General features: G+C 38.3%; 16 protein-coding genes, 1 long non-coding RNA gene and 1 pseudogene across 33 annotated transcripts; 10 read left to right on the top strand and 8 right to left on the bottom strand.

Moving 5' to 3' along the window:
• Positions 1 to 9,069: 9,069 nt before the first annotated feature.
• LOC127810667 (uncharacterized) lies at positions 9,070 to 16,052 on the top strand. Of its 5 annotated transcripts, XR_008025514.1 has the most exons (4): positions 9,070 to 9,209; positions 13,938 to 14,042; positions 14,244 to 14,349; positions 15,607 to 16,052. XR_008025514.1 is itself a non-coding variant. In XM_052350250.1 (2 exons), exon 2 carries the CDS (start codon positions 9,966 to 9,968, stop codon positions 10,950 to 10,952), a length of 987 nt encoding a protein of 328 aa, XP_052206210.1. In that variant the 5' UTR covers positions 9,070 to 9,209; positions 9,603 to 9,965; the 3' UTR covers positions 10,953 to 12,269. The 5 variants fall into 5 exon arrangements, 2 of the variants coding, with proteins under 2 accessions (XP_052206210.1, XP_052206211.1); XR_008025513.1 differs by lacking the exon at positions 13,938 to 14,042; XR_008025515.1 differs by lacking the exons at positions 13,938 to 14,042; positions 15,607 to 16,052 and adding an exon at positions 14,478 to 15,600.
• Positions 16,053 to 17,193: 1,141 nt separating this feature from the next.
• On the top strand, positions 17,194 to 21,680 carry LOC127810350 (FACT complex subunit SPT16-like). The gene is made up of 2 exons (XM_052349781.1): positions 17,194 to 17,544; positions 18,172 to 21,680. Exon 2 carries the CDS (start codon positions 18,199 to 18,201, stop codon positions 21,397 to 21,399), a length of 3,201 nt encoding a protein of 1,066 aa, XP_052205741.1. The 5' UTR covers positions 17,194 to 17,544; positions 18,172 to 18,198; the 3' UTR covers positions 21,400 to 21,680.
• A 1,437-nt stretch (positions 21,681 to 23,117) lies between these two features.
• Positions 23,118 to 32,264, top strand: LOC127809755 (shaggy-related protein kinase alpha). Of its 6 annotated transcripts, none has more exons than XM_052348791.1 (13): positions 23,131 to 23,279; positions 25,770 to 25,925; positions 25,989 to 26,081; positions 26,459 to 26,518; positions 26,602 to 26,874; positions 28,445 to 28,519; positions 28,837 to 28,893; positions 28,991 to 29,131; positions 29,281 to 29,331; positions 29,814 to 29,909; positions 29,993 to 30,076; positions 31,617 to 31,719; positions 31,823 to 32,264. In XM_052348791.1, the coding sequence occupies exons 2-13, from the start codon at positions 25,803 to 25,805 to the stop codon at positions 31,903 to 31,905; spliced, it is 1,239 nt and encodes a 412-aa protein (XP_052204751.1). In that variant the 5' UTR covers positions 23,131 to 23,279; positions 25,770 to 25,802; the 3' UTR covers positions 31,906 to 32,264. The 6 variants fall into 6 exon arrangements, with proteins under 6 accessions (XP_052204747.1, XP_052204751.1, XP_052204753.1 ...); XM_052348793.1 differs by having other exon boundaries at positions 23,134 to 23,279; positions 25,777 to 25,925; XM_052348790.1 differs by having other exon boundaries at positions 23,134 to 23,279; positions 25,749 to 25,925.
• A 376-nt stretch (positions 32,265 to 32,640) lies between these two features.
• On the top strand, positions 32,641 to 37,942 carry LOC127809756 (zinc finger CCCH domain-containing protein 3). Of its 2 annotated transcripts, none has more exons than XM_052348796.1 (6): positions 32,641 to 33,100; positions 33,193 to 33,257; positions 35,390 to 35,462; positions 35,782 to 35,814; positions 36,394 to 36,503; positions 37,400 to 37,942. In XM_052348796.1, the coding sequence occupies exons 1-5, from the start codon at positions 32,971 to 32,973 to the stop codon at positions 36,501 to 36,503; spliced, it is 411 nt and encodes a 136-aa protein (XP_052204756.1). In that variant the 5' UTR covers positions 32,641 to 32,970; the 3' UTR covers positions 37,400 to 37,942. The 2 variants fall into 2 exon arrangements, with proteins under 2 accessions (XP_052204756.1, XP_052204754.1); XM_052348794.1 differs by having other exon boundaries at positions 32,648 to 33,100; positions 35,390 to 35,471.
• A 2,487-nt stretch (positions 37,943 to 40,429) lies between these two features.
• LOC127809972 (polygalacturonase At1g48100-like) lies at positions 40,430 to 42,962 on the top strand. The gene is made up of 6 exons (XM_052349181.1): positions 40,430 to 41,145; positions 41,253 to 41,420; positions 41,498 to 41,542; positions 41,625 to 41,832; positions 41,927 to 42,008; positions 42,245 to 42,962. Exons 1-6 carry the CDS (start codon positions 40,750 to 40,752, stop codon positions 42,747 to 42,749), a joined length of 1,404 nt encoding a protein of 467 aa, XP_052205141.1. The 5' UTR covers positions 40,430 to 40,749; the 3' UTR covers positions 42,750 to 42,962.
• A 1,442-nt stretch (positions 42,963 to 44,404) lies between these two features.
• Positions 44,405 to 48,967, bottom strand: LOC127809973 (uncharacterized). 3 transcript variants are annotated; one of them, XM_052349183.1, is made up of 5 exons: positions 48,820 to 48,967; positions 47,717 to 48,050; positions 46,899 to 47,003; positions 46,761 to 46,808; positions 44,405 to 44,898 (listed from the first exon to the last, which is right to left on the bottom strand). In XM_052349183.1, exons 2-5 carry the CDS (start codon positions 47,981 to 47,983, stop codon positions 44,659 to 44,661), a joined length of 660 nt encoding a protein of 219 aa, XP_052205143.1. In that variant the 5' UTR covers positions 47,984 to 48,050; positions 48,820 to 48,967; the 3' UTR covers positions 44,405 to 44,658. The 3 variants fall into 3 exon arrangements, with proteins under 3 accessions (XP_052205143.1, XP_052205142.1, XP_052205144.1); XM_052349182.1 differs by having other exon boundaries at positions 48,735 to 48,882; XM_052349184.1 differs by lacking the exon at positions 48,820 to 48,967 and adding an exon at positions 48,139 to 48,728.
• Positions 48,968 to 59,591: 10,624 nt separating this feature from the next.
• On the top strand, positions 59,592 to 73,873 carry LOC127810204 (WAT1-related protein At1g09380). 3 transcript variants are annotated; one of them, XM_052349543.1, is made up of 8 exons: positions 59,601 to 59,736; positions 70,824 to 71,018; positions 71,690 to 71,752; positions 71,873 to 71,989; positions 72,118 to 72,370; positions 72,462 to 72,626; positions 72,756 to 72,907; positions 72,996 to 73,873. In XM_052349543.1, exons 2-8 carry the CDS (start codon positions 70,834 to 70,836, stop codon positions 73,249 to 73,251), a joined length of 1,191 nt encoding a protein of 396 aa, XP_052205503.1. In that variant the 5' UTR covers positions 59,601 to 59,736; positions 70,824 to 70,833; the 3' UTR covers positions 73,252 to 73,873. The 3 variants fall into 3 exon arrangements, with proteins under 3 accessions (XP_052205504.1, XP_052205503.1, XP_052205502.1); XM_052349542.1 differs by having other exon boundaries at positions 59,620 to 59,736; positions 70,829 to 71,018; XM_052349544.1 differs by lacking the exon at positions 70,824 to 71,018 and having other exon boundaries at positions 59,592 to 59,736.
• LOC127810202 (pentatricopeptide repeat-containing protein At1g56690, mitochondrial) lies at positions 61,079 to 65,728 on the bottom strand. Of its 2 annotated transcripts, XR_008025383.1 has the most exons (2): positions 62,126 to 65,728; positions 61,079 to 61,789 (listed from the first exon to the last, which is right to left on the bottom strand). XR_008025383.1 is itself a non-coding variant. In XM_052349538.1 (1 exon), the coding sequence occupies exon 1, from the start codon at positions 65,477 to 65,479 to the stop codon at positions 63,368 to 63,370; it is 2,112 nt and encodes a 703-aa protein (XP_052205498.1). In that variant the 5' UTR covers positions 65,480 to 65,728; the 3' UTR covers positions 61,891 to 63,367. The 2 variants fall into 2 exon arrangements, 1 of the variants encoding a protein (XP_052205498.1); XM_052349538.1 differs by lacking the exon at positions 61,079 to 61,789 and having other exon boundaries at positions 61,891 to 65,728.
• Positions 73,874 to 73,973: 100 nt separating the features above from the next.
• On the bottom strand, positions 73,974 to 77,092 carry LOC127810205 (ABC transporter I family member 20). Its single transcript, XM_052349545.1, has 7 exons — positions 76,843 to 77,092; positions 76,624 to 76,757; positions 75,520 to 75,639; positions 75,240 to 75,335; positions 74,983 to 75,135; positions 74,802 to 74,879; positions 73,974 to 74,526 (listed from the first exon to the last, which is right to left on the bottom strand). Exons 1-7 carry the CDS (start codon positions 77,012 to 77,014, stop codon positions 74,287 to 74,289), a joined length of 993 nt encoding a protein of 330 aa, XP_052205505.1. The 5' UTR covers positions 77,015 to 77,092; the 3' UTR covers positions 73,974 to 74,286.
• A 16,562-nt stretch (positions 77,093 to 93,654) lies between these two features.
• Positions 93,655 to 94,116, bottom strand: LOC127809388 (mitogen-activated protein kinase kinase kinase 20-like). Its single transcript, XM_052348147.1, has one exon. The coding sequence runs from the start codon at positions 94,114 to 94,116 to the stop codon at positions 93,655 to 93,657; it is 462 nt and encodes a 153-aa protein (XP_052204107.1).
• Positions 94,117 to 97,564: 3,448 nt separating this feature from the next.
• LOC127809387 (mitogen-activated protein kinase kinase kinase 20-like) lies at positions 97,565 to 98,620 on the top strand. Its single transcript, XM_052348146.1, has one exon. The coding sequence runs from the start codon at positions 97,565 to 97,567 to the stop codon at positions 98,597 to 98,599; it is 1,035 nt and encodes a 344-aa protein (XP_052204106.1). The 3' UTR covers positions 98,600 to 98,620.
• Positions 98,621 to 101,127: 2,507 nt separating this feature from the next.
• Positions 101,128 to 103,040, top strand: LOC127809386 (mitogen-activated protein kinase kinase kinase 20-like; annotated as a pseudogene).
• A 3,241-nt stretch (positions 103,041 to 106,281) lies between these two features.
• Positions 106,282 to 106,821, top strand: LOC127809385 (mitogen-activated protein kinase kinase kinase 20-like). The gene has a single exon (XM_052348145.1). The coding sequence runs from the start codon at positions 106,282 to 106,284 to the stop codon at positions 106,819 to 106,821; it is 540 nt and encodes a 179-aa protein (XP_052204105.1).
• Positions 106,822 to 107,291: 470 nt separating this feature from the next.
• On the bottom strand, positions 107,292 to 109,985 carry LOC127810206 (uncharacterized). The gene is made up of 2 exons (XR_008025384.1): positions 109,561 to 109,985; positions 107,292 to 107,346 (listed from the first exon to the last, which is right to left on the bottom strand). It is a non-coding gene; the product is annotated as an uncharacterized LOC127810206 (long non-coding RNA).
• An 8,561-nt stretch (positions 109,986 to 118,546) lies between these two features.
• LOC127809384 (uncharacterized) lies at positions 118,547 to 119,619 on the bottom strand. Its single transcript, XM_052348144.1, has 2 exons — positions 119,580 to 119,619; positions 118,547 to 119,130 (listed from the first exon to the last, which is right to left on the bottom strand). The coding sequence occupies exon 2, from the start codon at positions 119,123 to 119,125 to the stop codon at positions 118,547 to 118,549; it is 579 nt and encodes a 192-aa protein (XP_052204104.1). The 5' UTR covers positions 119,126 to 119,130; positions 119,580 to 119,619.
• A 6,045-nt stretch (positions 119,620 to 125,664) lies between these two features.
• LOC127809383 (uncharacterized) lies at positions 125,665 to 126,737 on the bottom strand. Its single transcript, XM_052348142.1, has 2 exons — positions 126,698 to 126,737; positions 125,665 to 126,248 (listed from the first exon to the last, which is right to left on the bottom strand). Exon 2 carries the CDS (start codon positions 126,241 to 126,243, stop codon positions 125,665 to 125,667), a length of 579 nt encoding a protein of 192 aa, XP_052204102.1. The 5' UTR covers positions 126,244 to 126,248; positions 126,698 to 126,737.
• A 3,693-nt stretch (positions 126,738 to 130,430) lies between these two features.
• On the bottom strand, positions 130,431 to 134,320 carry LOC127810203 (uncharacterized). Of its 2 annotated transcripts, none has more exons than XM_052349539.1 (7): positions 134,093 to 134,320; positions 132,667 to 132,867; positions 132,325 to 132,588; positions 132,113 to 132,198; positions 131,916 to 132,011; positions 131,319 to 131,457; positions 130,431 to 131,223 (listed from the first exon to the last, which is right to left on the bottom strand). In XM_052349539.1, the coding sequence occupies exons 1-7, from the start codon at positions 134,205 to 134,207 to the stop codon at positions 130,628 to 130,630; spliced, it is 1,497 nt and encodes a 498-aa protein (XP_052205499.1). In that variant the 5' UTR covers positions 134,208 to 134,320; the 3' UTR covers positions 130,431 to 130,627. The 2 variants fall into 2 exon arrangements, with proteins under 2 accessions (XP_052205499.1, XP_052205500.1); XM_052349540.1 differs by having other exon boundaries at positions 132,113 to 132,240; positions 132,367 to 132,588.
• A 2,037-nt stretch (positions 134,321 to 136,357) lies between these two features.
• LOC127809382 (mitogen-activated protein kinase kinase kinase 20-like) lies at positions 136,358 to 138,562 on the top strand. Its single transcript, XM_052348141.1, has 2 exons — positions 136,358 to 136,504; positions 137,984 to 138,562. The coding sequence occupies exons 1-2, from the start codon at positions 136,358 to 136,360 to the stop codon at positions 138,560 to 138,562; spliced, it is 726 nt and encodes a 241-aa protein (XP_052204101.1).
• Positions 138,563 to 140,287: the final 1,725 nt, after the last annotated feature.

Raw genomic sequence — 140,287 nt, 5'->3', positions numbered from 1 at the left:
TTAGGCCTTATTGTTGCCGCCGACCACCTAGCCAGCCGGTAATTTCAATGATCGAAATTGATTATCGAATTCTTTCAACTGCGGTAGTTTATATATTCAAAATTGAGTTTTATCCAACAGTTGATTTTTTGTAAATTTAAAAATTAATTTTATTATTAGAAAACTCAAAACTTGTTTCTGGAAAAACGTCGCCGACCACTGTAACATCTCGCATTGAGTGATAGGAAGGTCCGGGACAACTTATTCTGATGGGTCTACGTGAACTTTCTGGGGGGTCACCCATCATTAGATTACCCCAGGTCAAACACGCTTAACTTGGGAGTTTTTTGCCAACATTCAGCCTAAAGGTATCAAGCTGGTATTGTTTCCTTTCTTACCTATCCTCGATATATACTATTCTTCTTTGGGCTCCCGGGGTATTACATTCTTCCCTCCTTGAGCACATGATGTCCTCGTCATGCGACCTTACAACTGGTCCTAGATCTTCTCCCTTTAGGGGTTGCCATCCTAGAAACCTGCCAGAAGTCACTCCTTGTATAGGCCCTCGAGCCCCGACACCACTCTCCACCCTCATCGAACCGCATTCACCAAGGGTCGGCTCTGATACCACCTGTAACATCCCGTATCGAGTGATATGAAAGTCTGGGACAACTTTCCCTAATGGGCCTACATAAACTTCCCAAGAGGGTCACCCATCCTTGGATTATCCCAGGTCAAGCATGCTTAATTTGGGAGTTCTTTGACAACATTCAGTCTAAAAGGTATCCAACTGGTGTTGTTTCCTTCCTTACCTATCCTCAATATATACTATTTTCCTCTGGACTCTCGAGGTATTACAACCACCATCCACAACGGATTTCAACAATTGAAATTGATCATCAAATTCACCTTGACTCAATGAACCATATATCCAAAGCTCAAAAGGATCTAATGGTTGGATTTTAATAAATCTAAATTTTAATGTAGAATACCCACCCACAAGAAGGTTACTAGAAAACTTACTGAAAGGACCTTAGCCCATATGTTGTGAATATCCGAAGGAAACAGAGACAGTTTGAGGCAATGGTGGCTGTCAATGTGGCGCCAACAAACGAGCATGGTGGTGCAAATCAAAAAGAGAGATAGATATTGGTAGTGAGGCTGATGGTCAATGGGAATAAAGTTGGTTGTCATTGGCATCAGAGGTAAAGGATAAAGGTTAGCATTGTCATCGGAAAAAGCAACAGAATCGTTGGAGAATCGGAGATGAAAGGGAAGGAAAAGGGAAAGGTCAAAAACTAAAGCAAAAGGATTGAACAAACGAACATCAGTTGGTCCTTCCACCAATGACTGTGATTGTCTATTGTTTTTCTTTTACACTGCACTCAAAACAATGTTGTTTTGTAATTTCAGTCGATTTGTTTAGTTTAGTTATTTTGAATAAAAAATCAAATTGAAAATCAAAAGCCAAACTTCCTATAAAAGATAATCGAACTAAATCATTGCAATAAAATAAATGAACCAAACTAACAAGTTCGATCAGTTGTGTTTAGTTAATTCGATTTAACAGAATTTATGCTTTCTTCTAAATATTGCAATGAGATTCTACTCTTTCAATACTAATAGCACTACAAAAAAATTGATTTTTAGCGGCGATTTTTTTGCAGCGGTTATGAAATTTTGCAGCGGTTTGTAAACTGCCGCAAAATACTATTTTAGGGGCATTTTTTAAAAATCGTCGCAAAATTCATTAAAATATTCAATTTTGCGGTGGTTTTCAAAAAATCATCGCTAATTTTAGAAAATAATTAAATAATGAAAAAATAAAATTGAATTTAACAACGATTTTTGAGAAACCGTCGCTAAATTAAAAAATAATTAAATAAATCAAAATTCAAATTAAAATATATTTGCGGTGATTTTGAAAAATCATCGCAAAATTCATGAAAAATTTAATTTAGCGGCGATTTTCAAAAATCGCAGCTAAATTAAAAAAAATAAATAATTTATAATTAAAATTAAATTAACATTTGCAGCGATTTTTAGAAATCGCCGCAAAATTCATTAAAAATTTTAATTTAGCGACAGCTTTGAAAAATCACCGCTAAATTAAAAAAAATAATTAAATAATTTATAATTAAAATTAAATTAACATTTGCGGCGATTTTCAAAAACCACCACAAAATTCATTAAAAATTTTAATTTAGCGACGGTTTTTAACCGCAGCTAAATTTAAAAATAATTAAATAATTCAAAATTAAAATTAAATTGAATTAAATTAATAAAAAAAATATAAAATCTTAAAAAGAAATTAAAATTTTAATTTAAATTAATTACAAAATCTTTATATATATAAAAGTATGATAGTCTTGAAAAAAGAAATTTCCGGCCAAATTAACACTTATTAAATTAATTAATTATTTGCAATTAACACTTATTGTATTAATAATTTACATTTTTTAATTTGTATTAATAATTTAAAATTTTCAATTGCTTTGAAATAATAAGTAGTAATAAAATTTTTCCCCAAAACTTGCATTAATGATTTGCATTTAGTACTTATTGCATTAATAATTTATATTTTGTAATTTGCATATTTATATATATAAAAGTATAATAGTCTTGAAAAAAGAAATTTCCCCCCAAAACTTGCATTATTGATTTGTAATTAATACTTATTGTATTAATAATTTACATTTTGTAATTCGTATTAATAATTTAAAATTTTCAATTGCTTTGAAATAATAAGTAGTAATAAAATTTTCCCCCAAAACTTGCATTAATGATTTGCATTTAGTACTTATTGCATTAATAATTTACATTTTGTAATTTGTATCTTTATATATATAAAAGTATGATAGTCTTGAAAAAATAAATTTTCCCCTAAAACTTGCATTAATGATTTACAATTAATACTTATTGCATTAATAATTTGCATTTTATAATTTGCATTAATAATTTAAAATTTTCAATTGCTTTGAAATAATAAGTAGTAATAAAATTTCCCCCCAAAACTTGCATTAATGATTTGTATTTAGTACTTATTGCATTAATAATTTATATTTTGTAATTTGCATCTTTATATATATATAAGTAGGATAGTCTTGAAAAAAGAAATTTTCCTCCAAAACTTGCATTAGTGATTTACAATTAATACTTATTGCATTAATAATTTAAATCATTCAATTGCTTTGAAATAATTAGTAATAAAATTTTCCCCCAAAACTTGTATTAATGATTTATGTTTAATACTTATTGCATTAATAATTTATATTTTATAATTTGCATTAATAATTTAAATCTTTCAATTATTTTGAAATAATATGTACTAATTATTGTAAAATTAATAATAAATTTTAAATATACGAGTTTTTCAATGCTAATTGTTTTGTATTAAATTTGCATGAGTTTTATGAGAAATATTAATAGACAACTTAAACTATTAATTAAGTCATAGAAAATTATCTATTTATTTAAAATATTATTTTTATATCTTTATTCTATGTATATTTATATAATATTAAAATATGATAGTCAAATAAAGTATTTTGCCAAGTGTCAATCAATGGTGAATTTTTTCCCTCAAAAACTTGCATTAAATCAAAGGTAGTGATTAATTAATTATTAATTACTTTAATAATTATATTATAGTCTTGAAAATGTGATGTCTTAACAAATTCATAAAAAAATATTTAAGGTTGTCAAATGCTAGGGTTTTTCAATACTAATTAATATTTAAGGTATCACATTTTTAAGACTATGGAAGAAATCAAAATTATTTTTTTAAAAATTTTGTTATTATTGAAAAAACTTATTCTTACTCATATTTAAGAGTTTTAATTTATATTTATAACTATAATATAATAAATAGAAAATAACGAACGTTTTTAAGTGGAAATATTTATTTATAAATAAATATAATATAATAAAAAAATTATAAGTATTTTCTCAAATGACCTATTTAATGTGTTAATTATTCTTTAATACATTGAATGACAATATATTGAATTAAAAGTGTTCTCCATTAATATATTGAATAGTGAATAATTAAGTAAACTTAAATTTTTTCAACATGATTAAAGATTAAAAAAAAATTATAATTATCAATTCTGTTAAAATTATTTAAAATAATAATTTTATTTTTTATTTTTAAATTAAACTCTCCCATATATCACATGGGTTCACCACTAGTTAATTAATATATAATTTTTTATTTTTAATCAATTAATTTAGTTAATTTAATTCATTTAATTTATTCCTCTACTCTTTTAAAAAATAATAAATTAATTAATATTTTTTTAATTTATATTAAAAAATATAAAATATAATTCTGGAAAGTAGTGGTTGTTTTGGTATATAATTTATATATGCGGTTATATAACAAGAGGGCTTGCCAGATCAGATGGTCGCGCGCATGCACATGTACAGTGGAGGTTGCGGGTTTGAAACTGGGGAAGGGGAGGCTCGAAATTTAGCCTCGCCACGTGGCACGCGGACATGCGACCACGTGGCTGCGCGGGCGCGGGCGGGTGTGAGAAATTAAAATTTTTAATTTTGTTTTAATTTTTTTTATTTTTGCGGCGGTTGAAAAATCGCAGCTAAAATTAAAAATTTTAATTTTTTTATAATTTTCACGGCGGTTGAAAAATCGCCGCTATCTATTTTATAAACCACCACTAAATTACTAATTTTGCGACGGTTTTAAAACCGCCGCAAAAAATATGATTAACGGCGGTTATTCCAACAGTTGGTCAAAATCACAGCTAAATGTTCCGCGACGGCTAATTTAGCGGCGGTTTTCTAAATCACTTAGCGGCTGTTAAAAATCGCCGATAAATGCAAAAACAATTGCCGCTAAATGCCAATTTTTTTATAGTGTATTCTTTTTTATTATAGTACTTGAGATACTAAAAAGAACCCCCAATCACCTTGCTCTCAAAATTAGTGAATAAGAAAAATTGTCTTGGGGTCTAGTCGAGGAAACGCCATTTTGATGCTTAAGCCAACAAAGAGTTTTGGAGATAGCTTATGGGTTTGTAAGAATAGTATCGAATGTAATAACTTTAGCTCTTCATTAAAGATATTTTTATACATTTTGGGTTGAATTTCATGACAAGGATCAATAAGAATTAGTCAACGTTATCCATATTATGGAGAATTAGTTGATTTCTCTTAATTTCGTGAGTCCAAAAGTGATTTGGATTGGCATTAATAGATAAGTATGAAAAATTTTGTTTTGAGCTTATGAAGATTAGGACATGTAACAATAAAAAGACGCGAGATGCTTATCTTGTATTTCTCCATACTAGACTTAGATTTATCTACTCCTTAGATTGTCGGGATTGCATTTGTAATATCTCAAAATTTTGGAGACGATAATTATTAAATTCCGGTATTTGAGGTCCGTATTGAGCATTTGAGAAATTAAGAGAAAATAATAATTTAAGTTGTTTGAGAAAATAGGAAAATTAAGGGAAATTAATTAAATTAATTGGGGATATTTATGAAATTAATGAAAGAATAAAATAAATTATTTTAGTAAATTTCTGGAAGTTTTAGGGTGTAAGTGAAATAAGAAGGAAATAGAAGTTTGGGCGTATGTGTAATTAAAGGGAATTAGGGGGCTGAAGTGTGAATAATGGAGGTGGCCGCAAATCACCTTAAATTTAATATAAGGTGTTTATAGGTTGAAGGCAGTGAGTGGCACGGGCGGTCCCGTGCACGAGGGTGTGCGCGCGCAAGAGGAAAAATGGCTAGATTTTTGCCAGCCTATGGACGCCCCAAACGGCGTCGTTTCGGCAAGACGGTGGGCAGCCAATTGCGCGGCCACGTGGCACGCGCTGGTGCGCCCCCACTCCAGCTTCCATGTGTCTCTGATTTTGCCAATTTTAAGGCCAAATTGGCCATGCATTTTTAGCCAATTTTCCCTTATGTATTTAATGGTGTAATTAGCTGCTAATTATGCTTCAAATTGAAGCTAAATTGGAGTAGAACAGAGAGCAATTGAGGGAAGAAATAAGTGTGAAAGTAGCGGTGAAGAGGGGAGAAATAGAAGGGAAATTCAGATAAAATAATTTTTCTCCGTGTTATTGAAGATCCGAAGGGCAAGGTAAGTTAGTTAGCGTGTATTAAACATTCTCTACGGATTAAATCGTATTTTTAGGCTGTATTTTGGTTTATTTTAATATTAATATTATTTTGCAATGTGCGGGTATTTAAGGCCAAAACTCTGTGAAATAAGGCAAGCTCTTTTCATTTTCTAATTTTTAGTGATCTTGTATACTCGTAATAGCTTCGATTTTATACCGATTTAGTTAGATTATTGGCGATACACGTATGAGTTTTATATTGAAGCTTAGATTCATTAGTACAATTTATTAATTTGTGCAACGGCTGAGCAAGGAGGTGAGAACCTTCTATTAAAAGGTAAGCTCATAACCCTCTCCTCGCGTTAGTTATTTCCTGTGAAAGTTTTTGAGATTTCTTGTATTTTAAACTCTCCCTCACCGTGACTCGGTTCCACGCATTAATAATGATAATCCACGTGACAGCCATCCTACGACTTTTATTTATTTAATAAGGTTATTGTTAATGGAAAGAGTTAAATAGTGATATTTTGGTGTCTTTTATTACGTCCGTCACAGGAGCCTTGTATCGCTCCGCTTTCCTTAGGAATGATGCCGAACCCACTGGGGCTAGGTTCTTAGAAGAGTTGATTATGGTTTAATGGGGTTATGTTAATAAATTATTATGAATGTGGAGATGGTTTTCTGTGTATGAGAAGAGACGAGAACATGAATGACATAATGGTGTCTATATTGTTACGGATAAAGTGAGCGAAATGATGAGTTTAAGTGACTAAGTTTAATGTTATCTATGTGTGTCTTAAGGGTATGGGGTACAAAGCCACTGACTGCCGATCGTTGGTCGTGGCAGTGGATAGCTGGATGTATGGGCGCCAATCATTGACTGTTACGATAAGCACTAGATGGGTCAGAAGAGCTGGTACTACCAGATTCTCGCCTTAGATTGTGCATATCATGATGTGTGTGCTGCATAGGGATTGAGTTGCATTCATTTGGGAACATGCTTTGTGTGTGATGGGATGTGTGAGCATCTGCATGACCCGGTTGGTCTACGAGCCAACTTGGGTTCTTTAGGTGAGCTGGTGCATTTAGAAACATATTGCATGTGTGAATTCTTATGTGTGGGCGTAGCGTGGCCTGATGCTTGGTTTATGAGGGCCTTGTCATCACGTTTATGCTACAAAAGCCATTGCATTTCTTATTTGTTACATTGCATGGTGAGAATGTGCGATTTTAAATGTTGAGTATGGGTGGTGGATATGGCCACGGTAAAATCGGGGGTTAGAGTCCCACGGTAATAACAAGACCGGGGGTTAGAGTCCCACAGCAACGAAAGGATAAGACGATAGTGACAGGAAAATGGGTGTGAAAGGGAAATGGAATGGTAGCCTATGGGAGGCTACCAACAAGTATGTATGTGTGTTTAATGTGGGCCCCAATGACCGTTTATGTGAAGTTTATTATATGTTTATGCATCTGAAAAGAAGGCAGATATTGGGCATAGCATGAAGTGACGTTGCATTGGCATGAATTGCATGGGGTGTCATGGGAAGAGTCCAATCCTAAACCTATAGCATTTCTTTCATGAGCTTGTTAAGTCTCGCGACTCATGTTTATTTTTCATCATTCCAGGTCAGCATATCCTGAGATTGCAAGTACGCTTGACAAAGTTGAGTCATGATAGTAAGTGCAGAGCTCTCCTGAAACTAGATCCTGGGTGTCGTGTGTCTTGATTAGAGTAATGTTTTACGTTTGTGAGATGGAGATATGTTATGAAGGCCCAGGTGGGCCCAAGTGGCGAATGATTATGTAAAAACGATTATGAGATGTTATATAAAAAAAAGATTACGATTTTAATAAGGGTTGTATATGAATTGTAGTTGTGATATTGTTCGATATCATTTTAGTAATAACTCTCTTACGGATCCTCTTAGTACATGGGGGCTCCAGGAGATAGGCCGATACAGCATTAATATTGAGGGTTTATCATATGAAAATTGTTTCTAGATTAAAACTTACTAGATAAGTCCTTTGATACCTTTATATACATGAATTATATTTTGTGAAGATCATCCATACCCTGACCTAGAAGATACTTTCAATATACACATTTTCTACTTAGATTAGTCCTTTTTTTTTATTTGCTTATGTTTGGGCAATTATTGAGTATTTTGTTCGTCTAGAATTTGAATTTTGAACATTTAGGGTCAACTTTTGAGTTGATTAGGTGTTTTAACCTTTAACATAACATTAGTGACCTGACACTTTAACATATGTGAATTTTTTTATTTTCCTAAACATCATCAAATGAGTTCTACATACATATTATTATTTTTTATTTATAGTTTTTTTAATTTCTTTTATCAATTTATCATAACTCAATATGATTGAAATTCAAAATATCCAACTCCTAACAACATATATTTAGGAAAGAGCAAAATGTTAGTTTATTTGAATTAACCGAATCAATTGAAAAGTTTGATTAACTTTTTTTCTTGTATCAGTTCAATTTGATTAATTTTTTTTTAAAAAATTAATTTTTAATTTTTAGTTTGATTTTTTTGTTGAAATAACCAAAATAATCGAATCGAGCAAACTTTAAAATGAAATTATTTTGATATTTATAAAATGACGTTATTTTTTTTAGTTTTATATGTTTTCTTTTGGCTACTTCAATTTTTTTTTTAATTTTTTTTATGTTTCTTCTATTTAATCGATTCAATTCAATCTATATGGTTTGAATTCGATTTTTTCGATTATTGGTTAGTTTAATTTTTTGGGTTAATTGGTTGATTCGATTTAATTTTATTTTATTATTCCATTTATTCAGTTAGTAAATTTTAATTAGTTCAATAACAAAATATTTGAGCAAAAAAATATCTTTAGATGATATATTTGAGAAAAAAATCAAAATTCTAAACTATAAAGGTCTCGTTACGAATAATTCAAACAATAAAGGGTTTATGTGCAATTTACCAAAAAATCCTTTTTTTTTCCAGAAACCAACGCCCATTGACGAGCGAAGCAGTACTGCTCGAAACCCGAAAGGAAAGTGGTTTCGCAAGCCGCAAGCGTTCATCGAGCGCTGATTGATCACAGTATGATCTGCTACAATCGCCGATTTCTAACCAAATGAGCATATGGGTAAGGTCTATTTGCTCACGATTTATAGTTATTTACGCGTTTTCATTTGTATGATTCAACTGCGGATTGTTTGATCGATGAACTGCGGGTACATTGCCCCGGTTCTGCTGGATTTGAAACTTTGAACTCTTTCTTCAGTATTACATATCGCCTATCGTGTTTGCTCTTATTCTTAGCAAGATCACGTTGGGCTGACTTCTGTTGCATGAAGGATGGGTTTGGGTTGAGTTCCAGAGAATAGGTTTAACGAAATCAGCAAATACAACAATGAAACTTTGGATAAATCAAATATGTCGACATAACCCAATACTGTTTTTGCTCTGCTCTTTAGCACTAGGATGCCTTAATGTCATAAATATGATTTTTGTAAGTTTAATTTCAAAAATTTTCCAGTGAAACAGTGATGCCAAAGTAGCAGAGTTGCAACATCTGCTTTACTTCATTTAAACACAACTAGAAAATTGTTTGGGATCTGATCCGATGAGATCTCGGCCGGCATCGCCGGCGAGATCTGCATCTAGGGGTGTTGCTTTGGGAGTGGAGGGTGGTTTGAAGGCCCGGTCGAGGTCTGGATGGAGGGTGGCTGGGGCTGGTTGTGGCCGTGGTGATCGGGGTGACGGAGTCCTGCGGTATTCGGGCAAAGAAGATGGTTCTGGTTCATCGGATCGTGCGAAAGCGGGTTGAGTGCAACCGGATTCCAGCTTGGTGCAAGAAGTGGATTCACAGGTGGGGGTGCGTGATACAGGAAGAGGTCCAATGGAGGAAGAGGCGAATGAATCTCACCGTTTAAACTTACCCAACCGTGGGGAGCGTTTAGATGAAGGTATCGGGCTGGGTGTTGGATATGGGCCTTTGGATCCTGTGGCGGGGTCTTCGTCGGAGAGGGATGTGGTTGGATCGCCGGGAGCGCCCGAACCGGTTGGGACTGTGGCCGGCGGGTTAATGGATTCTCGTGATTTGCGTGATCTGGTGAGGGGTGGTACGAGTTTTTCGGCGGCAATCCCGACGTCTTTTCCAGCGGGGTTCCCTCCCCCTTCAGTGGATGCGATTGATGCTATCACATCAAATTTCCCTAATGATAGCAAGATTTCAGTGAGTGGACAGATTGCTCAATCTTCTCCAGTTCATTATGGGGAGGCTGGGCCGAATGGGTCTGTGGAGCCCATGCATGGAAGGGCAAGCCGTGATGGGCTGGGGGGTGAACTCGGGGTGGGCCCCAAGAGTGATCGGCCTATAGGCCTGAGTGTAGAGGTTCGCTTGATTCTTGTTCGGGGCCCAATGGGTCAGGTCTCTATACCCATGGCTTGGCTGGAAGATTGGATGGCAGCCCACGTTTTCGTGGCCCAGGTGTGCAGCCATATTGTGCTTCTTTGGGTCCTACAGAGGGTGGGCCTAACGCTGGGGGTTTGGGCAGTTCTGAAGCTGGGCTTTGTGAGTGTAGGAAGCAGGCTGTGCATGATGGATCCTTTCCTGCGCATGGTATTCCCATTGGAGGAAGTAAATCTTCTTGGGCTGGATTGGTTGAACCTTGCAACCATCATATGCCCAAAAAATTGGCAAATTCACCAATTAATTTTCCAGCAGATGGCCCCACGGTGCGTTTTTCGGATGATGTTATCGATAAAGGCATGCAGTATTGGTGTAATACTTTGGTGGGTTACTTCATTGATGGACTGCTCTCTTTCCAAGTGGTGCAAGCGATTGCTCGGCGATTCTGGCAACCCTTTGGTCTCATTGAGGTAATTTCGAATAACTCAGGTTATTTCTGATTTCGTTTTGATGGTGAGGACAATATGATGAAAGTGTTTGATGGGGGACCCTGGTATTTTGCTCGGCGGCCGTTAATTTTGAGAATTTGGGAAGTGGGCATGGATCTTTCCCAGACTACCCATACGTCTTTGCCCTTATGGGTCAAAATTTTTAACATTCCTTTGGAAGGATGGAACGAGAAGGGTATTGCTATGGTTGCTAGTGCTCTTGGAAGACCAATTCATGTGGATTCTATGTCACAGGATTGGTCTCAGATCGGTTTTGCTCAGGTGTGTGTAGAGATGGATGTATCCTCAGAGTTTCCTAGGCATATCAATTTGTATCGAGGCATTGATGATAGCACGGGGGAGCCCAAGCTGTTGCGAATGCCTGTGGAATACCACTGGATGCCGTCTGTTTGTTCCCACTGTCGGGTTTTCGGCCATGCTTTAGCCCGTTGCCCAAACGGGCCTACTCAGCCTACCCAGATGGTTCAGAGAACGACCGTTTCGGCCCAGAAGCCATCTCATGGTAAGGGGCAACACGAGAGCACTCTGCAGGAAGTGTCATATTCGTCATTGAATAGGATTGCAGAGCATGCATCTACGTCTTCCCCTGTTCCGACGAGAGAGGCGGGAGTGTTGATGGCGAATCGGTTCTGTACCGTATTAGAGGCTGATATGGATATTCCCTCTTCTGAAGATGTGGTTTGTTCAGAGGAGATGGGGGGTGTGGCTGTGACAGATATGGTGCTTGAAGAGAAGGGAAAGCGAGATCGAGCTGTGGAGGAAGATAGTTCATGTTCGGGATCTGAGTACTTTCCACCCAAATCCAAGAAACAGCGAAAGAGAGAGCGGAAGAAAAAATATGCCCTGGCTATGCGGGCTCTCTATGGCCGGAAGAAAAAATATATGTAGTTTTTGTTTTGGGTGTGTTTTGTCTTGTGTCCTCGTTGTTTGAGGCTGCTTGTTTCTTTTTGTTGCGGAGGATGCCCCTGCTTGGTTTGTAGTCAGTTTCTCGTTTTTCCGGTAATATATTTTACTTACTGAAGAAAAAATATGATTTTTGTAAGTTTAATTTAAAATTTTTCCTGCCAAACAGGGATTCCAAAGTAGCAGAGTTGCAACATCTGCTTTACTTCCTTTATACACAACTAGAAAATTGTTTGGGTAGTACGTACAGAGGATTCTATAGCATGGACTACTAGATTTAGGGGAATGAGAATTGTTGAACCTTTTGCTCCATTTGACATCATTGCTATGGTTGTGATCATTTAGCAGCAAAGTTATGTCCTGCTTTTTCATTTTATTTGTTTTCCCATAAGTTTTTGTTATAAATGGTTTCAGTTGAAAAGGCAAACATGTTCCAATCAGAGAATAAATTCAAGCATGTGCTCTCATCCAAGCTGGAGTCAAATAACTTTAATCTGCTTTCTTGGGATTGTCTGCGTTAAGAGGTTGTGGGTAAGTCTTTCACATGTAAATGAAAGAGGAGTTTTAGTACAAAAATATGCAAATCAAACAAGCAGAATAATAATGTCAGTCTATGCTCCAGTGATTCCAATGAATAGTATGAACCATGAAGTAACTGGGTACTAGTTTGGGCAGTAGGTGAGCAAAACAAGAGTACAGCATGAAGATGCAGTTCTTGCATAAATAGGATTAATTAACTGAGCATTTTAATCTCCATTAACACTAAAGGCAAAATCATGACTCATAATCAAATTGAGCGAGTTTTCAAGTCCAGTAACTTACAAGAGGATGCTCTTTAATTTTCTGTCTCCACATATTACCTAATCTGCAGTTTAAACCATCTTCCTTTGTGCCTCCAAAAGATCTAAGCCAATACATAGTAAGGCTAGAAACATTCATGTTGACAAAGCAAAATTCTCTGGAAAAGTAAATTCTTTATTGAAAGATCATAAAACACCTCTGCTCTCAGTCCCTATCCTAGTTAAACAGAAACCCTAAACAGTAAAACCATTAGATCATCTTTATACCCTATTTATTTGCTACTTTGTAAGCAATTACCAGAAATTGTCAAGATCAAGTACCTCCTGTCCTTGCTAAGCAAACCGTTTATATGGCTCAAAGTATGGAACAAGAATATTCCATATATAGACAAAATTATTTCTTCGTTAAAAAATAATAAGTTTATTTACTTGGATAAGAGCAAATGACTTGTATTTGTTCTCTATTTGGAGCAAAATGGTAACAACCTGAGCAATGATGTCAAATGGAGCTAAAGGGTTAAAGATTCACATTCCTCTAAATCTAGTAGTCCATGTTATAGAATTGTCTGTGCAGTGGAAACAATTCTCTACTCATGCTTGTTTAAATGAAGTAAAGCAGGAGTTTTGCTATTTAGTCATCACTGCTTCACAGGAAAACATTAGAACTAAGATTACAAAGTCTTATTTATGACACTAAGGTATGCTATAGCAAATAGAGCATAAGAAAAATACTATTAATCTATGTCAGCATACTTGACTTGTCCAATGTTTCATTGTTGTATTTGCTTATACTGATTCTATTCTAGGGCATTAGAACTTGAAGCGGAACCTCTTCTGAAATAACTGCTCATTTCCTTAAAACCTATTCTCTCGAGTCTGGAACACAATGAAAATTCAACCCTCATTCAACACAAATCAGCTCATCTTGTTTAGAATAGTAGACTAACCAATTGGTAAGAGCAAATAAAAAAGACAATAGGTAGTTCTCAAGAAAAACTACATATTGTGAGCAAATGAACCTTACCCATGTGTTAACTTGGTTAGAGAAGTTGATGATGTACAGATCATATGAAGAAGCCAAGAAAGTTTGTAAGAACCACTTTCCATTTAGGTTTTGAGCAATTCTGTTTTCCATTTAGGAGCAACTCCTCCTAATTTACAAGTGAATATTCAATGTCTAAGTTGATCTTTGTCAGCCTGTAGAAGCTAAGAGATCCTTTTTTCTTTTCTTTTTCTGGTAAGATCAGTATTGGGCATGTTAGCTGCTTGCAACAGCTTTTTGAATAAAAATCTTAAGCAGCCAGTGGTCCAGTTTTAGTTACGGTGCTGCCACATTGACTGATGCAGCCTAGGTAAGTGTGAAGTTTGTAAGCTACAAATTCTTGTAGAAGGACTCATATGCACCTACCAACATTTATTTGCTACTCAGTTTTTTTTTTCTAATTCCTGCTTGTTCTTGGGATTTTTCTCTTTATAGAATTAAAATACAGTTGGATGTATCTGATAACATCTTCTTTCTGTACTCAAACTGAAAGGTCTCTTTTTTTTAACAGCTGAAGTGCCCAATATAATAGCGTTTATGAGAAGTCAAACTGAAAAGAGGCAAAATCAGTTGCTGTGGCTCACCAGAACAAAGATGTGTCATTATATTTATCATCTGTAAGTTCATTCCTATTGGGTCAATAACCTGATGCTTTCTTAGTGCTCAAATTCTTGTTGATCGCTTTAAGTTGAACATTTTTAATGAACTGTATATGATTGTGTTTTACCTTCTTTCTACTTGCAAGAAAGATTGGACTAAAAAGGGTGTTCACAAGGCTCTCCACTTTGTGAGGGCCCAGGGAGAGTCGTTTTTATACATAGGGTTTACCCTTCTTTGCAACGAGACTGTTTATACAAACTCAAATTCATGACCTACCTGTCACAGGAGCAGCAAGAAAGGTGAAATTGATATTAGAATATCTCATTCCAGTTTCTGTCATCACTCCAGCCTTTTATCTTGATCTTCTTCTTACAGCAGGCTCAAAGAAAGAATTTTCATTTCAATTCCATTTGCCTAAACATTTCTTTTTCCTGAGAAAGTGATCGTACTCACAGAAAGTGATCAACAATTTCATTACTGCATTTATTTGAACATTTATATAGACTTGATTTCTATTTCAAAAATACTCACACTTTTTGTAGTTCTTTTGCTGTTCCATTGTGTTCCCCAAATATTTGCATCCCTAAGCTAATCGAAGGGGTAGGGTTGCTCCTTTGTGATAGTAAGGTCATGGACTTGAGCTGCGGAAATAACTTTTTTGCAAAACAAGGATAAGACCTCCTATAAAAACAAACCTCCCTCATGGAAAGCAAGATGCCTTGTACAAGAGAGACACCCTTTTAAGCTAATGGAAACAACACATTCTACCATTAAGGATAGGGGCACATGGTTAAAGTCGCCTTTAGTTCCTTGAGAAAGTGATCGTACTCACAGATATATATATACATATACCATCCGGACAATGCTATTTAGTCCTACTTCTTAGTCCAAAATGATAGTCCTCCTGCATGGAAAGTCTAAAACGTCCTTGCATCGGTTTTAATAATTACAATGATTTGTTCAAACCAATGCAAGGGCACTTAAGAAATTTCATGCAGACTACCATTTCGAACTAAGAAGTAGGACCAAATATCATTATTCATAACCTTAATGTTGAGAAAGAGTTTTCATGCTGCTACTGCTAGTTGATCGACAAACACAAACACATCAGCTACCATTTCTTCGAATTCTTGCTTACTTTTATCATTGTAAGGATTTAGTTTTTACCTGTTGTTGGTTTCCATTTTCGAGCTCGGAACTTCTTGACATTACCATTTTCAGCTGGCTTCTTTCTCTGTGATGAATTTTGTTAATACTTTTTGCATCTTATTCAGTTTCAGGTATGATCTAAAAGGAGAAGTTTTGCAGCTTTGCAAGTTCAGAAGCAGAGGAAGCTTCTAACTATTGTATTAGATTCCAACTTCTGTACCTTTTGATCTCTGTGAAGGTTCCCAGTTGAAAGATGAAGAGAAGAAGAAACAGGACGGTTGAAACAGTTCTTGAATGAATGGCAGTTTTGGATTTGATCCATCTTGGTTAGGTAAACATTTTGATTGTATTAATATTATTTTGGCGTCGCGACCCTTAATCACTCTAGTTAAGGTCAACTAAATGAATTCTACCTCTAGCTTCCATGCAGAAGTCATGTTGAAAGATACGGTACATTTTACCATAGTCGTCAATTATTTGACATAGTAGCTCTCTTCCTTCATCTAGACTTGAGAATGATTAATGACAAGAAGAAACATTCTCAGCAGTAGAACATTGTTTCTTTTGACTACATGAATTTTATATCTTCGTTTATTTTTGTTTATAATCATATCTTTTATAAAGTTATTATATCGCATGTCTTATCAAAGAGTTGTTGGTCAATTTTTCTTCGATTTTCTTCTCTTTAGCTACAAAATTCCTCTCTTACAATAACTCACCTCATTGATGTTTTCGTCCATCTAATTCTTGCATGCACAATTTATCTTAAGCTCCAAAAAAAAAAAAAAAATCAAAAGATTATATATATGTATTTGATGACTTAATTACGATTAGGATCAATTAATATTATGTGGAGATATTAGCTTAATGACAATATATTTTTGTTCTAAAATAAGTCTTCGAATTGCAATGAATTTTAATTATTCATAATAAGTTTTTATGAAATATATTTTAAAATATTTACGTAAAATTAATAAATTAATAACACTTAATATAATTAAATTTGACAAACCTCAAATTTATAAGATAGTAAATCGAACTTGTAGCAATGTAATTCAAGTGCATAAGTAAAATTTTATCGTATATTATTAATATTATTAATAATTTATTTTAAAATTATGTCTTTCGACAATTTTGTATTTTAGATTTCGATAGAAAAAATAAATTGTATTATGTAGAGCAAGTAATCAAACTCATGATTTATTAGTATAAATTCTAACTTATCATGACTCAATCACGTAAGCTGGATGTGTCTCGGGAATAATAATAATTTATTTTGAAACATATAAGAATTAATTATAGATAAAATCTGTGAGGTATGTGGTTTCCCGCCATTGTTAAGCAAGCCGTTAAATTAACCTTCCATTTCAAACGGGAAAGGCTAAAAACGTAAAATCCCATGACAATGCTGCGCCACCAACCCGACCGAGCTGGCAGTCTCAAATGACGGAACCGCAAGTCATCGAACTCAAATTACCAAAATAGCTCTCTGACAAGCCCCCTACTTCCCACGTGGGACACAAAGGCGGCGTAATCGCAGGGGCATTTCAGTCCATGCAAATAACTCTTACGTCATCCAGCAACTTTTTGGAAATTCTAGGCGGGCGTGGTGGCATTCCTGTAATTTGGATTAGTTTTAGGTCTTGATATGTAACTGCCCACCCCTATAAAAGCTCGTGCCGGGCGCCCTCGAGCTCCAATTGCACATTTGCTTCTCTTGGAGCTCTCTCTCTCTCTCTCGTTCTCTTGACGTCCCTCGCTGGCTCTCTACCGTTCCCTCTTCGTATTGGCTTCGATTCATCTCTTCTTTCTAGAATTTCTTTGATTCTTCGAGTGTAATCACATGTTCATGCCAAACTTGGAAGCTTATTTATCTGTGAGAGCTTGATTTGCCGTCGTATTTTCACTTCAATCTCCCTCTATTCTACGAAGCTTTCAAAACCCTAACCCTAGCCCTCTCCCTTGGAAGAAGTCTTCATTAGCATCCGTATCGAAGCCAAACCCTAATTGGCTTCGGAAAGTTTATTTTCTCGACTCGAATATCACTCGCCGCTTGGAGGAATGTAAGTTCAGCCCCTGATTTTCCTTTGGTTTGTGCGGTTTTCAGAGTTTCCCCAACTTCCTGAAACCTTGGTTTTTCTTGAGTTTGGAAATATGCGTGAACGTGCGAAAGTGTGAACCGATTGGGACTGTGTATGGGCAAGAATTGATTGGTTGATTTTGAGTACCTAGGTTTTCTGTTTATTTTGTTTTATTTTGATATCCCAGGACTCAAAGTGGAACCCTAGTTTTGTAAGAAGGCCCTTGATTTGAGGATTTTCCATAGCATCATAAGGATATGAGCTTCCTGCTTTTGTTGATTTTAGTTTCTTTGTTTGGCTTTGGTTTTTCGGATCTCGCTCTTGCTGCAGAATTGAAGACTTGAATATAAATAAATAAATAGGCATAATGTTCAAAAATCAATTTTAATTATTTTATGAAAAAATAGAGATAGGGTTATAGTTTGTTTCTTCTTCTTCTCATATTATAAATGCATTTATAGATAGCCTTCTGGGAGCTGTGTGAGATACACTGTCTTTTAAGAATGAGATTGATATTTTACTGGCAAAAAAAAAAAACGGAGGGAGGGAGGTTCATAAAGCTTTCTTAGTGGCTCACTGATGGGTAAATTAATTGCTGTGTATTTGCAGAGTAACTCTGGATTCAGCAAACCTGCCATGGCAGAAAACAGAAAAAGGAGCGGCCCACCTGGAAATGGGAGGGTTTCTGTGGCAGGGAGTCCTTACGCTATTGATTTACAGGTCTTCAACAGAAGGTTGCAGGCCCTTTATTCCCACTGGAGGGAGCACAAAACTGAGCTCTGGGGCTCTTCTGATGTCCTTGCAGTTGCTACACCTCCTGCTTCAGATGATCTAAGATACCTGAAATCTTCCGCTCTAAACGTTTGGTTATTTGGTTATGAATTCCCTGATACCATAATGGTTTTCCAGGACAAGCAGATTCATTTCTTGTGTAGCCAGAAGAAGGCCTCTTTACTTGATTCTGTGAAAAAGTCTGCTAAGGAGCCTGTTGGCCTGGAAGTTGTCATGCATGTAAAGGCAAAAAGTGATGATGGGACTGCACAAATGGATGCTATGCTTCAGGCTATTCGCGCACAGTTGAAGTCTGATGGTCCTGTGGTTGGTTATATAAAAAGAGAAGTTCCAGAGGGGAATTTGTTGGAGAAATGGGATGAAAAGCTGAAGAACTCTAATCTTCAGCTGAGTGACATAACCAATGGGTTGTCTGACCTTTTTGCATTTAAGGACAGTGAAGAGATCATAAATGTGAAGAAGGCTGCGTATTTGACGGCTAGCGTGATGAAGAATTTTGTGGTTCCAAAACTTGAGAAGGCTATTGATGAGGAGAAAAAAATCACACATTCTTCACTGATGAATGAGACTGAGAAGGCCATAATGGAGCCTTACAAAGTTAAGGTGAAGTTGAAGGCTGAAAATGTAGATATCTGTTACCCTCCAATCATTCAGAGTGGTGGCAAGTTTGATCTGAGACCTAATGCTACAAGTGATGACGAGTATCTGTATTATGATTCTCCCAGTGTGATCATATGTGCTATTGGTTCTCGGTACAATAGTTACTGCTCCAATGTTGCTAGGACTTTCCTAATTGATTCGACTCCAAAACAAAGCAAGGCTTATGAGGTTCTACTGAGAGCTCATGAAGCTGCAATTGGTGCATTAAAGCCTGGGAACAAGGTTGGTGCTGTGCATCTGGCAGCCCTCTCTGTGGTTGAGAGGGATGCTCCTGATTTAGTAGGTAACCTGACAAAATCTGCAGGTACAGGGATTGGTCTAGAGTTTCGTGAATCGGGCTTAAGTCTTAATGCCAAGAATGACCGGGTGTTGAAACCAGGCATGGTTTTCAATGTGGCACTTGGTTTCCAGAACTTGCAGACACAGAATAAGAACCCTAAGAGTCAGAATTTTTCTCTGATGCTTGCAGACACTGTTATTGTTACTGAGAAGGGCCATGATGTGGCGACTATACTAAGCTCTAAGGCTGTTAAGGATGTGGCTTATTCCTTTAATGAAGTTGAAGTTGAAGAAGAAGAGCAACAGCCTAAAGTGAAAGCTGACTCCAATGTTGCTACAACTCTATATTCCAAGGCGACTCTAAGATCAGGCAGTCAAGAGTTAACAAAGGAAGAGCAGAGAAGGCGACACCAGGCTGAACTTGCTCGTCAGAAGAATGAAGAAACTGCCAGACGTCTTGCTGGTGGAGATCCTGCAACTGGAGATAACCGTGCTTCTGCAAAGACTTCAAACGAGTTAATTGCATACAGGAATGTTGATGATGTGCCCCCTCCTAGAGAAATGAAGATTCAGGTTGACCAGAAGAATGAGGTCATCCTCTTACCTATATATGGAAGCATGATCCCTTTCCATGTTTCCACTGTTAAGACGGTCTCTAGCCAGCAGGACACGAATAGAACTTGCTATATCCGCATAATGTTTAATGTTCCTGGGACCCCTTTCAATCCTCACGATGCAAACTCTTTGAAGCATCAGGGGTCTATATATCTGAAGGAGGTCTCCTTTCGGTCCAAGGATCCAAGGCATTCTAGTGAAATAGTACAGTTGATTAAGACACTTAGGCGGAATGTTGTGGCGAGGGAGTCGGAGAGAGCTGAGCGCGCAACTTTGGTTACTCAAGAGAAGTTGGTATTAGCAGGGAATAAATTTAGACCAATAAGATTGCTTGACCTATGGATCCGTCCTCCATTTGGTGGCCGTGGAAGAAAGCTGTCTGGTGCACTAGAAGCTCACACAAACGGGTTTCGGTATTCAACCTCGCGGCAAGATCAGCGTGTGGATATTATGTATGGAAATATCAAGCATGCTTTCTTTCAACCTGCAGAGAATGAAATGATCACTCTTGTTCACTTCCATTTGCACAACCACATAATGGTTGGAAACAAGAAAACCAAGGATGTCCAATTCTATGTTGAAGTGATGGATGTGGTCCAGACCCTTGGAGGGGGGAAGAGATCTGCTTATGACCCTGATGAGATTGAGGAAGAACAACGAGAGAGGCAACGGAAGAATAAAATCAACATGGATTTCCAGACTTTCGTGAACCGTGTGAATGATCTCTGGGCTCAGCCTCAATTCAAAGAGCTTGACCTCGAGTTTGATCAGCCTCTGAGGGAACTAGGCTTCCATGGAGTTCCGCATAAGGCCTCAGTATTCATTGTCCCAACTTCGAGCTGCTTGGTTGAGCTGATAGAGAGTCCTTTCCTTGTGGTCACATTGAGTGAGATTGAGATTGTAAACCTCGAGAGAGTGGGTCTTGGGCAGAAGAACTTTGACATGGCTGTCGTATTCAAGGACTTCAAACGCAATGTGCTGCGAATTGATTCTATTCCTTCTACAGCACTTGATGGCATCAAAGAGTGGCTTGATGCAACCGACCTCAAATATTACGAAAGCAGACTGAATATGAACTGGAACTCCATACTGAAAACAATCACTGAAGATCCACAGGGGTTCATCGAGGAGGGGGGATGGGAGTTCTTGAACTTAGAAGCTAGTGACTCAGAGGAGTCCGAGAACACAGAGGAGTCCGACCGAGGTTACGAGCCATCAGATGTGGAGCCTGAGTCAGAGTCGGAGGATGATGATTCTGACAGTGCATCGCTAGTGGAGTCCGAGGATGAGGAAGAGGAATCAGATGAAGATTCAGAGGAAGAGAAGGGCAAGACATGGGAAGAGTTGGAGAGGGAAGCCAGTAATGCCGACAGGGAGAAAGCGAATGAATTGGAGAGCGACGATGAAAGGAGGCGAAGGAAAGCCAAGGCTTTTGGGAAGTCTCGAGCTGGTCCCAGTAGGGCTGCCCCCAAGAGGCCAAAGCTTAGATAGAAGATGGGAGAGGAGAGGAGGGGAGGGTCTCACTCTCATCATCATCGTGGTTCTCTTTTGTAGCATAGAAGAACAGTGGTTACAGTAGTAGTAGTGGTAGTGGTTGCTTTATTGTGGTTTAGTGAACCACCTTAGAAGTAAACACCCAGGGCTTTTTTGTTCTCTTATGGCCATGTCATGTCTTGGGTGCTCAACAGGATGCGTAGACCATATAGATATAGAACCTGCAGGTTGTAAATTGGTGGCATTACTTCATATTAAAAGGACCATCTCTTTATATATGTGGTCAGGTAGACATCCAACTAGTGATTGAAAGTGTCCTCTAGATTGCCGTTTGATTATTTGATAATTTAAATGGTTCATAGAAGGCCCGACACTGACCCTCAAATGGCTCAAAATTATTTCAAATGTGACAAGCCAAGTGGGACACCAAATGTCATTGCCTTTTTATCCCCTTGGACCCATTTATCATTGACGAGCTTGCTGACAGATGATAAGATGGGTGGTTCAACTCTCATGACTGACTCAATCAAATACTCTAGTGGGCTTTCATTCTCTCTCTCTTCTTTTCTGTTATTTTGTTTATCCTTAGTTACATCTGGCAATGGAGAGAATGAAATGGATCCATGAAAGATGTTTCATAACTTAGTCATTTATGTTATGGGTTTACATTATTTGACCATTAATAACTTTTTGTGTCCTTAAAAACACAGACCAGACAGCAAAGCACTGCCATGTTCATCACTCCTATTCTAATAATAATAACACTGAATACAAATCTTTGTTTAGTTGCAGCTTCTTGACAGGTGGGTTTCATTGTGGATTTCTTTCCCTTTATTATTATTATTATTATTTATTCAGAGATAAATATGAAATCGAATTAAGATCGGATCAGACTAGACTGATTTAGTATTAGAATCGAAAGATCTAATTAAAATTTGATCACCCCAATAATAAAAGCCTCTCTCTACATCCAATGTTTTTGGGTTTTCATTTTCACTTTTGGTTGTTTGTTTCTTTTCCTTAGCTTCTAATTATTTTCATCAACTTTTAATGAAAAAATGTAACAATTAAATTTGCAAATCATCTGAAGTTCATTCTAAAACCTTTTAAAATATTTTAATCATATTATCATTATACTGATGTATGAATTATTATCATATCAACTATTTTCATTCACTATAATCTCATAAAACTTTTTTATATGAAAATTGTATTAGAATTATGTACTAAAATATTATCATATCCAACTTCAAATTTAAAACTAAAGACATGACCCAAATATCACCAAAAAAAAAAAAAATTGAATCAAAACTAAAACAAGATTCAAACTACCAATCACAATAAGATCTTCTCAAAACATATATAATAAATATAACACATTGGAAGAAGTCACAAATACATCTGCACTTGCATATATTGAATTTAATAGGCACACTTTTACTCATCTGGCTTAGCATTAATATTGTATCATATAACAAGAAAGATGTGTCGTAAAAGACAAATATAATAGTTATAAGATATATTATACATTATATTTTTATATTATACATAATATCAATAAAAATAATAAGGTAAAATTTCCCTATCTCTTGCAGATATTTGTCTTTCTACAAACAGAAACATATTTTCATGGTAATGTTGACTTGGGAGTGTCACCAGCCACAAACAGAGACACAAAATAAACTAAAATAGAAAAAATAGTAAAAGTACCACAAAAAACACGAAATTATATGCAAATCTCTTTCTGTGTCTGTCTATTTGCCCCTCCTTCTCACTACCATTTTTCTCCCTCAAATGCCCGTGGTTTCATCTCCGCCGCTGATTCTTACAGCCGCAGATCGGTGACCCTCTGGTGCTGCTTGCGTTTGATTCCACCGGTATGCCACTCTTCTCTTCTCCGTGGTTCTCTTTCGTGATGGCTTCTTTCTGGATCAGATCCTGGTGTTCGTAAGTCCAAAAAAAGGAAAAAAAAAAAAGTCCAATCTTTTTGGTGGTTTTGCTGATTTGGGTCTGTAGATCGGGTTTTTGATGCTTTCCTGGTGAGTTGATGTTGTTTCCTGTTCTGGGTTTCGCAAGATAGAGAAGATCTTGCTTTGTGTTCTTAGATTCGCACTGTTTCTGTTTCTTTCATTTCTTTTTATATATTCATATACCATATTATACTTCTACTGAAGTCTTCACTTTCTATTTCTTTCTGTATGTTTTTGGGTCTTTCTTCACACTCTCAGAAGCAGACACTTGGGGAAGTTTTAAATTTTCATTAATTTTTTTTCTAAGCAAACTCTGAGTTGCTTAGTTTTTCTCTGATCACTTGTTGTATGGTGTTCTCTGTGGTACGGTTGAGGCAAATTGGACCCTCCTTTGGAAATTTTTTACTGGAAAGCCTCGCTTAGAGACCTTTTAACAACTGATAAGTGGGGCAAAATTGTAAATGGTTGGTGCTTGGAAGGAGGATGGGGAGTCTGTAGATCACTTACTTCTTTCCCTGTATTGTCATTCATGATGTTTGGAGTTTGTTCTTTTCCTTTCTGGTATACATTGGATAGTGAGAGCTTCTGTGATGAAATTTTATACTCACGGGGTTGGGCCTGCCCAATTAGGAGGTATAGAGAGTTTAGGAACTGATTGTCTTTTGTGTGTGGTGAACATTGGGCGAGAGAGAAATAGAACTTTTGAGAGTGCTGAGAAAGATATATATATATATATATATATTTGCTTAAGGGAACCATTCTTCTTGCTTTCCTGTTTTTGTAGGTTATGGGTTTACCTTTCTCTTTTGAGTCCAGTGTACAATTTATTGATGAGCTCTCTTTGGAAATTTTCTTTATTAATAAAAAAGTTGGCAATGGATGTTTAGTGATATAGAAGGTATAGTGAAGTCTGAAACATGAGGTAGTTAAAGTGATAGAAATGCTTATAACTTTATTTGGAAAATGTTGAGGGGATTGCAATTTGGCATTGTTCTGGAGAGAATGTTTGTTGTGGAACTTGAAGTTGTAGAAAAGTCATGGTGCATGATCAATTTCAAAGTTAATAGACGGTTATGCTTGACTTTAGCAGTAGATTGGAAGTTTTATTGGTTGAGATGATAAGTTCAACCATTGTGGGACTCTGTTGTGAATTTCCTATTGTTGCAGTTGAACTTATCAGAAAGAAAACAGAAATATTGATTTTCCCTTATATTCTGATAGCATTTCTTAAAAACAGTATACCTAGATCTGAGTTGAGTTACAGTTTTTGTCCTTGCTGAATCTGCTATTGTCTGCTATATCTGTCGTAATTAAAATGAAGTTATAATGGCGTTGGTGTTATGGGCTATCAAAGTCATTTGGGAAGAATAGGGACAGTTTTCTCTGTAGCAATATCCAGCATCTTGTACTAGGCATGTTTTAATGATTTTCCCTTTCTTTCAACAAACCAAATCGTTTGAGTTGAGCTACATATCTATGACTTTCAAATACAAATCTACAGTACCTTTAGTCTTGTGTTCTTCAACCTAACTCTCAAGAACAAAGTTTATACATTTTTTTCTTTTTGAAAGTTCCATTTTTTCCCCTAATAAGTAACAAAACCTCCTTAAGGGGCCAAACTCTATACAAATCTAGTTTTCAGTTGAAGGAAGGTTGATAAATGAAAAATAATCTAGATCAATTCAATCTAATGCTAAATATTTTGACGAGAGGATGAAAGTTACTCATCTATATTCTTCATGAGCCACATTTTTCTATTCAACTGAACAGGTCAACATTAAGGTAATTTGTTTCTTCTTTTTTATTTTTAAAACTATATTAACATATAACAATTATGGGCTAAACTACATATTTCTGTTCACAGTATTTATTCTATTGATCAGTATATTCTGGGTCGGGCATTATATGGTTGTAAAGAATGACAAATTAACTGGTCACAGAAATCACATAAAAATTATTGACGTCAGCTTAAAGTTAGTGCATAGCGCATTGACTAAAACATACCAGAACTTTTGACTAATGACGTAGACGTACCAAAACTATTTCCAAATCTGATGTATGTGATTTTGGGAGAAAGAGAATATGCATTTGGTAAGATGTTTTGGGCACAAAAATTTACTAATTTAGTTTTCACTATTATTATGGTGCATGCCTAAAAATGTGTGGTGCCACTGCTTCCCTTGTGGCAGTCACTACCCTGAAAAAGTTTATATGCAGTTCATTTCAAAATTCATATTTGGTACATTTATGTGATTTACGTCATTTAATACGCAATTCAAATTTGGCTCTTTTCTATTGTCGGGTACAAAGAATTTTTGAGCTGCTATGCAAAGTTTAATTTTTACCTATGCTTAACTTTATCTCGTTGATTCATAGGTTAATGAGTTGTTTTTTAAGGTGAAAGAGAGAGTGGAAGGTTTTATTTAGCTCATGGCTTCGGTAGGTGTTGCACCTACTTCTGGTTTAAGAGAATCCACTAGCCATAATGTTGATGTTGACAAGTTGGATAAGTTGCCTGAGGAGATGAGTGAAATGAAAATTAGGGATGATAAGGTACGACTTTACTGTTTTCTTGATTATCTGGGACAATTTTTAACTTGTGCTTTTATTTTCTAGGAAGTTGAGGCCACAGTTGTTGATGGAAATGGGACAGAGACTGGTCATATAATAGTGACAACTATTGGTGGTCGAAATGGCCAGGCAAAGCAGGTAATCTCCAGTAGCTGATCATATTATTTTTCTTACCACTCAGAAGATAAAATAGAATGTTCATGTGTGAACTCTATTTTTGTTTCTACCTTCAGTTCAAGGTCTTGGCACCTGTTTGGACACCAAGTTGATAAGCCACTGGTCAGAATTTGTTTTTCTATTTTTCCATTTTCTAGGGAGCAGATGGAGTCTCTTTCACTCTGCTGATCTATCAATTACTTAAATCAAGTTTTCTGTGGGGCTGTGAAAATTTGGATTGATTTGGAAACTAATAGTTTATCTATGTGACACTCTAATTGAAATTACTGTTCTATTCCTTAATTTCATTATTTCAACTTGGTTTAGTCTGACGTCAATCCGTTGTTGATAATCTGTAGACAATTAGCTACATGGCTGAGCGCGTAGTTGGACATGGGTCATTTGGAGTTGTGTTCCAGGTGAGGAGCATTCTGTTCAACTTGGAAATAGTTATTATAATCTTTTAATGCCTTCAATTAATGCTGATTATATTTGTTTACAGGCAAAGTGCTTAGAGACTGGTGAAACTGTGGCTATTAAAAAGGTTCTTCAAGACAAGAGATATAAGAACAGAGAGTTGCAAACCATGCGGCTTCTTGACCACCCAAATGTTGTGTCTTTGAAGCATTGTTTCTTTTCTACAACCGAGAAGGATGAACTTTACCTCAATCTAGTACTTGAGTATGTTCCTGAAACTGTTCATCGTGTTATCAAGCATTACAATAAGTTGAACCAGCGGATGCCACTGATAAATGTGAAGCTGTATACATATCAGGTGCGGTGTTAGCCTCCCTTTTTCTAATTATGTGGCTCTATGGTGTTTGTTTCAATGTTTACTTGGGCAGCAGTTTGTTGTGGTATGCAATATGTAATACTATGTTTTTATCAATACATCAAATGATGAGATATTTACATGATATCTTTTGTAGGTTGTCTTGATTATTTATTTGTCTATTACTTTTTGGAAGATAAGCTTTGCATGGACTTTTTACTCTTTTTTTTTTTTTTTGTTTCTAGAAAAAATTAGCAAAGTCCATGCAACATTTAATTTGATGAACTTTTTTTAATGTATGATTATTAATTGATCATGTCATTCTGTATATATAAAGCTTTAGTTCAATCTGTCAGAAAGGTTGGAATCCATAATTAAGGGTGAGTTTGGACCGGTGTAGTTAAAATTGAGCGCCTGGGTCGCCTAGGCACTTTGGCGACGCAAGGCACTGGGGAAGCACCTTGCGTACTGCTAGGCGAGGCTCCCTCACTCAGGTGCCGCCCAGGCGAGTGACTCTTCTGAGGCCTCAAGCCCTGCAAGTGCTTGCCTAAGCTGTAGTGGATCAAAATCAAAAGAAAAATTGAAGGAAAGTGAAGGGTAGTCTGCAGAAGGAATGTGAAAGGTCTCTCGGTGTATTAGGAGTAGTAAAATGAAGAGGAAAATGCAAAAACAAAGAAGAAAAGCAGATGCACCTGACTAGTGGCTCCTCCTTGTGTTGTATGCTGTTGATGTTGATTTTTGGTCACTGTTGCAGTTTTTCAGTTAGTGTTTTAACTTTTTAGAGTCTGTTAATTGTTGCTCAACAGTCACTGTTTTATTCTATGATATATATATTTTATTCTGGACTTTTAGTCAATACTTGGTTAATATTTGCAACAAAAGAATTGTATATATTTGTTACAACATTAAGCCTGTAACAGTGTAACTTATAACTTCATATATAATATTGTTTGTATGTTAATATTATATATTATATAACTTTATATACATTATGTAACTTATATCTTTTGTGTGAATATTTATATTATATTGTATGTTTTTTTGCTTTCCTATAAGTATTTAACATTATTTTTTTTATATAAATATTGAACATGTGTTACATAACTTATATTTTGTGTGTTAATGTAATATATTATAGTCTGATTATCTTTTTCATATTAAATATATTTTTAATTCATTTTCTTAAATTTAGCACCTTGCTTTGGTTAGGCGAGCGCTTTTTTGGCACCTAGCATTATAGGCGATATAAGGTTCATAGTGCCATAAGGGCGTCTTTCTCCCCTGACTACCTAGGTTTGGACTTTTCACATATTTTGGTCTTAATTTTGGTTAAATTTCTTTTCTTTTTAACTGAGGGGAGGTAAAGGTGAGTGCTCATGTTATCATCTCTCTTCCCAGAATAACTTCTGCTTCTATCTTCTCCATTTCTTTTGCTTGTTTTCTGTTTTGTTGACTGATAAATATTGCCATTTTAATGCTTTTAAAATAATATCATTATGATGTTTTCCTTGGAAGAGAGTAGCAGTTGCTGTTTATTTTCTCGAGGCTATAATATGTTGCTGATATTTGGCAGATCTTCAGGGCCTTGTCTTACATTCATCGTTGTATTGGAGTTTGTCACCGGGACATCAAGCCTCAAAATCTTTTGGTATGTAAACATCTGTTTTCTGTACTTTCAACTGATTTGGTCAATTACCATAGTGTAATTCTCAGGCTACTGTTACCATAATGTAAATCTAGTGAAGTTCTAGTGTTGTTCAACTCCCTTCAGCAAGCCCCTTGCTGTGCAGGAGTTCTTTGGAATAAATTTTGCTAAGCATTTCTTGAAATATCTTTGTAGGTTCTACCCCTCGTGTTTTGAAAGATAACTATCATTTTCTATATGCATTATTGTAATTCTAGATAAAGCTCCATGCCCCTTGGTTAACATTTTACACCTAAGAACTTGTTTTTCTTTCTGGCCAGGTGAATCCTCATTCCCACCAACTTAAACTATGTGATTTTGGAAGTGCTAAAGTGTTGGTATGTTATTATTTATGTTTCCATTTTTCTTTTCCTTTTACTGAGAGTGTTGTTACTTGGTTTGTTCATTGGAATGCTTGAATCTCATTTTTGGCAGGTAAAAGGAGAGCCCAATATTTCTTACATCTGCTCGAGGTATTATAGAGCACCTGAGCTTATATTTGGAGCTACAGAGTATTCTACAGCTATTGATATTTGGTCTGTTGGTTGTGTTCTTGGGGAGCTTCTTCTTGGACAGGTGCATAGTTTCTGCTAACTAGGTTCTTTTAACTTCAGAATACCTATAATGTGGAATCCTATATGGGGTAATGAGGAAACTGAAAACTATTGTTATATGGTTCAGTAACATTTCGTTTAATTTTTTTTCCCCTTTTGTTGGTTAATCAGCCTTTGTTTCCTGGGGAGAGTGGGGTCGACCAGCTTGTGGAGATTATCAAGGTAATCATTGTTCGTGCATTCATTTGTATGTGCCACCCATAGTGCATTTATATTTCTTATATTTACCTTTTGGGAAGAACTTTTTTTTTTGTTTTTGTTTTTATGGAGGGTGAGCCTGGTAGCAATTATAAACAACCTCTTTGCCTTTATGCTGCTAGGTGTTTCCATCTATCAACAGAGTATATATTTCTAAATATAAGTATGAATTAACAAGTGAAGGAATCCATGTGATGCCATTTGTTGGTATTGAAAGAAGAAACTAAAACAAGCTTGTGAATGCTGTAATTACATGTTCATGTTGATCTTGACCTATATTCTACTCTTTCCCCTTTTTTTTTCTTTTTTTGGTAGGTTGACGTGATGGGTTTTAACAATTTCTCACCATTTATGGTTTAGACATGCTTGCCATTTTAGTTTGTTCTGTCTGGTGAGTTTAACCCTTTTTGTTATTCACAAACAATTCGTGCATTTTTTCTTTTCAGGTTTTGGGCACTCCAACAAGGGAAGAAATTAAATGCATGAATCCTAAATATACAGAATTTAAGTTCCCACAAATAAAGGCTCACCCGTGGCACAAGGTCCAAGGAGCTATATATATTTTTTTTAGCATTGTCTATTGTCACTTCAAATACACTAATGCCCATTTCCTTCTCTTCATCAGATATTCCATAAACGCATGCCTCCAGAAGCTGTTGATCTTGTATCAAGACTGCTGCAATACTCTCCTAACTTGCGCTGCACCGCTGTGAGTGAATAATGTCTTTAATTCCCCGATTATTCTTACCCCTTGATAATCTATCCTATCAAGAGATTTTCTTTCCTTTTCCTACTTTTGTCTTTATTTAGACCTATAGATACACTTTCAAGGCCAGTGGATGAACTTGATGAAGTTTGTGGAAAAAAAGGGAGAGGAAGACAAAGAAAACTTTGAGCAAAACCCTTAAATGTAATGTAAGATATAATAACCTTAGAAGAGATTTGGCCATGGATAGAGATGGTTGGAGGTATAGAAATTCATGTAGCTGACCCATCTAGTGAAATTAAGGCTTGTGATTGTTGTTTTTGTTTACTGTTGTCTTTATTTGATGAGGAACAGTTTCTAGTGTTGTTAAGTAAAACATTGATTACTTTCTGGAGTATTATACAACAAACAGAATACATTGTTATTTTGTTTGTTGTAGCATAACTGCTGGCTAAGGGCTCGTTTGACTACGATTTCGTTTTTAGTTTTCTGTTTTCATTTTCAAAATTTTGTAAACAAAATTTTCTCTTTTATTTACAAAATTTTAAAAACAAAAACAAGAAACTGAAAACAAAATTAGTCTAACAAGCCCTAAGTAATTAATGACCTGAAAGATACTGCATGAGGTTTATTGTGGTTTCCCCATACTTCCTTTTTGGTGTTTCCAGAAAGCATAAATAATGAGGATGAAATCAGTGGTAACCCCACTTATGAATTGAAGAGTTATATGTTTGGTGGTCTCTCACATGGTTTGTCTCTTTAACTGCTTAGAATGCACCTACCTATTTGTTTGGGGCTTTTACACTTCAATATGTAGTTATTTTCACCCCACCTGCCCACATGGAATGACATGAACTAAAGATATCCCAGAGGGATTCAATGGACGTTGAGGATGATAGCCCTTACATCAGAAATAATGATGGTTGATATTCTTTTCTATGAAAATGATTTAGATTGGGGGTGGACTTAGGAGAGATATGGACAATTTTACCCATCTAACCTGCAAGTTTTCCTGAAACCAGGTCTGCTGCCTGTAGTCAATGCAGTTAAGACATGAGGACTGCAGAGGTGTAGTAGTGTATGCTGATGATTGACCAAACTGATAGCCACCTTTCCATTACAGCTTGTTTGATTGGTTGTCTGTTCAATTTAAAGCAACCCAAGTACGTAGCTGAGGGTGATGGATCATGCATCACCATTATATATATTGACAAATGATGACAATCCACAGAGATAAGATAATCACATTGCCTCTTGGAGTGATTCAAGAGTGTATACGGTAAATATGTACTTAGGAAAAGAAAGGGTAAATGCTCCTAGTCTATGTGGTACTTTAGGTTAGTCCACTTCATGGAGTTGACTGGTGCGCCCTTACTGCAGATCAGTTAATTTCAATTGTGATTTGTGCCTAATATATGCAAACTTAATGGTACAGTTTTAAACTTTATATGTGCTATATTAGTTACCATTCTCTTTCTTTGAATGCAATGCTTCTCTTTTGGAGTTCAACTAGTAACAATATAATTTGTTCACTCTAATGCAGTTGGATGCCTTAATCCACCCCTTCTTTGACGAACTACGTGATCCAAACACTCGACTACCTAATGGGCGTATTCTTCCCCCACTATTTAACTTCAAGCCTCATGGTAAGACAACCATTTTAAGCAAATTTTTCATCGCATTATCATTCGCTCTTTCGTACCACAAATTTCTGATCTCTACTCTTGCTGCCATCTGGCTATGATCCAGAGTTGAAGGGGGTGCCGGTGGAGATTTTGGTCAGGCTGATACCGGAGCACACACGAAAGCAGTGCCCCTTCCTTGGCTTGTAAAACAACGAAGAATGTGACAAAACAAGTGGTTCCATTGTGGAAGCTCTGTTTCTTTGCGCGCGCCCCCCCCCCCCCCCCCCCCAAAAAATCTGTATCTGTTCATGACATGTCTTCTTGTTACAGAGTGCCTTTGTTTCTGATGTATTTGCCTTCGATTGTAAAAGTGAGATTAGGAAATGACACTCAATGGGTATCCTGTGTTATTCCTGACTACCAGAACACTGCTCACTGCTGGTAAGCTTCCATGGACAGTGAGTGATGACCATGAACATGAACATGAACGTCTATCCCATCCATCCTAATACTGTCTTGCTGTTGTGTGTGTTTGTCTTCTGCTGCAGATTCTTCTTCTTTTCTCATTCCTATTTGTATTTGGAACTTATTACTTAAGCAGCAGCAGCAGCCAGGCCTTCTTTTCTTCTGCTGTTTTTTCATGCTTGTTAAGTCTTCTTCCCCATTGTAGACCAGTAACTACAAATTTAGTAGAGGTGTCACATGGGTTAAGCCAGACTTGCGCATTTAGCAGCCCAACTCGGCGCAATGCCTTGCCCTAATGCAAAAGTAGGGTACTTGTGACATGACATGCCCACCCAGGCTTGCGCATCTAGTAGCCCAACTCGGCACAATGCCTTACTCTAATGTGAAATTAGGGTACTTTTGACGTGACATGCCCGTGGGCTAGTCTAGCACAACCCCTTTGGGCTATTTGGTTCTTGTTGAAGAATTTTTTTTTTTTTTAAATTATAAAAATAAAAAATAATAATAAATCAAGTATTCTTTACAATAATTTAAAATTTGAACTTAATATTATATTTAATATTTTTTATTTACTAATTATAATTGATTTTAATTATAACATTTGGGGAAAAGGCCAAACTTAGTCCGACCCGAATAAAAATCCAATAGGGGCGGGTAGACCCGCATGTCTGACGCAGCTTGCGGAATCGAGATCTATCTCCCGTTTGGCCCGAGTCGACGAACCCGAGTCAACCCAATCAATATCTCGCTCGGCTCAACTATAAACGCCCGATTTGCTGCGACTCCTTGGAGAGGGAGAGGGAGAGGATGCCGTTGCAGAAATATTACTGCGACTACTGCGACAAGCAATTCCAGGACACGCCGGCGGCCAGGAAGCGCCACCTCCAGGGCATCCAGCACCAGAGAGCCAAAGCTCTCTGGTTCACTTCCTTTCCAGGTTCGAATTCTCTCCTATTTCTCTCTGAATACAATATGTGTGAATTTTAGAACTAGTTCGTGTAATTTTGTCTTCGAATTTTGATGAAGCAGATGCGAGTAATCAGATACATCCAGATTCCTTCGGAAAAGGCATCTGCAATCGCTTCGTCAGAACGGTACCGCCCTCTCTAATCTCTGTTTCAATTGGTTTCGACGAGTTTCCAGTAGGTTTCTTCCTTTTTCGTCAGTTGTCCGTCTCGTGCTAATTCTTTGTTTCTGACAATCAACTTATTTTCTTTTCAATTATATGACCTGCCTGTTTGTTACATCCGTTTTGTTATTGTTAATGGTTTGGCGGCATTTGATGTGCAGCAATCAGGGGAGGATGCATGCGTCAGCTCACAATTAAAAAAATATTTTTTATATTAAAAATATTTTTTAATATTAAAAATATTTTTTAATATTAAAAAAATATTTTTTAATATAAAAATTAATTTTTTAATGTAAAAAATAATAAATTTTACTAATAATTCAGTCAAAAAAAATTCCAGCCCACCCTAAAATTTGTGATGTCTAATTTTATATCTCAAAAAAAAATTTTAGCCTCCCCTACATAAATTTCTGGATCCGTCCCTAGATGTGCTTGAATAATATTCTGATCAGTTGTTTGAGAATTATTAGTTAAATTGTTCAAAACAACATAGTCAGTGATTTTCTTTGTTAACAGGATAAGTAATACCAAAAAAGTAGCACAAAAGGACTCGAAAGGAAGCCCAGGGAGAAAACAGTTAAGAATTTGGTTAACTTTGTAGCCTTCCTGGATAGTCATGAAAAAAGAATCTTAAATTACATTTACTTCAGAGCTAGAATAATGATGTGCAATCTATGCATTATTCTTATCAACCATAAGATTGTATCATGGTGTTCTTTCTGCTATTGACCAATTTTTTATTTCTTCCTTTCCATAGTAATTTCCTTTATCTGGAAAGTCTACCAGCTTCCCAGATGGTTGCATTCAATCCAATTTGTTATTGTACTTTTGGAGCAGGGCTAGAATGACCTACCGTAGCATGAGAAACATCAGGATTTACAGTTGTTTTCATGTGTATTTGCGAAGTCTGCACAGTTTCAATTGCGGAAGTGACATAAAACTTGTTTCATAAGCTATTATTCCTTTGCCATTTGTGGCACCTATTCAAAATAAGATCCGTGAGACTTGATTAAAATGGTGTGGACGTGTCATAAGAAAACCAATAGATGCTTCTGTTAGAGAGCAGATGGAATGCAAGGAGTTTTTGCAAAAGAGAGAAGAAAAAAAAAATGGTGGAAAATTTGTAGGCACATTATGTGAAATAATGCCCTTACAGCATGATAAAGACAATTGGTAAGCTAGAATTCATGTAGTTATCCTTACCTATTAGGACTAAATCTTGGTGTGTTATTTTGGAAAATTTTAAGTAATATTGGAAGAGGCCATGGATGATTGTATCCGTATGTACAATTATATGGCCATGAGGATTGCACTAGGACTAAGAACATGAAAATAGGGATATCCATGGCCAGGTCCTTCTCGTTTAAATTATTATCAAATTCAAAGTGGTACCCAAATCATGGAAAAGGACCAACCAACTGAGCAAAAGATGGGTGGCTTTTGGTTTTCCCTGCCAGCATTATTGTTCTATACAAAACTTGACATTTTCATTAAAAACTTCATAATATAAAATTGTAAAGTGTGGTTATGTTTGATGGTTATAAGTAAAAAGTGTTGGAAAAGAAATATTTATCGCCAATGAATTTTGAAGTTGTTAATTTAATTTCACAGCATATAAGATTATGTAAAAAATATTTCTAGGGGATCAATTATTGAGTCTGTGTTTGGGTTACCCTTGTCTGCAAACTTGTTTGCCTTGCTTGGTAATTTTTTAAGGATTTGCATTTTTACCATTAGAATAAAAATATTACTAGGGAATATGATACCCAGTTTTGAATTAACTTTTCATGGTTGTTGAATGTTTTGTAGTTCATGTATTCATAAATTCGAATGATATATGTATGCACATGCGTGCATATTTATACATGAGCTCTCAAACTTTATTTTACCTAGACTTTGTAAAAGAGGCGGCCATTGATTGTGCGTGCAGTCTATGTTATTCGTGGGCTAGTCAAATTATGCGTGTGTTGAACTGTTAACTGTTTCTCACCAGCTAACTAATTTTATCAAATGAATGTTTTCTTTGACTTTTGATACAATCCTTGCAATTACTTATCATGTTACTTATTAGAGTTGTTTTCTTCATATATTTGAAAGGGATCATGCCAGTTTGGGGATTCTTGTAAATATTTTCATCCGAAGCAAAACTTGCAAAGCATAAATCCTCAAGGTGTGCCTGGTAATTATTTTTTGATTTATCTTTCTAATCCTCTTTCTGTCAAGAGGTCCCATTCTAGCATATTTATTCTCCTAAGATTGTCTCCAATGCATCTGGGAATTTGTTAGATACGTGTTTGAGATATCTCTAGCAAAAGCATTTGAAAATAATTTAGTTTTCAATTGCATTCAAATAAAGAGATATATTAGTTTTAACATATACATATAGCAAGTAGACATATATTTGTTTGTGGAGAGAAATATTTTTACATGGAAATTTTCTGACATCCTGTAAAAGACTAACTGCTAACTTTCTTCATGAAATGTACCAGAGAATCAACTAGCTGGAGGAGGACCTTTACAAGGCAAGTACCTGTACTTTTTTTGGTGTAAATTATGCAGGGTGTAAAAGTGTATTTTCCATACTTGGGTAATTTATAATCCCTTGAATGTCCTAAATTGGCAAATGTCATGCGTGCTAATACATTTGTATCTGTTATTATACGACGGTGGCAGTACATGAACAGATTAACATTCAAGGGAATTAGCTGGGGCTTATAAGGGCTCATGTTATAAAAAAGTGCACATGTTCAACATGTTAAGTAGCTCAGCCTAGGCGTTGTGTCTGAACTAGTGAAAATGATTGGACTCTCTATTTTTTTTGCTTGATAAAAGAGCAAGGTTATGACTGAAAGGTCACTGCTTTACGGAAAGCAATGGGCTAGCTACATACCAATATAGCCCTCCCTTGATTGCTGCAAAGCATGTAGCCTTTTACATTGGGGACACCCTTAGTTGCCAATGAGATTTGCCACCTAGTGGGATTAAGCCTTGACATGTTATTGTTGTTGTTTGACTTGATAGCTTCAATTATTTCATTATTATTACTTTTTTGTTGTGTCATATTTTGCCTCCATTGCTTATCCTTTTCATTGTGACAGCAGGTGGTACAGTTGGAGATAGCATGGGAATTTCACTGGGTAATCTCCCTCCCTCGCTAAAGCCACCTCCAGAGGGTGGATATCCACCTCTTCCATTTATTGATTGGGGATAGGTCTGTTATTTTTTCTTAATTACCTGCATTTTCTTAGTCACTTGTGCAAACCTGTGTTTCTAAGCCCATTTCCATTTCATTATGGTTGGCATACTTTATTGCAGGATAAGGTGTGGGTAGTTATAGACAAGCGTATGTATGTAAAAATTAGCTTGCCATTCTTATGTATTTACCTAAAATGTTTTCCACTTGTGAGTTGGGTCTAGCATTCAGATAGCAAATTTTGTTTTGCTGGTCCCTCTTACAGTATTAGCCAACACTATCCTTGTATTATTGAGGGGAAAAAACAGAAGGCCATGAAAGAAACTTAAAAGCAACAAGGGAATTGGAACAGTAGCTTTTCTATTTCACTGCTTTTTTTGGGAAACACGAGAGTGAAGGCGTTTCATGGTGCATTCTCTCGATGTTTTGAGTAGGTCTGACCTCTGATGGTGTGCAGTTTTATATTTTTTGCATGTGGTTTATTCAGCATGATATGTCTTACTGGAGTCGATACCAGTTTCACAATTTGAAGAAGAGTTCGATGTTGGCCAGAAAATGTGGTTTTCATGTTTATGATATGGATTACTAGAGCTAATACTAGCAATACTAGGTTAACAATTTTGAGTAGCGATTTATATATGTTGGGTAGATGCTATAGTTCGGATATGAACCATGAGTGAGCCATGCTGTTGTACGGTATCATAGAATGATGTCATCCCAATAGTTCTTAATCTTTTATAATTACGAATTTCATAGAAGACAGTCACGTGTGCAATGCAATTATATGGCTAAAGTCCCTGTGAGTGAAAATTGAAGCATTTTCCTTTTATACTTGGACTATCTATAATTATGATTTAACCTAATATTAGGATAATGGCTGAGCAAAAAGCTAACAGAAAGTGCTTGTGTCTCAGGAGCTTTGCTAGATCGTTGAAGTTTATTTCTGCGGAAAAAACCGTGATAGCGCCTGAAGATTGCAGCTTCAAGGCTACAAATATAACTACTTGGAGAGAATTTCTCAAGCAATAGGTGCTTCTGTTCGTCGAAGGTCTACAGTACCTTTTATCATCTTTGGCAATCTAGAATTCATATAACCAACCCCGTATTGTGGGGGGCTAAGGCTTGATAAATTGCTGTTGCCTTCTCATTATGCTTTTGATGTTTCTCTGGAAGCCAGGTCTCAAGACTGGTAGAAATGAAAAATTTAGGACAGAAGTTGATCTAGGTTTGATATTTTATTTTCTTGATGAGTCTTTAGGTTTACTGAATGCTTAAACAAGCCCTCCGTTTAACACTCTTGCCAGTTTCTACCGCTTCACCATATCCAAGTTATTGTTTGCTTCCTTCACTTGACCAACCATGTGCTCTTAAGTTCCCAGAAATAGAATTTGAACCGTAATGTTATTTAAGCACTTAAATTTGACATTTATATTAACACTCTGTATTGATATTTTATATATCTGTATTGATATGACATAGAACATAAGATAATAATATAAATTGTAATTACAAATGTCAAATTTAAGTGTTGAAATAATATTTTCGAATTTCAAAAACAATACAAAACTTGGAGATGCAGAAGGCTGAAAGTTGGTGCCACACTGCCACTTACAGCCAAGAGGGGGCTTGCTGAATTTGAGGGATGTTTATTGTCCATCGGTGGGGTGAGCATCTGGTTTTTTTATTTTTTTAATAATGTGAAAAACTCTGAGAGTTCCTCAAATATAATCAATTTTCAGTCTCGACCTGTTTTACTCTCTTTAAAACTCAAAATTTATTTGTTCCATGATCTTAGATGAATGGATAGATTCATCACAAGGCAAATTCTAAGGGTTTAACCTTTTGAATAGATACAATTAATTACGTATTCTGATACGGAGACAGAATTAAATTCACAATCTTGTGTTATCTCAAGTTCTCAAACACGTAAAATAGATTGTCTATATTACTTGAGATGAATCGAATTCATAGTTTTCTAATTATTTATAGTGTCTTTTGTCAATAGAACCGAATTTATGTATGATAAAATTGAAATTAATAAATTTTTAATTAAAATAACCAATATTAAGAAAGTTCAACAGAATTGAAGACATATTAAGTGTGCTTATTAAACTGGTTTAAAGGTAGTGGTACTTTTGTACAGTAACTATATGTTCCTGTCAGTTTGGTTTATTCAGTTAAAAACTAATATATTACTGTCAAAATCGAATAACTGTTGTTTTATCAAAATTTAATTTAATTAATTGATTCGATTCAAAAACTTATTTTAACCAAATAATACAATTCAGAGCTCATGTATTGGTCCACTGGGAGGGAAGGTTCTAGACTTTAAGGAGAGTGCTATTCCACATGGGAAGTTGAGAAAAAAATTTAAATTTCTTGCCACCCCCACTTTGAACACTACTAGAGTTTGCGTTGATGTCATGTCATCCAAAACATTATCCACATTTTATTGAATGCAATGCTTTTAACATTATCCTCAATCATAATTTTAAACTCTCTTTTAAATTTATGAGCGATAATATTAGAGATTTGCAAGAGTCTATTGAATAATAATGGTCAAGTAATATATGAATTTTAGATAAAATCTTTCGAAAACTTTAAAAAAGACTCTTGGGTGAAGTCACTTAATCTCTTGGTCTCAATCGTTCAATTTTGATCACTCAGTTAATTCGTCTCGAGTCTCTCGGTCATTCGATAACTTCATACATCTATAACTTATTTTTTATGAATTTTTTCTTTCTTTGGGATTTGACCCATTTTCTTAGACACAATATATACTATATATAATATAAAATATAATGATATTATAAAAATATCAACAGTGAATATGTAAATAGCATTTTGATTAATTTTCAAGGGACAGTATAATTTAAGCATGCCATCCCAGTTTCAGTGCCAGAAAGTGAACCAAAGTGGGCATCTATAGGAGTGGCAAAAGAAACAATGTCATTGCCTCAAAACTGTTCATAATTGGCTCTCTCATCTCTCTGCTTATAGCTCACAAAACCAAGAGCTTTAGGGAATAAGAAGACAAAGATATGACACAACCAAAGAGGGTTCAAAGTGGGGTTCTTCATGATTGCTTGCTAAGCCATTAGAAAGGTGGAAGAATCATGGGGGTAGGTCAATCGCTGCTTGTGGGTTCTTAATTAGTGGCCTACTTCTACTTGGCCAGGTTGGTAGAAAAGGGTTTTTCATTAGATTATAGTATTTCCTCATTTTTATGTTATTGGTTAGTGGTAAAAAAAAGTGTTTTTGGAGCCTCAAAAGTATATTATGTTTAAATTAATTAAAGTTATTTTATCAAAAAATGCTTTTTGCCAGAGTGATTATTGCGATAATAGAAATTTGGTAGTAGAATTAGACAAGTACTAAATGCTAATTACTGAGATTAGGAAAAACATTAATGAAAGTGGGCTGAAAATTTGATGAGCATGGTGGTTTAAAGCATGACCACCCTTCAACTAGTGCCTGAGATTGAGAGGAATAGAATTGTATAATCTTATGCTTGAACACATTGCAAGCCCCCCCAGTGCGCATGATGTCTTGTTTGGCTCCTCAGAAACTGAGAAGAAACCATTTTGAAACTCGAAATGGGATCTCCATCTTCAGAAACATTATCTCCTCCTCCTCCTCCTCCCCCTCCCAAGTCAAACTACTCATTTTGGGACCAAATGGGAAGTTAATGGATCGAAAAGCTCTTCTTTGTGATGCCTTCCCACTCCCCTACGCCTCTCTCTCTCTCTCTCTCTTTTGTCTTCACTGCTCACTTGCAGCCTCCCCACAACTTCACTCAAGAAAAGCCAATTTCTCTGAATGGAAATGGTCGGTTTTGCCATGATTAAAATAAGTCGTTGGTGCATTCCGGCCAGGCCCAAAAAGGGGCTTCCACTAACAAGATTAAGAATTCCCAGTAGTATAAAAACTGGTTTCATTCTACTGATTCAGCAGCAGCAGCAGCAGCAGTAGTAGTACCATCCTCAGCTTTAGCTATTTTAGGCACCTTTTCTAGTCAGTTTCTGTGCTTCTCTAGGCCTTCCCAAAACGCAGGCACCTTCATCCTACAAGTCTACACAATCCCTAGCTGATGATAATGACAAAACCTATGAGGTCTTTAGTGGAGCTCTGCCAATTCTAAGACCATGATCTTCACATCCTAGCCAGTGAGAAAGACATTCTCTCTAGGGGTATTGGGATTAATTTTATCAAGTGTATATATATATATGGGGAAGTTTCTTTCCCTTCCATAGCCAAACTAACAATGGAATTCTTCTCTGTTTTTCCCTTGTTTCTCTGCATTTCATTGTGCTTGCTCTTGCTCCCTATTCAGGGAAGGCAGCACTATCGATCGTTGTCTCAAATTTCAGTCCCTCCTTCTTCAGCACCCAAGCCTATTGGACTGTCTCAAAATCCAATCCCTCCATCTCCAGCGCCGCAGCCAGCTGCTGGCCTAAGTTCTGATTCCACTCCAGTGTTCAACGTACTGTCTTTTGGTGCTGCTGGTGATGGTGTCGCAGACGATACACAGGCATTCAAGCTGGCTTGGGACACTGCTTGCCAAGCCGAATCAGCAACACTTCTTGTTCCAAGAAGCTACTCCTTCATGATACAATCTTCCATATTCACTGGGCCTTGTAAATCTGGCCTGCTGTTTCAGGTAGTGTGCATATTCTGCTGCAAACTTAGAACCACCACCTTCTGTTTTGTCTTCAGAATATTGAATTCAGTAGATTCTCACGGTGTTTGTTTTGTTTATGGGAAAAGATTGAGGGAACTGTGATGCCACCGGATGGACCTGAATCGTGGCCTAAGAATGGCAGCAGGAGACAGTGGCTGGTGTTCTATCGAGTCAATGGAATGTCCATGCAAGGAGGTGGGCTCATTGATGGGAGAGGAGAGAAATGGTGGGATCTTCCTTGTAAGCCTCACAAAGTAAGCATTCTTTTCACTCGAACCAAAACCCCTACTGATTCCATTTTTGCAAGTTTACTGAGATGGAAATGGAACAGGGAATCAATGGGAAAACTCTGCCTGGCCCTTGTGACAGCCCAGTGGTAAGTACCAAAACCATTCATAGCTCTTCCCAAATTCATATTCTAGTGGAATAATGAAGAGTGTGTATTAACATCTGAACAGGCTATAAGGTTCTTCATGAGCTCCAACCTGACAGTGCAAAGACTCAATATCAAGAACAGTCCACAGTTCCATTTCCGGTTTGATGCTTGCAGGGATGTCCACATAGACTCGCTTTACATAAAGTCGCCTTCTCAAAGCCCCAACACCGATGGAATTCACATCGAAAACACAAGCAATGTGAAGATATACAACTCACTTATCTCTAATGGTAACTACTACTGCAAAGGCCCTGAAAAACTTCCTTGCTTCTCTCTCCAAAAGAAGCTATTTCAGCTCAGCATGCCAGCTCTTTCTTTATGCAGGCGATGACTGTGTATCTATTGGATCTGGAACTTTCAATGTCGACATAAGGAATATAACATGTGGCCCCAGCCATGGAATAAGGTATCTTCATTGCCAGTCTCATAGTTTTTCTGGAAGAGGACAAACTTACTTTTCAGCAACCATAGACTATAGTTTTAAGCTTAAGAAAGCTGCAAACAGCTGAGGACTTCCCCTTTTTACAAATTTCCAAAGCGTTTTAGCCCATACCCTAATCTTTCTTTACCCACAAGCTTGCCTCAGAATGCTAAGAAACAGCACATGCTTCTTCTTGGTTGTCTGGTTGTTGGTTGTCGCAGCATTGGCAGCCTGGGCATTCGAAACTCCAGAGCCTGTGTCTCAAACATCACGGTGAGGGACTCAGTGATCAAGCGCTCTGACAATGGCGTCCGGATCAAAACCTGGCAAGGAGGGTCGGGATCGGTATCTAAGGTGACCTTCAGCAACATCCACGTGGAGGCGGTTAGAAATCCAATCATCATCGACCAATACTACTGCTCCAGCAAGGCCTGCTCCAACCAGACTTCTGCAGTCCATATCACTGACATCTTGTATTCCAACATCAAGGGAAGCTACGACATCAGGAGCCCACCTCTGCGTCTGGCCTGCAGCGATACAGTTCCTTGTACAAACCTCACGTTTTCGGATTTGGAGCTTCTTCCAGCTCAAGGCCAGATCTTGGAGGATCCATTCTGCTGGAATGCCTTTGGAGTTCTTTCAACACTTACCATTCCTCCAGTTTATTGCTTGTTAGAGGGCGTTCCTCCTTCAACGCTGCAATATGATGCTGCTCAATGCCTTTGAGTTCATCAATTTCCATCAGTTTAGCTTTACCATATATATGCAGATGAGAGGAAAGGACAGAAGCAGAACTAAACTTTCATTTTATCAAACCATTGGATTACAAATTAATAAGAATATACATATAAACTTGTATTGTTTTTCCTGCCATCATCTTCATTTTGTCTGGCTCATTCAAATGAAATTTTCTATCGCGGTGGCTTACAGTTTGAAGAAGAGTCGTACTGTTACATTAAAAAAGATCTTTTCAGGATCAAACTTCTATAGGAATTTTACTTTTTCTTCAAAGAAAATGTTTCAAGTGCACGTGTAGAAAATAACCAGTCCCAATCCAACTTGTATACATCAAGTTGGACTTTCAGCCCCCAACAAGCATGGGCTCCCCCTAGGTGGGGAAGAGACTACAAGTTAGACCTAAAACTAGAGGGCCAACAGTTTCTTGTTTTTGTTTTTTTTTTAACAGAATTTGAAACTTTTGATTATGATTGGAGTAATTGCCATAAGTTTAAGAGTGAGAGAGCCAAAGATATTATTTGAGTAAATCTTACTAAGTGATGTTTTAGGTATTCGAAATGGCGTGTGTCAACTCTCATCAAATTAAAATCACTTGGGTTTTCTTTTACTAAGATTAAAAAATTACTAACATTTTCATCACTAAAAGTGTTATTTTTTATCACGATGAATCTCAAAGTCTCAAGTCTATATGAAAGAGATGGAGAGTTAACTAAGTAGTTGAAAACCAGCAAAAAAAAAAACCATTTTATGTCCACAACATAATTCTTTACAAGATTTATTGACAGATGTAATGAAAAATAATGATCTCACAAAAGGATATGCTTGTAAATAAAAGATTAATGAATAATTTGAATTCAAGATTCAACTTTAGCTAGTGATATTACAGCTTGGTGTTATATATAGATCTTTTTTTTATATATAATAAGTCAATTAAACATCTGTATATCAAAAAGAAAACTCATTGAAGTGAATAATTATGTGTTAAAATTTCATACAAAAACATTTTTAAAATGAATGTTTACTACTGATAGATTATCAAATCAGTGCAGACAAAAGGACACAAACATTAGACGGTAATAGAGGCAAAGTGGCTGCAGTAGGGAGGAACCCTAAGTGGATAAGGAGGCATCATGCCACTCTCACTCTGAATCTGGTTGGTTGTGGTCCAAGCTGAGCCCATTTAAGAGCTATGAAGCCCGGGGCTAGTGACCTATACATAGGGCATATAATGATCACTTTTTGAGTAACAGAACCTTCAAATTTCTCAGTTTCCACAGCTGTGTCAATACTTAAAAAATTCAAGCCTGCAAGAACAAGAAGATATGTGTATCCTCACCCCACCTTGTAAAGGAATCTGGCTTTAGATAACAAAATGGGAACTCGGGTTGGGCACAGGAGAACAGAAAATGGGATTCAATTTCTTTTGAAATCCCATTTTCAGAACTTACAAAACATCAATTCTAAAGAGCAAAAATTGGGCTTGTGGGCTATGTGACCGACCATTCAGCCATACAAAAGGGCAGCCTTACAGCAACTAACATCTCATAACAGAAATCTAAAACTCCAAGAATCATATTCTACAACATGGAGGTGATTAAGGGGCACAATATCAATATCTTCTACCCATAAATGAGTACACGATGTTGCCGATGGAGGAAGGATTTCATTCACAGGTAGCATGAAAGATGCTTGAAATTTCAGTACGGTGCTTTCAGACGTTAAGAAGAATACCAGAGAGTACATGAGATGCATGTGCCAAAATGCATTTCCCCTTCACATGCTTATTATATAAAGCATTAAAACAAACACAAACCATCCCCTTCCACATACATGGCCAATAACAATACAGGCAAATATGCCTCCAGACATGAAGACAGACCAGGGAGATGGTGAAATACTAGCTTAGTGATGCAAGTACATCCAACAGGGAAGCAGCAAATTGCATTTGGGTCTCCTCGTCTATTGTTAAGAAGAGTGGCACATGTACAAAGAGAGATTTTGTCCCGTTTTGCTCTGCAAAGCGGAGTGAATGATAGTACACATAGTTGCAAACAAAACGACCAGCATCATCGGAGGTCACCACCTCAAAACCCCTCTTGGCCAAGGCCTTTGTTATCTCTTCAACAGGAAGGGTAGTCTGCATACAGAACCAAGGGCATGCCATCAAAAACTAACATTACAGTTTTACTTGTTTCGCTCTTACAGTTACTATTCTTTTCAGTTACATGGATAATATTATCCATACTCCAGGAGGCGCAATCACTACAGAAGCATCAAGCTTAACATGAAAGATAGCATTGGTCCTCAATATATATTATTATAAGTTGATTTAGTTCTTACACTATCTTGAACTTCCAGCACTTGTTCAAGTTTGTAAGATAACTAGTGCAAATTTCATTATTCAGTGATAAAATTTCACTATACCAAGGAACTATTCACATTTTTTCCAAATCAACTGGAACAATGATTTCAGTGAATAAAACATCATATAAACGCATCATAGAGCATAAACATTACCTTCTAACTTCTAGATATTCATTTATTTCTTCCATCTCAAAGTATAATTAAGCACGCAGGAAAAGACCACTGACAATATATGCAGCGGAAACAGAAAGCACGTATGCTTTATGTATACAGTTATTGCAAAACAATCTAATCAACAACTATCAGGTGGCACCTTCCCACAGGTTTAGATCAACAAAGCATTACCAAACAATATGTATATATATATATATATACAGAGAGAGAGAGAGAGAGAGAGAGAGAGGATAGGAAAAGGCAGTTTCTGGAAGACATTAGAAGTCTATCCAGGTTACTGATATATAGTTCACTGCTGATTTGTTTTGCCACAAGGGAAGGTCAACAAAAATCTAAATGGGATAGAAAATGGACAGATTCCCATAACAAACACATGCGATTTCTCAAATACAATAAAATAATTTTGGAACGGTCAAGGCATAGCCCCTTGCAGATGGTAGTAGAGGAGAACTCTTCATTGTTCATCGTCACCATCTCGATTAATTAATGCAAAGAAACTCTTCGTGCAGTTGACATAATTTATTACAAAGATGCAACAAGGGGAAGCTATATGGTATATAAGGCTTTAGATAACAAGTTAATGCCTTAGTAGTCAGCAAGTTGAGTACTGTTGACACATTAGCAGTCAGAATCGTCCAGATACTGTTTAGAAAACACAATTAGCTTTCATGGCTGCTGGGTTGGGAGAAAACCTGAGAACAGTGGGGAGCAAGAAATCTGAATCATTTCTTTGTACAAAGTACTATTTCAGGCTAAAGTTTACAATTAAAAGGCTGGCCTACTATCAGCTTCTTGATGCAGAAGCTTGCTGTAGACTAGTGAGAACTTAAAACACAGATTACAAACAGAGAAGAATCTATAAGAATATAGAATCTATAAGGTTTTCTAGGATTCTCACCTGGAAGGTCCAAAAGAATCCCAAAATTAAAATTACAAGGAATATTTCTGAAACCAATTAAGGCTCAACCTATATTAAGTAAGATAAGGACTTAAACCAAAATTTTCTAGGAATCTCTGCTGGACAGCTTAACATATCTCATGGGTAAAGTTAATGATAAATGCATTCCAAAAGTAACTAGGCTTAACATTCTAACTTAACACTTACATCGGTCATATAATTAAACAGTAATATAAAAACTCTAAAATGTAAAACTAACAAATAAATCAGAAAATCTACAGGGGTACAAAATTAACTTTCCCAAATAACTTCTTCATCTTCTAGGATATAATTTTTCGGCCTGCGTGCGTGTGTGGATGAGGGTGTGGGTGGAATTAGAAAGCCAGATGCAATATGCATCAACTGAAAATGAGCATTCCAGGGCTGAATTTCACAACTGCACATTATAAAGCTAGTTAATAATAATAGCTAATGCATATTTACTGCAGCAATGGAAATCTGAAAGAAATTTATGAAAAGTGCAGGAGAATTACAAATGAGAAAGATTGATGAGTTTACCCTACCTCTCGTCTTCGTGAAATTCCTCCATCTGCAGGAATAATGGGAACTTTCTGCAATAACAAGATCAGGTATCCAATCAAAATCAAAAGCCACAGAACTTAAAGATGGAGTGAAGAATATCCTAGGGCATTCTATCAGACCTGAGGCTTCCAACCCATTTCATCAGGACACCGAAAAGTAGCCTCATTGAAAGCTTGATGCTCAACAGCAAACCTTGTTGCACCGCTGTTAACTCCAAAGTGTAGCTGAAGAAATGTTGGGAAAAAGAAAGGCAAAGTTTGGTACATGAAACATGGGAAGACAATTGGTGTGATAGCACCTTAAATAGATAGTGGAATTTCTTGGGTGCATAGATGTTATCATGCTTGTCTCAATGGAAATAACAGCCAAAAAGGTTCTGATAATTTAATTTTAGTTCATGTTCCACTAGGCTCAGGGAAAATAATCCAAAGAATAAAAGTTGTCATACATAAGCAGCAACCTAAGACTAACTCACAAATCTTCAAATATGAAGATTCTTGAATAAAATCACACATCAATACCACTGCCATTGGAACTCCAAAAGTTCAATCTTCTTTGCAATGTAGTTGAGAGATATTTTTTGCAGTCTATTTATAATATCAAGGAGCCAGAAATAATAAGATCAACTGTTCCTTCAAATCTCACAAACTATCCTGATACATCATTTTATTAAAGATATAAATGATACCATAGGGTGATAAGTTTCCACATCTACAATGCATGCTAAAAGGAGGCTTCCATAAATTAAGAGCCTCATCTCATTCTGGAAGATGTTAAGACTTGTCCACGATTGCAAGAATTTCCACGTGCAACAGGAATGTGCATTTACCAACACCAAATCTTGAGCATTCTCCCACAGTCCACGAAGTTAGTACCATCACCGTACATGTAAAAAGTAATTACAGAAAGTGGATCCGATAACAACTGAAACACTTACCCAAATGATTGTTCCTGGATTGGATGACTCAGTTTCTCTTGTGCTCACAGCAGATTGCAGTGTCTGATACAAGGGAACGAGTGCTCCTTGTCCGGCAGTTTCAAGAATGTTGCAACTTCCCAGGATCAGCCCTTTGGGAAGACCCTTTTTCTTCATATACTCCTTTAGATTACTAACAATCGTTTCAGTAGGATTCTCTGCAACTCCATGAAATTTCTTAAAACCTGTTATGTGGACTGTTACTGCAGGAGGGCCCTCAGATCCCATTTACCAACAACTCTGATGAACTCGACAATGCAGAAAGCATAAAATTTAAGAACTAATATCCTATTACCTGCAACAAGCAACGCCAGAGGGTAATTAACTAGGACCACATACATCTCCAATCATTGAACTCCGAAGAATCAAATATTGACATTTACCATATCGTTTGGTAATTATAACATCTATTCCAAGAAGACCATCAATCATGAATCCACTATCCTACCAGTACATGCTATTAGAGGTGTAGAATAACATTTATGTTAGAATACTTGAAAGAACTTCTGATATCTGTGACGGAATCATTCTAAACGTTCGTGGGAAAGAACACAATCTATGTACAAGAAAAACAAAAAGAGTCCAAAAAGAAAAGAAGAGAAATTAAAGAACCTCACAGTTGAGCTGCATAAACAGCAATAACACAGAAAAGAGACATCTTTAGACAGAGAAAAAGAACGAACAATATAAGCCTAAACCACCCAATTCCACAAACCAGGTTAAGGTAAAGTCAGCTCCGAGAATCTAATCCAATCCCAAATCAAGGAAAACCCATATCACAGCAGATTAAAACCCTTAAAAAACCATAGATGATTTCAAGAGCCAAGAGCCCCGAATCCAGATTAAGAGCCAAACACATCGAATTCCGCGATTACAACTACACCCCACATCAAATTACACACACAGATTTCCCATAATTAAGAACAACTGATCAGAGACCCAACAAGCCAAACGGATCAAAAACCCAGAAATAATCCACCTCAAAAAGGACTAACTGGTAGTCTGAAGCCGGAGAGGCAAGGGGACAATTGTATAGAGGGAGAGAAAGGAGTGGTTTTTCTCACCTAAATTCTCCGAGAAAGCCAAAAGGCAATATCAGCAATGACTCAACACCCAGTCTTATCTTCACAAAGTCGATCTAATATTGCAGATTAAACCAATTGGGATTCCAGGCAATCATATAATGAGAGAAAAGAATAAAGCAAATGTACAGTGAATAGTCGCCAGTGAGCCGTCCCATTCACACTAATTTCACATTAATTAATTAATTAATTTAATTTTATGATATGATCAGTCGTGTACATTATATTATGTATATGTATATACATATATATATTATATGATTGATTATTAAAGAATTATAAACATACGGTATGGATGGATTCCAGTTCCTTATCAGCACCTGTTTTTTATTCAATTTTCTAATCATTCCCAAATAGATGAATAAAGATTATTGCTTTTAGTTTGTTTGTATCAGGAGAAAGTGATACGAGGTGACGTTAACTATTACTTTAACTAATGCCACATTTGGTAAAAGCAAAATTGAAAGTATAGTATAAAATTATAAATTCGTAGAAAAAATTAAACTATTTTTATTGAGTGCAAATTTATTTAATATATGAAATCAATTTAAAAGAGTATATTCATGTTAAGTGTCATATAATAATAATATTTGTGGGATTCACATATACAGGTAAACAAAAAAAATGTAACTTGTAAAATGAAAAAAAAAAAATAAACCTATATTATGTGCAATAAGTTATTTTTTGTTTACTTATGTATACGTGTAAATCTCACAAATATTATTATTATATGATATATAGTATATTAAATCAGCATTAATACATTCCCTTTAAATTAAGTGATAAAATTGCATCTAATTAAGTCGATTTAGACCTACTTACCAAAATTGAAAGAATTAGACAAAATTGTAAATTTATGAAAATGATTGAATTATTTTTATGATTAGTCTTAATAAAGAGGTTATAAAAGTGGTATTTCTAGACTTAATCTCTATCTTATTTGCACAAAATAATCGAGGTTTGGGTTTTGTAGTAATGAGCTAGAAAATAACAATGTTGTTGTAATATTTAATTTTTTTTAAAAATTAAATATAAATTTTAAATTAATTTAAAATCAAGAAAATATGTAACAATAGCAGAACAAATTATCGAATCTCTAGAAAAATTTATGAAAACTAAAGGTAATTTTATAAAGAAGTAGGATCTAAGAGTCATTTTTTAAAATTACAAAAACAAGATATTTTTTTACTAATTTCACATACACCCTTATATTTTTTAGAATTACAGTTTACCCTGCATTTCTATTTCCTAACTTTTTTGAAAAATACCGTTTCCACATTTTCGTTTTCGCGTTTCCCGTTTCCGTTTCCATGCAACATACTAAGATATATAAAGAATATTTTTAAAAATATTTTATTAATAAGACTTTTTTTTTCTAGTAATGTGAGAACTTGAGAGATCTCTGATCATAAACAATCTTTTGCTCGGACCACCACACCTTCTTTAAAACTCACGGTTGATCTTGACTTGATCTAAGGTACATATGAACAAATTCGCCATAAACCAAAATTTAGGAATTAAGTTAAGATAAACACAAACGATTGTATAGTTTTACGTGAAGGTAAAATTGAATCCATGAATTCATAGTATACCAAACTCTTATACTTTGACAATAACACTTTAATAAAGGAATTTGTAAAATTTTCAAATTAATAATGCATGTCTTCAATGTGATGTGATATGGGCTTAAGCATGTAGCCATTTGGTTGGGGATAAATCATATATATTAGGTTAATTAAAAGCAAGAGAAATGGCTTTGCCTTTTACCATTACCATGGCCTCCCCATCCCCCAGTTTAGCTATTTCAGGGGATGGGCTTTCTAGCTTTTGGACTTGGAGGCCCATTAATTGGACATTCTTTTGCATCTTTCTCTTTGCCCAAGCAAAAATTCATTGTAAAAAAATAAAGTGCCTACAGCTTTTATTAAGGTATACCTTGAGCATCATAAAAAATAACTAAATAAAAGATAAAAAATTAATATTTAAAACTACCAATTTTGATGATATAATAATAGCGTTTGTTAAAATGAGTAACACAAGATTATAATATTTTTTGGATCAAAATATAAAATGCTCAAAATAAGTTTGGGAACAAAGGCGGAGTCATGTGAGGTCTAGTGGGCTAGATTTTTTTTTAATTTTTATTTTTTACAATAATATATTATTAGAAATAAAAATATTATATTATATTTTACTAATAAAAATAAAGAAAAGTAAGTATTGAAGAAAACAATTATATAATGGCATAGTAGTAACCATTACATCATTTTTTTATAATTTGCTTGTAATTTTATTTTTTTACAATGATGATGCAAATGAAGCTAAGAATTGAAAAAAATTGTGAAGTAAAGAAAGTAAGTATGGAGGAAATTTATATTGAAAAAAATTAACAAATTAACAAAACAAGTATTGAACAAATTGATGTTGCACAATTTCTTATGGATCCCAAACTAAGAACTACAATAATGAATTACAATATTAATTTTTGAGATTAAATTAAAAAAGTCTACTTGCAAAAAGATCTGTGTCAGTATCGAAATCAAGACGATTCATTCTATCTTGATTCAATGAATTTGGTAATTGGTAAGAATATAGTATAAGCAAAGATGTCGTATTTTACTTATATTGTTATCTTTTTAAAATAAATAATGGGGAATAAGAAAATGGTGATTCTTTTCTGAAAAAAAGGTTCAATAATTTTCTTTTTTTAAAAAAAGATAGACTTTAATTTCATATTAGAGATGTTAATAGTGTACATAATTAAACTTGAAACAACTGTAAAAGCTTAATGAATCAAGAGCAAAATATTATGATAGTTTTCTTCAGACAATTAGAACAAATACAGTGTGATTATTGAATTCTTCTGAATGCATCAATTGATTGTGTTCGACTTCTTTTATGGCAGGAACTAACCTTTCGTGGTCATGATGAATCTAGAGATTCAAATAATCAAAGTAACTTTTTTGAATAATTGCAATTTCTAATATGAAAAGTCATAAGGAACAATTGTAATTTTTTTTAATTTAATATCATTATTATTATTATCTTTTTTTTTAAATCATATTTTTATATTTAAGTTTGTCCCCATTGAATCAAAATCTTGGCTTCGCGCTTGATTGAGAAGTATTCTAAAATTTTTATTAAATTTTTTAGAATATACTGAAAGACATATGCGTCATTTTTTCTTATTTGTAAAGTTGAAGATATCCTTATCTTGAAAGGGAAAGAGATAAACATATCTGAAAAATGTCATATAAAAAGTCATGTAACTTCTTTTTAAAAAATCGTCAGATAAGTTTAATAAATATATTAAAAATAATAAAAATATGAAATGCTTTCTATATCTTATTATTATTTTTTTATCTACATCTAGGGATGGCAATTGCAATCGAAATCGTGAAGAACCGAACCAAAATCGAACCGATCAATGCGATTAAAAATCGTTTGACTGGATAATAGTTTGATTTAAGAAAAAACTAAACACTATTTCAATGAGTATGGTTATAGTTTTCACTAAATCTAAACCAAAATCTGAATCGAAACCAACTGAATATACATATATAATATATATATTTAATATATTATATATATACATAATATATATATTGACTAATGCATTTTTTTACAAGTATTTTAATTAATGCATTACAAATATATAAAATATTTAATATTTATAAAGTAATTAAAAAATAAAAATAAAAACTAATCTTAAATTATTTATTTTTATCAATCAAATAATTATTAATAAAAATAATTAATTAAATATTTAAAAAAATAAAACCTAGCGGAAGATTATGGATCAAACTAAAAAGACTATGGTGTAAACCGAAACCGAATGGTTTGGTTATAGTTTTTAATTTTTAAAATCAATGGGTAATAGTTTGGTTTTGGTTTTAATAATTTAAATTTAATTTAATTATGATTTTAACAAAAATTAAAATCAAACCAAACTATTACCAACCCTATCTATATCTTAGTTAACAAACTACCATAACATAAGTAATAACATACCAAAAAAAATTAAGATTTTTAAAAATTTGACACAAATATTAATATTTTATGATAAAAATATTTAATTATTCATCTAAACTACTTAGAAACACACTTATTAAAGTGCATTAAAAAGCATCCCAACAATGAAGCATGGCCACGCGTTACATTAGACGTAGGTTATAGACACAAGATGTCTCAACGGGCGTAGCACAGTTAGTTCTCAAGTAATAAATTGCATCCAAAGATGCAGATTCGAGTCATGACAATCGCAGTGTGAGAATTTCACCCTTCTATGGGAGTGGCTCCTTGTGGGCATCATGCACTGTGCCTCATGTCTGGTGCGCTGCTGTATATCGTGATTAACCCCTCTCACGTATATGGAGCAGTGTTTAGAGATGTCAAAAGGGCCGGCTCGACTTGGCCCACTGGCTTTTTAAAAGGGTTCGGCCAGCCCTTTTATTAAAAAGGCTGGGCAGGGCCCTTTTGCCATGGATAGGGCCCGACCCACGGCCCCCCTACAAGGGGGCCGGGCCAGCCCGTGGGCTAGAGGGCCGGGCCGGGCTCCACAAGGCCTAGCGGGCCGAGCCCGGTGGGCCCGACCCTTTTTTTCTTTTTTTTTAAATATTTTTTTAAAAATAATATATATAATATATACATATATAAATATCAAAATAATACAAATATAAAAATCAATTTTCTTCTTTTTAAAATATTTTTCATCTTAATTCTTAAGTTTTAAATATTATTTCATCATTTTATATTTCAAAATTCTATATGCCTTATAAATTTTCTTGTAAATTGATATGAAAAATAATGTACATATAAAAAGGAGAATGTTTATTTATAATTTAAATATATAAAAAATTTAACTTAAAAATTTTAAATAAATTGATGGTTATTATTTATATATATTACGAAATTAAAATTTTTAGTATCCAATATCAATAATTATTAAAGAATAACAAAATTAAAAAAAAAATAAGTAAGAGCCTAACTGACTGGCCCATAAGGGCCTCATGGGCCCGGCCCAAAAGGGCCCAACGGGCCACGGTCCAGGCCTTTAGACGGGCCGGGCTGGGCCGTGGGCCCAATTTCTTTGGCTTGGCCTAGCCCCCGTATAGGGCCGGGCTCGGCCCGGCCCCTTTTGAACAGCAACGGGCCAGGCCAAAGCCCGACCCGTCCCAGGCTGGGCCTGGCAGCCCGCAGGTGATTAGTGATTAATTTTATAAAAATTTTATTATAATTATACCCTTCTTTTGATCTTAAAAATAGTTTAAATTAGATATTAATATATATTTTATGGTTATATGCAAGTTTAAATTGAAAAATGAATGAAATGAAATTTTAAAGTAAAATTTAATAATAATAATAATAATATATAAAATTATATATAATACATATACATCATTATATGCATGCATGTAATATATATATATATATAATATAATTTATTAATAACATTAAATTATTTTTATTTTTTTAGGCATGAAGAATTCAAGCCCATGAAGACTTAAAGTCCATGAAGAATTCAAGTCTATGAAGAAATCAAACCCATGGAGAAATCAAGCCCATGAAAAATTAAAGTCCATGAAGAATTCAAGCCCATGAAGAATTAAGGCCCAATTTGAGCAACCAATGGAAGATATTATTTGGAGAAGGCCCAAGGATTATTTTTAATCCTAATGAAGATTAAAAACCAATTTATAGAAATCTATTTTTATTTTTTATGTGAGAGCTTTATTAGGTGTGTTTTTTAGCTAAAATCCATTTAACTATTAGGTGGATATTATAGCTAAAATCCATTTAACTTTATGAATCCTTTATTAGGTATGTATTTTAGCTAAAATCCATTTAATATTAAGTGTGTATTATAGTTAAAATCCATTTAACTTTAAGTGTGTGAGTGCCCATTAGATATAATTATGTCTAGTTGAATAATTGAAATTGTGTGGTTTGTATTGCATCTTGTGGCCTATAAATAGATCACTTGATTGCATTTGTAAGTGTGATTATTATTCTTGAATCAAAGTTTAGTTGTTTCCTTATAATTCTCTCTTTGAGAATTGTTCTTGTTCTTTCCCCTTTTCTTTAGTATTCTCTCTTGTGATCTTACTTCCCTCCTTTCTTCTTTTAAATTCTTATGTCATTTATTATTACTTTATTATTCACCCCCTAAATGGCCGGTTAATTTGTGCCTTTAAATTTCTGCAATTTTAATTCTTGTCATTTAATTATTCATCGCCTAAATGGACGGTTAGTTTATGCCTTTAAATTTCTGCAATTTTAATTCTTGTTATTTAATTATCCACCGCCTAAATGGCCAGTTAGTTTATGCCTTTAAAATTTCTTGTCATTTAAATTCTGTTATTTAAATTACGTCGTTTAAATTCATGTCAATTAACTTTTAAATGGAAATGAGTAGCTAAATCTAATCTTGGGTTAAGGTAAGGACAGTGTCCAACGCCAATGATTCCCAAAGAAAGCTGCGCTTTAAATAAGTAACATTAATTTAAATTTCAGTATGAGTGTATCTTAATTATTGAGAAATCACTAGGTTTGGATTGGAGCGTAAGCCTAACTTAGAGCTTTCATGCCATGTATGAGAGTTACTAGAACTGGAAACGCTATCATACCCAAACCCGGATGATTAATTTAGTTGTTTTGTGTATTAATTGCAATTAGATTTATGGTAGTTGCTTAAATTAGAATCCCGCATATCATGTATGGGGATTGCTTAACCTAGAACTATCATCATCTCTAATTGCATTTAATAACAAACCCTCATATCTGAAATTAAATTAATGTTGCTAATCTTTTATGCTAAAATTTGGGAATCAACGGGTTGGCACTGAAATTGTCTTAACTCAAGTACTATCCAATTTTATATTCTCACTTAAAGTATTTATTTCAATTACTACCTTAATTTATTTCCTAGTATCTGTTGTTTAAAAAATCATAAAAAATCTTATTGCCAATTTGTCCAAATGCGTGTGTGCTTGTGTGACATTCTTTTTATTTTGCCATAAATAAATCTCTCAGTGGACGACCTGAACTCATTCAGAAAATATAAATTTAAGTTTGGACTACAACTGCACTCGTACACTGACGAGTATAAACCTCTCACCTAAATAAAAAAAAATAATATAAAATTTTTATTGTGTTTTGTTTTGTGTTTTAATTGCAGGGTGGGAGTGCAGCCAGCGGGCCGCCCAACCCTTTTGACACCTCTAACACTGTTTGAGGCCCTTAAGGTGAGGAATTTCACCTTTTGCACCGAAGGTTATAGACACAAGGCGCCGCATGGCCACGTGTTACAATAGCACGCGCGTCACGTAGTTGGTGCCACCGTTACGTTATGCTCAACTAAATATTTTTTAAAAAAATTATATTGGATGTATGGAGACTTGAACACTTATTTCTTAATATTCAGTATAAATATGTTTAATTTTAGTTATTAGATTCAATCTTAAATCACGTTTCATCAAAACTTGATGAAATATAAAAATTTGATAAAAAAAATATATTTTTATTTTGTCATAGTAACACACCCAAAAAAATAGGGTGTTATAGTTGTCCATAAGCAAAAAAAAAATTTCAACCAATGTCAATTTGTTATTTGAGAGGTATTATAGTTGTCATACCTTAAGAGTCTAGAGAATGGTAGTATATATCGATAATAAGTAAGAAAAAAAAATACCAGTTGAATATCTTTTGGACTAAATGTAAGCAAAGAACTCTTAAGTTAAGCGTGTTTGAATTAAGGAAGCTTAAGGATGGATGACCCCTGCGAAGTTTGCATATGCCCATCAAGATAAATTGTTTCAATCTTTCCTATCGCTTAATGCAGAATGTTACAATAGTTTTTTTGATTATTTGATATACATTAATACCATATCTATACCTTTTTCTACCGAATAATAAAAAGGTATAGATACGTCATAAAAAAAATAAATAAATTAAATAAAAGTTTATTAAGTGATATTTAATAGTAACAGTTTACTTATTAGCTTTTTTAAATAAAATGGCACTTAATACAGTGGTAAAATTATTTTAAAAATTAGTTATTATTTAGAAATTATGAGTTTAGATCTGGTGAATGTAGTTATTTTTTATTTTTTAAATAAGATATATAAAGAATATTTTTAAAAATATTTCATTAACAAAACTTTTTTTTTTTTTTGTGATAATGTGAAAACTTGAGAGGTGTCCAGTCATAGATAATCTTTTGCTCGGACCGTCACACTCTCTTTAAAATTCACAATTTGCCTCGACCTGATCTAGGTATATACGAACAAATTCACCATAAACCAAAATTTAGGAGTTGACCCATAGAATAAATATATACAATTATATAATTTTACATAAAGGTAGAATTGAATTTACGAAACTCTCATGCTTTGACAACAACATTTTAATAAAGGAATTTGTAAAATTTTCAAATTAATAATGCATCTAAGAAGAGTCTCCAATGTGATGTGATATGGGTTTAAGCATGTAGCCATTTGGTTGGGGATAAATCATATATATTAGGTTAATTAAAAGCAAGAGAAATGGCTTTGCCTTTTACCATTACCATGGGCCTCCCCTTCCCCCAGTTTAGCTATTTCAGGGGGATGGGCTTTCTAGCTTTTGGACTTGGAGGCCCCATTGTTTGGACACTTCTTTTGCATCTTTCCCTTTGCCTAAGTAAAAATTCATTTTAAGAAAATAAAGTGTCTACAACTTTTATTAAGGTACACTCTAAGCATCACAAAAAATAACTAAATAAAAGATGAAAAATCAATATTTAAAGCTACCAATTTTGATGATACAATCTTCTTAGATAGCGTTTATTAAAATGAGTAAAATAAGATTAGAATACTTTCCGAATCAAGATATAAAATGATCAAAATAAGTTTGAAAAATATTTTAAGATTTTTATTAAATTTTTTAAAATATACTTGAAGATATATGCGTCATTTTTTTTTTATTTGTAAAATTTAAGATATACTTATCTTGAGGGAAAAGAGATAAGCATACATAAAAAATGTCATATAAGAAGTCATGTGATCTCTTTTTTAATAATTATCAGATAAATTTAACAAATACATTAAAAATAATAAAAATCTAAAATAATTTTTATATCTTATTTTTTTTAATTTATATCTTAACTAACAAACACTATCATATAACATAAGTAATAACATGCAAGAAATCAAGACTTTTAAAAATTTTGACACGAATCTTAATATTTTATAATAAAAATATTTGACTAGTCATCCAAAAACACTTAAAAACGCATTTATTAAAAGATCATGTTATTGGTACATCATTTATGTACACAATACACATAAATGACAAAAATACCCCTCAGCACCTCATCGCCTCACCTCGTTTAATTGCGTTCACTGTTTCACCACTTTTAGTGAGAGATATTTTAGTTATGCGTTTCGCCGCTTCACGACGCCTTATCACCTATCGTTTTAGGTGATGAATATTTTAGATATTTTAACATTATTATGTAGGCTAAAATATACACAATTATGTATCAATTACATTTTCTCTTGTTAAAATGCATTAAAAAGCGTGCCAACAGTAAAGGCTTGCCACGTGTTACAGTGGACGTAGGTTATAGAAACAAGGCGCCGCATGGGCACGTGTTGCAGTAGCAGGCGCGTCACGTAGTTGGCGCCACCATTACGTTATGCCCAACTAATTAATTAACACTAGATTGATCCTTCAGTTTTTTTTTTTTTTTACCAAAATACCCCAGTTTCTTCATGGGCCCAACCCAAGCCCAAGTTAAGCACGCAACTCCATGGCCGACCCATTCTGGTCCACTTATAATCCCACTCCCACGCACTAAGTAAAGAATTAATTAGAAAGAAAAATAATTATTTTATGAGGTTGACTCTCTCAATTTGGATTGTATTATTTATTTATATATATATTTTATTAAAAGTCATTTAGAATATGTCATAATTGAAACGGTAAAAGACAAGTTCAATTTGAACTGAAAATAATTTTATTCTTTGTATTATAATAATATTCAAAGGGAATATCAATTTGACATTTTTCACTTGTGATGATGGTGGGCTCCAACTTAAAAAATAATATTTTTGTAAATTCTATTTATAATTAGTCAGATTAAACAAAGAATAATGAATAGAATGTTTTTTTAATTAAAATTATACTCTTAAGCAATAAATAAAATTCAAAGCTAAAATCTCAAACTTGATTAACCTTTAGTGGTAATTCAAGTATTTGGAAATTTAGAATATTGTGAGATACTGAATTTAATTTTATTTTTATACGAAATTATGCGATCACTTGTGTATGAAGCTCGAGGTTAACGCGCTTGTGTACAGCCAAGTCGGGTCAGGCTGGACCGTCGGGGGTCCCACGTTACAAAAGATACGGAGCCTTGTTAGTCTATATAGGGAAATGGGGGCGTCGCGTCTGTCTGACGGTTGGTGTTTTGGCATCTACTTTGTCTGGCTAGTTGGCATGGAGGAGGAGGAGGAGGCAGGGAGGAGGAAGAGGAAGATGGAGAGTGACGAAGACGACGAAGCGAAGATGAGCAAGTTCTTCGATTTGATTAACCAGACCAGGCAAGCGCACCAGCGAATGGTAGGCAGCGGCGACGAGAAGAAGAGCAAGGACGCCAAGCCAGTCGAGGCTTGGAACCCGTCGTTCCGGCCGGAAGACTTTGCCTCCGCCGCCAGGGAGGGCGGTGATCGGAGTAAAGATTCGCAAGCGAGCCTAGCAGCAGCGAATCCCAATGGAAAAGGAGAAGAAGAAGCGAAAGAGGTAAAAGAAGATAAAGAAGAATCCAAGGAGGGAGACAGAAGTGGAGGCGGTGGCGATGACTTAGATCTCAAGCTGTCTCTGTAGCGGCTCAACAATGGCTCTCCTGGATGTTGAAAAGTAAGAGTATCACAGCAAATAAGTTACACTGAAATTATACTTTCCATAATTTGTCAGAAAATTTTACAGAACAATATCACAGTAGCATTTTAACAGTTGTAAGTCATTTGTCATGTCATTCTGCATTAAAATTTTTATAAGTACACGATTGTGCATTTGTTTAGGGCATCTCCGACTCTTTACCCTAAATTTGAGGTATGACACAATTCCTCTCCAACCCTTTACCAAAGGGATAGTTTATTCTTTTATTTTTTTATTCTAAACATTTTTTTATAATATAAATTATTTACTTATTTATTATATATCAATTTAAATTATTACCTAAAAATTACATAATTAACTTAAAAAATTTAGTTATCAATGATATTAAAAAGTAAAAGCATTACATTTACTATCTCAACTAACAAAACATTACATTGAACATGATAAAATTAAAAAAAATATTATTACAATATTATTAATCAATTATTATTTAATAATTTCTAATTTAGTACATTTATTAATTATTATTCATTAATTGATTATAATTTATTAATATTATTTAAATATTATTAATACTAATAATAAGTATATAAAAATATATAAAGGTGGGATAAAAAGGAATTAAATTTTGTTATAATTAAAATGGGAGGGACAAAGTAGGAATAAACATATTACCCCAAATTTGGGGTCAAGGAATAGTGCAACCCCAAATTTGGGGTAATACTATTCACAACCCTAAATTTGAGGTAGGATTTTAGAGGTGGCTTGGAGAGGATTTTACCCCAAATTTGGGGTTGGGTTGGAGATGTCTTAGTTTGCCAGATGTTCTAAATGATCAGGATGGACAGAATCTTCATAGAAGTTATGAATAAAATGAGGTGTTGGCATAATGTGAAATGTCTTAGTTGGCGGTCCTAGAAATTGAAAGTTTGGAAGAGTAGATAAGGCTTCTCCTCCTCCTCAGGTTGGGTCCCAGCACAGGCTGTCAAGTCACTAACAGAAGTTACAGAAAACACTGAAATAGGCTAGCCTTCGGGGGTTTAGTAATTGGTGTTTTGGTTTCTAAGCTCAGATTTGGGATCAAATAGTAATGATGATTAACTATTTTAAATGGAACTCTGAACTTGTGGCATTCTTTACCTTTCATCAACAGGTTCTCTCATCATCTTTCAAGTGCATGGAGCAAGCAATTTATATAATTTGGATTAGGAAAAGAGAGGAACTCTTGAAAGTAAGCACTGATGAACCCAATAGATTCAGAAGTATAAACTTTTTCCTACTTTAAAGTCCTTCCAAGTCAATCAATACATTTATTTCAGTTAGGGGAAAAGTTGAAAAATTAAGCAGGACCCAGAGGGTTGGTGAATTGAGACCAGCCTGCTGTTTGTTTACAACTCATTAAAATTGTGGACCCGAGTAAATTTTGTGATGTAGTCTAAAGAAGAAAAGTATAACAATATATCAAGACTTAATTCCACTATGTGCGCCAGCGCACCTAAAGAGGAGAAGATTTTAGCAAAAACTTCAGCAGCCACTTTACATGCTTCTTCCTAGTGTATGAAACAAAGACGTGAATTTGAGCACTACTGTTAAAATCCGTTCCCCACAAGATCATAATTCTAAGGCAGCTAGTTGAACATTCTTTGAAAGCAACCACAAATTGGCTGTCAAGCATATACGAACAAAAACAGGCATAATCCGAACATTCGCCAAAAGAAAACAGTGAATTGGTTGTCGTGTGATAAATGTGACAACAAAGTGGCGGCTCTTTGGAATTTTACTTGCTAGTATCAACCCAGAGGTATGAACAGACTGTTATCATGGGAAATATAATTCATGAAGCCCCATGAAAACGGGAAGAAGAGGCTCTAGTAGTTCATGGTGCCCATGCAACTCAAACATGAGCCCTGGCCAAAATAAAAATTATGGAATCCAAAATCATATCTGTAAAACATGCATATAACATGTATTACATCCTTTCCCGTTTACCACCGTGTCGTCCTGTTACCGTGTAGGCATACATGCAAGTATTCTATCTTGGGGAAGACAGGACTCTTGCAAGGAGCAGCACCTATGTGAATCAGATAGATTCAGAATTCAAAATCTCAATGAATAAAAAATAAATTATTCTGTAAGAAATGGAAAATACAAACATTTTCTTATTTTCAATCATTGAAAGAATAAAACTGCACTCCGGATTAATGGGAGATTGATTTTAGTGCTTCCAAATCAACCAACAAATTTATGTTTGTTAAAGCAATACCTTGCAATAAGCAGGGGTGAAGGGTTAGCAAAGGCAGAAAAGATTACAACAGCTTGTATCAAGTTTCAAATTCCAAAGTTTTGCATGCCAATTACTTGGGCCACCTCATAAAAAATGTAGACTCGAATTATTTTGTAATATCACCTGAAGAATGTAGAAGATTTTAGCAAAAAATTGAGCAGTCAGCTGACAGCTCCTAGTGCATGAGATGAACATCCGCCTCAACAAGCTGTTATTTAATGCCTTCCCAGTCAGATCGAACCGTAAGAGCACCTACTTTCAAACATTCTTCAAATTACACCATCAATCGGTCATCAAGCATATGTGTGACAGAAAACAGGCGTCTCTTTGGACTCCTAGCATGCACCAATCTACAGAATTCATAGAACTGTTCACCGTTGGAAATGTTAGTCATCATGCTCCAGGCAGAAGTGAAGACGTAGCCTGGCATCTGTAAAGCTTGGGCCAACCTTACAACAGAATGGTTATGCAGCTGAACTTGCTTCAAAGTGTCTTTGGTTTTTCTTCCCCAAGCATCTTTCTGGAATAGGTGTCATGATCATGTGGCCTTTTTCCCATCTCCATTCCATTTTATCTGTCAGGAATATATGATACGATCTTCTAACCCAGCATCTGAGGTAAGATCCACCAGTAGGACCAATAAGGCTAGACAACATGGTTGATAAATACTGACAACCAGTCCTTCTGCCATTTGAACTTTATCAACATTACTTGCAAAAGCCCATACGAGCCCGAAGTGGTGCCACTATTATCATCCTCAGAACAATCTTGTTCCCTCTGACTTCTGCAATTAATTTTGTAGCAGAATTATAACTCCCTCACAGAGGGGCGTGCCTTGGCAGTAAGGTTGCTATTTGTGATCTTTTGGTAACAAGTTCAAGTTATGGAAATAATCTTTTTGCAAAACAAGAGTAAGACTCCTGTACAAAAATGATCATCATACAGAAAATAGGTTGCTATTCATGGCTGAAGGTCTTTAATAGCCCAAAGAGGAGTCTAAAGACTCAGTTTCCCGAACAAGTGTTGCCAAATAAGGAAGGGTTGAGTTGCAATATCCCCTCTTATACCATCGAACTGGATGGGAGTAATGAAATCAAAATCTTGCATAATTTATGTCTCTCAAGCAACTTTCTTTTCCTAAGTAAATGCCAAGTTATCTTTTCATACTTCAATCTCGTTGTAACAATGTAATAGGTGGTCCAAGTTCAATATTGCCACACTCTTCTTCCAGCCAAGAGAGGCCCCAGAGTAGATAGTTGGCCTTGTCAAGATTAATCATCTGCTGAAGGGGATATATGCATGTGCATACCCAGAAGACCAGAATCTGGTCTTAAAGTCCATTAAATGATGTCAGCTTCAGTGCAATCACCAATAGTCCCTGCATGAACATGAGCCATCCTTGAAGTGATGGAATCTGTTAGCATCCCTCAATATGATTTCTCGACCAGTGACCTTTGCTATTAATTTGATTGCAGAGTGGCAATCCCCACAAACTCGAAGGTTCTTCATTACCCGAATAGGCATTCCTTTGTGGACCTTTATAAGTCCATATGCCACAGCAAGTTTCTCACTATGATGCCCCAAGCTATGCACCTTTTCTTCTTCATCTAGATCATGAAGCACAAAGGTAGCATCAGGAGAATACCCAGCTTCTCTTAACAAGCCACCTAGTTTCTCCAACATCCTCATGATCATCGAATGCTCAGGGTGGGGCATGCTTTCTCCTCCAGTAAACATATGCACTTTCTTCTCCACTTCAATCCAGCTACAACCAGGTTTCTTGCTCACCTTCCTCGACCTCATGCATTTCCTCAACTCTGCAACATCAGCCCATCTACCTCTTGATGCATATAAGTTTGATAGCAAGATATAGGGCCCAGCATTTCTAGGCTCAAGCTGTAAAAGTTTTTTGGCTGCAACTTCAGCCAAATCCATGTTCATGTGTGTCCTACACGAACCCATTAAGGAACCCCAAACAATAGCATCTGGTTCAACAGGCATTTTTTCAATTAAATTCATTGCCTCGTTTAAACGACCAGCTCGACCTAGCAGATCAACAACACAAGCATAATGTTCACTTTTTGGGTCCACCAGATACTTGGTTTCCAGAGATTCAAAAATTTCAAGTCCTTCCTGAACCTTCCCCGTGTAGCTACAAGCTGAGAGAACTCCAATAAAAGTAACATCATCTCCTGCGATGCCTGAAGTGTGCATTTCATTGAATACCTTTAAGGCTTCTTCTCCTAAACCATGTTGCGCATAACCTGTAATCATGGCATTCCACATAACAGTATCCTTATGAGGAAATTTGTCAAAGACCTGTTCTGCCTTAACCAGATCACCACATTTAATGTACATAGTGATCAAAACTGAGGAAACATACACATCAGAATCAAATTGGGACCTAAACAACTGCGCATGCACCTGTCTACCATGATCAAGGCTAGCCAAGGTAGCACAAACAGACAGAATACTAACTAGGCAAGGGAAATTAGCTCGAACTCCTTTTCTTTGCATGAGGGAAAACAAATTAAGTGCTTCCAATTCAAACCCTTTACGTTCATAAACCTTTATCATTGCACTCCAAGTCCCATCATCCCTCTCCCTCATTCGATCAAATATTTTCCTCGCTTTGAAAACCTCCCCGTTTTGGCCAAATCCAAGTATCATCGCATTGCAAGCAATGACAGACTTCACAGGAATTGCATCGAAAAGCTCAGATGCCTCCTCAATCCTTCCACAATGAGTGTAACCCATCAGCATTGCCGTCCAGGAGACCTCATTCTTCTCTGGCATCACCTCAAAAAGCTTCCTAGCCACATCCACCTGTTGATTTTGTGCATAACCAGAAACCATAGTAGTCCAGGAAATCACATTACGGCGGGGCATGCCATCAAAAAGCTCACGGGCTTCAACCATACGACCTTCCTGACAGTATCCACCTATCATATTCGTCCTAGCAACCACATCCTTCACCGGCATCATGTCAAATAGCCTGCGAGCCTCATCAACCCTACCAACTTGAATCAAACCGCCCAACATCACAGTCCACGACACAACATTCTTCTCTGGCATCTGCCAGAAAAGCGATTCCGCCTCAGAGATCAACCCCTCCTCCACATACCCTCTGACCATAGCAGTCCAAGAAACAACATTTCTTTCGGGCATTTCATCAAACACCTTCCGAGCTTCCTTCACCATTCTATTCTTGACATACCCAGAGAGTAAACCGTTCCAAGAAACGGTGTTTCGCTCCAGCATGCTATCAAACAGCCGCCGAGCTTCACGGGGTTGCTTGTTCTGGAAGTACCCAGCAACTATAGAGTTCCAGGAAGCAACACTCTTGAAGGGAATTTCATCGAAAACCGTCCGAGCATTCTCAATTTGCCCCAGACGGGCGTACCAAGAAATCCGAGAATTAGCAGAAACGGGACCGGTCGTGCAGAATGTTCGTTTCCGGATTAACTGAAACAGCATTGAAAGGCGATAAACAAAAAAACTACCCAGATGAACAACACGACGATCGATCGAAATTTTCAAAGTTTTAGAGGATGATTCGCTAGGTTTTGTCACACCCAACAGTCGGATTTAGGGAAAGCAATTCCATACGATGAAATGACAAGCTCTGTCAAAACTTATTGGAAGATTCAGATTAACTTAGCAAAGAGAGCCGTACTGGGGAGCTGATTTGTAAAATCAGAAGAAAACTTAATACATGAATAGTAAACCGTAGTAGGCGAAAGCGACAATGTTATCCTGGTCATTTTTTTTTTTTCGTAATTTTATATATTTTTTGTGTGATTATTTAATTTTTTTTATTTTGATTTGGCCCATAGCACAAATCAACCTTGACCCAATTCAGAAAGCCCAAAAACAGCTCGGCTCACGGCCTAATCTTGGCCCTACGCCAGTTTGCAACAACCATCATTCCCACTAAATGATGAATATTCTTGTGCTTTATTCAGATCCCGTCTTCATTAATAACAAATCACATCCACATTTAATGAAAGTCTTGTCGATACCATGCCACCGTCAAGGAGCTTCATTGACGCTGGATATTTAGTCTCATCACCCTATAACGCTCGATACAAGTATGCATGTAGGAGGACTTCTCCTCCTCTTATATAAATCAACTTTATCAAAAAATAATGTATGTTCTTTTCAAGCCTATTGACTTTGTTACTTTAATCTCTTATTTACTTGAGTATTAGAGTGTTTGTAAATACCAGTCACCCCTTGTCGTGCCAATCGTCGGAGTCCATTCCTTATCTTTGTAAGCTCACGTCCGACCACTCCTTTGGGTCGAAAGGAACATGATTATACCACTATATTTATATTTTCGATTCAATTTAACCTTTGTATTGTGATCATTTTTTCATGTGACAATTTAAATTTTTTGTTGTTTAGATTATATTTTTTATTTATGTTTTCGAGTTAATTTAATTTCTACACTTTAATGTGTAAAAAGAAAAAGTAAAATGAGATGAAGTACACGAGATAAAGTATAGATTTAAGGGTATAATTAAAATAATAAAATATTTAGATAATTATTTAATAAAAATATATGAAAATAGAAGGGCAAAAATATGACTTTCCCTCGACATGTTAGGTGAATCTTTAATATTAATGATTAAATTATATATAATTATTAATAATTAATTAATCATTAATGTTAAGTGTCACAAGTACAATGTGATCCCAACATTAATTTAAAATCATTGGAAACCTAAGCCCCAATGTGGTACCTCTAGGTTTTGCTAGCCATATGATTGATTTCCTAATTAGCCCTAGAAAAATCTAATAACTAATTATCTGTTTTCTTGATATGGAAGAAGAATCCATCAATGTAGCTTCCATAATTAATGACCCATGATTTGTAGCTATCAAGCAAAAAAAAAAAAAAAAAATTGACCTCTTCTTGTTACAAAGTAAGGGATCTCGTGTATCTAAAAATAATAATGTCTTAATGGTCGATTTTGAGCAATTTGGAAAGTATTTTTCAAATTATATCACCAATGATTGTTTGATTACTTTCTCAAATTACTCAAATCATAGTTTAATAGTTTTAGGAAGGTAAGAAACATAATCATTAAAGTTCAAAAATTAGTACACAGTGCTTGTAGACATACGTCGAGTGGTTGGATGAATAATATATCAGTGTTAATTTGATGGGTTATGATTTGATCTTTGTTTTGCATAAGGGCCAAAAATCCAACTTACAATTTAGTTCCCCTAGAGTAATCTAGAGCACAAACACCGAATGCCGTGCAAAAACGACCATCTCAAGAATTAGTACACGATCAAACATATTAAAACAATTTCATAAAATTTCAAAAATTAAAAAACACACCCTTACGGGTATGGTGCAGTAGTAAAGCACTTAGAATTTCACATAAAGTATTGGAGTTTATATTCTTGTGGTGACTTAGAAGACAAAATTATTACTGGAAGATAATATTTAACTGGAATGCAGTAGTAAGATTGGAAGACAAATCTTGTATGGATTGCATTGAATGTCCAGCTATAACTATGTATAGACTATATTCGCATCCAAATTTATTCGAGAGGTGCATTAGGGAGAAAGGTCACCCACTCTTAGCGATTAATTAGGTCAGGCGAAACTCAAACATCTCATGTGAATAAAAAAAAATGAACTAAAGAGAATGAATCATCAATTTTATATATCGATTTACTAAATTATGAAACCCAAATCGATTGCTATGGTCGATTTTTCAAGCCAACTCTCGTAAAGAATCGTGGTTTAACGATTTGGACCCATTGGATGTGGGTGACTAAATTTTTTTTTTACCCAGAAATGTATGGAGAAAGCTAATAAAGTGAATTAGTGAGCCACCAAAATGGGATTTGGCACGAGAAAAATGAAGAAGCTAGCTAGAGATTACATGGGCTGATGATGCAATAATATTACAATAATACTCCATGGGGGCAACTCAAAGCTTCACAATTTCCATGTGATGGTCTCATGTTTTTCTTCTTCTCCATACGCCATATATATATATATATATATATGATATGAACCCACTTTGCAGTTTATTCACGAGAGGGAAGAGAAGAGTTCTCTGTGACATTTGCCTGCCAAAGAGAGTTTTCTTGGGCTTTGATTTGATTGAACTCCTAATCAATCATTCATGGTTGGAATTTGGAACTTCCTACCCCTCTCTCTCTCTCTCTCTCTCTCTCTCTCTCTCTCTCTCTCTCTCTTTATATATATATATATATATATTATCAATGCATGCTAAACATGCATTGATTGAGGTCCATTTGAAGCCACTTAGTTTGATTATACCACCTTAATTAATTAATTGATATTATAATTAATAATCATGCTAGATATACATCATTTTTGTACATTTTAGACTACATAAAAGGGTATTATAACTAAAATACCTCTTGCCTCCATGCGTCTCACGCGCCTCATGAGGGATATTTTTATCATTAGTACACCTTTGTGTAGTCTAAGGTGTACATAAAGGTATACCAATAATATTATTCTATAATTAATCAGTTTTAATCAATTGAGACTCATAATTAATAACTTCATTAGTCAAAAAATTACTAATTTACATAGTCCTCGAGGGACCCACTCTCCCGAAGACTCTTCGGACTCTCAACCATTTGAAGACTCGAGACATTCATCTCTCTTTCTTGGACAACGGATGGAGTTTAGTCGTATGTACTTTGGTCTCTCGAATAAAGAATTGAGTTATTCTCCGACCAGACACTTGCCAACACCACTTGTCGGAATAGATCTTATTCCTGACTTTTCGGTCAGATTTTGTTGAACTATTATCTAAGACAAATAAATTTTAATTGTTGTATCCCTATAACAACTTAGGATGCCAAAACATATTTAGTATCATTTTTTATCAATGAGATACGATATTTAATTACAATTATAAATCAAGAAAAAGAAAATAAAGTAAAAGAAATTAGACATATAATATATACATATATATATATTATGATTCGTTGTATATAAAGGTTTTAATTGTGAGCTAGGATGAGTAGACGTCTAAATTGTCTTTATCAAGGAGGGCACAGGAAATTAGCCTGGATTTGTGGAAGAGTTTTGTCTAAATGTAGAAATATTAAATGTGCCAACATCTAATATAATAATAATAAAACAATATATATATATATATATACGTATATATATATGTTGCTTACAAGTGAAGTTGGGATGGTATTGTATCCATTTAGATAAAAGAGAATGAACATCTCTTTAGATAAAACTTTAGAAATACCTGAATTTTATTTTGGGGTATTCAAAAAATTTAGTGTATGGTAAAAGTCGGCCAAATCAAACTAAATCAGATTGAACTGGTTGATTTTTTTTTTTTTGCGATCTAAAACGATTTGGGGCCGTACAAACCGCATGATTTGCAGTTTGTACAGTTGAGGTTCGATTTTAAATTAAATCATCTAAAAAAATATAAAAATATATATATTATATAACACCTCAACAGTTCAACAAATTATAAAATTAAAAAAAAACCAACAACCCAATACGGTGGATTTTTTCTTAATAGAAAAAAAATATTATTATAAAAATCACCCAACAGTCCTACAACCCTTATTATTATAAAAATTACCCTATATTTTTATAATAATATATAACGGGTTTATAATAATATATAACTATTCTATCTAATATTTTTATAATAGGTTATAAATTCTAACAAGTTATAATAATATATTATATATTGCTAATATATTATTTTCAAATCGTGGTAAACAGCACTAACGGTTTGGCGTGTTAAAAATAGTTCAGACCCTAATTTCAATACAAAGCAACACAATTATATTGAGTTCTCTTGGCTCACATGGAACTCGTTAATTATATATAAATATTTTTGGGGACTAACTTAAATAGGTAACAAACAAGAAGGGAAATATTATAGAGATATATACAGAAAAGAAGAGGAGAGAAGAGACAAGAAGAGAGGGGAGAATGGCGAGGGATACAGATCACAGAGTCTATCCCAACCACTAACAAGTATATATGCAAGCGAGTGAGGTTGGGATTGTTAGGGAACCCAACTGCAATGGCCATGAACTGAAATCATGATGAGGATAGCAACAAGCAACTCCCACCTGATGATGATGATGATGATAAAGAAATTATTAACATGGAAATGGAAAGAAGATATGGCAAAGCTCTTTCAGATGCTATATATCTTTTGTTACATTGCAGTAAAGAATGTAAAAATTAAACTAAGGCAACCCACCCCAGCCCTGAATGATTGATCCATTTAAGCAAGGCATTCCATTTGGGGCACAACTGTCCAAAGTGTATATACATATTAATCAAAAAAGATCAGAAAATTAATTAATCAGCAACGAATTAACGTCATGATCTGAGGAGGCTTTGAGAATGGAACAAATATTGTTTGCGAGACCCATAATTTATCTGTTAGTCGGTCCCATTCTCTATGGGTCCATTTAGTCTGTGACGTGTCACGAAATCAATGAATTGTTGGAATTTGGTGGGCTGGCACACACCCAATATTAACTGAAAGTAGGCAGCTTTTATGAAGAAGCTCTCTCTTGATGATGAGGAGTTACAAGAAATCTTGGCTTTCTTGCTCTCTTTTGTACATAAATATGGCCCTCTTCTTTGGACCAATTGATATCTATATATATATATTAATTAGATTTCTTCTGTTTCACCTTAATTTCATTCATTCGTTCATCTTCATTTCATTCATTATTAGTTCATATATTTATATACATATATATTCGTCTCTTCAATTCCCCTAGCTATATATATAAGCGCATTAATTCCTCTTCCTCTCTCAAGTTAAGGAGCCATGGCCGTCGGCGGTGGCAGCTTCTTGCCATTCTTGACCATGGTTCTTGTGCAGTTGGGCTATGCCGGCATGAACATTCTCTCCAAACTCGCCATGGATTCCGGCATGAACCCTCTCGTCCACGTCGCTTATCGCCAAATCTTCGCCGCCATTATTCTTGCTCCCTTGGCTTTCTTCCTAGAAAGGTACGTACGTACATAGTACCCCCCCAGCAGCTCCAATTTTCTTTTCCTCTCTCAGCTCGGAGGACTGGTTTTCTTTTATATATAAATATTTCTTGTGTTTAAGCCACCCAATTCATCAACTTTTCATCTCTTCTTCTTCTTCTTCTTCATCATCATCATCAGCTTCATCTTGTTAATGGATTGTGTGTTTGTTTGAGTGCATGTTAACGAACTGGTTTGTGGGTTCTTGGCACGCACTCGTCACGTGCCAGGTGAATCAAGTGGGGGGCCTGCAGGTTTCACACACGTGATTTATTTGTTTTCTTCTCAAAGATTGTGATAACTTCCACTCAAGTCCTACGTATGCATGCATGAATATATATATATATATATATGGCTTTCGTGCACAGTATCGTGTTAATTAGTTGGTGTAACTGAGCCTGTCACAATTGCCAAAATTGGCAACAAATTAATTATAATGCTTTGCAAAGGGAAATTTCTTTGCTTAAAGGAGTGTACCAACCCTAGAAGAAGCTCACAACCCCTGGATATTTCTTTAGCTTCAAAGAGGAAAAATAGGGAATTAATGATTACCCATGATACATATACATACATGTATCCTATTATAATTACATAATAAAATGGCATGATACGTCTAATCTTTTGCAGATTTTATGCATTTCTTTGTGCAGGAAAACGAGGCCTAGGATGACACTTCCCATTCTCTTTGAGATGTTCTTATCTTCCATTTTTGGGTGAGTCCTCAACCTCCCATTCTCTCCAAACGCTTAGCCCGATTAAGAAGATTTCGGATTAATTCCCATTTTAGTTCTGAAAGATTCACAGACTAATATATTGATCCTTGCATGCTGCAGGGCAACCACGAATCAAGTTCTTTACTTTGTGGGGCTACGAAATTCGACTGCAACAGTCGCCTGCGCCTTGTCGAACTTGCTGCCAGCCTTCACCTTCATACTCGCTGTTCCATTCGGGTACCCCCTGGCATATATTTTCCTGTTTTTATCCTTAATTTAGCTTTCCAATTGAATTGAATGTATTACTATGTATAGTTCACATTAATATCAATGTAACAAAGACTAGCGGTACTAATGTTTGGTAGGCTGGAAAGAGTGATAATCAAGAGTAGGCCAGGGCAAGCCAAGGTATTGGGGACAATTGTTTGTGTGGGCGGAGCCATATTACTGTCATTCTACCATGGAAGCCCAATTTTTGGACAATCAAGCCTTCACTGGAGATATGCAGAGAACCTGCAGGGAAAAGGGAGATCCAGCAGCCATGCCAACAACTTCATCTTAGGCCCCTTTCTACTCATAACCAGCACCATTTCTTGGGCAGTATGGTTCATCATCCAAGTAAGCGAACAAGTACTACTATTCTCGTAATTAAGGGTGACTTCTTCGTTGATCGTTCGTAGTGAGTTCTTTCGTGTATGATTTCATGCAGGCGAGGATGAACGACAAGTTTGCAGCTCCTTACACAACCTCGGCGCTAATTTGCTTCATGGCCAGCATCGAGTGTGTGATAATTGGCCTCTTCGTGAAACATGACATAGCGGCATGGTCGCTCCTCAAGCCGCCCAGTATCAGACTTGTTTCCAGTCTCTATGCCGTACGTATCCTTAGTTCAAAGCTAGTTTAGCTCGAAATCTTGACAATAATCCAATTGGGAGTACTTCTTTTTCAATGTCCAAATGAATTCATTAGTTAATTCGAAGCTGGTGACTACTGGTTTTCTCAGGGTGTTGTGTCTACTGCACTAGCACTATGCCTCATGTCATGGTGTATCCAAAGGAAAGGTCCTCTCTATGTCTCAGTATTCAGTCCCTTGCTGCTCGTGATAGTGGCCGTCTTCAGCTGGGCACTGCTCGATGAAAAGTTATACGTGGGAACGTACGTTTAATTAACTTTCTAGTGAGATAAAAGCTTTGATATGTTGTTGTTGAAGTAAAGCATCGGGTTTATGTGGTTTCCTTATCAGTGTTGTAGGGTCTCTTCTGATTGTCTTGGGGCTCTATGGTGTTCTCTGGGGGAAGAACAGAGAGAAGAATGCAGCAAACAACGCCGAGGATGGAGAGGAAGTGAAGGACTTGGAATTGCAGTTTCCCAATGCCAATGGAGTAGTGAAGAACATGGACTTGCAGTTTTCTGAGCTCTCAAATGGCAATGGAGTGAAGGAGGAGTTGGAATTGAAGTTTTCTGAGCTTTCGAATGGCAATTTGCCCGCGACAAACTAGGCGAAGAAGAAATGGGATCCGCGAGTAACTATGTACCTCAGATGATCAGATCAGTATGCAATCAAGTCTCTGGTTCTGCAATGGCTTCTCTAACACCGAGTGTGGCAAATTCTCTAGGAGAGAGCCTGGTAGAGAGAGAGAGAGATGAAGGAATTATCATGCGAAGGGCATTCAGATTTTAATTAGAACTTTCTTTCCTCATGATCTTGTTTGCCTCTTGAGGGTTTGGTGGGCAAGCACTAGATCCAAATAGTGAGATGCTCTGCACATATGAGCAATATCCAAAGATCCATGAGGAGCATATATGTCTGGTCCGGGTCCATTTATAAATGGATCTGGTCTGGCCAAGATCCAACCTGTTGATAAGCCTACACGCACTTGCAAGTAGGGCATGGCATGCTTCCTAAGTCTACAAACAAGACCATAACTTTTACTGCAAACTCTAACAAACTCACAAGACACTGCATTCCTTGTAATATTCCCAATAAACAAGTTCACAAAAGGCCACATTGCCCACAGCCAAGATTACACAAGTTCACATGACCACTTTGTCCGTAGTCCAAATAAATGTAACATTACAAGTTAACAATGCAGAAGTCCATAAGTTCAAGGGCTTATCCTCCGAGCCATGAATTATTCTTTATTATCAATCCTGTAGGCTCATCAAGAACTAAGTAACCTACCTTCAATATATAAGAATTTTGTGCATAATGGACCGATGACCGTAATGCAACAGTTTCATCAGAATGCAAGAAACATATATTTCGGGTATTACAATTCAGCAGCCAATGTAACTAATGGTACTGGGAAGTACTATTTCCTGTAAGGGATGATAAATGATCTATCATGATTCATGATAGTTATTCTTAACCAAGAGGTTTTATATATAGAGGAGGGTTACTAATTACAGCAACAATGGTATTACGGCATTACCGATTATAAGACCTGAGGGACACATTAATCATGTAGGAGGTGCAAACCACTTGTTGTACCTTAATCATTCCAGGCATGGAGCAGATTTTGGGTTGAATTGAATTATTGTCTGAGAACCCTGTTTGAGCTGAACACGAAATTCTCTTCACCAGCAATGGTGGAATGCAGCCTTCCTGCAGCCCACCCATTGTTCATTGCACGGACGTGCGCACGGGCTGGATCCCCAGTCACACGGCTGCCCTCGACATGCTTTTCAAATTCCGGAAGACCGTTTGCCTTCCTTTCTTTCCTTCTCTTCCTCTCCTCGTCTCTTTCTTTCCGCAGCCAGCGCTCCACTGTTCTCTGCAAACCAAAACCCCAAAGAGGCACGGCCACGTCAACTCCCAATCTAGCAGATAAAAAAGACTCAATAACAAAGAGATACACCGGCACGAAATGGATAGCATAGAGAAAATTACAAGGGAATTGTGAGAGACCCAGTTACCAATCAACGTGTACAGTGAACCAATTATGTTAGTAACGTTAAGCACTCAATTTAACAAGACTTGTGAATAACAAATTAACTAGGCTGCCACGCACAGAACTCCGTTAAGTTCTGAAAGAGCGGACAAACTCACCATAAGTGACAAATTGCTGATCTCATTAACTTTATGCATTGGCATTGATAGTTGCAATTTCCCATGAGCAACATAAACCTAAAAGGACCACAGATTTTGACAATAAACAGGATGTGAGAACGCCACTGAAATTTGGATTTTAGTTGCAAAAATATTCACAAAACAAGGAGAGAACACATACAATATGTGATGGCCAATCCTCAAGACCATCAAAGATATGTGTTGCATATATAATTGTAGCACCTCGCTCTTCACATTCCTTTCTAAGAAACTTGAGCAGGTCGGCCCTTGCAAGCACATCAAGGTCCACTGTAATCTCATCGAGAAGAAGCACCTATATGAACAGTTACCTTAACACAAAGGCTTTATCTAGGATAGAATAGTCTATGGTGGTTAGAGATCAGCAAAAAGCTCAGACATTATGCAAAATTGAGATACCTTGAATGGCTTTAAGAGACCCATGCAGATCTGCACACGTCTTCTTTGACCATCAGATGCTCTGTGCATTCTCCATGATAGATCAATACCTAACACCTAAAATGCACCAAAAGAAGACAATAACTCATTAACAGACATTCCCCGGCATTGCTGCTTGAGAACCATGCCCAAGTTTTTGAAGAAATAATTGGCAACAGAATGTCTATGTTATCACAAAAATGGCAGAAAGACTCATTAATATTATTTAATCTACAAATTTGAAAGGTTTTCCATTTCTCACCTTAATGAGTTCAGTTCTTCTCTGAGGATCAATTCCAGAAACCCCAAAAATCATCTTCTCAGCAGAAACATCCATTTGTATTGGCACCTCAAAGCCAGCAAAAGCAACCTCTCGCCTCCACTGAGAAAAAGAAGACTTCCAATCAGAAACAATTCATTATCAGTGCCAATGTAGGAAAAGCCACGGCCGATGGTGGTTTTCATCATTTCTTCCTACAACATGCTTTAGTAATTCCCTTCTGAAGGGTAGAAAATAAAAGGAATACAGTGCAAAAAAAAAAAAAGGGAAACAAAACTCTCACTACAAAGTTATAACAACTCAAGCCTTAGTCAGGAAAATCCAGATGAGAAAGAAGCTTGAAACACTTTCCTCTTTAATGCTTTATTTCAACTAATATTCGGAACTTTTTTTGACAAGCGAGTATATGGAAACAAAGACACTCTCCTATAAAGAAGTACGAGTAGGAAACCAGATACTGCAGCTAATTGGAGCTACGAAAAGAGGATCATTCAAGAACTATACAACGGGGAATAAAGAAAAAGTTGTGTACTCCCCCAGCCACAGAAGAAAGGTCGATAAAATGATGATCCCCTTCAAAATAAAAACAGAGCTTACTCTCAAACACCCTCCCTCCTATTTCTTTCCTCTATAAGTTGGAAAATTCTTAGATCATTTACGTGAGAAGTGACTTGGAAATTAACCAAACAGATAAAAAGAAAACAATTGCATTCAATTTCATCAACTAACTTCACTGGAAGAAGGAACTAGGAAACCAGATGTAAATCTTTGTAGAAGCAAATTTTGTGAGACTGAATCAGTTTCCCAGCACGTAAGAAAAATATAAAAGAATTCCATCAAGCAATCAACCTTAAATTCACAGTTTAAAGCAATTAACGTTATCCCATGAAGACATTTCACACAAATTCACAGGCGCTTTTCCTACCGAGCAACCACCAGCTGAATTACAGCCTCCATTTATGCAATTACTCACAGATCAATCAGAAATTTAGAACTGAAGCAAGATAAGAAAATCAACTATAGATGTATACCAATAGATAAATCATCAAAACGGTGAATGGTTAGAATGCAAGATAGAAACCAAACCTCTCCACCGAGGTAACAGAGATCACCGGAAGACGTCAAAAACGTGTCGTGAAACGCCGATCTCCCAAGCACGCGAACCATGTCAGGCTCCACCATGTGCTTCCCTCCGAGAATCTTGAGAATCGTCGTTTTCCCTAACCACAACCAAAAACTAAACCTATCGATAGCGAGAATTTCGGGATTTAATTTCTCGGTGAGGGTGCTAAAATGGGAACGAACCGGCGCCATTGGAGCCGACGAGGAGGCAGCGATCGCCGGCGTGGAGAGTGAGGGAGAAGCCGTCGATGAGGGGGGCGGAGCCCGGCGGAGGATGGCCGTCTATGCCGGGGTAGGTGAAACTGAGATCGTTGATCTCCACCGTCGGATTGGGAGAAGTCTCTTTCACCGCCATTGATTATTGTGGACGGGAAACTTGGGAGGTTCCCAGAGGTGCAGTTGGCTTTAACTGTGCTACTAACCGAGTTAGTTGGACCGACTGCGAATCGTGGCTCACTATTGGTCGCTAATGCAATAAGGTACTGTTTGTTAGTTGGACCGACTGCGAAATCGTCGTGGCTCACTGTTGTCGCTGATTACTGTTTGTTAAAATAAATTAAATAAATTTATATGAAGATAAAATTTAAATATTTTTTAAATTAATATATGAAATGGTTATGATAAAATTTAAAAATATTCTAAGATTTTTATTAAATTATTTATTAAATTTTTTAAAATACACTTGTCGACGTTTGATTTCGGCCGACCGTGATTCGTTTTGGGCCGCGGTGAGTCAATCCAAAAAAATACCGAGAAGGAAGGAAGAAAACCCCCCCCTCCCCCAAAGTTCCAAGCGTGTACACCAGAATCTTTTACGTGGTTCGGCCAGAACGATACCTAGTCCACGGCCGCCATCTGATTATTCTCCCAGAGTGGCGGTATCTGATTATTCTTTTCTGTCCCTCCTCTTTGCTCCTCATGGCCCCATTTATTTCCATTTTTCTTGAGGGACTTTTACAATCTAGATAATATATAAAAATACAGTGTTTGTATAATGGGGGACAAATAGTTCTTACCGCCTTCGCAAGACCGGGAGTGGGATCCTCATTACGAGGGGCATGGGCTGTTACAGATAAAGTGATCGGACCCTACCTCTGACTTCTCAGCAGCTTTGCCGCTCATGCGAGCTGGAGGTTTTAGGCGAGCAACCTGGATGGTCCAGCGATCTGGAGGATATTTCAGGAGCTCGTTAGTCGATTGCTCCGAATTCGTTGGGGGATTACCGGGAGCTCGTCATACGCTCGCTTTACGAGTTCCGGATCTTTGATGGAGGCTGGACCTTCCTTGACGAGGTCGTCCGGGCCTTCTTGGCCTTGGGTGATTGGGCCGGTCTATCGGACCGAGTCTGGCCCATGCGGGGTGATGCGGGAAATACATATAACATAAGCCCCCCAGTTCGTGGTACGATCTTCGTGCTGGGAACTGACGCGTGCCAGCTGTTCTTCCATCCCTCCAACTTCTGTCCAATCACCTTAAGTCTCGTCGTTTCACGCAGCACGCTTTGTCGGCAGCGCATTTAATGCGCGCCCCCTCCCCATTTCTGCGCATGATTAAACTCGTGGGACCCACAAGCTGTTGTGCGGCCGCTGGATGCCGAGCATGTGATAAGTCGTCATTCGATCCGACGGTTGGGATGGATCAGGCCGTCAGTATAAATAGTGGGGAGTGTCCACCCGCTTCTTCTTTCACGCTATTTTGAAACTCCCTCAAACCTTTGCCTCCCTGCTTTCTTGTTTTTTCTCTCTCGAGGCCTCCGTTATCGCCGTGCTTTCAGACGTCTGCCGTTCTCGTCCGGTGCTTGGTACGAGTCCCCATTCAGTCGTCAAGCGCAGCTTTTAGGTAAGTTTGTCGTGACTTTCTTCTTCTTCTAGTGAGGCCGTCCACCGTTGGTTAGCCGTCAGTGGTTTCTCTGGCTTCGTCGATCGATGTCGTTCTCATTTTTGGAGAAACGGCACGATTCGGTTTGTCGTTTGCTGGGCCTTTGGGTCCAATGACCTTAGGATTAGCTTTTCATGGAACACCGGGCTTGCGGCTGCAGCCCCTCCGCCCTAGGCGGTACCCCTTTTGCGAAGCGCTCGGCCTGGAAGACCTAGGGGACGTTTTAGGGTTTTTCTTCTAGTTTCTTGAGGTCTGGTTCGCGACTTGCGACCTGACTGTTCTCTCTTTTCCTTTGTAGATGTCCGACCAACACCGTGGAAATTCAGGTCAAAAGCGCTGCAATTATATCGTAGGAGAAAACGACACTTCGAGCTCCGAAGATTGTCTCATTATGGAGGGCCAAAATCTTGGGGGTGCGAGCTCGGGGTGCAGGGAGGTCGCCGTCCCGACCTCTCGGGAAATCGAGCTGAAGGTTCAAGATCAGATCGCTGCTGATCTTGCGGTCTTCAAGAGATTCTCGTCCAAGGCCAAGCTTCACGAGGTGATGACTTGTGCTCAGGAGTTTCGTCTCCCCAGGACCTGCCGAGTATACATCCCTGCATCGAGCTCCCATGCAGCCTACCCGCCAGCCAATTTCGTAGCTATTAGCCCCCAACACCTCGAGTCTGGCTTTAGGTTCCCAATAGCCCCGTACCTTATCGCCCTCTTGAACGACGTCAAGCTCGCCCCCTTCCAACTAACACCGAATTCGTATGCCCAACTTACTTCTTTGGCCGTTTTATTCCTTATAAACAAACTTCCTCTCCCTTCCCCAAAACTGATAAGATTTTTATTTTCTTTCAAAAATGCCAAGGACGGGCTGTATTACCTGGCGGCCCGTCCTTCTCCGTACAAGGCCGCCCTTCCTCAGGGTAAAGCAAAGGGGAAGTCCAACGTGGGCGATTACAAGTCCAGTTGGTTCTTCGTGTCTTGCCCTTCCCTTTCTCTACTTAGGAATTGTAGCTTCGCACTGACCCCTGGTAAGAGAAGATGAGCTCTCACGAATCTTTCCTTTGTTCCGAGAGTGCTTGTTTTAACTTGCTCATGTTTTGATGCAGATTTTGGGGGGAAGAAACCGATTTTATCGGCCGAGGAGACTGATATCCTTGGCAAACTTGTGGCTGCGGAGTCGAGCTCGGAGATTCTTGAACTTTCGGACGAGCTACTTCGCGAATACGAGCTCGCCCCTCCTCTTGGCACCGAGACTGTCGAGGGAGATCATTTCAGGGACTTGGGTGCGGAGGTTCTCTCTTCCGGCTTACAGCTCGCTGAGACGAACAGTTCAAGAGGGGAAGCCGACCAAGACGATAATATGGTTGATCTCGAGCTCCTCCAACCGAAGCGTCATAGGGCGAGGTCGAGCACTACGTCTTCCATAACCCCGAGCTATAGCTCGCGGGATGGCAGGTCGGAGCAGCCGCAGCCGCAGTCACGCCCCCAGCAGCAGCAAACCCAGCAGTCGCGGGGGGGGGGGGCAGCAGGAGCAGCGGCAAAGAACACTGCCCCGTCAGCCCCAACAATCAAAGCAAGCTCATCTGCAGTTGGGGCATCGGCCACCTGCCTCCCGAGACCATGGTTCGAGTGGAGCCCGTGGGAAGGAGGTTGCGGTGGAGGTTCGAGACGCTCATGCTGCCAGCTCGAAACGGAGATCGGACCAGCTGCAACAGGGGGAGGATATCAGGGCCAAACGGGTCAGGGTCCGTGAGAAGGAGCTGGCCGTGGAGGCCCTGCCAGGAGGGGTCTTTGTTGGTCCCCTCCTGGATTCCGTGCCCGATTTCCTGGGTCCGAACTCTAAGCCCCTTGACGACCCGAAGTTAAAGGGAATCCCCCTTTGTGATTTTGTCGCCCGTCACAGCCTGGTGGTAAGTAGGAATTCTTCGTACCTTGGTTTCTTAACCTACCCCTTTTTTTTTTTTTTAATGAGCTAACATTTCTTCTTTTGCAGACTTCTCTTGCTGCCGTGAAGCTCCGAGCTCAGTACAAAGATTTTGAGGAGCAGCTTCAGTCGGTGAGCATGTCCCGTCAGGCCGAAATCGCGAAGCTTGAGGACGAGAAGAACGCCCAAAAGACCGAAATAACGAAGCTCTCGGACGAGAAGAAAGATCTCCAGGTCGAGCTTCTTGCCACTCAAAAGGAGGTGGAGGGTTGCTTGACGCGTCTGAGGATGGAGATCCAGAAGAATAAAGATCTCGACGAGGAGCTTCGCAGATCGAAGAACATGTGGGAGCAAGCCAACTCCGGGCTCACCGGCGAGCTAAATGGAGCGAAGGCGGAGTTGCGGAGGGCTGAGGAGCGACTCAGATCAACCGAGGCCGAGCTTAGGGAGGCGAAGGAGGAGCGGACACGGGCGGATGATCGTGCCGTCCGATGCGAGGAGCTTGCCAAGAGGACCATTGACGATATAAGGGCGGAGGTCGGAGAGCGGATGGACGCGGCTCGTAGGGAGACCAGATCCGACACCTGCTCGGCATTTCTGTACACCCTTTGGGTGAACCATCCTGAGATGGATTTCTCCTTTTTCGGTGCGCAGGCTGTCGAGGAGGTGGCTCGGTATGCTGCCGAGGCCGCGGAAGATGCTGATGATGCCAATACCCTTGACTCGTTTTTGGTCGCAGCGCAAGCTCCTCAGGTCGGGGCCGAGCTATCCGGGGTCGCCGCGGCTCAGCCTGGTGAGACTGCCAAGGAGCCTCCTGTGGAGGTTGCCGAGGTTTTCCCAGCCGGGATTGTCGAGGTCGATCTCCAGCCGACCATACCTACTGAAGCTCGCCCTGTCGAGGTTGATTCTGCAGAACCAAACGCCCCTCTTAGCTAGGATTCCCACATGTATTTTTTTTTATTTTATTTTTTTGTAATGTGACCTTCATCTCATAATAAAAAATTGGCATTTTGTGCACGTTGCCTCAGATTTCTTCGCGAATTCAAGTTATCTCTGATGACGATTCTTGAATCATGACTTGAAAGTAACTTCTTCACGGTATAACTTGAAATTTCTTCAACAAAGCTCCCGTATTTTTGAAAGGTCCACTGATAAGGAACTTTTGAGTATGTAACTTGATAATAAACTGTTCGAAAATAGGTCCAGGTAGATCCGGAGTTTTATCAGCTCGTAGACTAACGCTCTTTAACCAGCTCGTTGATGATAGTTGTAATAATCAGCGCGAACACTCATACCTAGGCAATTTCCAGGAAACCCCGTTCGGCATTTTTTGACGAAATAACGAGAGCCTTCCCGAGATATATGTAAAGTCGGACGGCCTTGTGATCTTGTCTAACATGCGGTGGCTGAGAAGCTCGTTACAGGGCGTGTGCCTGATAGGTCGCGAATGCTTTATTTTTAGCCAAGTTAAGACGGACCTCAGCTGATAGGGTCCAATACGCAAAGTTTGCTAGGGTATGAGCTTATGCCATGGCCTCGGCCGGCATGTTGAGGCTTTAATAAGTTTTCAATAAATTGGGAGCGAACACTCAGGTAGGTCGCAGACCATGGCTTTAAGCCAAGATAGGAGGACCCAAGCTAGTGAAAGCGCAGCCTGTAGCACCAAGTTATATGTTCAGGCGGGTCATAGAGTGACCCCAGCTAACACACCATGGCTTGTTATTTCGTTTGACTTGTACGGCCGGGATATGTGTCCAGGTAGGTCGCGTTACGTCCTCAGCTAACACCCAGTGGCTTCTACAAGTTTTATTTGAACTGAGAGGGAACACCCAGGTAGGTCGCAGACCATGGCTTTAAGCCAAGATAAAAGGACCTCGGCTAGCGAACCCAAGCTCGGGGTTACTTGTGGAAGTGGTTGCTCAGTAGGTTCCGAACCATGACATAAAGTCAAGATGACTGGTTCTCAGCTCGCAAACCACGACCTGATGGAGGGACCGAGGTAAATGCTCGGTTAAGCCGTTGACTGTGGCGCCGTGGCTAGGTTATTTAGGCATCAGCTCGCAAACCATGGCTTCTCGACCCCTCGTTACGGGGGCATTCAATCGAATACCAATAAGAATAAAGTGTAATGAAAGTTCATAAATTCTGACCAGAATCATGAAAGTCATTCGTAATGAAAAAGACGGAGCATAGGCAAGAACGATTACATTTATCTGAAGTAAGGACGAAGATGTTCTGCGTTCCAAGCTCGTGGGAGAGGGAGACCGTCCATGTTTGCCAGATGGTATGCTCCGTTATTCAAATTTTCTTTGATGATAAATGGACCTTCCCAGTTAGGCCCTAAGGTGCCATCGCTTGCCGCCCGTGCTCCTGGTAGTACTAGGCGTAGTACCGGATCTCCGACGTTGTAACGTCGGATTCGGACCTTCCTGTTATAGTATCGTGCCACTCTTTGTTGATAAATTGCGATCCTCACGCAAGCTACATCTCTTGATTCCTCGAGCAGGTCCAGATTAGCCGCCAGTAGCTCGTTATTGCGATCTGAGCTGAAGGTGGCCCTTCGGTGGCTGGCCACTTTATTCTCAGCGGGGATCATAGCCTCCGACCCATACGCCATTGAGAATGGGGTTTCTCCAGTGCTGCTTCGGGCTGTTGTTCGATAGGTCCATAGCACTGTTTGCAGTTCATCCACCCAGGCCCCCTTTCTAGCCTCAAGCTTTGTCTTCAAGGTCTGCTTGATTATTTTGTTGACTGCTTCGACCTGCCCATTGGCCTGGGGGTGATCAACGGCGGTGAAACTCTTTTGAATCCCCATTGACTCGCAGAATTGGATGAATTGCTCGCTGGTAAATTGGGTTCCGTTGTCCGTTACTATTTGCTGTGGCACTCCAAATCTGCAGATTATGTTATCCCATGTAAAAGCTTGTGTCTTCGCACTGGTGATCTGTGCGAGCTCTTTGGCCTCTGCCCATTTGGTGAAGTAGTCAACTGCCACTATGGCATGTTTGCATCCTCCGCGAGCCGTGGGCAGCGGCCCGATTAGATCCATGCCCCAAATGGCAAAGGGCCAAGGGCTGCTCATCTGCTGCAGGTAAGCCGGCGGAGCTCGCGGAACCTTGGCGAACCTTTGGCACTTCTCGCATTTCTTGACCGTCTCTATGGCATCTTGCTTCACGGTGGGCCAATAAAACCCTTGTCGGAGGGCCTTTTGTGCCAGAGAGAGTGCCCCTGCATGATTACCGCAGTGGCCTGCATGAATTTCTTCTAGCACAGACTGGCAATCGGTGCCTTCAATGCACCTCAGGAGTGGGGCTGAGAATCCCCTCTTGTACAGTCTTTCATCGTAGATGCAATATCGGGCGGCTTGAGCTCGCAGGCGACGTGCTTCCAGCTTGTCTTCCGGTAGTTTCCCGTCTTGCAGATATTCCAAGATGGGGGTCATCCATGAGTTTTGGGGCACCGTGATCAGTAGCGTTTCATCTCGTTGTTCTGTGCTCGGGGTGGCCAAAAAATCGACAGGTATGTCCCCCAAGAATTCTGCGTCCCGGGCAGTTGCTAGGCGAGCCAGAGCGTTCTGGGAACGGGGGATTTGATGCATTTCATATTTTTGGAAAGTGGCTAAAAGTTCGCGTGCCTTCTGTAAGTATGCTGCCATCTTCGTGTCTCTGGCCTGGTATTCTCCCCGCACCTGGTTGACAACTAGTTGAGAGTCGCTGAAGATCTCCAAGAATTCAGCTCGTATTTCCTTTGCCAGGCGGAGTCCTGCTAGTAAGGCTTCATACTCGGATTCATTATTGGTGGCTAAAAAACCGAACCTCAGGGCGCAGAGGATTTTGTGACCTTCGGGGCTTATTAGCATAACCCCGGCTCCCGCTCCTTGTTCGTTCGATGATCCATCGACGTATAGTTCCCAGGACGGTCCTTTCAGGTTTTCCGGCTCTTCGTCAATTGGCCCAGTAAACTCGGCAATGAAGTCTGCCAACGCTTGACCCTTTATCACCGTCCTTGGTTTGTACTTTATGTCGAACTGAGCGAGCTCAATAGACCATTTTAGTAAACGACCTGAGGTATCCGGTTTTTGGAGGATTTGTTTCAATGGGTATTTGGTCAGGACTTCGATCTCATGAGCTTGAAAATAGGGTCGCAGCTTCCTCGACGCCACTATTAGACAGTAAGCTAATTTTTCGATTGGTGCGTACCTTGTTTCTGCATCGATTAGGCTTTTGGAGACGTAATAAATGGGGTGCTGCACCCCTTCTTCCCCCCGAACGAGGGCCGCGCTGAGAGCCTGTTGGGATACTCCTAAGTACAAGGTCAACCTCTCTCCCTCCTTAGGTTTGGCGAGCAGCGGGGCCCGTCCCATGTACTCCTTTAGTTGTTGGAATGCGAACTCGCATTCTTCTGTCCATCTGAAGTCTTTCTCCTTTTTTAGAAGCTCGAAGAAAGGGGCACACTTGTCAGTTGCCTTTGAAATGAAACGGCTCAGAGCCGCGACCTGACCATTGAGGCTTTGCACCTCCTTCTTTCTTATAGGCGACCTCATGTCGAGCAGAGCCTTAATTTTGTCTGGGTTGGCTTCAATGCCTCTGTTGTTTACCATAAACCCAAGAAATTTTCCAGAGGCTACACCGAAGGCGCACTTGAGCGGGTTGAGCTTCATCTGATATTTCCTGAGGACTCCAAACGTTTCTCTTAGATCGGAAACGTGGTCCGTCACTTGCTCGGATTTTACCAGCATGTCGTCAACGTATACTTCCATGGTTTTTCCGATCAGTGTTTCGAACATCGTATTGACCAGCCTCTGGTAGGTCGCGCCAACATTCTTCAATCCAAAGGGCATGACCTTGTAACAATAGAGCCCCCGGTCGGTTATGAACGAGGTGTGCTCTTGGTCCGTTGGGTTCATGGGGATTTGGTTGTAGCCTGAATAGGCATCCATAAAACTGAGGAGGCGGTGACCAGCCGTTGCATCTACGAGCTGATCGATTCTGGGGAGGGGAAAGCTGTCTTTAGGACAGGCCTTGTTCAGGTCGGTGAAGTCGATGCAGGTCCTCCACTTCCCGTTTTTCTTTTTTACTAGGACCGGGTTGGCCACCCAGACCGGATAGTGGGCTTCCTTGATGAAATTATTCGCCAAGAGTTTGTCCACTTCTTCTTTAAGAGCGGTATAACGCTCTGGAGTCATTGGCCTCCTCTTCTGGCGCACTGGCCTGTAGCCTGGATCTACGTTGAGCCTGTGTGACATGACTTCTGGGGCGATTCCCACCATATCTTCGTGGTTCCATGCGAATACATCAAGGTTAGCTTTAAGGAAATCTGTAAGTTGGGATTTTACCTCGGGGGCCAGACTCTTGCCTAGCTTGAGGTGCCTTTCCTCGTCTGCCTCGCCAACTGAGATATCTTCGAGCTCTTCCATGGGACCGGTGGGCTTTTCGCAGTCGACCTCGCGTGGATCCAGGTCCTCCCATCGGCCGGTTGATCGCGGGCCGACTTTTGCGATGATATTTACTTTCTTTCCCTTTGCTCCCATTTTCAGGGCGTCCTCATAGCAACGTCTTGCGAGGTGCTGCTCGCCTCGTACACACCCTACACCGTCGGGGGTCGGGAATTTCACCGTAAGCGACCTGGTTGAGGTCACTAGATCCAGGTCGTTCATCGCCGGCCTTCCGAGTACGACGTTGTATGCTGAGGGGCAGTCAATTATGAGGAATTCTGCCAAAGTAGTGGCCTGGCGGTTCGCATCCCCGATGGTGAGGGGAAGGCTGATCCGACCGACGGGAATCACTGCGTCTCCCGTGAACCCATAGAGTGGCTTTGGGGACGAACCCAACTGTTCCGGTCCCAAACCCATCTGATCGAAGCATGCTCTGTACATTACATTTACCGAGCTGCCCGTGTCCACCATTATCCTCCGCACTTCGGAGTTGCCGACCTGGGCTCGTATAACGAGTGCGTCGTTGTGCGGCCAATGGACGTCTCTGGCGTCTTCTTCCGAGAAAAACATCTTCTCTGGGATTGGGTTACCCCTAGGCCGCTTCGCGGGAACCGGCTGTTCGCCCGATCTCGCTAGCAAGACATGGTTGGCCTCTCGTATGTATTTGTCGCGGGATTTGTGGGAGGAACCAGCGAGGTGGGGCCCGCCATGAATCGTGTAGATGGTTCGTACAGCCGGTGCTTGGTCGTCATCGGTGGGAGGCTGCTGCTGTACCGGCGGCTGGCTTGGTTGATTAGTCGGCCGCACCACGTAATCTTTCAAGCGACCTCTTCTTATCAGATCTTCGATGGCGTCCCTTAGGGCCCAACATTCCGAGGTGTTGTGACCCGCCTCGTTGTGGTACGCGCAAAATTTTTCTTTGTTTCGGAATTTGTTTGGGGTTCTTAACGGGTTGGGCTTCCCGAATTCCTCTTTGTTCCTTTCGATGGCGAAGATCCTTTCTTGGGGGTCTGACAGGGCACAGTAGCTGTCAAAGCGCTGTGATCTATGAGGTCGCTCATCTCCCTCTGCCTTCCGAGCTCGCTTGAACACTTCATTGCTCGAGCGCTCCCCCTGAGCTTCTCTTCCGGCGTCTCCGTTGTGCCTTTTCTTATTCTGGCTGGAGCCCCCAACTTCTTCTCTCGACCCGACGGGCTTCTTCGTCCCGAAGGCGTCTTCCCATCGGATTTCCTTGGAAGCTCGTTCATAGAATTCCCCCAGGTCTTTGACCGGGGTTCGGTAGATGCTCTCGTAGAGCTTTCCGTCTTTTCGGAGGCCGGCGGAGATCGCCGTTAGGATACTTTCATCCGAGGGATCCTCGACGTTGCTCACCTCGCGCCTGAACCTGGCGATGTAATCCCTTAATGGTTCGTTTGCTTTCTGGAATACGGTGGCGAGGTGGCAAGGTGGCGCGAGCTGCCTCCTTAGAGCCCTGTATTGGTTAAGGAACCTCTGTTGGCACTCCTCCCAGCTGTTGATGCTACGAGGCGGAAGGCTCCTGAACCAAGCTCGGGGGATGTCTCCTAAGATTGCTGGGAAGGCGCGACATTTAGCCAGCGAGCTGGTTGTCTGTAGATCCATTTGCACGTTGTACGCATCCAGGTAATCATAGGGGTCGCTGTCCCCATTATATTGTGGCATGCTCGGGACCTTAAACCTCCGGGGCAGGGGTTCGAGCTCAATTTCTCTGGCGAACAGCGTCCTATCCCCACGGCCATTATTCTGGCTGCGGACTCCTTGTCGTTCCTCCAGCTGTCGCACCCTCTGATACAGCTCTTTCACAGTTGAGTCCGGTCCTACTGATTGCTAGGCTTGCGATCGCCTGCTTCTTTCTCGGACTGGGGAGCGGTGAATTGGGGACGGGTAGTTATCCCCGATATCTTCTTCCGCGGGTGGGTGTCTCTCCTCCCGCGGTTGGCGGACCCTGCGAGGCGACGCCGGTGGGTCGTGGACAGCCCGTGCTTGAGCTTGGGCCAGAATTCTGACCGCGTCAGCGAGTTGCATTACCGTATTCTCCAATGCTTCCTGGCGCTGTTGCCAGTCCCGAATCGTCCCTGTCCCGGTGATTTGGACAATAGGCTGGACAGGGATCCGTGGTGGTATGCCGGGAGCGTCTCCGGCGGGCGGCGGCAAAGGAGTATCGGCTGTCGGGGCAATGGGTCCTCCATTTGGTGGTAAGTCTCGTGGTCGGTCGTGGTGATTTTCAGGCGGGTCGACCGCCGCCTCGGAACTTCTAGTATTCCTTCCTCTAGCCATGGCTATTGATCAGAGCGGCCCCTTCCTCTAGCGCCAAAATGTCGACGTTTGATTTCGGCCGACCGTGATTCGTTTTGGGCCGCGGTGAGTCAATCCAAAAAAATACCGAGAAGGAAGGAAGAAAACCCCCCCCTCCCCCAAAGTTCCAAGCGTGTACACCAGAATCTTTTACGTGGTTCGGCCAGAACGATACCTAGTCCACGGCCGCCATCTGATTATTCTCCCAGAGTGGCGGTATCTGATTATTCTTTTATGTCCCTCCTCTTTGCTCCTCATGGCCCCCTTTATTTCCATTTTTCTTGAGGGACTTTTACAATCTAGATAATATATAAAAATACAGTGTTTGTATAATGGGGGACAAATAGTTCTTACCGCCTTCGCAAGACCGGGAGTGGGATCCTCATTACGAGGGGCATGGGCTGTTACAGATAAAGTGATCGGACCCTACCTCTGACTTCTCAGCAGCTTTGCCGCTCATGCGAGCTGGAGGTTTTAGGCGAGCAACCTGGATGGTCCAGCGATCTGGAGGATATTTCAGGAGCTCGTTAGTCGATTGCTCCGAGTTCGTTGGGGGATTACCGGGAGCTCGCCATACGCTCGCTTTACGAGTTCCGGATCTTTGATGGAGGCTGGACCTTCCTTGACGAGGTCGTCCGGGCCTTCTTGGCCTTGGGTGATTGGGCCGGTCTATCGGACCGAGTCTGGCCCATGCGGGGTGATGCGGGAAATACATATAACAACACTAAAAAATAATATAAATTTATCTAGAGTAAGGAAAAGATAAATTTATTTGAAAAATTTATATAAGAAATATCGTGACTTTTTTTTAAGAGTCGTTAAATAAATTTATCAAACACCATAAAAAATACTTTTGTATGAAATAATTTTTATATATTACTTTTTTTTATCTATATATTGATTAATAAACATTATCTAAATATGTGTTTAATTCAACAATATGTGTTATTAAAAATATTATAAATAAGTATTTAAATAATATTTTTATTTTATTTTATTACTCCTTTTCTCGTTGTCATTGAGATAACTTTTTACTTAAAATTACCCTGGTAATGATAGTTAGAGTCTATTATTATTAGTTTTGTTTAAGAATTGTACTACATGTACTGACGAGATATACAAGTCCGATGACTGAATCAAATTTTATCATCAATGATCAGGCTTTATCATGGGATTAAGCCCAGGACTCCATGGCTTCATCCAAAGGCAACAAAACAAATTAAGTGAGGACATTTTTGAATTTTGACACTTTTAGTTATTCTCTCGGTAACCCAGTTATTTGTACAAGTAATATTTTTTTTTTTATTTAAAGTCAAGTGTATCTAGTAGTTGTCCTTAATCTTGAGTTTAAACAAAACTTACTTGAGGTATAAGGGCACGACTCGGGTCTTCGATATATTTTTTGACTATCAAACCAATCTTGATATCAAAAAGTAAAGTAATGATGTAAAAAAAAAAATGATAATGTAATTGACTCTTAAAATTTGTATTTTTATATAAATATATAATGAGGTAGAACAAGATTCACAAGTCAATATGGATAAATAGAAATTCAGATTCAAATCAGACTAATCTGATTATTTAATTTGAGTTTTTTTACCTAAGTCGGGTTATACTAAGATGTCAATTTGGAGACAAGTGTCCCCCCTCCAAAGAGCTTCAAATAAGGATAATTTTGTAATTTTTCTATAACGTAAATACTCTCCTTTTACCTAGTATAATAACGAGGTTTCTATCAAAAAGTAAATACCATACCTACAAATAAGTTTAACAAACAACCCTTACAAATTGATATGACACATAAATTTATAATAATTTTATTTTAAGTAGAATTATTATAAATTTGTGTATGTTATGTTAATTTTTTAATGTTTATTTGTCAAAAAACATGCTAGTGATAATAAAATAATAATATAAAAGAGAAAGTGATAAAAAAATATGTAAAAAAAATGTCACTAACAACCCTCATAAGAGAAAATATACAAATAAATAAATGTTCAAATTTTTAAAATATGTATTTTTAATTTTAATGCTTGAAATTGAATTTGAGATGTTTAAACCCTTGGTATTCATAATAATACAGTCGGAATGGATTGGCGGATGATGAGGATGGACAGGCAATCGAAGAGTACATAAACAACTGAAAGGCTTCTAAACCATCCTTTCGTTCTCGATGATCGAAATGGGTTGTGGATGATGAGGATGAGATGGTGCCAAGCCATCTCGGATTAGTGTTGGTGAAGACAAATGGGTTTCTCAAGTCTCCACATTTGGGACTTGGAGGCACTCGACAACAGAGCCTTGGTTGCCTGATCTCTCAGATGCATTTGTTGGATTGCTAGGTGTTCATAATGATGTATTTGCAATTTATGGTAACAACTGTGGTGAAATTACATTGTAATGAAGAATGTATAAAGTTAAAAAGAGTATACTAACAAATGTTTTTCAATATACAGAGAGGAACAATAACCTCCTTGGAGAGGAGTTTTTATAGTTCATTGCAACAGAATCAATCACATTGGCAAAATTGCTTCTCAATAAGCAATTTCAACAAACGAGAGTAGGACTGACTGTCCCAATCGAAAAATCCAATCCTTGGCGATGGCTTTCGCAGACCTGAGGGTTTTGCCATAGCCGGTTGAGAATGTCCACCAAGCTGCCCTGAAACTGCTTTTATAGTTTCACCATGCAGTAGAGTTGCCTTATTATGTTCATCTGAGACATGACCATTGGATTGATTGCAACAATCCGGCGGAGGGATATCATTATCTTGGGATCTACAAGGAGAACCAGTATCAAAGCTAGTCCTTGAAGCATTAGGCACCTGGTTGACAGTAGAAGCTGATGAAGATGATTCTGAGGACCATTCACTAATAGAACTAACAGGAGACACATTACAAGAGATAGTACTGGACCCTCGTGTTTTGAGGAAGTTGAATTGGCAATCTTGGTGGTGCCAAACTTCCTTCTAGTGGATTTCACAGAAGATGCACGAATATTGACAGGTGAAGGACTGACAGAACGAGCAGGCGATGAAGAAGACTTCAATGGCGCTTCCTTTGTTGTTGAAGAACTTGGAGAGAGGGATTTCAAGTATACAGCAGGCTCTTTCTTTCTAGTGTAGGGCCTCACATCAGACTTCCGACAACGTCTCTTCATTGCTTCTCTGCATGAGATTCATGAGGGAATCGCCGGAAGCGAACTCCAACAAAAAGTTATAGACTGTCTCGTCGCCTTCGTTGCTTGCGTCTTCTCCATAACAACGAACAATCCTTGGGAAATCGTTTAAGGTGAACAAGATGCTTCCTTTCTTCTGAAGAGACGACAAGTGCTTGAATTTAGCGGACTTGACTGCAATTGTAGGAACCAACAATTTCGAATGATAAATGTTGGGGGGTCGAGGAACCGCCATGTGCACTTCCCCCAACGCTCCCTTCCCGATGGCCCATGTCTTCACCCAATTACAATTAAGAGTATCCATCACCGATTAGCGATTAAGCAACATTTTTTAATCTTTCACTCAAGCTACTGCAGTTTCTTCTTAATGACATGCACAAGCATGCAGGCATCCCTCTATCCTTATTTATAAGTGTATATGTTGATTGAGTCCTAATCTTAAGTTGCTATGGATTTAATTGACCATTAAGCTAATCCCAATTATAGTAGATTAATGATTTATTAAATTTATAATCTCTTCTGATTTGATTTTGTTAATTTTCTAGATATTCGTGAGGAGGAAGAAAAGATATATATTCACATGATTAAAAAACAAACACTAATTAAGAAATTAAGGTAGCAAGCCTTGCTATTTGGCATTACATATGTAATGTTTTGATATTTTATGCATTGTTTAACATGTTTTTAATTATAAATTAAGAGGCCTAAAAGATTTTAAGTACGAGTGACCATTTTGAATTGAAAGAATTGTTCAAATTGAATAGATTGAACATTTTTCAAAAACTGAATCAAACCAACCAAATAGTTGCTCAAATGAAAAAAAATCAAATATGATGAATCTGCACTCTATTCTGTTTAAGAGCTTTTTCTTCTATCGGATCTGCTTATGTACTAACTTTTATAAACGAGCAATTTGATTAAGAAAAACAATGATATGTTGCCTGAGACGGGTTAGCAGGGGAGTGGGTTTCACCCCCCCCCCCCCCCTCTCTCTCTCTCAATTTGCCCGCATCAAACAAATGTTATCTTGCCCGATGTAAGCAACATGGTTAAAAATATGTAACAATTGTACAAGTAGAAGTAATCTTTACAATATCATTTGACAAAGTTTTTAGTTTTTGTTTTAATGTTCTCGATAATTCTGATGATTTGTTTTTAGTTGTGTTTATTTTTTTTATTGTTTTCTTTTCCCTTCCCTATCGTGAAGAACTAGAGTTCTCATAGGAGCTGTTGTTGGCTGCTCTAGTCACTCGAACAAAAAAATGAAAACAAAATAGAAATATGAAAACACTTTTTTCTTGTTTTCATATTTTTTTAGAATGTTTTATTAATAAAAAAAGTAAAAATGATTGATTGTTCATTTCTATTTGTTAGGGAATAAATAAATTTTGTAATACTCATACAAGATTAAAATAAGAAATACAGATTTAAAGTGGTTTGGCAATACCTTTGCTTTCACTTGAAAGAGTTGCACACTTTTTTTTTTTCTAGATTTAAAGAGTTGCTTTCACAAATTCATTGCTTTTCTAATTTTATTTTTTCTTCATCTTAACATACTCATCTAAATTACACTCATAAAATGCTCAGTGAAGAACCAAACTCATTAAGGTGACAAATGAAACACCATGGAAATTATTTTTCACGCATTTTATTGGTTTTCACAAATTTTGTTACATTAAGTGTTTAACGTTACTAATATAATTGGTTTACTGTACGCGTAAATTGTTAACTGGGTCTTTCACAATTCCCTTATAATTTTCTCTATACTTTCGAGCACCCCCAAGTCCCCAAACATAGAGACTTGAAAAACCCATTCGTCATTATCAACACTAATCCGTGATGGCACCATCTCATTCTCATCATCTACTAGTTTGTTTGGCTCACCTACAATGAAATGATGGTTTAGAAGCCTTTCAGTTGTCCGCATACGCGCTCCAATCTCCTATCCAGACAATTCATCACAAAATCTCGCCCTTCATCAGACAAATTTTGGGGAATCTGAGTCTTTTGACGACTTCGAGGCTTCCTAGCTCCAAGAGGAACTTAACGTCCTAGGACCCAAAATTCCCGATACTCCTATACCGATTTTTCAGTCAACAACTCCGCTACCAAGTACCTGAGATACCATATATCCATCGACTTCATGTTCGAAACATGGAAAATAGAAGTGGGGGAAAGATCTCCACGGTGTGAACCACCACTTTTAGGACTACAACTTCTTATGTTGTCTCTTGTTTTTTGCGCTAACCCAAAATTAACTATCTTCACACTGTTTTCACTATTTTTGGACAAAAAAAACAAGAATGTTCTCGGGCTTAATGTCACAGTACGCGAAACCCCTCTCATGCATGTGTCTTAGAGCCTTAAGGATCACCCTAGTGTAGCGCCTCACATCGGACTCTGGCAATTTCCCTTCGCTTCTTCTCTGCATGAGATTTCTGGGGGAACTGCCAAAAGCGAACTCCAACAAAAGGTTGTAGACCTTCTTGTTGCCTTCAACACTTATGTCTTCTCCATGGCAACGGGCGATCCCTGGGCAATCGTTCAATATGAACATGATGCTTTCTTCTTTCTGGAGAGACGATAAGTGTTTGAATTCAGCAGACTTGACTACAATTATAGGAACCAACGACTTTGAATAATCCGCGTTGAGAGGTCGAGGAATTGCCATGTGCACTTCCCCGAATGCTTCTTTCCCAATAACCTGCGTCTTCATCCAGCTACAATTACGAGTATCCATCGTCGATTAGCTATTAAACAACATTCTTCAATCTTCACCCAAGCTTATTCTTAATGACTTGCACAAACATTTAGGCAGCCATCTATCCTTATTTATAGCGGGTATGTTCCTAATTCCAAACTCTTATTGATAAGGCCATTACGTTAACCTAGTTATAGTAGATTAATGATTTAATAAATTCATAATTTCTTTCTGGTTTGGTTTTGTTGATTTTCTAGATATTAGTGAGAAGGGAGAAAAGATGGATAATCATATAATTAAGATAGATGATTAAGAACAAACATAATAAACAAATTAAGTTAATAATAGAACTAAATTTGATTTTGAAATCTTAATCATTTATATCAATTAGTTCTCTCTCTCTATATATATATATGTGTGTGTGTATCTATATATATGTAGCTGAAGTGATCATATAAATACAACTAATTTTGATTTTGGAACCTTAATCATCTTAGATTGACATTTAGATATACTAACTCTTATGGAAGAGAAGAAATTAAGAATGAATTAATATTAATTGACAATGGTTGTGAAATTAAGAAAGTGACTTAATTACTTAAATTATAATAATTACTTAATTATAATTATAATTAAATCATCTTTAATCTTCTCTTGGTTACAAAAATAAGAGTCTATAAAAAAGAAACAACAAATAGAACAACAATTATACCATTATTTAATCCTCCAATCATTCAAACTTGAATTCAATTTGCAATTGTCTCTATTGAAGCCTTGGGAGTTCAAAAATTTATTTAGAAATACTAAATGAATTAAGTTGACTTATTATTTACTAAGCCTAACATTTTATGGGTTCGGCCAAATTTGACCCAAATATGGATGCTATGAATGACTCGACATTGTTAGGGATGAGCAAAATTTAGGTTAAATCAAAGTAATCAAATCGAATTGGCCAAAATTGACAATTTAATTTGGTTCAATTTGTAAATCAGTTCAATTAGATTTTCAAATTTGAGTTTTTTTTTTTTTATTATTTCAGTTCAATTTAATCTCTTTATTTTAAAAAAATCAAAATAATTACTTAACTCGAAATGTCAAAAATGATATTTTTAACTAAATTAAGAATTAAAGAATGACTAATTTGGTATAAGAAGAAGTTTAAATTAAAAATTAAAGATTTGTCCGATGAAGGGCGAGATTTTGTGATGAACTGTCTGGATAGGAGATCGGAGCGCACGTGGATAGCTGAAAGGCTTCTGAATCATCCTTTCATTGTAGGTGAGCCAAACGAATGGGTAGACGATGAGGATGAGATGGTGCCATCACGGATTAGTGTTGATGATGACGAATGAGTTTCTCGAGTCTCTATGTTTGGGGACTTGGCGGCGCTCGACAGTACAAAGAAAATTACAAGAAAATTGTGAGAGACCCAGTTAACAATCAACGCATATAGTGAACTAATTATATTAGTCACGTTAAACACTCAATGTATCAAAACTTGTGAAAACCAATAAAATGCTTGAAAAATAATTTGCAAGGTTTTTCATTTCTCACCTTAATGAGTTCAGTTCCTTTTTGAGCATTTCATGAGTTTAATAGAGATGAGTATATTAAAGTGAAGAAAAAATAAAATTAGAAAAACAATCATTTGTAATCCATATTTTGACACAACGAATTTGTGCTACTTACTACTGGAAAAAAAAAAAGTGTGCAACTCTTTCAAATGAGCAATCAATCATTTTTACTTTTTTGATTAATAAAACATTCTAAAAAAGATGAAAACAGAAAAAAAAGTGTGTTTATATTTCTATTTCGTTTTCATTTTTTTGTTTGAGTGACTAGAGACAACTCCTATGAGAACTCTAGCTCTTCATGGGAGGTTAGGGAAGGGAAAACAAAAAAATAAAAAAAATAAACACAACTAAAAACAAATCATCACAGTTATCAAAAACATTAAAACAAAAATTGAAAACTTTGCCAAATGGCACTGCAAACATTACTTCTACATGTACAATTGTTATATACTCTTAATCACAATATTATTATGTTGTCCGCATCGAGCAAAATAACATTTGATTGATACGGGCAAATTGAGAGAGAGAGAGAAGGGGTGAGAACCACTCCCTTGCTAACCCGTCTCACCTAACATATCATTCCTCTTCTTAATCAAATTGCTAGTTTATAGAAGTTGGTACATAAGCCTATCACTGGGTAAACTTCACTCAGACCCCATGTGATTTGGGGTTGGGGCCATTTTACAAATAATCCATGCGATTTACTTTTGGTTTTTCATATCCATATGGTCTGTTTCGTTTCCGAACAATCGCCTTAGTTAGATAAAGAGCCCCCGTTGGGTCCGTTGCCGTTTTAATTTTGGTATTTTTAGTCCCAATTTACTTCCATTTTTTCACGGACCTAAAATACCAAAACTATAAATCACATATGGATAGATGTTTGTGAAAATGATGACCCGAACTGAAACCGTGAGAGGCCTAGCCTAGGTGGAATATTTTTCTCCCTCACAAACTGATAAAACTAAGTTTGTGCCTTCATGTAACTCACTGTATTTGAAAAGTTTTGACCTATTCAATTTGGTTATTGGACTGATATAGAACTAACTGAATTGCTCAAATTGATTAGATCAAATTGATTAGATCAAAAATGGAACCAAACCAAACGAATAAATATTCAAACCAAATAAACTGAGAAATCAAAAACAAATAAAAAAATTAAATCGACTGAAAAAAATGAAAAAAAAAAAAACCAAAAAAAAGAAAAAATAAAAAATTTGGTCTAAAAATGATGTTGTTTTTGACATTCCGGTCGATTTAGTTATTTCGAATTTTTTTTTAATATGGAGACCGAACTGAACTGAATCAAAATAATTGAAATTGTTAAATTTAAAAGTCGAATTAAAGCAACCTACAGTTTAAACCGAACTGAATCAATAATTTCAACTAATTCGATTCAAGTAGTTCGATTAAACCAAAATATTCCTCATCCCAAAAAGTGAAAAAATTTCTTGTTTTATAAAGTTATTTATATTTTAAAATAAATTTAAAATAATTTCTTAAAAAACAATTTAAAATAAATTTATACTAACTTGTTTATATTTTAAACAAATTAGTATATCTAACCGCTATATAAGATGATTAAGATTTCAAAATCAAAATTAGTTGTATATATATGATCAGATCAGCTATGTGTATATATATAGAGAGAGAGGGAGAGAGAACTGATTGGTATGCAAGTGGATAATAGGATTAATTAGCAGTAGCTTTTGATCAGATTACTAGTGTTTGATCTCATCTGATTTGATAACGCAATTCATAATTGATTTTGGATTAATGCGTAACCCAATTCATAATTGATTTTGGATTAATGGATCTCGTTTATAAATATGCATGCATGCATGCATTAGAACTTTAGAAGATATAATCGTCAACAACGTCACCAGTGGGAAGAAAGAGAGATTGAAGAGCAACTAATGGGTTCTTGGGCGAAGATACAGTTCCTTGGCAAGGGATTGTTCGGGACAATGTGCAAGGCAGTCCCTCTAATAAGGGAATTGGGAGATCCCGATCAAGATAACTACGACGACTACCATGACGGTCGGCCGCTGATCACAGCTCCTGCAATCGCCGTCAAGTCTGCAGATTTCGAGTTCTCTGCCTCTCTTCAACGGGAAGGAGAACTACTTCGTGTGCTGAGTGATTGTCCTGGAATTATCCGTTGTTTTGGAGAAGACATGTCCGTAGAAAACGGCAAGAGCCTCTACAACCTCTTGCTGGAGTACGCTCCTAGCGGCTCCCTCAAGAGCTTGATGGAACGAAGCGGAGGGAGATTGCCCGAGTCTGAAGTCAAGCGCTACACTAGGATGATCCTTAAGGCTCTAACACACGTGCATGAGAAGGGTTACGCGCACTGTGACATTAAGCCCGGAAACATTCTTGTTTTCCCGTCCAAGAATGGTGAAAACACCGTGAAGATAGCTGATTTTGGGCTAGCACAGAAAACAAGAGACAACATAAAAAGCTGCAGTCCAAGAAGTGGTGGTTCACACTGTGGAGATCTTCCCTTTGCTTCTATTTTGCATGGTTCGAACATGGAGTCGATGGATATATGGTATCTTGGATACATGGTAGCGGAGATGTTGACCGGAAAATCAGTATGGGAGTATCGGGAATTTTGGGTCCTAGGACGTCAAGTTCCGCCTGGAGCTAGGAAGCCTCGAAATCGCCAAAAGACTCAAATTCCCCAAAATTTGTCTGATGAAGGGCGAGATTTTGTGATGAACTGTCTAGACAAGAGATCAGAGCGTACGCGAATAGCTGAAAGGCTTCTAAACCATCCTTTCATTATAGGTGAACCAAACGGAGTGGTAGATGATACGGATGAGATAGTGCCATCACGGATTAGTGTTGATGATGGCGGATGGGTTTCTCGAGTCTCCATGTTTGGGGACTTGAGGGCACTCGATAATAAAGAGAAATTACAAGGGAATTGTGAGAGACCCAATTAACAATCAACGTGTACAGTGAACCAATTATGTTAGTAAGGTTAAACACTCGATATAACAAGACTTGTGAAAACTAATAAAATGCGTGAAAAATAATTTGTAAGGTTTTTCATTTCTCACCTTAATCAGTTTGGTTCTTCTATGAGCATTTTATGAGTGTAATAGAGATGAGTATGTCAAGGGATAGAAAAAATAAAATTAGAAATGCAATCATTTGTAATCCATACTGACACAATGAATTTGTACCACTCACTACTGAAAAAAAAAAAAAAAAAAAAGTGTGCAACTCTTTCAAGTGAAAGCAGGGGCATTGTCGAACCACTTTAAATATGTGTTTCTCATTTTAATCTTGTGTGAGTATTACAGAATTTATTTATTCCCTAAAAAATAGAAATTAGCAATCAATTATTTTCATTTTTTGGATTAATAAAACATTCTAAAAAAATGATGAAAACAGGAAAAAAAGTGTCTTCATATTTCTATTTCATTTTCATTTTTTTCTTCAAGCGACTAGAGTAGCCAACAACAACTCCTATGGGAACTCTAGTTCTTCACGGGAGGATAGGGAAAGGAAAAGGAAGAAATAAAAAAAATAAACACAACTAAAACTGAAAACTTTGCCAAACACAAACATTACTTCTACTTGTATAATTGTTACATATTCTTAATCTTATATTACTCGCATCGAACAAGATAAAATTTGTTTGATGCAGACAAATTGAGAGGGGGTGTGAGACCAGCATATCATTCCTCTTCTTAATCAAACTGCTAGTTTATAAAAGTTTGTACATAAGCTTATCACTGGGTAAACTTCACCCAGACCCCATGTGATTTGGGGCCATTTTACAAATAATCCATGCGATTTACTTTTGGTTTTTCATATCCATATGGTCTGTTTTGTTTCCAAACAATCGTCTCAGTTAGATCAAGAGCCCCCGTTGGGTCCGTTGCTGTTTTAATTTTGGTATTTTTAGTCCCAATTTACTTCCATTTTTTCACGGACCTAAAATACCAAAACTGTAAACCAAACATGCATAGATGTCTGTGAAAATGATGACCCGAACTGAAACCGTTAAGAGGCCTAGTTGGAATATTTTATCCCTCACAAACTAATAAAATTAAGTTCGTGCCTTCATGTGACTCACTGTATAAACTAAATAGACCAACTTGAATAGATCAAATCTTTTCAAATTAGTGAGAATTAATAGGGTGAGCATTCAATTGGTTCGGTTATTGGACTGATATTGAACCGACTGAATTGCTCAAATTGATTAGATTAAATCTGTGTCAAAAATGGAACTGAACCAAACGAAAAAATATTCAAACTGAACAAACTGAGAAATCAAAAACTAAACCGACTTGAAAAAAAATAAAAATAAAAAACAAAAAAAAAATTGGTAAAAAAAATGATATCGTTTTTGACATTTTGATCAGTTCAGTTATTTCGAAATTTTTTTTTTTTCAATATGGAGACTGGATTGAACCAAACGAAAACAATCAAAATTGTCAAACTTAGAAATCGAACTGAAGCAACCTATAGTTTAAACCGAACTGAACCAATAATTTTGGCTAATTCAGTTCAATTATTTCGATTTAACCAAAATATTTGAAAAGTGAACACATTTCTTGTCTTATAAAGTTATTTATATTTTAAAATAAATTTTAAAAAATTGGATAAACTCACTTAGTTTGGGTAAATTGGCTTAGATAAGGGTCAGCACAAGTTTATGGCAACTTATTTTTTTATGAGTTATGAGATTATATTGAGTTATCCATATTCGAATCAGATCTAGTCTAACACACACGTGTTAGACTTAACAAATAATAAGTCAACTTAACTCATTTTTTTAACACAAATTCAATTATTTCGATTTCAATATTTTAGTCGATTCGATAAACAAACCGACTAAATGCTCACTCCTCAATACAATTATTGTTCTATTTATTGTTGCTTTTTTATAAGCACTTATTTTTGCCACCAAGAGGATTTTAAAGAGGATTTAATTATAATTATTTTAGTTTGTTTTCTCAAGTTTATTAATCACAGATAATATGTGTGTGTGTGTGTGTTTTAAGGTGCATTTCATATAATTAAGTAATTAGGTCACTTTCTGAATTTAACAGCCATTGTCAATTAATACTAATTGATTCTTAATTTCTCCTCTCTTCTCTTATCTTCCATAAGAGTTAGTATATCCAACAGCGAATCTAAGATGATTAAGATTTCAAAATCAAAATTAGTAGTATATATATGATCAGATCGACTATGTGTGTATATATATATATACATACAGAGAGAGAGAAAGAAAGCTGATTGGTATGCGAGTGGATAATAGGATTAATAAGGCAGTAGCTTTTGATCAGATTACTAGTGTTTAATCTCATCTGATTTGATAACGCGTAACCCAATTCATAATTGATTTTGGATTAATGGTCTAATCTATAAATATGCATGCATGCATTAGAACTTTAGAAGATATAATCGTCAATAACGTCGCCAGGGGGAAGAAAGAGAGATTGAAGAGCAATTAATGGGTTCTTGGGCGAAGATACAGTTCCTTGGCAAGGGATCGTTCGGGATAGTGTGCAAGGCAGTCCCTCTAATAAGGGAATTGGGAGATCCCGATCAAGATGACTAAGACGACTACCATGACGGTCGGCTGCTGATCACAGCTCCTGTAATCACCGTCAAGTCTGCAGATTTCGAGTTCTCCGCCTCTCTTCAACGGGAAGGAGAACTACTTCGCGTGCTGAGTGATTATCTTGAAATTATCCGTTGTTATGGAGAAGACATATCCGAAGAAAACGGCAAGAGCCTCTACAACCTCTTGCTGGAGTACGCTCCTGGCGGCTCCATCAAGAGCCTGATGGAACGAAGCGGAGGGAGATTGCCTGAATCTGATGTCAGGCGCTACGCTTGCATGATTCTGAAAGCTCTATGCTACATGCACAGGAACAGCTACGCGCATTGCAACATCAAGCCGCACAACATTCTTGTCTTTCCGTACGAAGATGGCTCTGGAAACTACGTGAAGATAGCGGATTTTGGACTGGCAAAAACAGCAAGCGATGGCAGCAGATGGGACAAGGGCCACAATCGCGGGACACTTCTATATTCTTCACCAGAAGCCGTTGGGCGGGGCTCTAACAGACCGCCTGCAGATATATGGGCTCTTGGATGCACCATATCGGAGATGATGACCGGAAAACGCCTCTGGACGTGCAAGAACGATGTGGAGCTTAGACGCAAGATAGCTCTTACGAGAGAACAACCCAGAATTCCCGAAAACATATCCGGCGAGGGGAAGGATTTCTTGTTCAAGTGTTTGGACAGGAAATGGAACACCAGATGGACAGCTTAAAAGCTTCTACAGCATCCCTTCGTTCAAGGGGAACTCGAGGAACTGGCCAATGAGATGCTAGTACTGATGAGTATTGGTGAAGATGTTCAATGGGTTTCTAGGTTCTCCATGTTTGAAACTTCGGTAGTGGAAGATCGAGGACAAGAACAGGAAGATGAAGGAGAAGAGATGGAGGAGGAGAAGGAGTTGTTGTTCTGTTTGCCTTCATTTTTTAAGCTTCATGTAATCTATTAATATCTCTCCTCTTGTAAGATTTTGTCAAATATTATCAAATAACAGTACATTACACACGGATTGGATTATGATAATTGGCTTAATCATGTACTAATTAATTCCTCTTTACAAATATATTACATGTGTACATTAACTTTAGTAATTATGCACAGTTTGTACTCTAATTAGGCATCGCAACGTTTATAATTGGATTAGTCACCATGACATTGTATTTGTGTTGATCGTGACTCTATAGTTAGCCGATGATGGGCCTTCTAGTTCTTAGGATAAAAATCATAAGTTCATCGCAGGTTAAATTTAATTTGAGGCCTAAGCTATATGAGGCTTGTAGGACTTACTTGAAAACTTGGCCTAAGCTATATGAGGCCTGTAGGACTTACTTGAAAACTTAGTTCAAAACTACTCAAACAAGGAGCTCCAAAGAGGACACAGACTCCAACTCAAGCTCATATCAGGCTCGTCTAGTCTATTCAAAGAATCAACTCCAATCATGAGCGTGACATCACCCTGGCCCATATTGACCCTCTAGCCTGCCTACTTAAAGGCGCAATATCCCAAGAGACCGGATGACATTTATTACACATTTATTAACTCACTACTGTGTTATTATTAGGGGTGAGCAGAAGTTCGGATAAACCGAATTAATCGAACCGAACCAACCAAATTAATCGGTCCGGTTCGATTTTTTTGATGAAATAATTTAGTTCGGTTACTTCAATTCGATTTTTTTTATGAAACGATTCGATTCGATTCGATTTGCAATATTCCAAATTTTTTATTATTCGGTTAATTGAACTAACCGTGAGTTCAACATAACCCCCCCCTCAAAACACAACCCACACAGACCACATCCGACCCGACCGACACTCATACTCCCCCCCTCTCCTTCTCTCTCTCTCTCCCTCTCTCTAACTCCCCCTACCCTCGCCTACGAGCACCAAGTTCGTGTGTTGTTGAAGGCATAACCGCACCCCCCCTTCTCTCTCTCTCTTCCCCTCCCCCCACCCTCCCACTTGCAAGCGAGATTGCGAGATCGATTTCTGCGGCCCCAAAACACGGAACCCACACCCGACCAAATTGAACCCTAACCCTCACCCCACCATCCCTCTCCTTCGTTTTTTCTTTTCCTTATGCTTGGACGATTGACGAGAACTATTCCAAGATCTGGGCCATGGCGACGGCGCTAGCAGTGGCGGCTGCCGAAGTGGCGGAGGGGCAATCGGCGACAACAACGTGCACTTCGAAGCTCATTGACCAGGCCCTTTTTTCTTCCCAAGAGCTACAAAATCCCTGAGGACCTCAACTCTTGCGTCAAAGACTCAAAGATACGCATATTTCTTCTGATTTAGTGATTCTTGTTCACTTGTTCTAGAAAATTCCAATTGGGAAACTCTCTGGGTATTTCCGATTCTTGTTCATTTGTTTTGGAAATTCTAATTGGGGACTGGAAAATCATTTTGGTTTCATGTTCTGTTATACTAGGATTATCAGTTCTGATTGGGGATTGGAAACTCTCTGGTTATTGTCGATTCGGTTCGATTATTGCATTTTATTCTTCAGTTATTTCAATTTCGATTAGTTCGGTTATATTAGGATTATTGGTCGGTTCGGTTATTAAGGACAATTCAGTTCGATTCGGCTAGGAATTTTTGGGCAGTTCGGTTCGGTTATAACCGATTGCACACCCCTAGTTATTAATTTCTCAGCATAGTGAATGATTTGAGCATCAGAGAATGCACCAGGGATACAAAAAAGCTAGTTTAGACAAGTTCGAGTTTGAGGGTTGCTAAAACTACCTTAAAACCGAGATGAACTCAAATTGATGACTATATATAACATAGATCTAGTAACGATCCATTCCAAAACCCCTAGTCATAATATATTTTTTATTTTACTTAAGTTTTTAAATAAAAACTTTTAACATTATTTGACTTATTGGATAAATCACCAAAATATTTTGCTAAGTGTATTCTCATTTTCAATGCAATATATAACTCCTAGTTTTGGTATTTAAGCCCTTTATATTTTATATTTACACTAATTTATATATTGTGGAATAGGATAATAATTATCTTTTTATATAGTTATCTAAACCAAAAAGTTATTTCCTGATATAGATAGGCAAAAGGAAATTATTAACTATTTATAGATAATAAATATTTCATTTTAGCATATGAATTAATAGAATATAATATATAATTTATTAAATTATATATATTTCATAATTAGTAATAAATGAATTTATATTTTTCTAATAAAGTAAATAAAGCCAAATGACCAAGGGGTCAGTACTGTAAGATTAGACATAAAACAATTAGAGCACAAGGAACTTACGGCCATTCGATAGTTGATCAAATAGTAATAACATTAAATAATGTTGTGAAAGAGATATTATTATAAATTAATTTTTAAAAGACCAATTTACCCCTTTGTCCAAATAGATTATAATTATAAAATATATATTTTTATGCAATGACTCAAAATATTTTTAAATTAAAAATATATTTTAATATGTATCTCTAAATAACATATCAGAATTTAAAGTAATATAAGAGAGAGAATATTATCTTAAAGTAATATAATATTATAAAACTCTTATCAAACGAGCCGTTAAGAACTACAATTACTGGACAACCACATTGGTTGTTTTATATTTCTTGTATTAAGATGAAATATAAAAAAACTTTTGTGGCTTGGATATTTTTATATCTAAACCAAAATAACCAAACCAAACTAGTCGAAATTGACAATTTAGTTTAATTTAATTTATAAACTGCTTTGATTTGTCATGACCTTGGGTATTTTAGGGGCAAAAGCTGTAATTGAGTTACAATTACAGTTAGGGAGTATTTTTGTAATTCGATTAAAACACATGGATGCTGTTATTCTGTTATTTTCCCTTTTGTCTTGTAGTTTAGTTGGTTAAAGAACTTTGTTTGGTAGCCAATATATATATTATCTCAAATGATGAAAAAGAATTGAATATTCTATTTTCTCTCTAATATTTCTCCTCTCATTCTCTCTTCTGTTTCTTCCCCCTTCTTCTTCTTCTTCTGATTTTTTCCCCCTCATTCTTCTCATTTCCTCCCCCATACCAAGTAATACTTGGTTCTAATCCTATCGGATCCTTCCGATTTCCGATCTAATCCTAGATTAAACCCTAGGATGATGACATGATTTAATTCTAAAATTTGAATTTTTTAATTATTTTAATTTGGTTTGGTCTCAGCAAAATCAAAATAACCAAACAAATTGAAATGTACAAAATAATGTCATTTTTTACCAAATTAAGAATTAGAGGAGGGCAGATTCAATAGAAGAAAAAGCTCTTAAACAGAACAAAAGGCAGATTCAGCAGATTTGATTTTTTTTAGTTTTTTTTAGTTTTTTATTTGAACAATTATTTGATCAATTTGATTCAGTTTTTGAAAAATGTTCAATTTATTCAATTTAAACAATTCTATCAGTTCAAAATGGTCACCCCTACTTAAAATCTTTTAGGCCTCTTAATTTATAATTAAAAAACATGTTAAACAATGCATAAAATATCAAAGCGTGACATATGTAATGCCAAGTAGCAAGGCTTGCTATCTTAACTTAATTTGTTAATTAGTGTTTGTTTTTTACTCGTGCGAATATATATCTTTTCTCCCTCCTCATGAATATCTAGAAAATCAACAAAACTAAACGAGAAGAGATTATGAATTTAATAAATTATTAATCTATTACAATTGAAATTAGCTTCATGGCCAATTAAATCTATAGCAACTTGGGATTAGGACTCAATCAACATATACGCTTATAAATAAGGATAGATGGATGCATGCATGCTTGTGCATGTCATTAAGAAGAAGCTACAGTAGCTTGGGTGAAGATTGAAGAAGGTTGCTTAATCACTAATCGACGATGGGTACTTCTAACCATAACTGGGTGAAGACATGGGCTATCGGGAAGGGACCGTTTGGGAAAGTGCACATAGCGGTTCCTCGACCCCCCAACATTGATCATTCAAAGTTGTTGGTTCCTACAATTGCAGTCAAGTCCCCTAAATTCAAACACTAGTCGTCTCCCCAAAAGGAAGGAAGCATCATGTTCACCTTGAACGATTGCCTAGGGATTGTTCGTTGCTACAGAGAAGACGCAAGCAACGAAGGCGACAAAACGGTCTACAACCTTTTGCTGGAGTTCGCTCCCGGCAGTTCCCTCAGGAATCTCATGCAGAGAAACAATGAAGGGAAGCTATCGGAGTCTAATGTGAGGCGCTACGCTATGATGATCCTTAAGGCTCTAAGACACATGCATGAGAGGGGTTACGCGCACTGTGACGTTAAGCCCGAGAACATTATTGTTTTCCCGTCCAAGAATGGTGGAAACAGTGTGAAGATAACTGATTTTGGAATAGCGCAAAAAATAAGAGACGACATAAGAAGTTGTAGTCTTGGAAATGGTGGTTCACACTGTGGACATCTTCCCTTCGCTTCTATTTTGCATGGTTCACACATAGGGTCGATGGATATATGGTATCTCAGGTACATGGTGGCGGACATGTTGACTGGAAAATTGGTATGGGAGTATCGGGAATTTTGGGACCTAAGGTGTCAGGTTCCTCCTGGAGCTAGGAAGTCTTGAAATCGTCAAAAGCCCCGGATTCCACAAAATTTATCCGATGAAGGAAGAGATTTTGTGATGAATTGTCTGGACAGCCGATCGGAGCGTGCGGATAGCTGAAAGGCTTTTGAACCATCCTTTCATTGTCGGTGAGCCAAATGGATTGCTAGACGATGAGGGTGAGATGGTGCCATCATGGATTAGTATTGATGATGGCAAATGGGTTTCTCGAGTCTCTATGTTTGGGGACCTTGGGGGCACTCGACAGCATAGAGAAAATTACAAGGGAATTGTGAGAGATCCAGTTAACAATCAACATGTACAATGAACCAATTACGTTAGAAACGTTAAACATTCAATATAATAAGACTTGTGAAAACCAATAAAATGCATGAAAAATAATTTGCAAGGTTTTTCATTCCACACCTTAATGAGTTCGGTTCTTCTCTGAGGATCAATTCCCGAAACCCCAATAATCATCTTCTCAGCAGAAACATCCATTTGTATTGGCACCTCAAAGCCAGCAAAAGCAACCTCTCGCCTCCACTGAGAAGAAGAAAACTTCCAATCAGATATTTTTCATTATCAGTGTCATTGTAGGAACAGCCACGGCCGTTAGTGGTTTTCAATATTTCTTTTTGCAACAAGCTTTAGTAATTCCCTTCTGAAGGTAAAGAACACGAAAGGAATATGGCAAGAAAAAAAAATGAAGGGAAACAGAACTCTCACTACAAAGTTATAACAACTTGAGCCTTAGTCAGGAAAATCCAGATGAGAAAGAAGCTTGAAACACTTTCCTCGTTAATGCTTTATTTCAACTAATAAAATGATGCCCCCTTTCAAAATAAAAACAGAGCTTACTCTCAAACACCCTCCCTCCTACTTCTTTCCCTCCAAAAGATGGAAAATTCTTAGCTCATTTACGCGAAAAGTGAGTTGGAAATTGACCAAACATAGAGAAAGAAAACAATTGCATTAAATTTCATCAACTCCCTTCACTGGAAGAAGGAACTAGGAAACCAGATTTAAATCTTTGTAGAAGCAATTTTTGTCAGAAAATCAATTTCCCAGCACATAAGAAAAAGGGAAAACAATTCCATCAAGCAATCAACCTTAGATTCACAGGTTAAAGCAATTAACATTATCCCATGAAGGCATTTCACACAAATTCACAGCTACTTTTTCTACCAGACAGCCACCAGCTGAATCACAGCCTCCATTTACGAAAATACTCACAGATCAATCGGAAATTTTGAACTGAAGCAAAATAAGCAAATCAACCACAGATGCATGCAGAATAGACAAGATAGAAACCAAACCTCTCCGCCGAGGTAACAGAATGTTTTAAAATGCATGATTATTGTGGTATCATGCACGTAATATTGTTGAAAACCAATCATAGTAAATGTTTTAATGTTCTCTTTCTTTTGATTTTTGTATGGGATCCAACAATAACAATTACATACTAATTACCCTGTAAAAATTTAAATATTAAGGACAATCCTAAATATCAAAAGCAACAAACCAGAAAGGCTTCTTGCACATATATACATATTACAGAAATTTTTATCATAAGAAGTTATCATACTTCTAAAATTTGCATTTATTAATGTTGAAAAATTTTGCGAACCAGAAAGCAATTTTTCATTATCTTGAGATGGTTAAAAGGATTAATCCAAAAAGTACTTATGTTTATGTCACTTTCTTAATTTCACCACCATTGCCAATATTGATTGATTCTTAATTATCCACACGGGAAGACTCAGAGGCTTAATTCCTTCTTGATCAGCTGTTCTTACTTGGATTTACTTTACCAAGTTATACTCTTATCTTCTAACAGAGATAAGAAGCCAAAATAAAAATCAAAATCAAAATTAGTTGTGCATGATCAGATCACCTATTTAGCTCAATTGATGTGCAATATTTCTTTATCACATGGAAATCAGACGAATATTACATTGCCACTGGGTAATGGGAATAATTAGTAGCAGCTTCTGATCAAATAAAGTCAAAACTAGTTTGTAGTATAGATATGACAGAGATTGTAACCCCGGTATAAAAAATTCAAACGCTTGAAATTAAATATGACAGAAAATTGTAAACTGTTTGAATTAATTAGCAAAATGTTTTTCTATTGTATTTCATTTTCAATGCAGTATGCAACTCCTAATTTTGGTATTTAAGCCCTTTGTATTTTATATCTACGTTAATATCATCCAATTATTCATTGTCAAATAGGAGAGAAGCTGTCTTTTATATAGTCATCCAAGCCAAAATGTAATTTCCTAGTATAGATAAACAAAAGTAAATTATTAACCATTTCTAAATAATAAATATTTCATTTTAGCATAGTAATTAATAGAGTATAACGGATAATTTATTAAATTATATATTTTTAAAATCAACAAATGAATTTATATTTTTCTAATTAAACGGGAAAAGTTGAATGACCAAAGGGTCCTGTGTACTAATTGATCCTGCCTGACCATTAGGGGCAGCTGGCACCCAATGCCGGTTGGTTTTAATTGCTTTAAATTCACAGTTTAAAGCAATTAACGTTATCCCATGAAGACATTTCACACAAATTCATAGGCACTTTTCCTACCGAACAGCCACCAGCTGAATTACAGCCTCCATTTATGCAAGTACTCACAGATCAATCAGAGATTTAGAACTGAAGCAAGATAAGAAAATGAACTATAGATGTATTACAATAGATACAAAACGGTGAAAGGTTAGAATCCAAGATAGAAACCAAACCTAACAGAGATCAGCGGAAGACGTCAAAACGGTGTCGTGGAACGCCAATCTCCCAAGCACGCGAACCATGTCAGGCTCCACCATGTGCTTCCCTCGGAGAATCTTGAGAATCATCGTTTTCCCTAACCACAACCGAAAAAAACAGATCAATAGCGAGAATTTCGTTTTTTAAAATGGGAACGAACTGGCGCCATTGGAGCCGACGAGGAGGCAGCGATCATCGACGTGCAGAGTGAGGGAGAAGCCGTCGATGAGGGGGACGGAGCCCGGCGGAGGATGGTCGTCTACGCTAGGGTAGGTGAAACTGAGATCGTTGATCTCCACCGTCGGATTGGGAGAAGTCTCTTTCCCCGCTATTGATCATTGTGGACGGAAAACTCGTGGGGCTTCCCAGAGCTGCCGTTTGCTTCTGGCCGAGTTGTTGGACCGACTTCGAATCGTGGCTCATTCTTGGTCGCTAATGCACTAAATAAATAAATGTATAATTCAGTAATGTAAATAAATGCACTAAATAAGGTTAAAAGGGGAATCAACACTTCCCCTTTAACCTTTTCAATGGTTTTGTTATTGAATTGATATTAAATCAATTGAATTGTTTAAACTAAATAGACAGATTAAACATATATCAAAAATGAAACCAAACCAACTGAATATATGATCAAATCAAACAAACTAAAAAATTAAAATAATTAAGAAAAAATTAAAAAAAATTGAGCAAACTGAAAAAATGGAAAAAAAAAATTGAAAAAAAAAAAAAACAAACAAACAAAACAGAACAAATCAATTTTTTTGTCAAAAAAATGATGTTTTTAACATTTTGATCGATTTGATCAATTTAATCAAAATATTATTTACCCCAATCAACATATTTCTTCTTTTATAAAGTTATTTATATTTTAAAATAAATTTAAAACAATTTCTAGAAAATATTTGGATCAATTCACTTGATTTGTCTATAAATTACTATGTCGAGTCATCCATATTTGAATGGGATCTCGTCTCACAAACAAGTTAAGTTTAGCAAATAATAAGCCAACTTAATGCACTTTTTTAACACAAATTTAATTATTTCAATTTTGATATTTTTGTCGATTCAATAAACAAATCGACCAAATGCTTATCCCTTAATATAGTTATTATTCTATTTATTATTTTTTTTTATAGACTTTTATTTATGCCACCATGACGGTTTTAAAGATGATTTAATTATAATTATTTTAATTTGTTTTCTCAAGTTTATTAATCACAGAGATAATATATATATATATATATATATGTGTGTGTGTGTGTTCTTTTAAAGTGCATTTCATATAATTAACTAATTAAGTCACCTTTTGAATTTCATAGCCACTGCCAATTAATACAAATTGATTCTTAATTTCTCCTCCCTTCCATAAGAGTTAATATATCTAAAAGTGAATCTAAGATGATTAAGATTTCAAAATCTAAATTAATTATATATATATATAAAAAGGGAGAGAACTGATTGGTAGTCAGTGGATAATAGGAAAAAAAAATCATAAATTCATAGTAATTTAAATTTAATTTGAGGCATGTAGAACTTACTTGAAAACTTAATTCAAAACTACTCAAACAAGGAACTCCAAGGAGAACACATACTTAAACTCATATCGACCCTTTAATTTGACCCATATCGACCCTCTAGCCTGCCCATATAAAGGCGTGATATCCCAAAAGACAAGACCAAATTTATTACACATTTATTAACTCATTATGTTATTATTTTCTTAGCATAGTGAATAATTTGGGTATAAGAGAATGCAGTAGGGAAATAGAAAAGTTAGTTTAGACAAATTTGGGTTTGAGGGTTGCTAAGACTACCTTAAAACCAAGATGAACCCGAATTGAATATGACTACATATAACATAGATCTAGTAATGATCAACTCTAAAACCCTTATCAATAGTCGTAATATATTTTTTATTTTAGTTAAGTTTTTAAATAAAAACTTTTAACACTATTTCACTTATTGGATAAATCACTAAAATATTTTGCCAAGTGTATTTTCATTTTCAATGCAATATATAACTCCTAGTTTTGGTATTTAAGCCCTTTATATTTTATATTTAAACTAATTTATATATTGTGGAATAGGATAATAATTATCTTTTTTATATAGTTATCTAAACCAAAAAGTCATTTCCTAATATAGATAGGCAAAAGGAAATTATTAAATAGATAATAAATATTTATTTTTTGTAATAAAAAATAAAAAAATCATTTTAGCATATGAATTAATAGGGTATAATATATAATTTATTAAATTATATATTTCATAATTAGTAATAAATGAATTTATATTTTTCTAATTAAGTAAATAAAGCCAAATGACCAAGGGGTCACTACTCTAAAATTAGACATAAAACAACTAGAGCATCTAACGACCTATGATAAATGACCACAAGGAACTTACGGCCATTCGATATTTGATCAAATAGTAATATAATTAAATATATAAGAAATTATATGACTTTTTTTTTAAGGGGTGTTAAATAAATTTATCAAATACCATAAAAAATACTTTTGTCTGAAATATTTTTCATATATTACTTTTTTTTATCTATGTAAGCACCCCCGCCCGGATATCCCAACCACCCGGTCTATCCGAACGAGTGCGCTCACAGAAGGGAAGAGGAATAGACAAAAGACAGAAATGCCCTGGCATGCATAAATAAGAAATTTAACAGCGGAAGAAAAACGGTAAACATGCATGCCCACAAGCACCCCGCTGATACAGCGGTCATGGAGTATATAAAAATACATACAGACCCTGTGCCAACAATAGGAGGTACAAATGATAACCTGGCACAGTCAAAAATAAAAGACAGCGTCTCTAGCAAAACATCAGAGATGATGGGGGCAGCTAACTGTACACCTTACCAACACGGCCGGCTGCTAAATGGAACGATCCTCGCCCTCGGCCTTTGCTTTACCCTTACCTGGAATGATGGAAAGCAAGGTGAGTCGCGAGACTCAGCAAGTTTATAAGAAATGAAAGGCTATAAATAAAAGAAGAGACCATCCCAAACACAGCCCCACAAGTACACACAAGTCATGAGACGCTATAACACAACAGTGCAGTATAGTGAAAGCACATACCGGTCCTTGGGGCCCACACAAGACACCTGGCACCCAAGTCCCATACCAACCTGCCGCTGCCCTGGAAGGCAACAATATCCTCAACAAACCTGTGCGCACTGTCCCGGGGCGGTACTCCCGTCACCCGTATCCACGTCGGTACTCCCGACAACCGAGCCATAGGCTCCCTCGGAACGGTACTCCCGTCCGAGAACTAAATACTATCAGTAGCCATGCAATGCACATAAAATGCAATGGCGTAGTGAGCATCAACGTGATACCAGGCGCCCATACATCCAAGCATCAGGCCATGCTCCGCCCATATAGTAAGCCACACACGATGCATATGCCCGTGCTGGATGCATTATAATCAAGCTAAAATGCCCGTGACCAAGCATAACCAAATCATGTTAATCCCAACATGCAGCCCGTACCCATGTGCACATCAAGCCATGCAACGAGAATAAAATATAAGCAGGCATGCTATAATCACATAACGGCTAAGCAAGTTAGCAGTGCCTGGCACCGGTCAACGGTCAGTGGGTAGGAGAGACTCGCCGGCGGCCTAAGGTAGTCCGTACGACAGTCACTCCGTCACCGAACCATCGATCCTAGCCCCCACTGCACAACCGCTCCAGCCAGAAAATAACCAAAAATCCAATTAATACCCGAACCGCTAAGAACCTAGCCCCGGGTGAGTACGGCATCATTCCCAACAGGCAGGGGGGTGGCACAAACCCCCGTAGGCAACCAACGAATAAAACCCACGAGATCCATTTAATAAATTAAATCTTAAACTAACCGTTTAAAAACTTCATAATTAATTAATGGCCGAAACAAACGAAGGGAGGCCCAATAAATCGCCAACGACAGAAACGACGAGATAGGTAAGAAGAACTTGCCTTATCAGAGATATCCTTAGGCTCGTTGGGTCCAAAAGTAGTAAAAATTATACAAACTGCAATATCCCAATTATTTGCCAAAATTAATAAAATTGGACGCAAAACGAAATTCTGACCGTACAGAATATTAATTACTAACTGCTCTACATACCTGGATAATTAAATCAGGGATTAAACGGAGTTTAATCCAATTTTTGAAGCCCCAAAATCTCAGAAATTTCTCTCGCGCACGCTGCTGCTCTTTTCTGTAATTCCTTACTGTTCGCATGCAAAAAGAACGCCCGAAATCGGGCTTAAATCGGCCAAAAACGAGCGGCTGAGGCGCGGCCACGTGGCAGCGCGCGGGCCATCCACTGGGAGCCACCGCCATTGACGAAACGACGTCGTTTTGACGCCTATGGCTGAATTAAATCAGCCAAAATTTCCCCTCCTCGCGCGCAGCCCCCGCGATTCGATCCCTCATCCGCTGCCTGGCCGCCTCGCGCGCGAACCGCCCGCGCCCACGCTCGCATCTAACCTATATATGTTTTAAGTTATATTTAATGTGACTTTTGGCCTCTTCCGCGATTCACGCCAGCACCCCTAAACTTCCATTAATTGCACTAACGCCCACTTAATTAATTACATTAACTCCCGAAATTTCTGAAAATCCCATTATTGAATTTCTTTTAATTTTCCTATAATTCCAGAAATTCCTAAAACAAATTAATTAATTATTTTAATTTCTTATTTCCTTAAAATCACATAAGTAAATTTTATTAAATCACAACAAATTATTTTAATATTTCCTTTAATTTAAATTACCCCAAAATTAAATTAAATTGGCATTTACGGGGCGTTACAAATCCTCTCCCCCTTAAAAGAATTTCGTCCCCGAAATTCGTACCTGGCTAGGCAAACAACTGAGGATGAAGTCGTATCATATCCTCCTCTAGCTCCCACGTAGCCTCCTCTGGGGTATGCCGCTGCCACTGGACCTTCACATAGGGAATCGTGCGACTACGGAGCACTTTTTCTTTTCGATCCACGATACTGGTAGGCAACTCGATGTACGACGCGTCCTCTTGCACCACGAGCGGATGATAATCAATGACATGCCCGGGATCTGCCACGTACTTGCGGAGCATAGAAACATGAAAGACATCATGTACATGGGCTAACTGAGGGGGTAAAGCTAACCGGTATGCCAACGATCCGACTCGCTCCAATATCTCGAACGGTCCCACATAGCGAGGACTCAACTTGCCAGATACTCCGAAGCGTCGAACACCCCTCATCGGCATAACTCGAAGGAAAACATGATCACCCACATCAAACTCCAAATCTCGGCGTCGTCTATCAGCATAACTCTTCTGACGATCCTGAGCTGCCTTCATCCTAGCCCGAATCAACTGGATCTTTTCTGTCGTCTGCTCCACCAACTCCGGTCCAAGTAACGCTCGCTCCCCAGTCTCGGTCCAGCAAAGCGGTGACCTACACGGCCGCCCATATAATGCCTCAAATGGTGCCATCCCAATGCTGGCCTGGAAGCTATTATTGTAAGCAAACTCCACCAACGACAAATGGTCATCCCAGCTCCCATGAAAGTCCAGTACACAGGCGCGGAGCATATCTTCCAAAGTCCGAATGGTCCGCTCCGACTGCCCGTCAGTCTGAGGATGAAAGGCTGTACTGAAAGTCAGCTGGGTCCCCATAGCACTCTGCAACGCCTCCCAAAATCGTGAGGTAAACCGAGGATCCCTGTCTGACACAATACTAGCTGGGACTCCATGCAGTCTCACCACCTCATCAATGTATAGCTTGGCCAGTCGATGAATAGGATAGGTCTTCTTGACAGGTAAGAAGTGCGCTGATTTAGTCAACCGATCGATAATCACCCATATCGAATCATACCCCCGGCTGGATCGTGGCAATCCTGAGACAAAATCCATAGCTATGCGTTCCCACTTCCACTCCGGCACAGATAAAGGTCGTAACAATCCTGCGGGCCTCTGGTGCTCAGCCTTAACCTGCTGGCACACTAAACATCGCGATACAAATTCTGCTACGCTCCTCTTCATGCCGCTCCACCAATACTGACGTCGTAAGCCCTGGTACATCTTCGTCGCTCCAGGATGGATAGTATAGGGAGAACGATGAGCTTCCTCTAGGATCCTCAGCCTGATATCACTGTCACTCGGCACACAGATCCGTCCACGAAACAATAGCAAACCATCGTCCCTCTGACTGTACCCCAATGACCCAAATCTCTCCATATCAGCCATAATCTCGCCAAGCTCCACATCCTGTCGCTGTCGATCGCGAATCTGACCCTCCAGATCCGAATGGATACTCATGGCAGCGCAATAAAGTGTAGGATTGTCTGGTGCCACAGAAATAGTAAGATCGCTCATCTGCTCCAGTAAGACCCACTCCTGCACCATCATAGCTGCAACTGATGCTCCACGGCGACTCAGTGCATCTGCTACCACATTGGCTTTACCTGGATGATAGAGGATCTCGCAATCGTAGTCCTTAAGCAGCTCCAACCAACGTCGTTGTCTCATATTAAGTTCCTTTTGCGAAAATAAATACTTGAGACTCTTGTGATCTGTATATATCTGGACTCTCTCACCATAAAGATAATGCCTCCAAATTTTCAAGGCAAACACGACAGCCGCCAACTCCAGATCATGTGTGGGATAATTCTCTTCATGCCTCTTCAACTGTCTGGATGCATAAGCATTCACTCGGCCGTCCTGCATCAAAACACATCCCAATCCTGCATACGAGGCATCACTGTAAACAGTAAATAACTCACCACACCTGGGTATCGTCAGTACTGGCGCCGAAGTCAAACGCCGCTTCAACTCCTGGAATGATCTCTCGCAAGACTCATCCCAAATAAATCTGGTGCCCTTCCTTGTCAGCTTCGTCAGGGGAGATGCAAGCCGTGCAAAACCCTCTATGAACCGTCGATAATATCCGGCAAGGCCAAGAAAACTCCGAATCTCTGTCACTGTCATCGGTCTCGGCCAATCCATCACGGCTCTAGTCTTCTCTGGGTCTACTGAGATACCCTCTCCTGAGACCACGTGTCCCAAGAATACCACTCGGGTCTGCCAAAACTCACATTTCGAAAACTTGGCATATAACTGCTCCTCTCTGAGCTTCTGCAGAACCACGCTCAGATGCGCCTCGTGTGTCTCAGGGCTCGGTGAGTAAATTAGGATGTCGTCAATGAAAACTATGACAAAAGAATCCAAATATTCCTTGAATACCCTATTCATCAGATCCATAAATACTGCAGGTGCATTGGTCAGCCCAAACGGCATGACCACAAATTCATAATGGCCGTAACGCGTGCGAAATGCGGTCTTTGCAATATCCTCATCTCTGACTCGCACCTGATGATAACCTGACCGCAAATCTATCTTGGAAAACATCGATGCACCACGCAACTGATCCAGTAAATCATCCACACGGGGTAGGGGGTACTTGTTCTTGATTGTTACCTGATTAAGCTGTCGGTAATCTATACAAAGTCGCATAGACCCGTCCTTCTTGCGCACAAATAATACTGGGGCCCCCCATGGCGATGTGCTCGGCCGAATAAAACCTTTCTCCAAAAGATCTTGCAATTGCACCTTGAGTTCTTTCAGTTCATTGGCAGCCATACGGTAAGGAGTCTTGGAAATAGGCTGCGTACCTGGCATCAGATCGACCGCAAAATCAATCTCTCGGTGCGGTGGTAGTCCCGGCAACTCATCTGGGAACACATCTGGAAAGTCTCGCACCACAGGATAGGCAGCCAACTCCTTCTTCTCCCCCGCTATCACGGTCACGAACGCAAAGTAGGCTTCACACCCACATCGAATAAGTCTCTCGGCGTGCATAACTGATATCATCGGCGTAGTCACCACTGGTTTCACACCCCGGTATGTAACAACTGGTCTCCCCGGATGCTCAAATGATATTACCTTCCGACGACAATCAACCCGAGCATAGTGCCGAGAGAGCCAATCCATACCCAACAGTAAGTCAAAATCCTGGATCGCCAAAACAACAAGATCCCCCACAAATACCTGGTCGTAAATCCCTATCTCGCAATCCCTGACCATCTCACTCCCCAACAACACCGTCCCTCCCGGTGTCGAAATAGATAAATCATATGGTAAGGGGTTACACGGGATTGGGATCTTATGCAACAAATGGGGTGCTATAAAAGAGTGGGTGGAACCTGTATCAAATAGGGCACGTGCGTCATGGCCATAGAGAGTAAGTATACCTTGCACTATATCACTGCTCTCAGCTGCCTCGGTCGCTGACACTGCAAATGCCTGTCCCTGCATCTGAACTCTCTCTGTAGGTCCTGGGCGCTGTGCTGCTGGAAGAGGTAATGGTGCTCCTGCACCCTGCGTCCTAGGTGCAGACTGTCTCTGAACTGGTCTGGGCCCCACACCTCCAGTCCGTGGCCCTCCACTCTGTGCTGGCTGGGTGCACCTGTTCGCTCGGTGGCCCCTCTGTCCACAGCGAAAACAAATAATCTCCTGCCCTGTGGCCGGTGTAGCTGGTGGGGCTGGTGTAGTCGGTCTAGGCGCCTGTGGACAGTCTCTCTTCAAATGCCCCGGCTGACCACAGCGATAACATACATCTCGACGTACCTCCCGACACTGCCCCTGGTGTCTCTGCCCGCACTGCCGGCACTGTGGAAATCCCGAACTCTGGCTGCCTGCATCCCACTTCCTCTTCTTACTGCTGCTCCCTGCACCCTTCAAGACTAACTGCTCTGCTCGGGCCTCCAATCGATCCCTCTCCACCGCGTGGGCTCGCTGAACAGCCGTAGGGAAGTCAGGGGCCTCAATACCAGCCATGGCATGACGGATCTCTGGTCGTAACCCCCTCTGAAACTTGCTAACTCGACGCGACTCAGGGGTCACTAACTCAGGAGCATAACGAGATAATGCCACGAACTCGGTCTCATACTGCGTAACTGTCTTACTGCCCTATTGTAACTCAATGAACTCAAACACCTTCTGCTCTCTGATCCAAGCTGGTACATAGGTCTCATTGAACGCCTCAACGAACTGTGCCCATGACGGACCTCCATCGCCATATCTCTGTCTGGTGGTCTCCCACCACCGCTCGGCGTCACCTCGTAACAAGAAAGTCCCCAGCCGAACTCTGTGGGCCTCTGCACAGTCTATGGATCTCAAATGCTTCTCCACCGCTAGTAACCAATCCTCAGCCACCGTCGCATCAGCGCCTCCACTAAACTCTGGTGGTCGCAAGGCCATAAAATCTCTAAGCACTGTAGCACCTGAACCGTCCCCTGCTCCCGACGTACCTGAATGCGACGCCTGGGCCGTAGCGGTCCTATCATCATGTCTGCGCTCCTGTCGCAACTGAGATGCTGCCAGTACATCTACAGCTCGTAAAATACCCGCTAATGTCTCCTGCATATCTGGTGGCCCTGGCTGTCTCTGCTCTCCCGCACCTGTAGCCTGAACCTCCGGAGTAGGGACAAGGTGTCCTCTACCTCGTGCCGACGGTCTACCACGACCTCGCCCACGTCGTGCGTCCATGATACCTAGACAACCAAATTTAATTAGAACGCATTTCGAAATAACAGACACGTCCTAACACTCTAACTCTACCTAACAGCCTTGGTGTACAGTTACTTGTCCCCCAAAGTGACTTAATGACGCTCTGATACCAACATTGTAAGCACCCCCGCCCGGATATCCCAACCACCCGGTCTATCCGAACGAGTGCGCTCACAGAAGGGAAGAGGAATAGACAAAAGACAGAAATGCCCTGGCATGCATAAATAAGAAATTTAACAGCGGAAGAAAAACGGTAAACATGCATGCCCACAAGCACCCCGCTGATACAGCGGTCATGGAGTATATAAAAATACATACAGACCCTGTGCCAACAATAGGAGGTACAAATGATAACCTGGCACAGTCAAAAATAAAAGACAGCGTCTCTAGCAAAACATCAGAGATGATGGGGGCAGCTAACTGTACACCTTACCAACACGGCCGGCTGCTAAATGGAACGATCCTCGCCCTCGGCCTTTGCTTTACCCTTACCTGGAATGATGGAAAGCAAGGTGAGTCGCGAGACTCAGCAAGTTTATAAGAAATGAAAGGCTATAAATAAAAGAAGAGACCATCCCAAACACAGCCCCACAAGTACACACAAGTCATGAGACGCTATAACACAACAGTGCAGTATAGTGAAAGCACATACCGGTCCTTGGGGCCCACACAAGACACCTGGCACCCAAGTCCCATACCAACCTGCCGCTGCCCTGGAAGGCAACAATATCCTCAACAAACCTGTGCGCACTGTCCCGGGGCGGTACTCCCGTCACCCGTATCCACGTCGGTACTCCCGACAACCGAGCCATAGGCTCCCTCGGAACGGTACTCCCGTCCGAGAACTAAATACTATCAGTAGCCATGCAATGCACATAAAATGCAATGGCGTAGTGAGCATCAACGTGATACCAGGCGCCCATACATCCAAGCATCAGGCCATGCTCCGCCCATATAGTAAGCCACACACGATGCATATGCCCGTGCTGGATGCATTATAATCAAGCTAAAATGCCCGTGACCAAGCATAACCAAATCATGTTAATCCCAACATGCAGCCCGTACCCATGTGCACATCAAGCCATGCAACGAGAATAAAATATAAGCAGGCATGCTATAATCACATAACGGCTAAGCAAGTTAGCAGTGCCTGGCACCGGTCAACGGTCAGTGGGTAGGAGAGACTCGCCGGCGGCCTAAGGTAGTCCGTACGACAGTCACTCCGTCACCGAACCATCGATCCTAGCCCCCACTGCACAACCGCTCCAGCCAGAAAATAACCAAAAATCCAATTAATACCCGAACCGCTAAGAACCTAGCCCCGGGTGAGTACGGCATCATTCCCAACAGGCAGGGGGGTGGCACAAACCCCCGTAGGCAACCAACGAATAAAACCCACGAGATCCATTTAATAAATTAAATCTTAAACTAACCGTTTAAAAACTTCATAATTAATTAATGGCCGAAACAAACGAAGGGAGGCCCAATAAATCGCCAACGACAGAAACGACGAGATAGGTAAGAAGAACTTGCCTTATCAGAGATATCCTTAGGCTCGTTGGGTCCAAAAGTAGTAAAAATTATACAAACTGCAATATCCCAATTATTTGCCAAAATTAATAAAATTGGACGCAAAACGAAATTCTGACCGTACAGAATATTAATTACTAACTGCTCTACATACCTGGATAATTAAATCAGGGATTAAACGGAGTTTAATCCAATTTTTGAAGCCCCAAAATCTCAGAAATTTCTCTCGCGCACGCTGCTGCTCTTTTCTGTAATTCCTTACTGTTCGCATGCAAAAAGAACGCCCGAAATCGGGCTTAAATCGGCCAAAAACGAGCGGCTGAGGCGCGGCCACGTGGCAGCGCGCGGGCCAGCCACTGGGAGCCACCGCCATTGACGAAACGACGTCGTTTTGACGCCTATGGCTGAATTAAATCAGCCAAAATTTCCCCTCCTCGCGCGCAGCCCCCGCGATTCGATCCCTCATCCGCTGCCTGGCCGCCTCGCGCGCGAACCGCCCGCGCCCACGCTCGCATCTAACCTATATATGTTTTAAGTTATATTTAATGTGACTTTTGGCCTCTTCCGCGATTCACGCCAGCACCCCTAAACTTCCATTAATTGCACTAACGCCCACTTAATTAATTACATTAACTCCCGAAATTTCTGAAAATCCCATTATTGAATTTCTTTTAATTTTCCTATAATTCCAGAAATTCCTAAAACAAATTAATTAATTATTTTAATTTCTTATTTCCTTAAAATCACATAAGTAAATTTTATTAAATCACAACAAATTATTTTAATATTTCCTTTAATTTAAATTACCCCAAAATTAAATTAAATTGGCATTTACGGGGCGTTACAAATCCTCTCCCCCTTAAAAGAATTTCGTCCCCGAAATTCGTACCTGGCTAGGCAAACAACTGAGGATGAAGTCGTATCATATCCTCCTCTAGCTCCCACGTAGCCTCCTCTGGGGTATGCCGCTGCCACTGGACCTTCACATAGGGAATCGTGCGACTACGGAGCACTTTTTCTTTTCGATCCACGATACTGGTAGGCAACTCGATGTACGACGCGTCCTCTTGCACCACGAGCGGATGATAATCAATGACATGCCCGGGATCTGCCACGTACTTGCGGAGCATAGAAACATGAAAGACATCATGTACATGGGCTAACTGAGGGGGTAAAGCTAACCGGTATGCCAACGATCCGACTCGCTCCAATATCTCGAACGGTCCCACATAGCGAGGACTCAACTTGCCAGATACTCCGAAGCGTCGAACACCCCTCATCGGCATAACTCGAAGGAAAACATGATCACCCACATCAAACTCCAAATCTCGGCGTCGTCTATCAGCATAACTCTTCTGACGATCCTGAGCTGCCTTCATCCTAGCCCGAATCAACTGGATCTTTTCTGTCGTCTGCTCCACCAACTCCGGTCCAAGTAACGCTCGCTCCCCAGTCTCGGTCCAGCAAAGCGGTGACCTACACGGCCGCCCATATAATGCCTCAAATGGTGCCATCCCAATGCTGGCCTGGAAGCTATTATTGTAAGCAAACTCCACCAACGACAAATGGTCATCCCAGCTCCCATGAAAGTCCAGTACACAGGCGCGGAGCATATCTTCCAAAGTCCGAATGGTCCGCTCCGACTGCCCGTCAGTCTGAGGATGAAAGGCTGTACTGAAAGTCAGCTGGGTCCCCATAGCACTCTGCAACGCCTCCCAAAATCGTGAGGTAAACCGAGGATCCCTGTCTGACACAATACTAGCTGGGACTCCATGCAGTCTCACCACCTCATCAATGTATAGCTTGGCCAGTCGATGAATAGGATAGGTCTTCTTGACAGGTAAGAAGTGCGCTGATTTAGTCAACCGATCGATAATCACCCATATCGAATCATACCCCCGGCTGGATCGTGGCAATCCTGAGACAAAATCCATAGCTATGCGTTCCCACTTCCACTCCGGCACAGATAAAGGTCGTAACAATCCTGCGGGCCTCTGGTGCTCAGCCTTAACCTGCTGGCACACTAAACATCGCGATACAAATTCTGCTACGCTCCTCTTCATGCCGCTCCACCAATACTGACGTCGTAAGCCCTGGTACATCTTCGTCGCTCCAGGATGGATAGTATAGGGAGAACGATGAGCTTCCTCTAGGATCCTCAGCCTGATATCACTGTCACTCGGCACACAGATCCGTCCACGAAACAATAGCAAACCATCGTCCCTCTGACTGTACCCCAATGACCCAAATCTCTCCATATCAGCCATAATCTCGCCAAGCTCCACATCCTGTCGCTGTCGATCGCGAATCTGACCCTCCAGATCCGAATGGATACTCATGGCAGCGCAATAAAGTGTAGGATTGTCTGGTGCCACAGAAATAGTAAGATCGCTCATCTGCTCCAGTAAGACCCACTCCTGCACCATCATAGCTGCAACTGATGCTCCACGGCGACTCAGTGCATCTGCTACCACATTGGCTTTACCTGGATGATAGAGGATCTCGCAATCGTAGTCCTTAAGCAGCTCCAACCAACGTCGTTGTCTCATATTAAGTTCCTTTTGCGAAAATAAATACTTGAGACTCTTGTGATCTGTATATATCTGGACTCTCTCACCATAAAGATAATGCCTCCAAATTTTCAAGGCAAACACGACAGCCGCCAACTCCAGATCATGTGTGGGATAATTCTCTTCATGCCTCTTCAACTGTCTGGATGCATAAGCATTCACTCGGCCGTCCTGCATCAAAACACATCCCAATCCTGCATACGAGGCATCACTGTAAACAGTAAATAACTCACCACACCTGGGTATCGTCAGTACTGGCGCCGAAGTCAAACGCCGCTTCAACTCCTGGAATGATCTCTCGCAAGACTCATCCCAAATAAATCTGGTGCCCTTCCTTGTCAGCTTCGTCAGGGGAGATGCAAGCCGTGCAAAACCCTCTATGAACCGTCGATAATATCCGGCAAGGCCAAGAAAACTCCGAATCTCTGTCACTGTCATCGGTCTCGGCCAATCCATCACGGCTCTAGTCTTCTCTGGGTCTACTGAGATACCCTCTCCTGAGACCACGTGTCCCAAGAATACCACTCGGGTCTGCCAAAACTCACATTTCGAAAACTTGGCATATAACTGCTCCTCTCTGAGCTTCTGCAGAACCACGCTCAGATGCGCCTCGTGTGTCTCAGGGCTCGGTGAGTAAATTAGGATGTCGTCAATGAAAACTATGACAAAAGAATCCAAATATTCCTTGAATACCCTATTCATCAGATCCATAAATACTGCAGGTGCATTGGTCAGCCCAAACGGCATGACCACAAATTCATAATGGCCGTAACGCGTGCGAAATGCGGTCTTTGCAATATCCTCATCTCTGACTCGCACCTGATGATAACCTGACCGCAAATCTATCTTGGAAAACATCGATGCACCACGCAACTGATCCAGTAAATCATCCACACGGGGTAGGGGGTACTTGTTCTTGATTGTTACCTGATTAAGCTGTCGGTAATCTATACAAAGTCGCATAGACCCGTCCTTCTTGCGCACAAATAATACTGGGGCCCCCCATGGCGATGTGCTCGGCCGAATAAAACCTTTCTCCAAAAGATCTTGCAATTGCACCTTGAGTTCTTTCAGTTCATTGGCAGCCATACGGTAAGGAGTCTTGGAAATAGGCTGCGTACCTGGCATCAGATCGACCGCAAAATCAATCTCTCGGTGCGGTGGTAGTCCCGGCAACTCATCTGGGAACACATCTGGAAAGTCTCGCACCACAGGATAGGCAGCCAACTCCTTCTTCTCCCCCGCTATCACGGTCACGAACGCAAAGTAGGCTTCACACCCACATCGAATAAGTCTCTCGGCGTGCATAACTGATATCATCGGCGTAGTCACCACTGGTTTCACACCCCGGTATGTAACAACTGGTCTCCCCGGATGCTCAAATGATATTACCTTCCGACGACAATCAACCCGAGCATAGTGCCGAGAGAGCCAATCCATACCCAACAGTAAGTCAAAATCCTGGATCGCCAAAACAACAAGATCCCCCACAAATACCTGGTCGTAAATCCCTATCTCGCAATCCCTGACCATCTCACTCCCCAACAACACCGTCCCTCCCGGTGTCGAAATAGATAAATCATATGGTAAGGGGTTACACGGGATTGGGATCTTATGCAACAAATGGGGTGCTATAAAAGAGTGGGTGGAACCTGTATCAAATAGGGCACGTGCGTCATGGCCATAGAGAGTAAGTATACCTTGCACTATATCACTGCTCTCAGCTGCCTCGGTCGCTGACACTGCAAATGCCTGTCCCTGCATCTGAACTCTCTCTGTAGGTCCTGGGCGCTGTGCTGCTGGAAGAGGTAATGGTGCTCCTGCACCCTGCGTCCTAGGTGCAGACTGTCTCTGAACTGGTCTGGGCCCCACACCTCCAGTCCGTGGCCCTCCACTCTGTGCTGGCTGGGTGCACCTGTTCGCTCGGTGGCCCCTCTGTCCACAGCGAAAACAAATAATCTCCTGCCCTGTGGCCGGTGTAGCTGGTGGGGCTGGTGTAGTCGGTCTAGGCGCCTGTGGACAGTCTCTCTTCAAATGCCCCGGCTGACCACAGCGATAACATACATCTCGACGTACCTCCCGACACTGCCCCTGGTGTCTCTGCCCGCACTGCCGGCACTGTGGAAATCCCGAACTCTGGCTGCCTGCATCCCACTTCCTCTTCTTACTGCTGCTCCCTGCACCCTTCAAGACTAACTGCTCTGCTCGGGCCTCCAATCGATCCCTCTCCACCGCGTGGGCTCGCTGAACAGCCGTAGGGAAGTCAGGGGCCTCAATACCAGCCATGGCATGACGGATCTCTGGTCGTAACCCCCTCTGAAACTTGCTAACTCGACGCGACTCAGGGGTCACTAACTCAGGAGCATAACGAGATAATGCCACGAACTCGGTCTCATACTGCGTAACTGTCTTACTGCCCTATTGTAACTCAATGAACTCAAACACCTTCTGCTCTCTGATCCAAGCTGGTACATAGGTCTCATTGAACGCCTCAACGAACTGTGCCCATGACGGACCTCCATCGCCATATCTCTGTCTGGTGGTCTCCCACCACCGCTCGGCGTCACCTCGTAACAAGAAAGTCCCCAGCCGAACTCTGTGGGCCTCTGCACAGTCTATGGATCTCAAATGCTTCTCCACCGCTAGTAACCAATCCTCAGCCACCGTCGCATCAGCGCCTCCACTAAACTCTGGTGGTCGCAAGGCCATAAAATCTCTAAGCACTGTAGCACCTGAACCGTCCCCTGCTCCCGACGTACCTGAATGCGACGCCTGGGCCGTAGCGGTCCTATCATCATGTCTGCGCTCCTGTCGCAACTGAGATGCTGCCAGTACATCTACAGCTCGTAAAATACCCGCTAATGTCTCCTGCATATCTGGTGGCCCTGGCTGTCTCTGCTCTCCCGCACCTGTAGCCTGAACCTCCGGAGTAGGGACAAGGTGTCCTCTACCTCGTGCCGACGGTCTACCACGACCTCGCCCACGTCGTGCGTCCATGATACCTAGACAACCAAATTTAATTAGAACGCATTTCGAAATAACAGACACGTCCTAACACTCTAACTCTACCTAACAGCCTTGGTGTACAGTTACTTGTCCCCCAAAGTGACTTAATGACGCTCTGATACCAACATTGTAAGCACCCCCGCCCGGATATCCCAACCACCCGGTCTATCCGAACGAGTGCGCTCACAGAAGGGAAGAGGAATAGACAAAAGACAGAAATGCCCTGGCATGCATAAATAAGAAATTTAACAGCGGAAGAAAAACGGTAAACATGCATGCCCACAAGCACCCCGCTGATACAGCGGTCATGGAGTATATAAAAATACATACAGACCCTGTGCCAACAATAGGAGGTACAAATGATAACCTGGCACAGTCAAAAATAAAAGACAGCGTCTCTAGCAAAACATCAGAGATGATGGGGGCAGCTAACTGTACACCTTACCAACACGGCCGGCTGCTAAATGGAACGATCCTCGCCCTCGGCCTTTGCTTTACCCTTACCTGGAATGATGGAAAGCAAGGTGAGTCGCGAGACTCAGCAAGTTTATAAGAAATGAAAGGCTATAAATAAAAGAAGAGACCATCCCAAACACAGCCCCACAAGTACACACAAGTCATGAGACGCTATAACACAACAGTGCAGTATAGTGAAAGCACATACCGGTCCTTGGGGCCCACACAAGACACCTGGCACCCAAGTCCCATACCAACCTGCCGCTGCCCTGGAAGGCAACAATATCCTCAACAAACCTGTGCGCACTGTCCCGGGGCGGTACTCCCGTCACCCGTATCCACGTCGGTACTCCCGACAACCGAGCCATAGGCTCCCTCGGAACGGTACTCCCGTCCGAGAACTAAATACTATCAGTAGCCATGCAATGCACATAAAATGCAATGGCGTAGTGAGCATCAACGTGATACCAGGCGCCCATACATCCAAGCATCAGGCCATGCTCCGCCCATATAGTAAGCCACACACGATGCATATGCCCGTGCTGGATGCATTATAATCAAGCTAAAATGCCCGTGACCAAGCATAACCAAATCATGTTAATCCCAACATGCAGCCCGTACCCATGTGCACATCAAGCCATGCAACGAGAATAAAATATAAGCAGGCATGCTATAATCACATAACGGCTAAGCAAGTTAGCAGTGCCTGGCACCGGTCAACGGTCAGTGGGTAGGAGAGACTCGCCGGCGGCCTAAGGTAGTCCGTACGACAGTCACTCCGTCACCGAACCATCGATCCTAGCCCCCACTGCACAACCGCTCCAGCCAGAAAATAACCAAAAATCCAATTAATACCCGAACCGCTAAGAACCTAGCCCCGGGTGAGTACGGCATCATTCCCAACAGGCAGGGGGGTGGCACAAACCCCCGTAGGCAACCAACGAATAAAACCCACGAGATCCATTTAATAAATTAAATCTTAAACTAACCGTTTAAAAACTTCATAATTAATTAATGGCCGAAACAAACGAAGGGAGGCCCAATAAATCGCCAACGACAGAAACGACGAGATAGGTAAGAAGAACTTGCCTTATCAGAGATATCCTTAGGCTCGTTGGGTCCAAAAGTAGTAAAAATTATACAAACTGCAATATCCCAATTATTTGCCAAAATTAATAAAATTGGACGCAAAACGAAATTCTGACCGTACAGAATATTAATTACTAACTGCTCTACATACCTGGATAATTAAATCAGGGATTAAACGGAGTTTAATCCAATTTTTGAAGCCCCAAAATCTCAGAAATTTCTCTCGCGCACGCTGCTGCTCTTTTCTGTAATTCCTTACTGTTCGCATGCAAAAAGAACGCCCGAAATCGGGCTTAAATCGGCCAAAAACGAGCGGCTGAGGCGCGGCCACGTGGCAGCGCGCGGGCCAGCCACTGGGAGCCACCGCCATTGACGAAACGACGTCGTTTTGACGCCTATGGCTGAATTAAATCAGCCAAAATTTCCCCTCCTCGCGCGCAGCCCCCGCGATTCGATCCCTCATCCGCTGCCTGGCCGCCTCGCGCGCGAACCGCCCGCGCCCACGCTCGCATCTAACCTATATATGTTTTAAGTTATATTTAATGTGACTTTTGGCCTCTTCCGCGATTCACGCCAGCACCCCTAAACTTCCATTAATTGCACTAACGCCCACTTAATTAATTACATTAACTCCCGAAATTTCTGAAAATCCCATTATTGAATTTCTTTTAATTTTCCTATAATTCCAGAAATTCCTAAAACAAATTAATTAATTATTTTAATTTCTTATTTCCTTAAAATCACATAAGTAAATTTTATTAAATCACAACAAATTATTTTAATATTTCCTTTAATTTAAATTACCCCAAAATTAAATTAAATTGGCATTTACGGGGCGTTACAAATATATTGGTTAATAAACATTACGTAAATATGTGTTTAATTCAACAATATATGTGTTACTAAAAATATTATAAATGAGTATTTAAATAATATTTTTATTTTATTTTATTACTCTTTTTCTCGTTGTCATTGAGATAACTTTTTATTTAAAATTACCCTAACAATGATAGTTAGAGTCTATTATTATTAGTTTTGTTTAAGAACTATGATACATGTATCGACGAGATGTATAAGTTTGATGACTGAATCAAATTTCATCATCAATCATCGAGCTTCATCATGGGATGAAACCCGGGACTCCATGGCTTCATCCAAAGGCAGCAACAACAAATTAAATGAGGACATTTTTGAATTTTGACACCTTCAATCATCCTCTCGATAATCTAGTTATTTGTACAAATAGTATTTTTCTTTATTTAAAGTCAAGTGTATCTAATAGTTGTCCTTGATCTTGAGTTTAACCAAAACTTACTTGAGGTATAAGGGCACGACTCGATTTTCGATATATTTTTTGACTATCAAATAAGTTTTGATATCAAAAACTAAAGTAAAGATGCAAAAAAAATGACGATGTAATTAACTCTTAAAATTTGTGTTTTTATATAAATATATATAATGAGGTAGAACAAGATTCATGAACCAATATGGACAAATAGAAATCCAGATTCAAATCAAACTAATCTGATTATTTAATTAGAGTATTTTACCTAAGTCGGGTTATACTAAAATCTCAATTTGGAGACAAGTGTCCCCCCTCCAAAGAGTTTCAAATAAGGATAATTTTGTAATTTTTCTGTAACGCAAATACTTTCATTTTACCTAGTAATAATAAAGTTTCTATCAAAAAGTTAATATCATATCTACAAATAAGTTTAACAAGCAACCCTTACAAATTAATATGACACATATAAATTTATAATAGTTCTATTTTAAGTAGAATTATTATGAATTTGTGTATGTTATGTTAATTTTTTAATGTTTATTTGTCAAAAAACATTCTAGTGATAATAAAATAATAATAGAAAAGAGAAAGTGATAAAAAAATATTTTAAAATAAATGTGTTAGTACCCTCATAAGAGAAAATATGCAAATAAATAAATGTTCAAATTTTCAAAATATGTATTTTTAATTTTAATGGTTGAAATTGAATTTGATATGTTTAAGCCCTTGATATTCATAATAATACTACCCGAATGGATTGGTGGATGATCAGGATGGACAGGCAATCAAAGAGTACATGAACAACTGGAAGGCTTCTAAACCATCATTTCATTCTCGATGATCCAAATAGGTTGGTGGATGATGAGGATGAAATGGTGCCATGCCATCAAGAATTGGTGTTGATGATGGCGAATAGGTTTCTCGTGTCTCCACTTTTGAGATTTGGAGGTAGAGTTGGAAAATGGGCGAGATGGGCCGGGCAGGCCCGCCTAGCCCATCCATTTTGTGAGTCGGGTCGAATTTGACCCTCAAAGGAAGTGGGTCAAGCCGAGTAATGAGAAATAAGGATCCGACACGATTCTATGACCTTTAATAAATGGGCCAAGGCGAGCTAGACCAAATGCCACAAAGCATTGGTCCGACTCGGCCCGGCCCGTTGCTATAGTGCCGGGCCGAGCGGGCCCATAGATCGCCCGACCCATTTTCCAATTCTACTTTGAGGCACTCGACAACAGAGCCTTGGTTGCCTGATCTGACAAATACCTTTGTTGGATTGCATGTTAATTAGTTTCCACATAATGTTGAAGAAGTTGGTGTATATATAATATAATTCATGCTAGGTGTTTATAATGATGCATTTGCAATTTATGATAACAACTGTGGTGAAATTACATTGTAATGAAGAATGTATAAAGTTAAAAAGAGTATACTAACAAATGTTTTTCAATATACAGAGGGGAACAATAACCTCCTTGGAGAGGAGTTTTTATAGCTCATTGCAACAGAATCAATCACATCGGCAAAACTGCTTCTCAATAAGCAATTTCAACAAACGAGAGTAGGACTGTCCCAATCGAAAAATCCAATCCTTGCCGATGGCTTTCGCAGACCTGAGGGTTTTGCCATAGCCGGTTGAGAATGTCCACCAAGCTGCCCTGAAACTGCTTTTATAGTTTCACCATGCGGTAGAGTTGCCTTATTATGTTCATCTGAGACATGACCATTGGATTGATTGCAACAATCCGGAGGAGGGATATCATTATCTTGGGATCTACAAGGAGAACCAGTATCAAAGCTATTCCTTGAAGCTGATGAAGATGATTCTGAGGACCATTCACTAATAGAACTAACAGGAGACACATTACTAGAGATAGTACTGGACCCTCGTGTTTTGAGGATCAAACCATCAGAAGTCAGATTGGCAATCTTGGCGGTTCCAAACTTCCTTCTAGTGGATTTCACAGAAGATGCACAAATATTGGCAGGTGAACGACTGCCAGAACGAGCAGACGATGAAGAAGACTTCAATGGCTCTTTCTTTGTTGTTGAAGAACTTGGAGAGGGGGATTTCGAAGATACTGCAGGCTTAGTCGCAGCCCTACTTGGACAACTATCTGATGCAAGATGCACTCTACCATAAACTATCACAATCATTTTAAGGGTACAGTCAGTACTAGTGCAAAAGTTTCCGCTGCAGGTAACAAAAAACAACTTTAATCAACTTTGTTCTAGTTACCAGAGGCACTTCTTGCTTTATCATTGCCCAAAGAAGGCCTCTCAAGCGGTGCTGACGAAATAGGAGAAGACTTGCTAATTTCCTTTGAAGCTTTCCTGTTCCTGAGGAATGAATTCAAGCCTCCATTTCTTTGAACAGGCTTTATTGGACAAGTTCCAAGTGTCAATTAAACTATATTGCAAAACAGGATTTGTTCTTACGATAACTGATGAAAGTCAGCTTTCCTGTTGCAGAATAGGCTTTATTCATTTGATAACTACTGATAAAAGTCAGCTCTCTCTCTCTCTCTCTCTCTCTGCCTGGCAAACATTTAATTTGAAAAGAAAGCTTCCCATCCACTGTGAACTGAATTTCTCCAAATGAAACAATTCCAAGAAGCAAAAAAGAAAATATCACAAACTAGTCAAATTATCCACGTATCTTCCTTTTTTGATCTGAAAAATAATCCATGAAATGGAGTGACACAAATAATTAGAACATATGCATTCCATTTGAAAGGCCAGTAATTCACATCGCTTGTCATTTGCAACTGGACCACATAATGTTACACGGGAGACTAGAAAGAAAGCATTCATACTGCACTAGATGAATACATACCTGTATGCCCAGTGAATAACCAACTCTCTGTTTTATCAGTTTCTCTGGTCCTTGCATTCCAGCCCCTTGGTTCTTGGCAGCGGGTTCTGACTTCACCTAAAAAATTTTGGAAGTACATAATTTCAAACTTCAGTAAACAATTTGCATAAGCTACAGCATGGACATCCAGCAGCTACTATCCATTCAGGGAGGCTTACCATTACTGTTTTCTTAGAAGTAGAGGGGTAGTTGACGTAAAGATGGCAAAGAGGCACATCACATACAGCACTGGGAACATGTGGTGCTATAGAACAAGATGGCCGTGTCAATTTTGATGGTGGCATCTCTAGCAGATAGAAGTAGAACAAAAAATAAAATAAAAAAATCACTAATTCTTCAAGCCATGCTCTACAATTGCTAGTGTACTTACAACAGAAAACTTGGGTTTTTTTCTCTCTGGGTGCAGTTTTACCAGAAATTGCCATGTGATATGCTTTACTGGATTTCTGAATTGAAGCTCTGATGTTCTCAAACAGATCAGCTTCCAGACTTCCCATTGTCAAACTCTCACTTTCTAATGTAGAGATTGAATCATTAGATCTATGTATATCCTCTGCAATTCCAGGTGAAAAATGTTTTCCACCATTGTTTACTCCTTTGATCATGCAAGACAATTCCCCAGGTTCTAGAAGACCTAATATGTCAAAGAAAATATGTAACTCTATGCTTAAACTTGCAAGTAGCAAAGTTGTTTTGCGCAAACAGAGCCTACCTGCATTAGTGAAGAATGCTGTATCCCAATCTAAACTTTTGCGCAAATTATACTTTCCAAGTTTTCCTGTGCTTTCCTGTTCTGGCAACTCAGAAAGTTCAGGTAATTCTTCAATCAGTGAACTGACGTTGCCTTTCTCCACTGCTTTTTCATCATCAAAAGCCACTGGCAGTTCAAAGTTTATGCTGTAATTCTGATTTTCTGGAGAACAAATAAAAATAAATCCAACTAGGAATCTGAGATGGCAATTATAAGAAACTAAAATGAAATATGAATTGGATCTGCTGTCATGCACATAAACTACATTCCCTACAACATTTACGGGATTACTTAACAAATAGAATGTTCAAACAGATAATGGTGGGTGCCATGGATCTATTTTTCTTAGCACAAGCCATGTTACTTGAAATCCGTCAAAGAATCCATGGCAGCTTTTACCCAACTTATGACTCTTCCAAAGATGATTACCAGACCAGAAGATGGAAGAAGGCTGAGAGTGGAGCTTAAATTTTTCTTTCAAGTTTTCCAGTGCATTAGTAGACAGACTAAAGATTAGTCGACAAGCTAAATAAAGGGTCAACCGTTGCAATTATGTTTTCAGTACATTTTCCTCACCTCATCAAGTATCAAATAGAGTATGAATTTGAGGAATGACAGTAGCTAAAGCTACTGCCCAATTTGTTATTGCCTCACCAAAAGACTCACATTTAGGCTAATTAAAAAAAACTCCAAGAGATTAAATTTGGATAGCTGCAATATCACATTGCCAGAATACCCAAAAAAATAAAGATAAAAATAGAAGGCAATTACTGCTTTGAGTATGTCTAATTAACATGAAAATTTTGGAAGCAATGTAAATATTCTAGTTCAGCACCTACCAAACAATCAGTTTCTTTAATTTGAGATGCGGGATATACAAACCCCTTTCATACATCCGCAAAATTGATGTCTTCTGTGATGTTCTCGAACACAAGTAACAAGTATTAATAAACATGTGCAACCAGTAAGATAAAAATATTTAAAATCCAGAATTGCCAAAATGAGATATTAGGAATTTGTAATTGTACTCCAAATGATCGAATGTCTTCTACTTAACCATCCATCCAATTCTTGTTTGGTCCAAGTAACCTTAGAACCATCTTCTTAATAATTCGGCTTCGTCTTTGAATTGTCTATGACTAACTAGTCAATACAGTGAAAGAAAAATAACTGAACAGAAAGCCATGGATCCCTATCCCTAATTGAACTGACAAGCGAAATCCTTCTGAAAATGAAAATCACCACCCTCGTAAGCATTTATAGTTAATCAATAGCGAATCAAAAATGAAAGCCTCCAGTTCACGTAAATAGGGGTCGACAAACACTGACTAACAACCCTTCTGCTCAATTTAGGTGAAGAGAAATCCAAGAAACAAAAATCACTAGCCTGTGGATTGCTGGCCAAAGAGAGCACTGGTGGATGACGAGGAGGAAGAAACGAAAGCGACGTCCACACAATAGACATCGGCGTGTCTGAGCTCTTTGAATTTAGTCTCATCCATTGCAACTGATTGGCGGATACAGATCGAAACCAAAGCCGATCGAGGAGGAGAAGCACTGGTTGGTTCAAATAGTAATAATCGAATCAAAGAAGAACAGATAAGCAAAAGGGGAGGGAAAGTATGTTGCGAAAACAAATGGGAGTGAAACGAGGGATATATTTATAATGCGAATCAGAAGAGGCCGGTCTGACCCGACCCGACCCGACCCAAAAAATTAGGTGGCCCGACGTATGTTGGCCCAAGGCCCATGTTGGTCTGCCGGGCCCGTTCTAAGTTAAAAAATAACAAACTAAAAATTATAAACTATGATTCACCAAAACGCCAACTATAACGGCTTCACCGTTTTAGTATTTTTAAGACGTTTTTTATATTAAAATATTAAAAAAATATTTTTGATCCATTTTTATAATTTTAAAAATATTTAATAATATTAAAAAATATCATAAATGCTGTTATATGTATTTCCCGTATCATCCCGCATGAGCCAGACTCGACCCGATGGACCGGCCCAATCACCCGAGGCCAAGAAGGCCCAGACGATCTCGTCAAGGAAAGTCCAACCACCATCGAAATCCGGAACTCGTAAAGCGAGCATTTGGCGAGCTCCCGATAAGCTCCCAACGAGCTCCGAGCGATCGACTAACGAGCTCTAGGAAATATCCTCCAGATCGCTGGACCATTCAGGTCGTTAGCCTAAAACCTCCAGCTCGCATGAGTGGCAAAGCTGTCGAGAAGTCAAAGGTAGGGTCCGTTTACTTTATCTGCAACTGCCCATGCCCCTCGTAATGAGGATCCCACTCTCGGTCTTGTGAAGGCGATAAAGGGTTGTTTGTCCCCCATTATACACTCATTGTATTTCTTTATGTTATCTAAATTGTAAAAGCGCCTCAGTATAAATAAGAATGATAGATATCACGAGGGACAAGGGAATAATGAGATACCGCCATTCTGAGAGAATAATCAGAGCGCGGTCGTGGAATAGGCATCGTTCTGACCGAACCACGTAAAAAATTCTAGTGTTGACTCACGCTTGGGATTCGAGGTTCCTTTCTTCTTCTTGGTATTTTTGGATTTATTCACTGTGGCCCAAAACGAATCATGGTCGGCTAAAATCGAACGTCGACAAATGCGATTTCAATTTAGAAACGTGTTTTTGTCAACGACAAAGTTACAGCTAAATTTATGTTTAAAAAAATATTTATATTTACGAAAAAAATTCGTCCTTATTTTTAAGTCAAAATTTATGTTTATTTATAAATTAAATAATATTTTATATTTTTTATATTAAAAATTATATTTAAAAAAATCTCTATTTTTTTATTTGTACATTTCCCTCACATTTATGTTTTTTATTTTTATGAAAAATGTTTTTTTTTTGTTTTTATTTCATATATCATATGAGATTTCTATTTTTATTTTTGTACAATTTAAATTATAAATAATTAATTCCTGTGATGTTTTGAATTGACCACCTCTCAATTTAGCAAATAAATAAGAATTTATTATCTCGACTGACTATATCTTTTAACATAATATCAAAATCATAATTTTCCCTTTCTGTGACATTTTAGTTCGATCGGCTTTCATTAATCACTTGATTAAATTTCTTAATTGAGTGATCGAGTCAACACTTCCTTTTAACCTTTTCAAATTAGTGATAATCAAAACATCTCTTGTTTTATAAAGTTATTTATATTTTAAAACAAATTTAAATCAGTTTCTTGAAAAACAATTGGATCAATAAATTGGTTGAGAGACATAAGGCTCAACGCAAGTTCATGGCAACTTATTTTTTATGAGTTGTTAAATTATGTCTTCAATAAATTGGTTGGCGCCACTTGGGAGCTGTTTGGATGCACAGAAAATCCCACATCTCATTGTCTTTTACTTTCACCATCCACTGCTTACACCAATAGAAGTCGCAAACAATTTTTCACCATCCAGTAGAGAGAATTGCCACAACACGAGAAAAAGAACAAAACAAAAGCACAAGGCGCCATCCCTCACCCTCAAAGCCCATCAAAAAGACCACAAAGGAGGCCCAAACCAATTATAATTCTATGCCTATTCCAACCTAAAAAGAGGTCCAAACCACTTATGAGTGGAAGGAGGACTGGTAAGACACCAGCAGAAGAAGCACCACCAGCAAGATGGCGACGGCCCACAGTGAACCCCCGGTCCGACGAGCCGCAGTGTCCCGGTTGGGCCGGACCGGCCACGAGGTGAACCTGCCGCTGGTAAACCCAGAAAGCACAATGAAGATGAGCACAATGGGCAGCAATGTAATACGATTTGAGGTGATGGATCTGGCTTGAAGAGAGGAAGAAAATGAAGCGATTGCTTGCGGTGATGGATCTGGCTTGAAGAGAAAGAAGAGAGAAAGAGAATACCAAAATTAAAATGAAATCTGTTTTTGTGTTTTGAATTTAGATTTTATTTTGGATGAAAATACCTAAAATAATTTTTTGTTATTTTGAATTTTTTTTATTTTAAAAAATATATTTTTAAAAACAACAAAGACAACGTACTTTCATTATTTTAAAACATTAAAAACTAAAAATAGCTTGAAAACAGCAAAAAAACACGTAACCTAAATCTTTAATTTTAATTAAACAACTTCTTCTACGAATTTGTCATTCTCTGATTCTTAATTTAGTAAAAAACAACAATACTTTTGACATTTCGATTGGAACAATTATTTTGATTTTTTCAAATAAGAAAATCAAATTGATTCGAAATAACCAAAAAAATTCAAATTTAAAAATTGAACCAAACCGATTTACAAATTGAACCGAATTAAATTGTCAATTTTGATCGATTTTAATTATTTCAATTTAACCTAAATTTTGCTTATCCATATTCGGGTCAAATCTGGCCCAACACATAAAATGTTAGGCTTAGCAAATAATAAGCCAACTTAACTCATTTTAGTATTTCTAAATAAATTTTTGAACTCCCAAGCCTTGAACATTGGCAATTGCAAATTGAATTCAAGTTTGAATGATTGGAGGATTAAATAATGGTATGATTGTTGTTCTATTTATTGTTCCTTTATTATACTCTTATTTTTGTAACCAAGAGAAGATTAAAGAGGATTTAATTTATAATTATAATTAAGTAATTTATTATGATTTAAGTAATTAAGTCACTTTCTTAATTTCACAACCATTGCCAATTAATATTAATTCATTCTTAATTTCTCCTCCTCTCTTCCATAAGAGTTAGTATATCTAATTGCCAATCTAAGATGATTAAGATTCCAAAATCAAAATTAGTAATATTTATATGATCAGATTAGTTACATACATATAGATATACACGCACACGTGCGTGCACGCACGCGCACACACATATATATATATAGAGAGAGAGAGAGAGAGAACTGATTGATATATATAACTAAGATGATTAAGATTCCAAAATCAAATATAGTTCTATTATTAACTTAATTTGTTAATTATGTTTGTTTTTAATCACCTATCTTAATTATATGATTATCCATCTTTTCTCCCACATCGCTAATATCTAGGAAATCAACAAAACCAAATTAGAATAAGATTTTGACTTTATTAAATCATTAATCTACTACAACCAGGACTAACTTAATGGCCTTATAAATAATAATTTGGGATTAGGAACATACACGCTTATAGGATAGACAGCTGCCTAAATGCTTGTGCAAGTCATTAAGAATAAGCTTGGGTGAAGATTAAAGAAGGCTGTTTAATAGCTAATCGGTGATGGATACTCGTAATTGTAATTGGGTGAAAACGCAGGCTATCGGGAAGGGAGCATTCAGGGAAGTGCATATAGCAATTCCTCAACCCCCCAACATGGATTATTCAAAGTTGTTAGTTCCTATAATTGTAGTCAAATTTGCTGAATTCAAACAATCATCATCTCTCCAGAAGGAAGGAAGCATCCTATTCACATTAAACGATTGCCCAGGGATTATCCGTTGCCATGGAGAAGACGTAAGTGTCGAAAGGGACAGGAAGGTTTACAACCTTTTGTTGGAGTTCGCTTCCGGTGGTTCCCCTAAAAATCTCATGCAAAGAAGTAGCAAAGGGAAGTTGCTAGAGTCCGATGTGAGGCGCTACACTAGAATGATCCTTAAGGCTCTAAGACACATGCATGAGAGGGGTTACGCGCACTGTGACATTAAGCCCGAGAATATTATTGTTTTCTCGTCCAAGAATGGTGAAAACAGTGTGAAGATAGTTAATTTTGGGCTAGTGCAGAATACAAGAGAGAACATAAGAAGCTGTAGTCCTAGAAGTGGTGGTTCACACCGTAGAGATCTTCCCTTCGCTTCTATTTTGCATGGTTCAAACATAGAGTCGATGGATATATAATATCTCGGGTACATGGTAGCGGAGACATTGACTGGAAAATCAGTATGGGAGTATCGAGAATTTTGGGTCCTAAGACGTCAAGTTTCGCCTGGAGCTAGGAAGTCTCGAAATCGCCAAAAGACTCAAATTCCCCAAAATTTGTCTGATGAAGGGCGAGATTTTGTGATGAACTGTCTAGACAGGAGATCGGAGCGCACGCGGACAACTGAAAGGCTTCTGAACCATCCTTTCATTGTAGGTGAACCAAACGGAGTGGTAGATGATAAGGATGAGATAGTCCCATCACGGACTAGTGTTGATGATGGCGAATGGATTTCTCGAGTCTCCATATTTGGAGACTTGGGGGCACACGATAATAAAGAGAAATTACAGGGAAATTGTGAGATACCCAATTAACAATCAACGTGTATAGTGAACCAATTATGTTAGTAAGGTTAAACACTCGATATAACAAGACTTGTGAAAACCAATAAAATACGTGAAAAATAATTTATAAGATTTTTCATTTCTCACCTTAATAAGTTCGATTTTTCTCTGAGCATTTTATGTGTAAAAAAGATAAGTATGTCAACGGGTAGAAAAAATAAAATTAGAAATGCAATCATTTGTAATTCGTATCGACAATGAATTTGTACTACTTACTACTGAAAAAAAAAAAAGTGTGCAACTCTTTCAAGTGAAAGCAAGGACATTGCTGAACCACTTTTTAAGTATGAGTATTACAGAATTTATTTATTCCCTAACAAATAGAAATTAGCAATCAATTATTTTCATTTTTTGAATTAATAAAACATTCTAAAAAAAAAGATGAAAACAAGAAAAAAGTATTTTCATATTTCTATTTCATTTTCATTTTTTTGTTCGAGTGACTAGAGCAGCCAACAACAACTCCTATGGGAACTCTAGTTCTTCACGGGAGTATAGGGAAAGGAAAAGGAAAAATAAAAAAAATAAACACAAATAAAAACAAATCATCAGAGTCATCAAAAATATGAAAACAAAAACTGAAAACTTTGTCAAACGCAAACATTACTTCTATTTGTACAATTGTTATATATTCTTAATCTTATATTACCCACATTGAGCAAGATAACATTTGTTTGATACAAACAATTCTTAATCTTATATTACCCACATCGAGCATAATAACATTTGTTTGATGCGAACAAATTGAGGGAGGGGGGGGTGAGACCAACACACTTGCTCCCCTACTAGTTCGCCTCAGAAAACATATCATTCCTCTTCTTAATCAAATTGCTAGTTTATAAAAGTTTGTACATAAGCTTATCACTGGGTAAACTTCACCCAGACCCCATGTAGTTTGGGGCCATTTTACAAATAATCCATGCGATTTACTTTTGATTTTTCATATCCATATGGTCTGTTTCGTTTGCAAACAATCGCCTCAGTTATATCAAGAGCCCCTGTTGGGTCCGTTGCCGTTTTAATTTTGGTATTTTTAGTCCCAATTTACTTCCATTTTTCACGGACCTAAAATACCAAAACTGTAAACCACATATGCATAGATGTCTGTGAAAATGATGACCTGAACTGAAACCGTGAGAGGCCTAGGAGAAATATTTTCTCCCTCACAAACTGATAAAATTAAGTTTGTGCCCTCATGTGACTCACTGTATAAACTAAATAGACCAAATTGAATAGATCAAATCTGTTCAAATTAGTATGAATTAATAGGGTGAGGATTCAATTGGTTCCGTTATTGAA

The sequence above is a fragment of the Diospyros lotus genome, chromosome 9 (assembly GCF_014633365.1).
Source record: "Diospyros lotus cultivar Yz01 chromosome 9, ASM1463336v1, whole genome shotgun sequence".
Taxonomy (NCBI): Eukaryota; Viridiplantae; Streptophyta; class Magnoliopsida; order Ericales; family Ebenaceae; genus Diospyros; species Diospyros lotus.
The sequence above is the reverse complement of the archived record's forward strand: the minus strand, read 5'-3'. Positions and strand labels throughout refer to the sequence as shown.

Excerpts from the sequence above, each read along its gene's own strand:
- LOC127809756 (XM_052348794.1), top strand. The coding sequence starts at position 32,971 with ATGCCGTTGCAGAAATATTACTGCGACTACTGCGACAAGCAATTCCAG. Across the intron at positions 35,472-35,781 it reads AAATCCTCAAGGTGTGCCTG|AGAATCAACTAGCTGGAGGA; the intron begins GTAATTATTTTT and ends GAAATGTACCAG. Across the intron at positions 35,815-36,393 it reads TGGAGGAGGACCTTTACAAG|GTGGTACAGTTGGAGATAGC; the intron begins GCAAGTACCTGT and ends TTGTGACAGCAG.
- LOC127810203 (XM_052349539.1), bottom strand. The coding sequence starts at position 134,207 with ATGGATGAGACTAAATTCAAAGAGCTCAGACACGCCGATGTCTATTGT. Across the intron at positions 132,199-132,324 it reads AAAAACCCAAGTTTTCTGTT|CACCACATGTTCCCAGTGCT; the intron begins GTAAGTACACTA and ends CTTGTTCTATAG. Across the intron at positions 132,012-132,112 it reads CTTCTAAGAAAACAGTAATG|GTGAAGTCAGAACCCGCTGC; the intron begins GTAAGCCTCCCT and ends AAAATTTTTTAG.
- LOC127809388 (XM_052348147.1), bottom strand. The coding sequence starts at position 94,116 with ATGGATACTCGTAATTGTAGCTGGATGAAGACGCAGGTTATTGGGAAA.
- LOC127809755 (XM_052348787.1), top strand. The coding sequence starts at position 23,133 with ATGCAAATCTCTTTCTGTGTCTGTCTATTTGCCCCTCCTTCTCACTAC. Across the intron at positions 28,520-28,836 it reads TCAAGCCTCAAAATCTTTTG|GTGAATCCTCATTCCCACCA; the intron begins GTATGTAAACAT and ends CTTTCTGGCCAG. Across the intron at positions 29,910-29,992 it reads AGGCTCACCCGTGGCACAAG|ATATTCCATAAACGCATGCC; the intron begins GTCCAAGGAGCT and ends TCTCTTCATCAG.
- LOC127809383 (XM_052348142.1), bottom strand. The coding sequence starts at position 126,243 with ATGGACGCACGACGTGGGCGAGGTCGTGGTAGACCGTCGGCACGAGGT.
- LOC127809387 (XM_052348146.1), top strand. The coding sequence starts at position 97,565 with ATGGGTTCTTGGGCGAAGATACAGTTCCTTGGCAAGGGATTGTTCGGG.
- LOC127809384 (XM_052348144.1), bottom strand. The coding sequence starts at position 119,125 with ATGGACGCACGACGTGGGCGAGGTCGTGGTAGACCGTCGGCACGAGGT.
- LOC127810350 (XM_052349781.1), top strand. The coding sequence starts at position 18,199 with ATGGCAGAAAACAGAAAAAGGAGCGGCCCACCTGGAAATGGGAGGGTT.
- LOC127810205 (XM_052349545.1), bottom strand. The coding sequence starts at position 77,014 with ATGGCGGTGAAAGAGACTTCTCCCAATCCGACGGTGGAGATCAACGAT. Across the intron at positions 76,758-76,842 it reads CGTCGGCTCCAATGGCGCCG|GGAAAACGACGATTCTCAAG; the intron begins GTTCGTTCCCAT and ends GGTTGTGGTTAG. Across the intron at positions 75,640-76,623 it reads TCTGTTACCTCGGTGGAGAG|TGGAGGCGAGAGGTTGCTTT; the intron begins GTTTGGTTTCTA and ends TCTTTTTCTCAG.
- LOC127809385 (XM_052348145.1), top strand. The coding sequence starts at position 106,282 with ATGTTCACCTTGAACGATTGCCTAGGGATTGTTCGTTGCTACAGAGAA.
- LOC127810667 (XM_052350250.1), top strand. The coding sequence starts at position 9,966 with ATGGAGGAAGAGGCGAATGAATCTCACCGTTTAAACTTACCCAACCGT.
- LOC127809972 (XM_052349181.1), top strand. The coding sequence starts at position 40,750 with ATGGAATTCTTCTCTGTTTTTCCCTTGTTTCTCTGCATTTCATTGTGC. Across the intron at positions 41,421-41,497 it reads TTCCTTGTAAGCCTCACAAA|GGAATCAATGGGAAAACTCT; the intron begins GTAAGCATTCTT and ends GAAATGGAACAG. Across the intron at positions 41,543-41,624 it reads GCCCTTGTGACAGCCCAGTG|GCTATAAGGTTCTTCATGAG; the intron begins GTAAGTACCAAA and ends ACATCTGAACAG.
- LOC127810204 (XM_052349542.1), top strand. Across the intron at positions 71,990-72,117 it reads ATACTCGCTGTTCCATTCGG|GCTGGAAAGAGTGATAATCA; the intron begins GTACCCCCTGGC and ends AATGTTTGGTAG. Across the intron at positions 72,908-72,995 it reads GAAAAGTTATACGTGGGAAC|TGTTGTAGGGTCTCTTCTGA; the intron begins GTACGTTTAATT and ends TTTCCTTATCAG.
- LOC127809973 (XM_052349183.1), bottom strand. The coding sequence starts at position 47,983 with ATGGGATCTGAGGGCCCTCCTGCAGTAACAGTCCACATAACAGGTTTT. Across the intron at positions 47,004-47,716 it reads ATCCAGGAACAATCATTTGG|CTACACTTTGGAGTTAACAG; the intron begins GTAAGTGTTTCA and ends ACATTTCTTCAG. Across the intron at positions 44,899-46,760 it reads GAATTTCACGAAGACGAGAG|ACTACCCTTCCTGTTGAAGA; the intron begins GTAGGGTAAACT and ends TTCTGTATGCAG.
- LOC127809382 (XM_052348141.1), top strand. The coding sequence starts at position 136,358 with ATGGCGACGGCCCACAGTGAACCCCCGGTCCGACGAGCCGCAGTGTCC. Across the intron at positions 136,505-137,983 it reads GCAATGTAATACGATTTGAG|GCTATCGGGAAGGGAGCATT; the intron begins GTGATGGATCTG and ends GTGAAAACGCAG.
- LOC127810202 (XM_052349538.1), bottom strand. The coding sequence starts at position 65,479 with ATGCTGTTTCAGTTAATCCGGAAACGAACATTCTGCACGACCGGTCCC.